Genomic DNA, 144,179 nt, shown 5'->3' on the forward strand with positions numbered 1-144,179 from the left:
CTTAACCAATATTCTAGCTTTTTCTCCCTTGGCACTTCCCCACATTAAATGATCAGTTTAATATGAGAAAATCATTTAGGAGAATTAGATATTGATTATTATGACATTACCTCTCTCTTGAAATCATAGTCGTCCTCGACTATGGTGTAGAGAAGATAAAGCATATGCATGAGTCCTTTTCTTAGCGGGTAGAGGATCCCTATGTTACCCTACGACATCATTCCATAATGGATGACTAGTCCATTTGGCGCTTGAGAGCCTGAGGCTGCCACAAGCATGTCTGCACATTAGTCCTATCAGTCTTCCATAGTAGAGTGACAAGCTCTACTTGGTGTTTGGGAGACGTCGTCTCCGCAAACTTGATCTAAGCATGCATACTACTTCATTTTTGTGCACAAATCAAGAAAAAGAGTCTTATAAGACAAAAAATTTTGTTCATTTTTAACATTTTGTACATTTGCTTACTCTTGGGAAGCATTGTAAGCATTGACAAGGTTTAGGTTATCCTTTAATTGTATGCCTTGCATCCATCTAGCATCTTCAAAAGGATAATTCTTAAACTTAATAAGATATCGTCGGATAGTCTTACCGCCTCTTAATACCTTGTCTTCATGTCGGAGAATGGAATCGGGCTGCAGCACCTCCTCGTGGTCCTCGATCTCCGGTGGGTCTTCAATAGTTGGTTCTTGAGGTGGCTCTCCTTTGTAAGGCTTTAAGAGGCTCACATGAAAAGCATTGTGTATGAGCCAATGATTGGGCAACTTAAGTTGATAGGCCATCTCATTGATTGGCCTAAGAATCTGGAAGGGACCATAATACCTTTTTGCTAGTTTAGCATAGTACTTTTGGTGGCCCGTAGGATTCTTGCCCGTCGTGTGCCTTAATCGAGCCTTGGGAAACTTTAACAAGACCCAATCGTTTTCTTTAAAGGCTTGGGCTCTTCTGTGCTTGTCAGCAGCAGCCTTTTGCCTTTGCTGTGAGATACAGATAGCATCCTTAATCTTTTGGAAAGATTCTTGTAGGTCTCGGCTATACTCATCTGCAGCGAAGATCTTCCCATGTACTTTAAGTAGCAAGGGACTTTTTGATCTTCCCTCAATTACCTCGAAAGGTGCTTTTCCTGTAGAAGTATGTACAGTGTTATTGTAAGCATACTCTACTAAAGGTAAGTACTTCTCCCATTGGGATCTTTGATTTACTTCCGTTACATAGGCTTTTAGTAGATCAAGAATGGTTAGGTTAGCTATTTCACTTTGGCCATCAGTTTGTGGATGATAGGCCGAAGAGAAGTTTAGCCTTGTTCCTAAATTCTCAAAGAGACCCTTCCAGAAATTACTGGTCATTCTAGGATCTCTATCCGACACTATGGACATTGGCAAGCCATGGTACTTGAAAATTTGTGAAATGAAGAGGGTTGCCATTTGATGGGCTTTGATAGTCTTTTTGACAGGTATAAAATGAGCTTGTTTACTGAACCTGTCTACTATCGTCCATATTCACGTATTCCCATGGATAGACTTAGGCAATCCAAAGATAAAATCCATGGATATGCTCTCCCAAGGTGAATTAGGGATTGGCAAGGGTTGAAGCAATCCAAGTTGCTTCCCTCTATCAAATTTTGTCTTTTGACATACCACACATTTGGAAACATACTCGTGTATGTTCACTCTCATGGTAGGCCAATAGAAATATGTTTCAATTCCCTTTAGGGTAGACTGAATCCCTCTATGCCCCGCATATGGGGGAGCATGAGATTCATACATTACTTTCTCACGTAGTGAGTTAGTAACGCATAGTCTATTGCCATAGAGAAGATAACCATCTTGTAAAGTAAATGGTTCTTCTTTCTTCCCTAATGCAAGGGCTGAAATCACATCTCTAAAATCGGGATCAATAGCATACTCATCTATCATTGAAGATAGATCGTTGTGAGTTGCTATGGAAACCGCATTCACTCTCGGTCGTCTTGAGAGTGCATCGGCTACTTGATTATGCTTGCCAGCAATGTGAGCAATATGAAAATGAAATTGCGAAAGGAAATTTGCCCACCTCATTTGTTTGTCGGAGAGCTTGGTCTGCGTCATGAAGTACTTAAGACTTTGGTGATCCGTTCGCAGAATGAAAGGAGTCCCCAATAAATAGTGCTTCCATGAGTCTAAGGCATGTAGAACTGCAAGGAGTTCTTTTTCGTATATGCCTAGAGCTTGCTCAACAGGGTCGAGCCTTCGACTCTCATAGCCTATGGCGTGCCCTTCTTGGAGCAAAACAGCCCCAAGGCAATCACCACAAGCATCACATTGGACCTCAAATGGTTTTGAGAGATCCGGTAGTGTAAGCACAGGTTGAGAGATAAGCTTTTCTTTAAGCTTTTCGAAAGCATTGTTCTCCTTAGCAGACCACGTATACCTAACATTTTTCTTTGTTAGGTCATGTAATGGTCCCGCAATTTGTGAGAACTTTTCTATGAAGCGTCTATAGTATGCACACATACCTATAAAGCTTCTTAGTTCATGAAGATTCCTTGGTTTAGGCCATCCTTTTATTACCCCTATCTTGGATGGATCCATTTGGATTCCATCTTCAGAGATAATGTGACCTAAATATTGAATCTCTTGCAAGAAAAATTCACTTTTCTTTCGATTAACATAAAGTTTACTCTCTCTTAAAACTTGAAATATTACCTGGAGGTGTTGCTTGTGTTCCTCCAATGAACTAGAGTAGATGATAATATCATCAAAGAACACTCCAGTGAAGGTTCGATGAGGCCTGAACAGCTTCTCCATCAAGCGGTTGAATGTGGCTGGTGCATTAGTCAAGCCAAAAGGCATGACAATGTATTCGTAAAGACCAAATGTAGTACGAAATGCGGTCTTTACAATGTCTTGATCAACTATCCTTATTTGATGATAGCCACTTTTTAGGTCAATCCTACTGAAGTAGGTCGATCCTTGTAGCTTATCAAATAGGTCTTCTACCCGTGGAACGGGAAACCTATTCTTGATAGTGATCCTATTTAGTGCTCTATAGTCGACACACATACGATATGTGCCGTCTTTCTTTTGCACTAATAGCACAGGTGAGCAAAATGGAGATGAGCTAGGCCTAACCATGCCCTTCTCAATTAACTCATGCACTTGCCGCATAATCTCCTCTTGTTGAGCTTGAGAAACTCTATAAGGAGGTTTGTTAGGCGGTGAACTTCCTGGAAGAAGTTCAATTGCATGGTCGTCATTACCTCGTTTAGGAGGTAGCTCACAAGGGATGTCGTCAATAAAGACATCTTGAAACCCCTTGAGAAAATTGGATAACTCTAATTCCTTTTGGTTGCTTTTATTTTCTTTTGCTAAAGCATTAGGTTCATTTTGAGAATCTTTAACAAAAATCATGTACACGGAAATAGAGCTCTTTATTGACTTGTTGAAAGCTGGTGTATGTACAATGGGGATGGTGTTACCCATCTCCTTAGCATCTATATACATGTCCTTTTCCCTGAACTTAAAGGAGATTCTCCTTTCAGGAAATTTAACATGGGCAGCCAGGCGGTCAAACCATGGTGCCCCTAGGATTACATCCTCATGCTTGAGAGGAGAGATAAAGAAATCCTCTTTGTCCACATAGCCTTGGACATGAAGCCTCAATTTCCCGATTAAGGGAGTGACTGAAGCTTCTTGCCCCTTGAAGGCACTGTCTGCGGGTAGGATATCTCCCATCTCGTAGGATTGTATGCCTAGCTTGGTGGCTAACTCCATAGATATGAAATTGTGAGTAGAACCAGGGTCAAAGAGAATAAAAGCATCATGTTCTCTTACCTTTCCCCAAGCATGGCATAGAGGAGATCCTTTGTGGTGAGTTTGATGAATCTCCTCCTCTTGGATTTCAACCAAAGAAGCTCTAGGAGGATCTTGGCGGTTGTTCTTTTGGGGACAAGCGCGGTACGCATGCCCTTGTTCGCCGCACTTGAAACACCGGTTATCTTTACGATAACGCTCAAGCTCTTCAGGAGAGAGTTTATTCTTTCCTTTGTAAACTCCCTTCTCTTTAGCTTTGTTGGAATTGCCCTTAGGAGACTTTTGGACATTGTCCTTCCCCTTAGGCTCATTGGAACCCTTGTTTTCCGGGGGCTTATTATTTCTTTTACCCCCCGTTTGGAAATTGATTCGCGAGGCCACCATAGTATGGTGTATTACCGCCGATATGGTACGTGGCCTTTGGGAGTTGACATACTCCGCCATTTCTTCGGTTAAGCCCGCACAAAATTGTTGCTTTTGCTCTCCAAAATCCAACTTTTTGAAGACAGTGGCCTTGAGTTGTAGGTCCCAAAACTTGTCTACATATTTGTGGATGGATTCATTGGGAGAGAGCTTTAAGCTTCGCCATTCGGTGAGTACTTTGTCTTTGGCATCGGTGGCCAAAAACTGCTTCATAATGGAAGCTCTTAAAGCCTTCCATGTTCGTGGAGCTTCACCGTTGGCTCGTAGGCTAGACCACCATTGTCTGGCGGACTTTTGAAAGTGCATAGCTACATGGCGTAGCTTAGAGGACTCCGTGAAGCCCTCATCTCCAAACGCCGCATCGAATTGCTGGATAAAGGCCAAAACTTTGTCTGTAGCACCGAAGGTGCCATCATAGGTAAGGAAAGAGATGCTCTTCCCTCCCTCTTTGAATTTCTTCAGCTTGGACGACCTCTTCCATGCGGCATAGGATTTCCTATGGCCTCTTCTTTTTGATGGTTCAAAAGTTGCACCATCACTTTCTTCAGAAGATGAAGAATTTGAAGAAGGTGGAGAAGAGGGTGACCTCTTTCTCGCCTTTTTCTTGTCTTGATCTTTGTCGTCTTCACGATAGCTTTCATAAGAGGAAGAGGATGAAGAAGATGGAGAAGAGGGTGTCCTCTTTCTCGCCTTTTTCTTCTCTTGCTTTTTATCATCCCTCTTTGAATTATGGCGTGGAGAAGAGTGTGATGGTCTTCTCCGCTTTGGTGGTGATGGAGAGCGTTTAGCCCGCCGTCTTCGTGGAGCCATCTCCGCCGAGGTGGCGGGAGACTCGCTTCTTTCTCGTTCCTTCGGTGGAGGCTCTTGAATTCTCCTTTGGGAAGGAGATGCATCATCCAGAAGTAAGTTCTTGAGCCCTTCATATGGATTCTCTTCTTCTTCCCGAATCGGAGAGAGACCTCTTTTGGTAGTCTCACAAGGAGGCTTCCTAGGTGTTCTCTCGTCATGGTGATGAGCTTGGAGAATCCCGTGAGCACGGAGCTGCCGTTGCACTTCACTTTGGAGAGATGGATTGCCCATGGCTTGTTGAAGCCTAGAAACAAGATAGTTAACAAGCATTGAAGCATCATTAGTAGCTTGCTCATGAGCAAAATCAAAGTTATCAACATTAATTTAACTCTCTTTACTATTGTCAGCCATTCTAACAAATTTTAGGTGTAAACATTTTAGGTGTACTTTGGCACTTCAAGCCCTAGTTGCTACTCCTCTTTACCCCTTTAGAAAAAGCACTCAAGCTACTGTACCCGCGGCTCGAATACCATTAATTGCAAGGAATAGAAGAGAGGGTCTTTCGACACCAAGACAGCACCGGCTCCTGTCAAGCTTCTAATAGCTCAATAGTGGTTAAGCCGTAGGCAAGCCCCGTAGGACTCCACTATTAAGACCATAGCTCTCGACGGTGATGCCCCGTTAACTGCACAAAGGCAGGCGCACTGCAAGGCTGAAAAATCCCTATTCTACTTACTCACAGGCAATTAATAATACCAACCATTTGTAGCTAGCTTGAGGACCTCCCTTCTTGAGCAAGAAAAGAGAAACCTTGAGCTCTGATACCAATGTAACATTTAAAGGCCTAAAATCTTATGTGTAGCGGAAATTAGCATGAACATAGTGGGCATTTCATTAGAATAGATTCCTAATGAGAATTACAAGAGTGCTTGGGTGGAGAGAGCAACAAAAAGCATAACACCTAGTTAGATAGCATCGACAATACTTTCAAAAGAGAGAGATATTAAGTTATTGACAACAGTTGAGGACCGGATTTGCATGGAGCCGGTCCCCCCTCCAAAAGGCTTTGTATTATGGTTTCTCCCATCAAGAGAGACATTGTACAATACAATTCTTTGTGTTCCTTCAAGACTAGCTAGTGCAATGAAGATGGAAGCTTCATACACCAAGCAAAACACTTAATCAAACACAACTTGAATTATCCCCGTTCTCAGACCCAAGACCTCACACACCTTCGAAGGTGGTGAGAGCTAGCAGGGTATGAGAGTAGATTGAGAGGAAAAAGAAGTATCTTACGAGAAAGAAGTACATCTCCTCACATAATCACTCATATTAGCATAGCTTAGCTTAGTAATTAGCTTGGTAGAGAAGATGAGCATGCATTGAAGCTTGGCTCTTGGTTGGATTTGCATCCACATGCCAAGAGAGTGTTGATGTAGGCTTCTATCTCACAAGCTTGGAGTAGGTGATGAGCTCTCCATTAAAGCTTGGGAGGAGATAGAGTATTTTCCCTTCACACATGGTCAAGTGTGAGAGTGTGTGTGTCCATGCCAAGAAAAAATCAGCCCCCCCTCTCTCTTGGGCGAGCCCTAGCTGCTAAATAAGTCTGGCCTTTGCCTCATTGGACCTCCCCAGGTCAAGCCAATAGGAATTAAGCAGCATAAGTGATAGCCTTTAGACATGTGTCCCCCTTTCCCCTTTTGTGAGAGCTTTAGGTAATTAAATAATTAAACTAAACTCTCATTGGACCCCTTTGCCTCCTGGCCAATAGGAATTAGGCAAGCCATGGGGCTCCTGAATGCTCATTGGACCCCTTGGGAGACTGCCCAATAGTCTTCTAGGAGACTTAATTCTCATTGGTTTCTTTTATTAAATGTTTTTAAATTAATTAAACTAGATTTACTCTAGCTTAATTCTCATTGTTCCACTTCAAGGGTCTTCCAATAGGAATTGGGCACACCTTGTGGGCATCTAGCCTAGGGAGCTGACATGTGTCCCTCATTCCCTTTGTGTAAAGGGAGCCTGTGTGTGTGTGTGTGGCTTTCTCTCTCATCCCCTAGCTTTGGGGCTCGCCCCCTCCCATGTAGGGATGTAGAAAGACTTTTTGGGCACACACTAAGCATCCAATTTTCCCTAGGGTTGACCTTTGGACACAACCTTTGAATTTTGGAACCTTAGCATTTTGGAAGTCTTAATGGGCTGAACCTTAGGGTCTTTTTGGCCCATTGTTTCACATGGCTCTTTTGCAGATGGCCCCCCCTTTGGATCCCTATTTTCCCTCCTTTGGATCCCTACTGTGGCCGGTCTGCTAACTTAACCAATATTCTAGCTTTTTCTCCCTTGGCACTTCCCCACATTAAATGATCAGTTTAATATGAGAAAATCATTTAGGAGAATTAGATATTGATTATTATGACATGGTTTCTTCATAGAGCAAACCTTTTAGCCCTACGCAATAGAGTGGAAACCTAGACCATATAATGTATCCTACTAGCATAGAAGGCACCCTGTGACCCTGAGGCCAAAGAGTACCAATTTAGGGCATAAAGGGTCTCTTCTTAGGTTGAAGGGCACCTTGTGGCCCTAGGGAGCACCCTATGGCCCCAGGGCCATAGGGTGTCAACATAGTCAAATGGGGTGTAAACTTAAAGCATAGAGGGTTTCTTACTATCATGGAGGACACCTTGTGTCCTTGGTGCCATAGGGTGCAAACATATAGCATGGAGGGTTTCTTGCTAGCATAGAGAGCACCCTATGGACTTGGGGCCATATGATTCCAACAAAGAGCATAAACGGTTTTTTGTTAGCATAGAGGATAGCTTATTTCCCTGGGTCCATATGATACAAAAATAAAAGAGTCTTAAGAAGGGCACCTAGGCCACTAAATCGCCATGGGGCCATAAGGTGGTCTTTGTGGAATGCTCCTAATGGGTTCCTTGGCTATCCTATGGCCCAAAGGCCATAGGCCACCAACATAGAGTTTAGATGGTTTCTTACTAACATAGAGCTCACCTTGTGGCCTACGGTCTTTAGATGCTAATATAGAGTTTCAATGGTTTCATACTAGGCGTAAGGGGCACTCTATGTCCTTGGGGCCATAAAGTGTCAATGTAGAGCGCAGAGGTTTCCTTTCTAGCATAGAGGGCACCATGTGGCCTAGGAGCCATTTGATGCACCATATGGCCCGAGGGCTGTAGGTTACCAATGTAGACCGTACAGGTTTTCTTTCTAGCATAGAGGGAACCTTGTGGCCGAGGAGCTATTTGGTGCTCCCCTAGAGCATACAAGGTTTCGTAGTAGCATTATAAAGGGTACCTTGTGGCTCTCATGTCTCCATAGGGTGCCAACATAGAGCGTAGAGGGTTTTTCTTACTAGCATAGAGGACATCCTTTGGCCTTGGGGCCATAGGGTTTCAATATTGAGCATAGAGGATTTCTTACTAGCATAGAGGCTACCTTGTGGCCTTAGGTCCATAGGGTGCAAACATACAGAATAGAGGATTTCTTACTATCATAGAGGGTACCTTGTGGCCCTAGGTCCATAGGGTGCAAACATAGAGCATAGAGGATTTGTTACTAGCACATAGGGCACCCTTTGGCCCAAACGTCATAGAGTGATAACATGTAGCATAAAGGGTTTCGTACTAGCATAAGAGGCAGACCTTGTGGCCCTCGGGTCATAGGGTGCCAACATAAAGCATATATGGTTTCTTACTAGTGCTCATAGAGGGCATCTTGTGGCCCTATGACAACCCATGGCCTTAGGGCCATAGGGTGACACATAAATAAAGTACCATATGGCTTTGAAGCCATATATCTATTTATATGTTGAGACCTCCCAACAACAATCCTAATCCTATGGCCTTGAGGCCGTAAAGAGACATATTTTGGATTATCTTAAAGTCATAGAGATATCTACAAAGAGAACCGTATGGCCTGAAGGCCATAAGAAACTTAGTCAAGGAAATCATCCAATGCAAGAAGATCATGGCAATAGAAAATGAGACTTCTGCTCTAGGGCTTAAAGGCATAAATGTTTCTCCAAGTATACTTCTAGGCGCCACCATCATGGACAAAGAACTAATGTAGCTAGATAAATATTAGGAATCTCTAAACAATAAGGAGCATAAAAATAAATTCATTGTAGATGTGTTGTGAGTTAGTAAATTTGCTATTTGCGATTAGTTTTTTCTAAGAGTGTGACAAAAAGAGTTATCAAAATGTAGATACTTTGGAATCTAAAATTAGGTGTTCTTTAAACTTGCAGTCCTTCAACAAGATATTGCGGCTGACAAAGTTTTACTCGAGATTGTTGGTATAGAGGATGCTAATGCCATTGACCCTACTGAGAAAGATTCTATCAATCTCCATGTCAACCAAAGAGTTTCTGACGAAGATGACAAGAATCTACAAGTCTTTGAAGGTCAACTGCTACAACGACTGGAGATAAATTTAAAGACTAATCCAATGGAAGAAGACAGTGAATGTTCCAGAACATGTGCAAGGGAAGAAGAAGAATCCAATGAAAATATTCTAGTAGCCCAAGAGTTGGGAATTGGATTGCATGACACCATAATGGAAGTAGAAGGCAATGGAAGTTCCAAAACATGTGCAACGCCAGAAGGAGAATCCAACACAAATATTTTAGCACCCCAGGATTTGGAAATCGAAGTGCATGGTGAGTCAGACCTTCCATCCACCAACAAACCAATTCTGACTATAATAGTGATCTTGTGTGGATTTTTCCTGAGGAGATGTTGTTAAAAGTCCAAGAAAATGAAGAGCTTAAAGTTTGGACATGAGCATATTGTTCTTCGTCCAGGATGCATTGAGTTTTTAAAGGCTCTATTTAGCAATTTCAATGTAGGGATATGGTCAGCTGCTAATGACATGCATGTTGTGGACATCATCAAGATTTTAGAAAAGGAAGCTAAAGAAAAATTTCCATTCTTTATGATCTGGGGGCAAAGCCAATATCAACCATGTGTAGAATCAAGGATCACTCGCTTAGATAATCCAGGAGTAGAAGCACTTTTCAAACCGTTGGCTATTGCATCATCAAAATTTGGGCTTGATGCAAGAAGATTGCTTCTTGTAGATGATGAACCATTAAAGGGATGTGTGAATCCTGCATTGAATTGTATTTTTCCACCATCATTTAATGTTGATGATGAGGAGGATAATATCCTCCTTGGGGAGCTGCTACCATATATCAAAGCTCTCAATCATGTTAATGACATTCGCACAGTTACAAGGTCTCATTTATATGGACAAGCACCCATTGCTCAAGGTCATGAGCTTTATAACCGTATACACAAGTTTGTTACAGAGTGGGAGAAGAGAAATCTAATTTTTCTAGGAAAAACCTACTCCACGGGAAGGCTATCAGAAGTTTCTCGTCCTCTTCACGATGAGAAAGTTCCAACATCTAGCACTAGTGGAATGTCCACTCGAAGTCAAGACAAGAAACTTTCACCACGTGATCGAGAAAAAGTAAGGGTCTTAAAGAAAATCAAATCATTATCAACCTTGAAAGGTACAGAAGCAATCATGCTTGCCCAAAAATTGGGATACAAGGAGCCTGTGATCAAAGTACATGAAGCCAGGAATTATATAAAGCATCTAAAAATTCAGTATGATCTCAAATAGCCCTATATCAAGAAATGATGGAGCAATGTTTTGTCACATTTTGTCATTTACAAAGATCTTTATGTACTCAGAGACTTTGTTACAGTGCTTAGGGTTTCAAGATATATGAAGATGTAAATGATTAATAGTTTTTTTAATTTTCTTTCAATACTATAAGTAACTTCTGAGTTTTATGTGCCAAATGCTCTTTTTTTTTAAGCTTTTATAGTTGTTTGCTTTGAAATTTGAGTTCATTGTGCCATCAAGGACAATCTACATGCTCATAAGGTCAAATCTTGCTCTATAACCTTGGGAGAATTTCACTTTATGGTCTCAACACCCTATGAATCTAAGGCCATAGGGTCATAGTTTGGCATGTGTTCTCACATAGGACTTACTAAGTGTAACCACAAATTAGCACCCTATGTCCCTAAGGTCTTCAACACACTTAAGATCTCTATATTAACTTTTTTTTTTAAATCATTTCAGGGCTTCTAAGAAAAAATGTTTTGCTATTAGATTATCACAAAATAGAGGAGCTCCCTTTCATATTACATCAAATATCACATTCAAACCAAGAGCAATGGTTTCATTATCTACCAACATCTTTCAAACAGGACAAAAGAACGCTTATCTTGGATTTAGAGGGTGTGCTTCTTGCAACATTTGAGCTTCAATCAAGGCCAACTTGGACCAAGTACATGTGCATTGTAGAAGATAACAATGAGGTGTATGCGGTGCGTCCAGATGCAGAGTATTTCTTAAGATTTTGCTTTGAGTTCTTTGAGGTTTGGATTTGGAGCTGCCATCATTTACAAAAAGCTCAACACATAATCAAGACCTGTTTTCCTACACAAAGTCACAAATAATCAAGATGATTATGGATAACCGGTGCTACCAAAATTCAAATTTCAAAAGAGCCTATCACAAAAATCTTTCGACTATATGGAAGCTATTTGATTATTTAGATGGGGGCAACACTATAATATTTGATGATAGTCCATATCGAGTGATGTGGAATATGCAAGGAACTTATATGATTTTTCCAAAGTTTTGGAACCAACCTACTCAATTGCTTCAAAGTTTTTTAAAAGATGAAATTGTTCCACGGTTATGTGGATGGTTGTATGCTAAAGACAAGAGAGACTATACCATAAGAAATTTTGTAATGTTCCATCCTGATCCTGAGACTCACTATGTCATGCAATGTTGTATGTCTCAAAGGACTCAAAATCTCAAGAGAAGGAGGCCATTTTAAGTGTACTAGTTAAGTATTCTAAATAGCATCTACCAAGTATTTGGCAATGTGTACTTTTCAAAATTTAAACTTGATGGAATTTTGTGGGATATCTTGAAACATCTTTAAACTATTTTTCTAATGAAGTGCGTCCTATTGTCAGGAGACTTCTCTCATTCAAGTTCTTTGGTTTCATTGTTTGATGCTTCTATGGTATTGTTAACTTTTTCTTCTTATTAATTGTCTTTATTAAGTGATCCAAACAATCAGAATTTCTTCACATTTGGTAGTGTTACAAAACGGTGTTTTTTGAACACCCTCAATCTTGGAGATATCATACTCTTTCTAGTTAGTCTTTTATTGTACATGCGATGAAGACCATCATTTTTATGAAATTGTCAAGTTGGTGGTATTCTTTATGTTTATACTTTATACTATTTTGACATAATCAATGTATAAAATTCGTATTATTCACATCAAATGGTGTTTTTAAACACCTCCTTTTTTTGAGACACCATCTCTAAAACCTTTGAGTGAAGTTTTAAAGCATGTACTTGATGTAAAAAATCTTCATCTTAACATTGATTCTTTGGCACAAACTTATATTAGGAGTTTTTATATTGTAGTTTTATGTTAAAAAATAATTTCAAAGTTAGAATTATGATAGTTTATCTAAGTAAGTGCCTCATCTAACTTTGTATAGTTAAATAAAATACCAAATGGAATTATAGGTGCAACAGATGACATCTTATGGTCTTAGGGCCATAGGATACTCTATAGTATTGTATAGATTTTTTAATTGTTTGTGAACATAGATCATAAAGGGTTTTTCTCACTACCATAGAGGATATCCTATGGCTTTGGGGCCACATGGTCTCAATATTGAGCGTAGAGGATTTCTTACTAGCATAGAGGGTACCTTGTGGCCCTAAGTCCATAGGGTGCAAACACAGAGTATAGAGGATTTCTTACTAGCACAGAAGCCACCCTATGGTTTAAGGCCATATGGTGACAACATATAGAATAAAGGGTTTCTAACTAGCATACGAGGCACACCTTGTGCGCCTGGGGACATAGTGTGCCAACATAGAGCATAGAAGGGTTTCTTATTGGCATAAACAACATCTTGTGGCCCTAAGAAAACCTACAGACTTAGGGACATAGGGTGGCACATAAATAAAGTCCCATATGGCTTTGAAGGATTGGACCTCTTTATACGTTGGGACCAGCTAACAATCCTAACCCTATGGCCTTGAGGTCATAAAGAAACATATTAAAGTCATGGACATGTCTACAAAGAGCACCATATGGCCTTAAGGCCATAGGTGCAATAGATGGCATCTCATGGTCTTATAGCCATAGGATACTATATAGTATTTTTTTGACTTTTTAAGTATGAAATATTAGTTTGAATGTTGTTTAAATTATCGTGTATTTAAAACTTGATAACATGCTACAAAACCATGACCAAGTATTTTATTATACATGGATTAAGGTCACCAAATTATGACAAGAGTGTTTAATAGTATTTGCCTTTACATATTATCTTTTTTAATTGCTGTAATCAATCTATATGCTGCTTTAAAATCATATCAATTGGTTTTTTTGACACCTCATTTTTTGAGAAGCTACTTCTAGAAGCATTTGTTGAATTTTGAAAAGCACTGATGTCATACAAATCCTCTTTCCAAAAACTATATTGGAGGTTTATTCTTAAATTTATAGTAGAGAAATTAAAATAGACTCATACAATCATGATAATTTATCTAAATTATGTAAAGAATGAGGATGCAAGAGAGCTACACAAGACAAGCACAAAGCACACAGAGATGGAAAGCTTCTTCTTCTTCTTCACAGAAAAGAGAGTGCAAAATGACTAAGTGCTAAAGCTGAAAAGTAGCACATATGTACATGCGGTCACTAAGTGTGAACTCGCTAGAAGCGTACTAGGCTGGCACTATAAGTGTAGTCCAGCTGTAGAATCACTGGCAGAGATCCTCAGTATCGGTCACCTAACGCGCCAGTGAGTAATTGCCGTAAGCGGCCAAGACCCGTAGTGGATGCCAGCTCAAGGTGTAGAGCTCGACATCTCAACACTCCCCCTCGAGCTCTGCATGTCGCAGAGTCCAAGCATAGTCCGGAAACGTCGAAGCTTCTCAGCTCCGAGGGCCTTGGTAAAGATATCCGCTATCTGCTCCTCTGTGCTGACGTAGACCAAGTCGATGTCGCCCGCCAACACTCGCTCTCGAACGTAGTGGTAATGGACCTCTATGTGTTTGGTCCTGGCATGGAACACTGGGTTCCTAGCCAACTGCATGCTGCTGAGGTTGTCACAATGGATGAAAATCTGATGGTCCACCTGCACTCCCAAGTCCTCAAGTAATGTGCGTAGCCAAGCTACCTCGCACGCCGCAACTGCTGTACCTCTGTACTCGGCCTCTGTGCTCGATAAAGCAACCGTAGGCTACTTTTTGCTGCTCCAAGTAACAGCAGCACTCCCAAAAGAGAACATGAAGCCACTAGTAGATCTCCTATCAACAATGCTACCTGCCCAATCTGCATCTGTATACCCATACAATGCTAATGGTGCATCTGCTGCATAGAACAATGCGTAGTCAAGAGTACCTTGCACATACCTAAGTGTGCGTCGTACTCCATCCAAATGTGGCTTCCTCGGAAGTTGCATGAACTGACTCTCCAAGCCTACTGTGTAGCTCAAGTCTGGCCTCGTGATAGTCAAGTAGATTAGACTACCCACAATCTTCCTGTACATGTTGACATCCTCAACAACATCACCCTTCTCTGCACTCAGCTTTGCATTCACATCCAAGGGAATAGAAATTGGCTTACAATCAGCCATACCATACTTTGACAACATGTCCAAAGCATACTGTCTCTGTGATAGCCATACACCCTCTGGAGTCCTGATCACCTCAATGCCAAGAAAGTAGCGCAACTCGCCTAAATCTTTCATTTCAAACTCCTGTTTGAGAAGACCCTTCACATGGTCAATCTCCATAGCATTGTCACCAACAATAATAAGGTCATCTACATATATGGTAATGACCACAATCCCCACATCACTCTCACGTACATAGAGTGAATGATCAGCATGAGCTCTCCTAAAACCAATACTGACAAGATACTTGGCAATCCTGTCATACCATGCTCTAAAGCCCTGCTTCAAACCATACAAAGCTTTGAGAAGTCTGCATACATAATCTGGGTAACCTGGATCGACATAACCAGGTGGCTGATCCATATACACTTCCTCTTGCAACTCACCATTCAAGAAGGCATTCTTTACATCCATTTGATGCATAATCCATCCTCTAGATGCAGCCACTGCTATGACAACTCTCACTGTCGTCATCTTTGCCACTGGAGCAAAGGTCTCCTCATAGTCTATGCCATACGTCTGTGCATAACCCTTTGCGACCAGCCTTGCCTTGTGACGCTCAATGTTACCATCAGCCTTATGCTTGGTTTTATACACCCATTTACAGCCAATAGCTTTCTTGCCACTTGGCAATGGCACCAACTCCCATGTGTCATTTGCTTCCAATGCAGCCATCTCTTCATTCATTGCATCATCCCAATGCACATTTCCAACTGCATCCTCAAAACATGTGGGCTCCACATCCTGTATCACCTTAGCCATGTAGGCTTGGTGATGCGCTAGATACCCATCATAAGTCAATTTCTGAACTGGATTTCTGACTCTATTAGATCTGCGCGGTCCTGGGTCACTCCTTTGCCCTCTAGCATCTTCTTGTACTTTCCTTACACCAAGTGTCCTGACAGCCGGAATTCCAAATTCCTCATCAAGACTTTGTTCAGAACCATCTGAATCCATGTCTACATGTGAAAAACCTGATGATGCATCAACCATAAAGGGAGGTTCATCAACCTTTTCCTTTCCTTTTCGTGATACATTCCCTGTACCTGCTGGTGGAGTAACCTGCGTACGTAGTCTACCATTCCATGGTTTCTCAACAGAGCCACGAGAAGAGGACTCTTGTGGTCCACTCAAAACCTGTGACTGTGGCCTCACATTTTGTACAACCACATCATCTTTTACATCAGCCCCAATAGTGCCATGTGCATTACTGTACCAGCTGCTCATCTCATCAAAGACTACATCTCTGCTCACTCGTAATTCTCGTGTAGTAGGATTGTAGCACCTGTACCCCTTTTGTTCAAGGGAATATCCCACAAGAATACATTTCTCTGCTTTAGGATCCAATTTCCTACGCAACTCATCTGGTACATGCATGTAAGCTATGCAGCCAAACACTTTCAAGTGTGCCAAATCAGGCTTTGTACCTGTAAACTTTTCCTCAGGTGTTACATCATGCACCGCAGCTGTAGGTGTCCTGTTCATAATGTACACAGCTGTATTTACAGCTTCAGCCCAGAAATGATGAGGCATGTTCTTCTCATTCATCAATGCACGTGCAACCTCTGCAATGTGCCTGTTTTTCCTTTCTGCGACCCCATTCTGCTGTGGAGTATATCTGCATGTAAACTGCCTGTGTATACCATGCATTCGCAGAAAATCTGAAAAATCATTGGAGAAGTACTCTCCCCCTCCATCTGACCTCAATGTCTTGATTTGCATATCTGTCTCCTTCTCAATCATGACTTTGAAGTCTTGAAAGTGACCAAACACTTCACTTTTGTTACGCATGAAGTAGACCCATACTTTCCTTGTATGGTCATCAATGAAAGAGACATAATACCTGCAACCATGTATACTTGCAGTATCGGTTGGACCCCAAACATCTGTGTGCACCACCTCAAGTGGCCTTTTACATACATTGCGCTCATGTGGAAATGAGCCCTTTGACTGTTTTCCAAACTGGCATGCTGCACACACTTTATGCATACCATCCACCTTGAATTTGGGCAAACCTTTTACAATCTGTTTTGATTGCATGCTGCGCAATCTCTGCTCATTGACATGGCCAATGCGTTTGTGCCAAATGTCAACATCAGCCACAACACCTGTGCCCTGTGCAAATAATGCAGCTTTTACCTCAGGCATGTCTACATTAAGCGTAAACATTCTGCCCACACATTTGCCCTCTGTGATCAGCTTACAGCCATTCTGGAAATCTTCTACATAACAGCCATTTGGATTGAAGCGAACCTGCAAACCCTGCTCAACCATTTGTCCAACAGAAACAAGATTCTTTGTAATGTTTGGGACATGAAGTACATCTGCTAAGTACTTTGATTTCCCACTCTTCGTATTTAGAGGTATGTCCCCTACATGAGCAATGGGGTGAGCTGTGTCATCTCCTGTCTGCACATAGCCTGACACATCTGGTTTGCGCATATCTCTAAACCACTCTCCACGAGACGTCATGTGATTAGAGGCACCTGAATCCACATACCAAACATCATCTTGGGTGGAATTCTCTGCAGTCATTGTATTCATTACATGCTGCATAACAAACATGCGCTCGTTTTTGCTGTCATCTGCATCTCTGCTAGTAGATGCATAGTTGCCCTGTTCTCTCTTTCTACTTGCTTTTCCTTTTGGACAGTCACGTGACATGTGACCTCTTTCACCACAAGTCCAACATTCTCTACTATCTGGAGTATGTTGCTGCCTGCTTGATCCTGCACCACGACCTCTTTGACTCCCCCTGCCTTGAGACTGGTTTCCCCTACCACCTGTATTGTTTTGATTTGATTGACCTTCCAGAAATTGGCCCCTGCAACCCCTTGGGCCTCGACCACGACCTCTACCTCTACCTTTGTTGGAGTTAGAATAGAAGGCCTGTTCAGAATTATTTCTGCCATGAGAAGAAGATGTGTCAAGGTTCTTCTCCTCAAGAATAAGCATAGAAATCAAATCTTGGAACACGGGGATGTCGTCTCTTGTATTCATGGAAGACCTAAAATGTACATACTCATCTCCTAGACCATCCAAGCATGCACGGACAATGTCATCATCTTCCACTGAGACTTTAATAGATCCAAGAGCCTCAATGATACTCTTGATCTTCAAGGCATAATCATTGATTGAGAGGTTGTTCCTCTTAACCTGATTTAGCTCCGACTTTAGTTGAAGCTTCCTGGCCTTGGTGTTCACTTCGAACACTCTGCCTAAGTTTCTCCATGCAATGGCGGGGGTTTCAGCATCCTGTAGATAGCCCATCATGCCATCTGTGATGCTCATAGACAGCCAATACATCACTTTGCTCTGGCCTTGTTGCCAGTCCCTCAAAGCTTTCCTTTGTTCTGCTGTAGCATTTGCCTCGGGAATCTCTGGTTCCTTTTCATTGTCTCCTTCTATATAGTCCCAATAACCTTTTCCTTTTAGGAAATTTGTTATTCTGAACTTCCATGCAGGGTAGTTATTTTTCTCAAGCTTCTTAGTAACAATCTGACTGAAACCGTCAGACATCTTGAAGCACTAAGACAAAATAGCTGCAATCTGCAAAAACCTGCAAATCTGCTGAACCTGCTATCGTGGTTCCTGTAACGCTTTCTACACTCAACGAGTGTCCACAATCAAGCGTTTCACAACCACTGTACTTGTACAGTAAATCTCTGTATACTGCACTTTGGAGACCTGTTCAAAAACTTGTGCGAAAAACCCCTAAAAAAAATTTCGCTGCGCGAGGCGCCTTCGGCATCTGGTCGTGGATTGCGAACGAAGGGATTGTGATGTTCTTGCTCTCTTAGCCTCTCTTGCCTGCACCAGGCTCTGATACCATGTAAAGAATGAGGATGCAAGAGAGCTACACAAGACAAGCACAAAGCACACAGAGATGGAAAGCTTCTTCTTCTTCTTCACAGAAAAGAGAGTACAAAATGACTAAGTGCTAAAGCTGAAAAGTAGCACATATGTACATGCGGTCACTAAGTGTGAACTCGCTAGAAGCGTACTAGGCTGGCACTATAAGTGTAGTCCAGCTGTAGAATCACTGGCAGAGATCCTCCGTGTCGGTCACCTAACGCGCCAGTGAGTAATTGCCGTAAGCGGCCAAGACCCGTAGTGGATGCCAGCTCAAGGTGTAGAGCTCGACATCTCAACAAATTAAAGGTAACTAGAGCTTAGAAATCATTAAATAACACAATCCTAGCATACACATTTAGAATTTGGGAAATGGGATTTTCCCAAATTATCTAAAATGGTGTTATTACATGCGACAGTGGAGTTAGCACCGAGCAAATAGAAGGCTTGGTGATTGCCCAATGCTCCCCATCGCTTGGTGTTGACCTTGGCAAATGGGCGTCGGCCTAGTAAACATCCACGGATATCATATTATTTTGAGTCAGTGATCGGGCTTGTCGGTTCTATAGGTGCTTGGGTGATAGTCGACAAGACGTGCACCACATATCTCATTTGATACTATTTTTACTTTGACCAGCCTCTATGGGCACCCATGTGTGAATGGGTTAAAACTCTTATAGAAGGTCTATTTTAACCTAAAATCCTTAATCTTTGAGGTGTAAGCTAAGAAGTGCTCTTGCTTCATCTTTGTCTCCTTCTCCTTCTATGTGTGTGTGTATGCTAGAGAGAGAGAGAGAGAGAGAGAGAGAGAGAGAGAGAGAGAGCATTGCGGTGACATTGGCAGCGGTGAGGCGGTAGAGCGCGGCATCGGCGGAAGCTCCTTCTCCTTCGTAGCACAGGTCCTTCATGATGGCAGCATTGAGAGGTGAGTGACACACCATTGTTCTTTGAGCTTGCTAGAATTCTCTAGCAGTCTGTTTGCAGCCTTTTGAGGCTCGCACACAGTGCACATATAAGTTTCTAGCCTTCAACACGTACGGCAAAGTGTACAGCCGATTAATAATCAACAGTGCAACCTGTATCATGTTAGAGGGAAAAACGATGCAGACGTACTTTGTACAAAATAAATATTGTTAATCCAAATCATACAGATGTGATCACCATTAGCTATCAAATCCGAGGAGTATCAACAACTTAACACTCTATGAAGTGGTACAGAGTACTTCCAAAGGAAAAAAAAAATTATCTAACCAACCTGAGATGCCTCCTTCTATTCAACCATCTCCATAGCGACACAATAAGAGAGTGTTCAAGCCCCCAAAAACTCACCTTCATGTACACACACAGAAAACGCAAGAGCCAAGGCTAAGTGAGAGGTAAACATTATTCCTCACCTGGTTATAAATACCCAATTTGATACATGTTCTAAGGAGCCACATTCAAGGTGAATCATGAAAGATTTGTTATCATGAAAAGGAGAATACAATGCAGCGGCAGCCGCCAACCTTAAAGCAATGGGGGGGGGGGGGGGGGATGTTGGTTAGTGTGTTTTGTTAGGAGTGAACAAAAAGCAAAGTGCAGCGACACACAAGACATTAGGTGAAATTTGGACTCACAAAGGGGCCCTTTAAGGAGTTTGACTTTACCTCTCTCTACCAAAATGGACGCATGGATAAATTTTTGCAAACAAACTCCAAAGTTGGCGGAGGTTTGACAGTTAGAATATCCTCTTCAAGCTCTATCTACTGATATATAGCACGCCATGAGATTCCTCATATTCACCTATGATGTGACAACTTTGCCGGAATCTAGTGAATCAAAAAAAAGAATCTTCTAAGATATGAGGAATCTCATGGCATACTATATATCAGTAGATAGAGCTTGAAGAGGACATTCTAACTGTCAAACCTCTGCCAACTTTGGAGTTTGTTTGCAAAAATTTATCCATGCACCCATTTTGGTAGAGAGAGGTAAAGTCAAACTGCTTAAAGGGCATGTTTGTGAGTCCAAATTTCACCTAATGCTAGGAGTAGTAAGGGATGCATAGAGAGTGGTGGGAAAAGGAGAATTAATGTGCGGCTTGCTTCTCTAGGAGGAGAAAATACTCACGCTCCCCTTAGGAGGTGATTTTTATGAGTCCTAATTCCCAAGGGCAACTACCAATTTAGGGAGATCATCCCACGAAGGATGGAGAAGTTCCATGTTTCCGACCAAAATTTTCAACAATACTAGGCAGTGGTACTTGTACTTTTCTTTTTGTGTGTGTGTGTGTGTGTGTGTGTGTGTGTGTGTGTGTGTATTATGCTGAATAATTTAAGGATGGAGCCCGATGGGAAGAAAACAAAGGAAAAGGAGATGCTCTCGGCTCCACCAATTCTTGAAAATTATGATACCATTTGACCATTCATCCCATGGCTTGATTTTGTGAGAGATTTTTTAATCTTCATGTGGCCATTTGTCCCCAAAACCTTGAAGCGTTGTCGTTGAATGCATCCCCGGAGATAGGTGGCCAAAATGTGAAAAGCGGCCCTCACTTACATACACGGATTTTGGAGGAGCGAGTAATCACATGGACCTTTGCACAACAAAATCAGCCAATGAATCCCATGTTGCATGGTACCGCTTTGGATCTACTTTGAATTGGCAAGTGAATTTGTGGTTTTGAGGGTGGAACTTCACAATTACACCAAAAAGAACTCTTGTGGATGTATTTTGGCATAGCTCTGCAGTGCCCATGCATCACCAAATCAAGAGTCTGAGACTTGCACCAAGACACCTTCTTGGGCTACCAAAAATGATGCATCCTGTCCTCCTACATCACATCCAACCATGCTTGCTGAGTAGCGCCTGAAGTTTTCTCCATAGTGCTACAAAAATTCATGCTCAGCTCCTCTCTCTACTTTTAATTTCAATCACAAAATGTTTTGGCAACACATAACAATGTGATAATTCTTTGGAATTGGGGCTTTGCCCTGCCCTTGGATCTTATTTTGATCAAAGGGTGGAAATTGGCTCCCATCTCTAACCTTGATCTACCATGAGCAAAGATTCTAGAGCCTTGGCCTTGCATGGCTTCCAAGCCAATTTCATGTGATCGAGTCATTTTTTCTAATTGCTTTAATGAATTACCTAAACCGAAAGATGTGCAAAATAGAAAACAAAATCCAAGTTTTTTCAACTCATGAGACAACTATGTGTATTAGCCAATTAACTAAACTGATTTTGAGTTGATACAATCCGTTTGTGCAAGTTTACTAGTTAGCAAGACATACAAGTGTTCGAGGACATAAACGTGTCATGTTACCAATCTTGTGTAAATTAAGAAGTCGTTATATGGTTTAAAGCAATATCCATAAGCTTGGTATGAAAAGATTTATGCTTATTTGGTTGCGCATGGTTTTCAATAAAGTCCAACTACAAGCACTTTGTATGTCAAACATGCATATGATGTATTTCTAATCATTGTGCTTTATGTTGATGACATGTTTCTCATACCATATGAGATACATACGGTTAATTTTAAGGTTGATTTGAATGCCTCTTTGGAGATATCAAATTTGATACTTTTGCACCATTTTAAGAGCATATAGTTTAACCAGGTTGATGGAGGTATTGCCTTGTGTCAAACAAAGTATATTGAGACATCGTTGTGTAGATTCCACCTTGAAGATTGCAACATATGGAGACAAGTTTGAAGCTTAGCCTTCATGATGCCAAATGCCACCTTGATGTCACTCTCTATCCTTTGGTTGTTGGTTGCTTGATTTCAATATGCTCTCTCTCTCTCTCTCTCTCTCTCTCTCTCTCTCTCTCTCTCTCTCTCTCTCTCTCTCTCTGTTCCAGGGAAAATGACTCCATAAGAATGCTATGTGGATTATTCATGAGATAAGTCTACAAGAAATCTTGTATATTTTGATATAGTAGCTAATATACAAGCCAAATGTATGGATGCTATGAGGTTATTCATTAAATAAGTTTACACTAAATCTTGTATATTTCAATATGTGGATTATCTATTAAATAAATCTATAATAAATCTTATATATTTTGATAAATCTATAATAAATCCTTAATATTTTGATAAGTCTAAAATAAATTTTGTATATTACAATGTGTGGATTATCCATTAGAGATAAGTCTCCAACAAATCCTGTATATTTTGATATAGTAGCCAATATACAAACCAAATATGTATAGAATCTAGAAAAATTATTTATCTTGATGGAAATAACTTAAAAACATTAGATAATTCTACAATAAATCCTATATATTTTGATGTACTAGCCAATATATAAACGAATATTAAAAATTATGCACTTTTTTTAATATCTTAAAAACATTATCCGTTAGTTGGAGGTCTCTCTCTTCCACGATTGTGTAGTAAGAACGTTCAAAATTCAACCTTAAAAATTCTCAATCTCATTTTTCTCCCCATTCTCAATGTTAAAAGATAATGGTGCTAATCAATTAGGTGACTTGAATTGGCTAAGATCAAAGGTTTGCATCACCTTAAGAATTTTGGGCTTGGATGGCCAGCCTATTTTGGGAGTTTTGATAGTTAAGCATGCATGTGCAGGGAATAGTAGAAGGATGGATGGCTTCCCAAAAAGTCCATAAAATTTCATCACTCAAATTTCCTTACTTATAGTCACATTGCTTTAGGGTGGGCTCTGATAATTTCCTTGACGTGAAAATTTTGCTTTAGACCCCGGGGGGGGCGGGGGGGGAGCACATCTTGAAAAATTCTTGGAGAAAACAGTCTCATTGCTTTGTTTTGTGGGGGGGGGGGGGGGGGAGGAGGTTTGCACATCTTGAAAATATGTGGCTTTTTTTCCCAATTGTAAGGATCATTATTCCTTATCCCTTTATTCCCTTTGAGGACTTTCACTATCAAGCCTCCTTTGATTGAAGGTGGACATAAGGAGCTAATGAAGTACTTGGAAAAGGGAAGAAAGGAGAGGAATGAAGTTTAAACAAGTGTTAGGCACAAAGATTTCAACACGCATTTGTTTGAGACAAAGTTGCACTCAAGGTGTACCAAGAAGCATTATGCTTATTGCTTTATCTAAGAAAGCGGGAAAGTGATCATGTCTATTGGGAAACATAGGAACTATGAAGAGCGAGAAAAAGTAATAAAACCTATCATGATTCTTGTGGCAATCAGCTCTATGCAACTATTTAAGTAACTCTCTTCTGCAAGGGACTATGCCACTCTTAAACTTTTGTTATGTCCTCTCAAATCACTAACATGCTTGAGGATTATTGTACATTTTTTTTCAAGTTAATAGAGTAAAACCCCCAACTTAGAGCCACCTAAGCGAGGCAGCAGGTTGCGCACAACACAATGCATCATTTTTGCTACAAAGACGCTCAATGGATAGAGCGGATTGGTCGCTATCTTTCGCAATTTTTTTGGCGTGATCAAAGCTCTCACGAGACCATGTGATGGCAGAAATCGAATTGCATGTAACAAAAATGAGCACTGATAGCAAGCAGCATAAGGGGGATAATGTAGGCCAATCGCGCTAACAAAGCTTGAACACAAGATCTGACAGTGAGGATTGCATCCTAAGTTGCACTAGCCGGCTCACCAAGGGGCCATTGGTTTCTTTAGAGTAGACACAAATAAGTTAAAGTGAGGGGTCTAGAGGTCCCTTCACAGACCCGGTTTTTTAATGGCCCCTTTACCCTATAGCATATCCACTCACAATTGTAAGTATGGCCAAAAGAGAAGAGAAGAATCTTTTAGACTCATTGCTTACATGGTTAATATCATAAAGGCATCTTCACACAAGGTGTAATTTCCCAATTGGTCTCACCATGTATATATAATTTGCATGTGACCATGTGCTTGGACCAATATGTACGTAACGGAAGAATGTGCACGTTGTTACTATAAACTTAGCCTTGAGATTTGACAATTAAGAAGCTTAAAGGCACTTGTGTAGAAGTTTTCTATTATGCATGTGATCAGAGATTCTTTAAAAGAAATCTTTCACATACAAATAGTGTTTCTTTTTGTCACAAGGGGACTTGTAGCAATCACATCCTCAAGGAATGTCACCACTATCACATGTCTCGCAAGATTAATACAAATAGTGGGTTGCACTTCTTTTTGTCACAAAGGGACTTGTAGCAATCACATCCTCAAGGAATGTCACCACTATCACATGTCTCATAAGATTAATACAAATAGTGGGTTTCATATTCTTCTTCTTTTTTCCATACTCACAATTGTGTTGTGAGTGGAGATGTTACATTGACTCATAAAAGAATATGCAATCAACCTCAAGCACTACATATACATTGAGTAAGAGTTGTTTCCAAAAGGGGGCTTGTGCAAATAGGCAATACCAAGAGTGGTTGCATATGCTATCACAGAGTTGACCAATGATATGATATCAAATACAGCATAGGGCACCCATTGGCTACTTGAATGTTAGATTTGTCTTTTGAAGCATGTTTTTTAGTGCAATCAAATCAGACATTATATCCAAACATTTGGATCACAAATTATCAAATAAATAGCATATTTATATCGTATATGATAGGTGGTTGATTGTACAAGTGGCTCTCTATAAATTCGGACTATGATGATTATATATTAGGAGAAACTTGGACTCAATTTTGGGCTGTGTAAGAAACACCAACTCAGCATAGAGAGAGGTAATTCTAGAAAATACAAAAGTAGTTTTTGGGATTCTATTTCTCATAATACATACATAAAAGTTTGTTCGATCACTTAAATGCATACTCGTACAAACTGCTTTTCGAGAGCCCAACTTAAGTGTACACAAAAATCCATGTCTGTGAATCTTAATCAATGATGTGATGTGCGATGAGTGAAAACACATAAAAGATGTTGTCAAAAAAAAAAAAAGAATACGACGGATGTATCCAGAACGTCCAAAAATCTTAGGATGGCACTTTAAAACGTCGAAATTTGACGTCTCTAGCTCAAGATATAGCATATTAAGCCTAGGGCCTCATGAGGTCAGAACCAAGCGAATAGAGGTCCTTGAGACCGCTAGAGACGTCAGATTTCAGCATTTTAAAGTACTATGCTAAGGTTTTTGGATGTTTCGGATGTATCCTAAGGCTTAAAAATGCTATATCTTAAGCGTAGGGTCTCATGAGGTCAGAACCAAGCGAATAGAGGCCCAAGAGATTCCTCAAGGGCCTCTATTCGCTTGGTTTTGACCCCTTCATAGTCTGAAATAGTACCTATCAACCGCTATCAAGTACGATCCTTTTGAATCTAAATTGCGAGTAATTCATAAAAAGGTGATTGATGCTTGTGCGAGATGCACATGTACAAGTACTTCACTTTATCGGATAGCAACAACGGATCATAAACAGGCGTTCGGCGCTTGTGCAAGATATCACTATCAAGCGCCGTACTTTTCTGGTGATAGTGACAATTTCACCAAAATTGACATTTTCAAAATAAGAAAAAAAGGCTTTTTCAACGTGACGTTAGCCTTCTTCCTAATGGCTAAGGAGCATTCTCTCACTCGAGCTAAAAGGCCCGAAAGTGAATCCATTTCTTTCCTAATGATGTGGCTTGCTTTGAACACAAATTTTCATGTTATTCTTTTTTGTTTTTTCAATATAATCCATTCACACTACTATGTGAGTATTGCCCGCTCCCCAAAAAAAAGGGATGGTGATATGTGGATGGAAAATAAGACTCATAATTGTTTATGGTTTATTTGAATTGAATCAATGTATAAAAATATCATAATCTTGGCTTTCGACACACACAGTTTAAAAAAACCTAGTCAGAGCAAAGGAGGTATGGAGCACCACAATGACTACGATAGGTCTTTGGTGGTACTGAGGTGTGTTCATTTGGTTTTTTTTTTTTTTTTTTTTGGGGGGGGGGGGGGGGGGGGGGGTGTTGGGGGTGTCGGGGGTTAAGAGTGACGTAAGTTCATTTTAAAAGCAGAAAATACGAGTACCTTAAGATTGTGCTACACTTTAATTGTTGGCATTGGTTGTGCACCACTTTGGTTGCAAATATGGCCACTATGTGTAGCAAAGTAGTTGGTCAACATGGTAACATGGCCATACAATGTAGCAAAGTAGTGAAATCAAAATTAGGTGGCATGGTTTAGTTTGGCAGTTGTGTGTCTGAAAAAGATCCTTATGCCATTTTGAATGTGTCAACAAAATTGTTATATGCACAAAATGTGGCCCATTTATGCAAGATGGTTTGGGGTTTAAGTTTGTTAGATGTCATTTTCACCAATCCACCCTCTAGCTCAGAAGGATTTTAAGCTCTACGAGCAAAGCCACCACCTCTTGGACACTTTACCATATTCTCATGATCTAGTTCTTGCTAGGTTTATAGCCAAAATGAAATCTGCATAGTCAATTAGGGCACCCATCCTATCTCCTCCTCCATACTCTCTGCTTTTGACCTAAGCTTGTGTATCTCTCGCATTCAAACTTGTGGAATACCTATTGTGAAGACCTATGGTCTATGGTTTAAGAAACATGATGATTGACTAGAAATACACACTTTTTTGCTTTGTCTCAATCCATTTCTAAGTCTTGTTGGTCTTTTGATGAAAATTTGATTAATGATTACATTGTTTCTATAGTTCTTCAGTAAAGAGATTTAATCTTATAATTTCACTAAATCAATTTTATTTATGAAGAAATGGAATTTGTTCTTGATGTCGGAGATATTCTTGATCATGAGGACTCACACTACATTGTCACTATGTAACATGCTCAATATGCCAACAAGATTTACCCAGCTTCTTTGCCAACGCCCTAGATCCATTAAATTTAGAGGGCGAGCCTTTGTGAAAGAATTCTAGAAGTTGTTTCCATCTTACTTTGGGAAAGATACAATCTTCCATATCTCTAGCCATGCAAATGAAACTTCCTCATTAAGTGAGGCAAACTTGTAGCACAAAGATTTGGCCTAGTATTTGTGTCTCCGCTTGATACACAAGGAGCATTTACAACCAATCAACAATCAGATCCCAATGCATCATAGGTAGGAATGCTTTGTTTAAGACATTCTACATAGGCATGTCAACTAGGGTGACAAGCCCCACATCACAAGGGTCGAAAAGAATGCAATGCTTGCAAGGATAGACTAGGCCCTCCAACTGCTTTCGAAAAATCCCTTTGTGCTCTTGCTAGGGGAGAATGAGTAGATTAGGGACCTAGCAACCCAGAGATTCTCTAGCCAGAAATTGAGTTATTGAATTATCGTGTCTTATTGACAAAGAATGAGGTCACTACAGATATTACACTAACACTAGACGAGATATTTGATACCATCCCAAGAGATTTGAAAATGCTATTTGTAAATGTTGTTCATAACCTCAACCTCGTTGTATATGCAAACATCTTGATAAATACACTCATTTCTTTCGCTATCAGTTTTTAAAAATTTCCTCTTTTTAAATCACAATACAAATACAAAACTCTGGTCTAGTGATTACCATCTTTTGAAGTGAGTTTCTCTTCAAGCTACATGGATATAAAACTATGGTTTAATGATTGCCAATTTTTGTAGTATTTCTCTTTAAGTTAGAAGAGTCACAAAGATGTGGTTTCATACCCATTTTTTGTAGTCTCTTATTAAGAAAAATAGATACAAAACTTTGGGTTAAGGTAGTTTTTTGAAATTATTGGAAGTTTACCAATTGCTCTACAATGGCGTAAAGCCCTATTTGCGATTGTCTTCTTCCAAGACAGAGATCATATCATCCACCTCCTCCATATCTGAAACACCCATTTGCTATCTCCCACTCCATCTCATCACCGCTCATTCTCTCCTCAAATTGAGCCTCATGTATTTGAAAGTGGCTAAGTCTTGCTTGTACCATGCAAGGGGCTCTGCAATGGGGCACAAGAATGAGATGCATAATACAAAAAACATACACCAAATCAACTGCTCGTGAAGGATTGAGATAGTTATGGCACTTAGATTGAATGAAGTCAAATGCTGATGACCAATTTTTTTGTAGCTACCACTCGATGCATCGAGGAAAAGCACCCTTGTAGCTATGTGTTGCAGCTCTAATTTCTCACCACCATAATCTTTCCACTACAATACGGCACTCATGTCCTTTATTGCCTCTATGTGTCAGGGATCGTTGAATATACATTTGCAATTGGCATACTCAACCCTTTGGTGGAAGATCTCTTTTCCATCATCTCACGCAACAATTCCAAGCACACCTTATTAAATTCTACCATGACCTCTCTATTTGTAGCTTGACCATGCAATTGGAACTTGGGGTCCATTACAAAAGCTGCAGCACACAATGGGGTGTGCATTTGGGCCCATAGCATGTTAGCTATAGCCACCACTTGGCTCTTCTCTTTGGAGTGAAGTGTAGAAACTCTTTGCCATCTTTGATGGCCTCTGACATCAACCAATGAATCTTGCCAAACACAAACTTATCAGTATCCACAGTTCAAAGTAGCTCAAGAAATAGCTTGTAGACACGCAACGCTTTCTTTAGGTTCTGCTTGAAGGTAGAAGATTGCACTGACATTTTGTGATTTAACCATCCCAATGACAATCTATAAATAGTCTCATTAAGACAAGGTTTTACTACTTGCATGTCAATTAGCATATAGAAGGTTGTGACAAACCTGGTTACACAGAATGGCTGCAATGTTTTGGTGGGGTAGTTAGAGTGAAATAGCGCAAAAGAGAATTGACTCTCCTATTTAAATTCAACTATCATAGTTGCATTCAACAATGTTTACTTCACAAAGTTCGATTTTTCGATATCTTTCGACAACGAATTCAGAGTGCGGAGCAAAACCCTCCCATGTTAGTTTAGAATGCTTGTCCATGACAGCCATGCCTATCTCCTCCTAGTTGGACTCATTGTTTGCACTGATGACAATCACATTCTTGGGACCGCCAACTTTTGCAATAGCACGCTCATAGATCGCCAGTGGTCTTTTCTGTCAAAGATGTGCCCATTGCCTCAAAGGACATGGTTCATTACATTGAAAATACTTTTTTGGGATAGCTAGTCAATCCATCAATTGCGATTATGCAAGCAAATGCCGAGACAAAGTCGAAAATTGTTCACTGTAGTATTGCTATAGTTGGGCTCTTTACTTCATCTACAAACTCAAATCTACTCGATTTGCATCTTGTCAGAGTCTTGCATGGGTCCACTTGAAATGCCACTCTTGCTTTGATTTCTGCTCAAAAAGAGGCATATAAAGTTTGTTGCAAATAGGGATAGTATTTTAGCCACTTTTTTTTTCTTGCCACTTTGCCCAAATAACTATAAAACACAATCAAATATGACTCTTCACTATAGTCGTATGCTCCTTTGCCACTTGATAGGCATTAACGGTAAACGGCCATCCGTTACTTTGGCGCTGAAGGGCTTTTTTATTTTTAAATGGTCAGGCTGAGGTTGAGACTTCCTGAGAAATCTAAATCTCTCTCTCTCTAAAACTGCATGGGGTGTGTGTGTGTGTGTGTGTGTGTGAGAGAGAGAGAGAGAGAGAGAGAGAGAAAGAAAATATGTGCATTGTGAGTCCTAGCTTGAACTTCTGGCTCTTTTTTGAGCCATGTTTTTTTGGGGGCAATTTTACAAATTGTCGCTTCTGCTGCTAATTTCCTGTAGGCACCTGGTAAGAGTCTCAAAAAATGAAAGGAATATTTAATGTGATTTACTTGTCCTGGTAATCTAAGGTTAAGGTTTGAGCTAATTAATGTGCCTCCAAAATTATATGTAATAGTTTGATTGGATTTAGGGAGCCAGAAGCTGGCTCTGGCAAGGTCATCGCAATGGTCTTCTCCATGGCAGCTTGGTGCTCTTTCTATAGTTAGTTTTGATGACTATCAAATATATTGTAAGTCCCTGCAAACCCTAAATGATGATCTAAGGGATCTATGGCTGGTGAGCAGGAGTTCGGGCTAGGAAGGCCATTCATTGCCATGCTTAAGTCAAAGTGATCGAGCGGAGAACTGAATACAGTCGGTACACTGGCGCCCGCAATTGTTTGGCCATTTGAGAAACTCATGGACATATCATGATCCATCCATGGGGTCAGGTCGACACACGCAAAGTTCGAAAACCAATCAGAAGTGTCCATGACATCAAGTGAGTGCCAGCTTGCAGTTGGTAATGTGGAGGCAATTGGTTGATCCGCTGGCGCCGCATCCGAGCATGCAATCAGCTTTCTTTCATCGATAGCAGACACGGATAGCTTCTGTGATGTTGGGGATGCTGTGCTGCCCAGAAAGGTTGCTTGATCATACAAAAGGGGGATTATAACTTGAGAACTTTGCCTTCTAAGAGGTGGGGCAGAGTAGGGAAGAAATGAATCCCAGTCAGAAACTTGAGGATTTGCTACCAACGGCATGCTTATGTTTTGGTTATCGGCCAGGAATAGGTTGGCTAGCGAGTCTAAATCTAAAGGCGGGCAAGGAGATGGCAGGATATCAACAGTAAAGGAAGTGCTAGAATGAGCAACAAAGCTTGAATCCACCTCAAATTGTGAGGTTGTCTCATGTATCGTTTCCCCATATGTAGATTGAGAAGTACCGGGAGTAAACATCGGTATGTAGTCCATCGACACATCCACAGATTGCTCATTGAAACTACCATTGCTCTCCGACGACTCGGCTGAGCTCTTCTCTTCACCTTCATTTTGCTGTGCATTCGGCGGCGCATTTTCTGTTCCAATCTGATCGTCGATTGTCCCCCATGGGGCCTCCTCAGGGAAATTGAGGCGTGCTCGGGCTCCCCGAAATTTGTATGCTGCCTTATCATATGCTCTCGCAGCCTCCTTGTCGGTGTCGAACGTACCGAGCCAGACACGGGCGGCCTTCTTCGGGTCGCGTATCTCCGCTGCCCACTTTCCCCAAGGTCTTTGCCTCACTCCTCTATACCTCTTCTTCTTTGTTTCCGGTGCTTGTGGGGAGCAACAGCTAGATTGCGCCGCCCTCTGTTGATCAGCGGCAATCCGTTTGAGTCTCTCTAAATTGCGCGAAAACGCTCGGGGATCACTCCCTTCTGAACTGTTTAGCTTCGCCAGCAACTCATCCACCTCCTTACCAATCTCAGACTTGTCTGTTGACAAGCAGACAATTAGCCATTGACAAATACCTATTCTAACTGCAAAAATACTAGGATGCAAGGCTGTGCAGGCTGCATTGCGAGCACACAGCGTGACAGTGTATGCATGCACATAGGTGTAGCACTCGTCAATGCTCAATTTGATGTGTGTGTGTGTGTGTGTGTGCGTGTGTGTGTGTGTGTGTGTGTGTGTGTGTGTGTAGTTCATGGTTAGACCAGGCCTTACTTGCATCAAAAGGGTAGCCCCGCCGGGGAGGATATGGGCCTTGCCGCTGCTGGTACTGATGTAATCTCCAAGCCGAGTGTCGGCGGTCAGAATTGGCACTAGTGAAATAGGACAATTCGAGCGCGTGTGTCGATGCAGGCGGTTGCCAAGTGGCAGGAGCCAATATATTGGTATCAGGGATGCATTGAGGACCCAAAGGCAAATTTAAGCCCCAGTAGGGCTGCCTCTCTAGGCCTCCCTCGGAGCCAAGCACTGGCTGGCATACCAATGGTGGCATATTGGAGAGCCTCTTCTCAAGATCAAGAGGATGTAAAGCATTATTCATACCACAATTACAGGCCGCAAAATTGACATTTTCTTTGCTTCTAATTAGGCTGTAATTAAGGGGCTGTTCCCACTTGAAACTGTTTGTTGAGCGGCTGTTCCCACTTGAAATAATTTGAGTTAATGCTCCTACCATTACTTCATCATCATGCCTGTTCAGTAGCATGATGGGGTCACTTGCTTGATCTTCTGCTTTGATGGAGATGGCTGCAGATGGCCCTGCTGGTTCTTGAGGTGGGTACTGACTGTTTTTTTCAAAAGCGTTATTTGTCTCGCCAGCACCACATGGGCATGGGCGCATAGTTGCCTTAATGCAGCCCTTCCAAACCAGATTAAAAGTACCTGCAAGGGAGGTACTATTAACCAGAGGTGCTTCCTCTGCTAGTAGGTTCTCGGGTTGAGCAGGTCCTTGCAAAAATGCTGTGCAGGTTGGAAAAAAAGTAGATTTGGGAGTTGATTTGGGGGAAGGGGGGGGAAGCAGAAATGGGGAGGAGTACTTGGCACTGCTTGTGGACTGCTGGGAAGAAGAGAAGCAGCAGAGAGAGAGAGAGAGAGAGAGAGAGTGTGTTTTTGTGTGTGTATGGGTGCCTTCCTCTTCGTATGTTGCACTGCTGGCTTCGTGTGTGAGAGTTATTGGGAGTCGTGACACCTGAACTTTGGAATCGTCCCCGAGTTTTTATATATACTCTCACTCGACTTTAAAATTGCGGCCCAATCAAACCGAGGGAGAGTACGCACGTGTCACGTCGTAAACGCGCTTCTTTTACCGGGGACAAAGCGCCTCAATCCTTCGGTTTTAAATCATGACGGCTAGACATCCCCAACTTGCCCGACCTTTCCAGTGCCAAGTGGACAAATCACATTATTGAAAATTTGCATTGAAATATTATTGGATAACTTATATTCTACAATTTGCCTTACAAAATAAGCTCACGTCACTATCTAAAATGGTGTCCCTCAAAGGGGATCTACGGCCCAAGTTAGGCCACGTGGGCGGGCTTCATCTGTACCATTGGGCGGGCTTCATCTGTACCATTAGATTGCCATATAAATTGGGCTGAACTAGGGTATAAATTAGGCTCGTATACACCCGCCGTGTCAACACATTTAAGTGATGCACCATAACATGGTTGTAAGGATTGCACGTGGGAACCATTAGGTCCTTGGTTCAACCCAGGGCTGATCTCCTGCGCGCGCGCGCAGGGGGGGGGGGGGGGGGGGGGGGGGGGGGGGGGGGGGTAAATTTTGACTAGGGGTGACATTTTTGCCCCCTATGGAGGATTGGATGGTCTAGATCTCCCCATGATCTTCGATCTCTCCATATTTCCCCCCACACACAAGCGCTCACACATGACACCGCATGTTAGATAGGGATATCCCCTTAGATATGAGGGGATGCCCCTATGAGGTTGGGGATGTGACCTCCGATATGAGGTCACATCCCCAACTTCTCGCAACCCTCCACATTGTCTGGCACGATGCCTTGCGGTAGGATCAATGGATGGAAATGGCAGGCTTCCACGTCTCACAATATGGAGTGTTGATCTCTAGATATCTAAAGTTGGGTTTTGGATACACTCCAATGCCATTCAAACTCACACCCCATCTTCAAAGGCACAAAAACAAACTCTTGCTACCTCAAGTGAAAGACGAAAGTAAACTCGAGCCAAGAGGAAATATGATATCAAATGCTCTTGAGACATGGGAGTCCTTGATCCCAGGTGAACCCTAGCATGTCAAATAGAGTTGAGGATCGACATGGTCCTTCACTTAACTTCCACTAATTTTCGTTTAACGAACACCAAAACAAGAGTGGACAACGATACAACTCTAATTGCATTAGTAGGGGGTCATGTAGCAATTGATTTCATATTTCGTGGAGGAATGGTGCTCCCTTCTTACCATCATGCCAGGAAGCTGAATAATAAGGGTCTGAATCGACTGGGACACTTATGAGACAGTGACAACAAGAGTTGGAAAACCATTGACCTTCTGGTTACCCAGCACCAACTGAATAGCTTGGAGGTCTTGCCGGTCCACAAAGTGAGGAAAGAGCTTAACAATATAGTGATGCCTATCTGGGATTCGGAATTTGACTGGAATGCCTAGAAATGGCCCGGAAGGAGTCTCTTCTAGAAACCCCATCCTAAAGACATTTACCAAACAATGATGCATAAGACGAATTGGTGTAGTCCCCTTAACAAGATATGGAAAAAACAATGGCAGAGGAAAGGTGGGAGCAAGTAATGGAGAAAATAAATATTGTATTATAAAGCTAAAATGTCCACTCCACTCTAGAAGGCCTTAAATTTGAAGCCCATTTTGGGCATCATTGACAAGGTGAGCTTCATAAGATGTCCAAAATTTTGGTGAACGTTTCAATGTGAAATTTATATTTAGTTGAAAGGTGTCATTAGAAACCTAAATATGGATGTTAAGGTCTCACGCACACACGCACGCACATATATATATATATATATATATATATATATATATATATATATATATATATATATATATATATATATATATATATATATATATATATATATATATATACACACGCACACGCGCGCGCACACACACACACACCTTTTAGTAGAGAGAGGAAAAAGAGCTCTTCCAATGAGAGAAGAGCTTACGTTACGTAGAAAAAAGCTTGATATTAACAAAAATATAAAAGATGCATTCAATGAGCAAACGGTCCTTGAAAAAGATACCTTCTTATTAAATGTGAGTGTCTTTATCCAAAGTCCTATATTAGACTTTTCCACCAATGGATATTTGTAACTCTCTTTTTCTCTTACAATAGAAACTCTCTAAATTTTATACATACTAGTGTGGCCGACGGCCGAAGGCGACCGTCTCTCTCTCTCTCTCTCTCTCTCTCTCTCTCTCTCAGACCTTGTCTCGCCAGAGCTGCAGGTGCACACAGACCGGACGCAAGAAACATTAGAAGATTTCGGAGATCATTTGGAGGGCCTTCTAAGAAATTCTATTTCTCTCTCTAGAAAAAAAAATTAAGTTCAAAAGAACAACTAAATACTCTAAAAAGTGAACCTAACTTTTCAGCATTCCTTTGAAACCGTCACTTTTGCACTAAATGCGAGTGCCTTTTTCACGAGCTCGGCGTCGCTCATTTAGAATGTTTTACGTCATCAATGAAATTTTAAAAAATCACAAAACTCTCAACTAGTGTCAAAATTTGAAGATTCTGACACCGCCAGTGCGTCTGGAACGCCCAAAAACCTAAAAATCGAATGTCTACTTACCCTTTTCTGACACCCGGAGAGAGAAATTACCAACAAACTCCTAAAAATGGGTCTTGGAATCACGGCGCGCGAGGGACAACTTTTGTTTTTGTAAAGTGGCCTCTGCGCGCCGTGATCCACAAAAGTACTTGCCCTTTTCTGACACCCGGAGAGGGAGAAACTACCAGAAAAACCCCTAAAAATGGGTCTTGGGATCACGGCACGCGAGGGACAACTTTTGTGGATCACAGCGCGTAGAGGTCACTTTACAAAAACAAAAGTTGTTCCTCACGCGTCGTGATCCCAAGACCCATTTTTAGGTGTTTTTTGGTAGTTTCTACCTCTCTGGGTGTCAGAAAAGGACAAGTAGACATTCAATTTCTAGGTTTTTGGGCGTTCCGGACGCACTGGCAATGTTAGAATCTTCAAATTCTGACACTAGTTGAGAGTTTTGTGATTTTTTTAAATTTCATTGATGACGTAAAATATTCTAAATGAGCGACGCCGAGCTCGTGAAAAAGGCACTCGCATTTAGTGCAAAAGTGGCCGTTTCAAAGGAATGCTGAAAAGTTCGGTTCACTTTTTAGAGTATTTAGTTGTCCTTTTGGACTTAAAAAAATTTTCTAGAGAAAGAAATAGAATCTCTTAGAAAGCCCTCCAAATGACCTCCGAAATCTTCTAATGTTTCTTGCGTCCGGCCTGTGTGCACCTACAGCTCTGGCAAGACAAGGTCTAAGCGTGCGCGCGCGAAAAAGAGAGAGAGAGAGAGAGAGAGAGAGAGAGAGAGAGAGAGACGGCCGCCTTCGGCCGTCGGCCACACTAGTATGTATAAAATTTAGAGAGTTTCTATTGTAAGAGAAAAAGAGAGTTACAAATATCCATTGGTGGAAAAGTCTAATATAGGACTTTGGAGTAAGAAACTATAATGGCAAGCATTGTTCCAAAAAAGTGTAATCTCCAACATCTAAAGGCTCTGCCTGAGCTTGAGTCTGTTTTGTAAGTTCTATGTTGTGCTTAATACAATCCACTCACAAATTGTGAGTTTTGCAAAAAAAAAAAGTGTGTCTTAGCTTACAATAGTGCCGCTTTGATATTCAAAATTCCAATTGAAAGAAAGAGAAAAAGAAAAAGAAAAAATCTCACTTTTTAAATTTTCCTCTTGTAAGATGCATATCAAGGAAGTGTGGGCGGTATCAAAAATGATCCATATAAAGGAATTGTGGATGGTATCAAAAATGATTTTTCCTGAACACTGATGGCAGAACCTCATACCATCATTATCAGAGGTGAAAAGAGGTTGGATTTCGACGTAAGTAACTAAAGCCCGGGAAAAAGACTTTTGGTGTCATTTGACTCCTTTCATTGCACTAAAAGGTGTCATTAAAATTTGAGTGAAACTCAAGGATAGGCATCCATTTTAACACCTGCTTCACTCTCAACAACAAATAATATTCTCTCTCTCTCTCTCTCTCTCTCTCTCTCTCTCTCTCTCTCTAACCCCATTCTGTGTGTCGAGATTTACCTTCCTTTGTATGTTTTTAATGAATGCCTTACAAAATCAAGCCTTTCTGGTCCTAAGGCAAGCAAGGCTACAATTGCTTTGCATTATATCCGCCCAAGCCTCCCAACACAACACAATTCAATGGAAACTACAAGTAGTGTTAAACTGCAACTAGAAATTGCTCCTAACATTCTACTAGTACTAATACAATTCATGGTGGCAAGAAATCTTCATAGGGTCACACCACATGAAATTGAGGGCAACAACTAGTATATATGAGGCTAAGGTGCCCCCCACATGCAGGGCAGTAATTGTAAGACGAGAAAGATTTCGTTGATGTGACATGGACTCTCTCACACATGCATAAACAGGAGGGGGGTAACTTTGGAAAAGGCAATTGCACCTCTTTGAGGGCAATTAGTCGAGGGAGGAGGAGGTAACTTGAGAACAGTTACTCCTCCTCATGTGTGTGTCCCCTAAGTTGTCATGGAAATAAGGATGTGGTCATGCGGGCACCAATGCCAATGAGATATAATTGATGCATTTACCAATAAGATATAATTGGTACACCTAGGCCATAATCGACCTAATTGCAAAGAAACTTGCAGAGTTTTTATACATTGACAAATAAGTGATGCACATGTGACCATGCATGAGGCACAATTATCTCATGAAGTAACTGATATCGGACCTTCACTTTGACCATTGCTTAACCGATAACTTAAAGTCTTTTGTGACCGCTAGGACTAATCGCATATGCAAAATTTTTAAGCAAATATTAAAAATGTGGAACTTCCTTAGAATAAAAAGTGAACAGTTAGTGAGTGTAGTATGTTCACAGACAAGGAGACCATAATCCACAAAATCTGGACATATCGTCACAATCCAACGAAGGACATTAGATCTTGTTTTACGGTATTCAAGAATTCTAGTAGATTTTGTTAGAAGAGTATGGTTCAAAGAATGAGGGCGGAGGACAAAGGTGAGGAAATTTCCTAGATACATCAAGGACGGGTATAACTGTTTCGTTCAACCCGGGGGAAAAGGACCGCGTAGACTAAAATAAAAGAGACGCACTTTTCCAGACTGGCGGGACGACGGCCACTGGATACGGACAAAATAGAGCCGACCACCTTCGAACTTCCGCGGGGGGGGGGGGGGGGTTGGGAAGAGAAGGAGAAACTTTCTGACGTGGTCGGAGCTCAAACATCGATCCAGTACAGTTTTGAACTCAAGACCTGCCATCGAACACACACACACACACACACAACGTGACATGAAATTAGTGGGTTTTTAACATCCTCTGCAGGCCCATGAAACTATAGTCATGAACTGTCTTGTGCGCCTTGGTTTGGAAAATGGGGGTATCAATCCATGATCTGTCTCATGGCTTTGAAAAATGGGCGTATCAATCCATGATCTGTCTCATGGGTCTCTGCAGTATGATGCTTATCTCCTCCATAGCCTAGTGAGACGCGAGTAGGCCTCCCCCCACCCTCTAGCAATGACATGCTGGATCCTCCACTCTTGATAGCTCAAAGCTAGATTCGAGCTCATCGCCTATAGCTCTAGAGAGAAGTGCGATGATCAATCTACCGCGAGAGAGAGAGAGAGAGAGAGAGAGAGAGAGAGAGAATTTTAACGTCGTAGGAAACTATTCTCACACACACACACACACAGAGATTATTTTTTTAAATTCAAACGAACAAACCCAACAGAGCTCAAAGATCAATCCAAAGCCTTGCTATTCAAGAAGGAAATGGAATAACCAATCTCCCAATCTGGGGGTTGTGGGGCCTTAATTGGCCAAAAATCGAAAGCTTGAACTCTGGAGCTGATTTCTGAAATTGAGCTGACTTGCCACGTGGCATTGCTGTAGGGATTTTCGCTGCAAGTAGATTTTCACGCAAGCTTTTGAATGCACACGCTTTTGAGTCCGTGTTTTTAGCACTACAGCTTTCACGTCTTTGCTTTTGGGCATCCCTTGTAAGTTTATAAGTGCCCTATGGCCACTCTTCTAAGAGCATATGGGCACAAAGTCTCGAAGAGAGTCGGACCATCGAGAGTTGTATTTTGTGAAGTGAAAGAATAAAGAAATACCGAAAGAGGCATCAATCTTGCTTTCTAGGGGTAGAACTCCGCCACTCGGTCTCTCACGTAAATTCTCCTTTTAAATATTGTTTTGAAGTGTTATAGTGTCGCCAAGTGTGTAGATTGCAGTTATCTCTGTGTTTCTGTCCAATCCCTCACCAGAAGGGATTAGAGTGGTATCAGAGCTCAGCTTGCTTCCTTGCCCACTGCAAATTGAAGCATGATCTTGTTGACATGGACGGTGCACCGGGAGATCAAAATGCTGAAGGAGGGAATCCATCTAGCCCTTTCACTCACAAGCAACCTGAAGAGACACATGCCAATACATGGTACGGCAATTAGTCTGTTTAGTTGAACAACAAAACCAGAGACCGAGAGATGGAAGAATTGACTTGGAAGCTTTGCACAACTATTTGGGCACCTTAAATCATCCTGCCCCTGTTATGCCACCGCAACCATCTCAGATTAACTCCTCTTCTGAAACTGGCCCGTAGGGTGGTAGACTTTAGCTTTCACCCGATCTTTACAATGTTAATTTTATGACACATAGGAACTTCACGAATAAGCCATGATTGGAATTAACACTTCAAACAAACCACGGCTTGGTAGCTAGAGCACCCTGTACGTCCCAAAGACTGGCATCCCCCTTCAGTATTTCTTTATTCTTATTGCATATAAACGATCCGAACACTTTCACCTAACTCTCACCAAGCTGTCCAAACCTGTCCATGGTTGTGATTGTGTAACAAACTTGGACACTCCAAGTCAAGATTCTACCGCGACACAGCAGAGATTCACTTCAAAACAGTTCACAGTTCACAATTGATTCGACACGGCCCGGCGGAGTTCTGTGCCTAGAGATATTGGCCCCAAAGATTGGCGCCCCTTTCGGTATTTCTTTTTGTATTAATCTGTGTTCAAAGTACAAGAGAGTGGGAGGGTTCTCACTCTCAGACTCTACGTCCAGATGCTCTGAGAAGTGAGTGCCCTATCCACGTATTTAAAGGTTACAAGGAATGCCCAAAAGCAGAGCCCCAAAAGCTATCAATGAAAAGCTTCTTAAAATAAAGCAATAGGTTCAAAAATTTATCCAACGTAATTTCAGAAATCTCAAATGGCGTCTTCCTCGTCGAAGAGTGAATCGTGTTATTGTAGGCAAATTTCACCAAGGGCAAATACTTTTCCCATTGAGTCTTCTGATCCGAGATGTAAGACTTCAATAGATCCAATACGACAGAATTTGCAATCTCCGATTGCCCATCTGTCTGTGGGTGGAAAGATGACAAGAACTGCAACCTCGTGCCAATGTTCTCCCAAATAGCCTTCCAAAACAAACTCATGAATCAGGGATCTCTGTCAGATACTATTGTCTCAGGCATACCATGTAATCTGAATATCTATGCAATGAAAAGTCTCACTAAGTAATCCGGCTAGACTGTTTTCTTCACTAGAATGAAATGAGCTTGCTTGCTAAATCTGTCATAACAGTCCAGATACCATTGTGCCCACTCTGTGTCTTTGTGAGATCAAAAATGAAATCCATAGCAATACTTTCCCAGGGGCGGGTGGAAATAGATAAAGGCTGTAACAATCCTTGTGCTTTATGCATGTCAAACTTGACCTTCTGGCATACCAAGCAACTGTGTACAAAATCGTCCACGTCCTTCTTGAGTCTCGCCCAAAAGAAGTATTTATCCACACCTTGCAAGGTGGTATCAATGCCGCGATGACCCGTACAGTGGCATTCAGTTAGAACCTTTTCCCTCAACGGCTGTGTAACGCGACTATATCCTCGAAGCTTCTATGATGTATCGCGGAAATAGCCAAGACCAACGGCTTCCGCGACAAAGCATCTGCCGCCACCAAGTTCGTCTGTCCCTGCACATGGACAATCTGGAAGTGAAATTGTGACAAGATGTTCGCCCACCGCATCTGCTTTTTCAATAGCTGCTTCTGTGACAAGTAGTAGCGTAAACTCTGGTGATCTGTGAAGACCGTAAAATCGGCTCCGAGTAGGTAATGTCGCCACTGAGTAAGAGCATGGATAACAGCCAAAAGCTCTTTCTCATACATCTGTGCTGTCAATTCCGGCCTTGAAAACAATCGGCTCTCATAGGCAATGACATGGCCTTCTTGCATTAAGACCGCACCCAGACTACGACCACAAGCATCAAAATATACTTCAAATGACTTCTGCAAATCCGGCAAAGTCAAAATTGGTCCTATAGTCAATTTCTCTTTCAATGTCTGAAAGGCAGTCACCTCTGTGGGTCCCCATGAGGAAGGGACTCCTTTCTGTGGCAAAATATGCAAAGGTGAAGCAACCTCTGCAAACTTTCTAATGAACCACCGGTAGTAAGAGCATAAGCCCAAGAAGCTTCTAACTTCATGGACATTCTTCAAATCGGGCCAATTACGAATAGTCTCAATCTTGGCCAGGTCCATCTGCACTCCTGCTGCTGAGACGATGTGTCCAAAAAGTGTATCTCTGGTAAGAAAAATTCACTCTTCTTTGCATTGATCACCAACTTGTGATCCCGCAATGCCTGAAAGACATGTAGCAGATGTTCTCTCTGTTTTGCCTCATCCTTGGAGAAGACAATAATGTCATCAAAGAAAGTGCCAACAAAACATCTGTACTCTCTGAAAATCATGTCCATTATTCGGTTAAAGGTCGTTGGAGCATTGGTAAGGCCAAAAGGCAACACCAAAAATTCAAATAAATCGAAGGTCGTCCAAAAAGTTGTCTTCTAGACATCTCCCGACGCAATTCGGATCTAATGATATCTGCTCTTCAAATCGATCCTACTGAAACAAGAGGAACCCTGTAGTCGGTCAAGAATATCATCGATTCTAGGAATCGGAAATCTGTTCTTGATGGTGATTTTGTTGAGAGCTGTATAGTCAATGCCTATTCTCCAAGATCCGTCTTTCTTCAAAACCAACACCGGAGAGCGGTAAGGTGAAGTACTCGGCTGGATAAGACCCTTTTCCAAGAGTTCTTTCACTTGGTTCATAATTTCTTCATTCTGGGCTCGGCTCACTCGGTAAGGTGGCCGGTTCGGTGGTGTGCTTCCTAGTATCAGATCAATGGTATGATCCTCAAGATGAGCTGGTGGCAACTCACCTGACAGGCCCTCAGATTCCTGAAAAGCAATCGGTATGAGTGTGGAGAAAATCTTGGCATTCTTTATCAAGTTCAGACATATTTGTCCTATGTTCATCATTCAACTCTTTCAAAAAGATCAAGTAAACAAACAGACTGGATTCCATTACTTTTGAAACGGCCGAAGCCAATACAATAGGGACAAACTCGCCCTTAAGTTTCACATCAAGTACAATGTTTCGGCCCTTTTCAGTAGTCAATGTCGCTTTCTTCGCCCCATAATCGACCACGGCGTTGTTCTTATAATACCAAGGGACTCCCAGGAGGACATCACAACCTTCCAAGGGTTTTATGTAGAAGTCCTCGTGCCCCAAATACCCCTGACAATGCAAACCGAAGTTTGCCAATGACAGGTGTAATGGCCACGTCCCTGCCAGGTGCCGCTAGAACTGCCTCTGCTTGTGGTCCCATCCGATAGGGTGTAATCTTGAGCCGCACCGCCAATTCAGGTGAAATGAAGTTGGCCTTCGCTCCTCCATCAAAGAAAATCAGGGCTTCTTGATCTTTCACTTAGCCCCAAGCTCGGCAAAGTTCTGTACTTTCATCAATCATGCTTGGGTCGGTACCCATTCTGGAACCAGTCCTACTGTCATCTTGCCTTTTCGTCCACGTTCATCAGCTGCTTTGAAACTCTCTGGCCTTTCTTCATTTCGTTCTTTCTGTGCCTTTTTAGGGCACTTCACGGAGATGTGCCCATGTTCCCCGCATCTAAAACACTTCCCCTCTTTGATGTAGTTGGCTCTCTCCCGAAGAGTGAGCCGGGGTCGTGCATCCTTATCTTTCTTTTCTTGGGGGCTCTGTTCGGTTTTCTGAGTCATGATCTCATCTGTGGGGTAAGTCAGACTGCCTGAATGTATGGCAAAACCCCATTTCGCATGACCCATCAGTTCTTGAATAGAATCTGACTTTTGTTCCAAGCAGTGATCTCGGATCTCCGTAGGACGTCCGCAACAAAACCGCTCAATCTGTTCTTTCAACAAGATCTTCTTAAATGAAGAAGCTGGTAGAAAAGAGCTCCACAATCTCTCGCAATATGCGTCCAAAGAATCTCTCTTCGTCATCCGAAGATGATTCCAAGCGGTTCGTATATCTCGTTCATACTCCCGAGTCAGCCAAGAAGAAATAAAAAGCCTTTTAAAGTTCAACCATTTTACTCGCGCTTTCTTGTTCAATAGAAGGGTGGACCACCATGTTCGAGCATTTTCCTTGAAGAAAGAGGTAGCCCTTCGAATCTTGGAGAGCTCGAAGTAATGCCCTCCAAAGAAAGCTATATCAAACTGCTCTATGAAGGCCAAAGTCCTCGAAGCATCTCGAAATCCAGAAAAAGTGTCAAACTTAATTGACTGTCCACCTTTAAATTCTCGAACTTTCTTGCTTTTATCCTCGAGGAACTCATATTGGTTGGCTTTATAGAAATGCTTCTTCTTTGCGTCAAATCTGTGATCGTCGGAGTCCGAACTATTTGAAGACGAGTCCTTTGTAGAACTGTCAGAAACTGGGCGAAACTTAGGCTTCTTTGCCTTTTTCTTGCCCTTTCCGAAGCTTTGCTTTTTGCTTCGCTTTTTCTCTTTCATGTCTTCTTCGCTCGAGTCAGAAGAGCTAGAAGAATTGTCAGAAGAAGAAGAAGAAGAAGAAGAAGAAAAACTGGATACTCCTTCAAATCGCACATGCTTCTTCTGCGTTCTTGCCGCGGCAAAAGTAGATTGACGACCCAAATAACCCAGGAAGTCAATTTCTTTCTTCTGCTTTTTGTCGTGCATTTTGGCTTTGTTGTTCGCGTCAAAAAGCTGAGTAATCCGTGTATCAACCACCTCTTCCAATTCTTGCTCTCTAAACACCCTCGGAGTAAGAGGTTTCTTGAGTGCCGGTTTGAGGGGTGGCTCTGTGGCCTTCTACCACTAGGTGTGCACTTCGTCGAAGGATGTCCGAGTCAAAAATTTAGCAAATTTCGGATCCTTCGCAAGGTTGATCATCATCGTTGTCACGTCGTCAACGAATTCTCGACGTTCCATCTCTTCAATCTCCACCTGAGTAGGCCTAGGTGGGCCATACTCTTCATGAGAATCTTCTTCGTTATCTCTTCCCGCATCTCCAAGTGCAGAGAAAGTCGACTGTTCGTTGTAGGAATCCATAAGTGTCGCGAGAAAAGGATCGGATTTCACGATAGAAGAGAAATCAGCCGCGGTCTGATACCGCTGTAACAAACTTGGACACTCCAAGTCAAGATTCTACCGCGACACAGCAGAGATTCACTTCAAAACAGTTCACAGTTCACAATTGATTCGACACGGCCCGGCGGAGTTTCGTGCCTAGAGATATTGGCCCCAAAGACTGGCACCCCTTTCGGTATTTCTTTTTCTATTAATATGTGTTCAAAGTACAAGAGAGTGGGAGGGTTCTTACTCTCAGACTCTGCGTCCAGATGCTCTGAGAAGTGAGGGCCCTACCCACGTATTTAAAGGTTACAAGGGATGCCCAAAAGCAAAGCCCCAAAAGCTATTAGTAAAAAGCTTCTTAAAATAAAGCAATAGGTCCAAAAGGCTACCCAGCGTAATTTCAGGAATTCCATACGCTTTTGCCACGTCATCAGCTGGTCATCGCAAAAGAAAATTTCCATACAGGCCATCCCGCTTTTCGCGGCGCAATCACGGAGCTGCCACGTCAGCAGTGCAGCGGGTTTTCCAAGTAGGCTGCCAGTGTGTTCGGGCATGCCACATCACCGGTCTGTGACAGATTGCAGATTTTTGACACAATTTTGCCAACATAACGACACAAAAACCTTTGAAGGTCAAAAATATACACCAAGGACACTTTCCCTTGCAATTTGAAAGCTTTTCATTGAGTTGCAGGTCAATTTCAGCGTGCTGTAATTCCCTGTTTTGGTACTGTCAGGTGCCCAAAGCCCTGTTCAAGCATCCCAAGGCTTTCCCGAGGCTCCTTGGTGTTTCTTGCAGTTTAGATGTGAAACCCTAAACCTGCATAAAAACACTGCAGGCTGTAATTTTCTGTTTTGGATCGTTTTGGGCGGAGCGAACACGTCTACGCGTGTCTTAGGTGCTCCCGCACGCAATGGGACAGTTCCCCTTTGAAATGGACCAGTTTTCACAACAGAAAACTCTCTCTATGCGTACCTGTGGGGTATTAGCAATTAGCTAATCAGGTTCATGTACAAAAGGCTCTTGCCTTGGCAAACACGCATAAAACACCCAGAATTGTACATAGTCAACTAAGAAGCCCGACTAGTGGGACATTACCATATGTGCAAAGGGGAGAGAGAGATGCGCAAATCGTCGCGTTACATGAGACAAGGAAGAAGGCAAGCTTTCCATTAAAGTTGTGATCACCTACACCCACTATTCACACACACATTGTAGGCTCAAAATGAGCAAATCAGCCTCCTCTCTCAGTTATGGGCACCCCCTCATGGATGAGGCTTCTGGAGAGTGGGTGTGGCCTGCAGGTTCCTCTCCTACTGCCATGTGTCCAATTTGCCTCTTTTGAGTTAATTTCCTAGTACCCACCGACTTATAACGTGTAGCGAGGGGCCAAAATGACTTTAAAATGACCATAGACACCCTTTTACTGCTCTGTCTCAGTGTTGACTACCCGACCATCTTGTGGCGACCTACCCTTCCTGACTGTGAGACTGAAACTCTCAACCGTCGGCGGCTGTTTCACACTGGCCACACAACGTTCGGCCATTTGTGACATTCAACAAGAGGGTCCCAAAAATCAAAATAAATCAAGGGAAAGAAACCAACAACTAAGGTTACTGGTTGCCATAGCCTCGTGACATACCCCCCTCTTGAAATCACAAACTTCCTCGATTGCATGCCAGATATACATGCCATAGATGATTTAGAGTGATTAGCACTCTTTTATCATCACATGTATGCGCAGGAAAGGTCATGAAACATAGATACAAATGACTTAATGAAACCTTCATACTTTTGTCATTTCATCTACAATAAAAGTTAGCATAATACCTTTAGCATTTGTAGAGCAATGTCCACTTCTATTGCACTGAATCCGTATGTACATTTGATGTGCTAGCTCCATCATTACCCCTCCTTTGAAGACGTTGAGTTAGAGCATACATAGGCTGTAACCCAAAGGCCTCGAGGTAAAGATGCAATACAATTGGCCTTGCTCTTTGACAGACCATCTCTCATTTGGACCCCTTTACCATTGGCCCCATGTTGAGATAGATCCGTAAGCACATGTCTATATTCTAACCCTTGTTCCCATTTATTATCCCACATTAAATGATCAGTTTAATACAAGAAAATCATTTGGATTGGTTAGATATTAGATTTTATGACACATTCCATTAAGTTTGGTCAAAATTGGTCACCAAACATGGATCACGATCCATGTACCCTACGAGTAAATTTGCCAGAAAATAAGTGCAAACTGATGATACAAGTCAATTAGGGGATCGTATGTCATAATTTCAGTGTTTGGATGCATGAAGTGGATATTCCACTTTGCATCAACAGGTGGATAGTTCTTGAACTTCACCAAATAGCGTCTTGCAACCTGTCCCTTAACTTTTCTTTCCTTATGTGCCAAAATCTTCTCAGGTACCAAGATCTCATCAAGTTTCTCAACTTTTGGCTGATCTTCATCTAGCATATCTTCTCGCACATCACCCACAAAGGGTCTTAGAAGACTCACGTGAAACACATTATGAATCTTCCAAGTGTCACGAGATTTCAGCCTATACGCAACATCGATGATCTTATCAAGTACTTGAAAAGGCCCATAATAACGCATGCTGAGCTTCGGAAACAACCTTTCCTTGCCCTTCATTTTCTTTTCAAACTGCAAGAGTACCTAATCACTAGGTGAAAACAACAATTCACGTCGGTGATGATCAGCAACCCTCTTCTCCTTTGCTTGAGTCTTCTCCAAGGCAAGCTTGATCTTCTTATATATTTCATCCATATTCTCAACATAACGATCTGCTTCGAAAATTTTTTCCTTTGTGTGCCACCCTCGGCAATCTCAAAAGTTCCCTATTTTGGATACTCACATTTGAAACACGGAACGGGGATTCGGAACGGAAAATTGGGATGGGAACGGGGACCTGAAAATGGCCATTCCCTGTAACTATGAGGTAGATAATGTTCCCACTTGCCCTTATTATCTGACACATAATATTTCGACAGATCTAAGACAACAGAATTAGTCTCTTCTGACTGCCCATCACTTTGTGGATGAAATGAGTATGAAAACTTGAGCGGAGTGCCCATGTTTTCAAACAAGCCTCTCCAAAATAGGCTCATCATATGAGGATCACGATCACTGACAATAGACTATAGCATACCATCGTACTTGCTCTGAATGAGCCCGAGAGAAAGCCTTGGAAAAGAAGTTTACATGAAAAGCTTGAGTTCCAGAAGCATCTGGTGCCAAAAGCTACTGGCCAAAACAACCTAGGGTCTTATTTACAAGCACCTGGCCTTGGAAAAGCAGTTTACATGAAAAGCTTAAGTTCCAGAAGCATCTGGTGCCAAAAGCTGCTGCCCAAAATAGCCAGCACAATTCACGGATTTTCATACACTTGTCACGTCAACAGCGCGTATCGTGGACGTCTGTTTAGCCAGCCACGTCAGCATTCCATACGCATTATTTTTAATGCCTAGGTGTCCCTTTGGCCCCTCAGCAGTTGTCTATAAGTTTAAAACAAATTATTAGGTAGTCAAACCACGTCATCAGTTTGTGACATGAACACATTGTACATAAACAATCGTGCCATCTTGTCAGATTTTATCTTCTTCCTGACAGGAATAAAATTTGCTTACTGAACCTGTAAATAATGGTCCATATACCATCGTTCCCTATCACCGTTCTTGGAAGATCACAGATAAAATCCATAGCAAGATTCTGCTCTCATAAGCTACCATCCGACCATCTTGCATTAGCACTGCCCCAATACTAATGCCACACGTATCACACTAGACCACAAATCACGTCCTGAGGTCTGGTAAGACAATTAATGGATCCGAAGTCATCTTTTCCTTTAAGAGATTAAAAGCTGAAATCTCTTTTGTGTCCACTTGAATGTGACCTCTTTCTTTTGTAGAGCATGAAGGGGTGAAGCAATCTCGGCAAAGTTCCTATTAAACCTTCTGTACTAAGAGCATAGCCCAAGAAGCTACGGACATCATGCACAGTCTTCAAATCTACCCATGTCTTGATTGCTTCAACCTTGGCAAGATCCATTCGGACACCATCCTTTGACACTATGTGGCCAAGAAAGTGAATCTCTTCCAAGAAGAACTCCATTTTCTTAGGATTAACAAGCAACTTTTGACTGCGTAGCTCTTCGAAAACAATGGTCAAGTGACGCCTATGCTCTTCTTCATTCTTTGAATAGACTATCATGTCATCAAAGAATGTGCCAACTAACCCTGTATGGATGTCACGTGACACATCCAACTCTATGTGTCCGTGGACAAGCTACAGCACGACAAGGGTTCAGTCAGTCCAGTCAGTCTAGATTAGAAGTGATCTGGCACTTTTGTGAGTCTATTCGTACCCGTGCATGCCGAGTCACTTAGTGTAGATGCATATCCTCTGGTTGCACACAGCATGATCATAAGCATTCCCATCGGAATCCATCCAAATCCTTCAGGGGAATTTTCCAGTGCATTTAGCCTATTTTCCTATTTTTGACATTTTCACTTATTATTTTTAAGTGACTTTTATTGGAAAGTAGGTAGGGAAAATTGAGTAAGATTGTATATAAGCAAACCTAGACTAGCACTAAATGGCAGAAGAGGCAATGGGAGCCAAGCTCAGCAGGCAACTTCTCAACAAGACCTTGGCGGTTTTCCCCACCAAGCAAGAAGAATCAACCCTCGCGTTTTCTCATCAGCAGATCACCGCATCACCAGAAGAAGTTCCAGACACAGCTAGCGTTTTTGACATCAGCAGCCCTAGCGTGTTTGAAGATCTCCGCATTTGCAGATTTCAGCCTTCGCCGATTTTCAGCAGTAAAAGAGTAGCAGATTCAGCAGGAAAGACCATCAGTTTTCAGCTAAAAGAAACCTCAGTTTCCAGCCCTAAACCTGCAGATTTTCAGCGACAAAGACCCACAGAAACAGCCCCCAAAATCATCGTTTTTGGACTTGCAGCAGATTTCAGCCCATAGCGTTTTTGGACAACAGTAGCAAGATTGCAGATTTCAGCCCTTAGGTCGACCTCGTCATCTCCGTCGTCGTCGTCAACATAGCCTAGGCTTGCATCACTCACATGCATTCAGTTTGTACCAGTTTGTGCAATCATAAGTAGACCACTCTCGCCGACGAGAGTGGGGCCTTCGGCGAAGGGTTTTACGTCTCTGGTGTCGTATCTCTCTTCTCTCTCTATATCTCAGTCTCATACACCTTCACGCACACTGTCCATTCACTTTGTTTGTGTCCATTGCACTCTCTCAGTAAAGGAACGGAAGGCTCTCCCTTCCATAAGAACAAAAGGAACCTTGAGCACAGTTCGGAGCACTCATCTTGAGCAAAGCGCAAACATTCATTCCGCTGCACCTAACATTGGTATTAGAGCTTTGGCAGTGTTCTGTATCACTCAAGAAAAGAACCACAAGAATCACAAGAAAAAAAATTTTGCTTGTTGAGGTCGCACGAACGCAAGTTCACTTGGGCGTGTCGATTCCTAATCGTGTTTTTGAAGAGTGACAGGAAGCCCAAGAAAGAAGGGCTTGTCCAGCCTAGCCTCCCGTTGTGTCTCTTTCCACTCATTGAGAGCGGACCGTGCACTTAGCGGCCGGCCAATCGACGTGAGGTGGGAAAAAGCAACCTTGGTGTGAGCGCAAGGCCGCCAAGGGGTGCGTCCGCGGAAAGGAGTAGAACTCGGGTGAAGAGAAGATCCTTCTCAAACACGGTTTGCAAGCGAAAGAAAACCTCAAGAACCCAAGAACCAAAACCCGCAAGAACCCAAGTTCCTCGTGAACTTAAGAACCCAAGACCACAAGAACCCACGACTTCAGAATGGTCATCACTCGAAGCGGAATGGATACTTCGCTTAGAGGTGATGAGCATGAGAGAGGCGAAGAAGAATTTTCCCCACCAGGAGGTTTCTCCGACCCTCCCCCTTCCCCATCTACGTCAAGAATTGCACTAACTCCTGTGGAGGCTTTAGACCAGATGTTTCTGGAAAGAAATTTAGAGCGCGAAGCAAGAAATGCAGAAAGAATTGCACAAATGAAACGTAGACATGCAGAAAGAAAAGCAGAAATGGATCACAGGCACGCAGAAGACAAAGAAGAAAGAGAAGCAGAAAGAAATGCAAGACAAGAACAGAGCGAGCGACACATGCAAGAGTTCTTGCGACTCCTTTCTCAAGTTTCGGCACAGATGCAAGAGATTCAGGAGACGGAGACTCTCTCAGTATCTTCTTCTCCAAAGTATGACACACAGGATTTGCATGATTATGAGAAGCATGATGAATTGAATGATGATGATAAGCATGATGATTTGAATGATGATTTGATTGACAATGATAAGCATGATGATTTGGATTATAAAGATGAGCATGATGATTTGATTGACAATGATAAGCGTGATGATTTGGATGATAAAGATGAGCATGATGATTTGAATAATAATGATGAGCATGATGATTTGCATGATCAAGATGTGATTACTCACAAGCAAGAGGATTTTCATGACGATGATGTGATTAGTGGATGCTTTTTCTAGCGAAGCTAACCTCGTTGCAAAGTCGGTCAATCACGAAGGATCGATCTTGGCTCTCGAGCCGAGGTCCAAAGAACCCCCTCAAGAAGAAGCGATCTTGGCTCTCGAGCCTAGGTCCAAAGAACCCTCGCAGGAAGTATTATGTGTTCGCATGATTGATACGCACGCATTGCTCAAGTGTTTCATTCGTGATCGTTTCCTATATTTTAGTCAACATCTTTATGTGATCCCTTTTTCTAGGCATGACATATTGTACGTTGAGCACGTTTCACTCATAGATGAGCACGAATGTATGCGGATTTTTCATGAAAAGCTGAAAAGTATGCATTCAAGGAAGTCACATTTCAGGTCTCTTCCTTGGCACGACACAGTTTTAGAAAGAGCACATGAAAGTATGAGCACCAAGCATGGGCATTTCCATTGTGAATTGCCACAGTTGATTGCTATAGATCATAAGAGAAAGATTTGATCTCATTGTTTTCGTGTGTGTGGTGAACGGTTTGGCACTCCGTCTCTTTGTTCAGCTACATTGCATGCACAGTCTTTGAGAAAGACGATATTTTTTCCACTCACTTTACATGGAATAGGTATGTTCATGTTTTTGTGTTGGAAGTGGTTTCAGGAATTTTCAGTCACGGAGATTCTTGAAGAAGATGGACCTACGTCCATAGACAAAGTTGAAGCATTGAAGGAGACTCAGAGACTCTGTCGCTTTCGGCGCGGCCCAAAGAAGCAAGCGTTGCAGACCTTTATGAAGTTCAAGTACCGCACGACCCACACATCAGAGTGGGCCGGCGGAGAGTCCCCAGGATTCCGAATGCTATTGGCGATCTCCCTCTACGCCATACAGTTCGGTAACAGTACCTCACTTTGAAAACAAGGGGATGTCACGTGACACATCCAACCCTATGTGTCCGTGGACAAGCTACAGCACGACAAGAGTTCAGTCAGTCCAGTCAGTCTAGATTAGAAGTGATCTGGCACTTTTGTGAGTCTATTCGTAGACCGTGCATGCCCACTCACTTAGTGTAGATGCATATCCTCTGGTTGCACACAGCATGATCATAAGCATTCCCATCAGAATCCATCAAAATCCTTCAGGGGAATTTTCTAGTGCATTTAGCCTATTTTCCCTATTTTTGACATTTTTCACTTATTATTTTTAAGTGACTTTTGTTGGAAAGTAGGTAGGGCAAATTGAGTAAGTTTGTATATAAGCAAACCTAGACTAAATGGCAGAAGAGGCAACAGGAGCCAAGCTCAGCAGGCAACTTCTCAACAAGACCTTGGCGGTTTCCCCCACCAAGCAAGAAGAATCAACCCTAGCGTTTTCTCATCAGCAGATCACCGCGACGGAAGACCCCAGCACTTAGCGTTTTGCATCAGGTAGCCATCGCCAACAAGTTCAACCACTAGCGTTTTGCATCAGCCTTCATCGCTAGAAGAAGTTCCAGACACAGCTAGCGTTTTTTACATCAACAACCCTAGCGTTTTTGAAGATCTCCGCATTTGTAGATTTCAGCCTTCGCCGATTTTCAGCAGTAAAAGAGTAGCAGATTCAGCAGGAAAGACCATCAGTTTTCAGCCAAAAGAAACCTCAGTTTTCTGCCCTAAACATGCAAATTTTCAGCAACAAAGACCCACAGAAACAGCCCCCAAAATCAGCGTTTTTGGACCTGCAGCAGATTTCAGCCCATAGGCTTTTTGGACAGCAGTAGCAAGATTGCAGATTTCAGCCCTTAGGTCGACCTCGTCATCTCCGTTGTCATCGTCGACATAGCCTAGACTTGCATCAGTCACATGCATTCAGTGTGTACCAATTTGTGCAATCATAAGTAGACCACTCTCGCCGACAAGAGTAGGGCCTTCGGAGGAGGGTTTTACAACGTCTCTGGTGTCGTATCTCGCTTCTCTCTCTATCTCTGTCTCAATACACCTTCACGCATAGTGTCCATTCACTTTGTTTAGTATCCATTCACTTTGTTTGTGTCCATTGCACTCTCTCAGTAAAGGAACGGAAGGCTCTCCCTTCCATAAGAACAAAAGGAACCTTGAGCACAGTTCGGAGCACTCATCTTGAGCAAAGCGCAAACATTCATTCCGCTGCACCTAACAACGGAGGCCTATTTTGTGGGCTACAACCTAGCACCAAATCTATCGCATGATCCTCGGGCCTCTCCGACAGCAACCGAGATGGTAATGAGTCAGAAAAACAGTCATTAAACTCTTGCAAAAATGATGACCTTTCTTTATCTAGCATGAGAAAAATTTGACAGACAATTATCTGAAACATCACGTGCAAAAATCAAGTACGCAAAAAGATGATTCTTAATTACAGCAGTGATAGTTGAAGCAGATACAATAGGGACACACTCCCCTTTAAGCTTTACATCAAGGATGTGAGTTTTGCCCCTATGCTGAAGAGTGATCTTCTTGTTGAAGACTCCTCGTACACGGAACATCCACGGGATTCCACCACCGAGCACCCATACCTTTCATCTTCACCCGCAATGTTTTCACGACAGGACTATTCAAATGGTAGTACTTACTCGCAAGGCAAAGTCAGCATCAAGGCTCGTATTCTGCCACAATAGTAAGGCTACCTAGTAACTCGGTTGGTCGGTGGTTACATCGCAACAGCACCTACATCCGCAGTATCCACAAGTTTGGAGGAGTTTCAGCGTCCACAAGCATCATAAGCATTTAGCAGCAGAAGTATAGATAGAAGTGCGGCAATTGTGCCTTAGCTTTAACAAGGGGGGGATGTCACGTGCACACTGCACTTCTATCCTGACACCCTTGTGAGCCTCTGGACGTGCATGTCCATGCCAGTCATGGTTGCATACCCTCACTCGCACAGTTAAGTCACTTAAGCATATAGGCATATGAACAGTCACTTAAGTCATTTATTAATAAGTGACTTTGACATGACATTTATTAAAAGTAGATAGGGCAAATGGCTAAAAGACCTATAAAAGAAGTCGTTTGGGCGCTAGAGAAGGCAGAAGAGGCAGAGGTACCCAACAGTTCCAGCATTTTTCCATCAGCCTCTGGTATTTTTCAGCCACCAGCCTCAGCGTTTTCAGCATACAGCCCTAGGCTCGTCACGCATCGCGGTCCTCGCCTCAGATCTTCAGCGATTTCAGTTTTCAGCCCATCGTCGTCCCCGGCGATAGCAGATCAGCCCACAGCCTCCTCCTCCTCCTCCTCCTCCTCCTCCTCCTCCTCCTCCTCCTCGTCATCGTCGCAATACCCTCAGCGTTTTCAGTTTTCAGCCCATCGTTGTCCCCGGCAATAGCAGATCAGCCCACAACCGCCTCCTCCTCCTCGTCGCGATACCCTCAGCATTTTCAATTTTCAGCCCATAGCCTCTTCAGCGATTTCAATTTTCAACCCATCACCGTCCCCAGCAATAGCACATCAGCCCACAACGTCGTCATCGTCATTGTCATCGTCGTCGTCGTCATCGCAATATCAAGTATCTCTAGCAACACCCCTTAGCACCTCAATAGCACCTTCAGAACCCGCAATGTCAAGCACCAAGTACCCGCAGTACCCTTCAATATCTCAAAAGTACCAAGCATCTGCATCAAGTACCCATTAGCATCTCAGCATTTAGCATCATTGTATCAGCATTTGTGCAAGTAATAAAGCAAGTACTTGCTCTGGCAACAGAGCAAGGGGGCCCTTGAGGGTGGTTGGGACCCGACATGCGGTGTCGTCTCTCTTTTCTCTCTCTGTGCGTCTCTCTCCTCATTCAGTTTAGTTCAGTTCTTACAAGTGAAGTAAGGTAACCTTCTGTTTGTGCGGAGTACTAGATCCGAGCTAAATCCTTAAACACTTCTGCTGCACTTGACATTGGTATCAAAGCTCTGTGCAAGCTTCGGCTTCAGGAACTCAAGGCAAGAACCCCAAGTACCCAAGCACAACCAAGAACTCAAAGAACCTCGCTTAGCCTTTTATTCCTCAAAGAAGCTTCGAACCCCGATCCCAGACTTAATAGCCTCATTCCATCGCGCATCGCGTGCGCTCCAATCTTCATCACAAGTCTTTGAACAAAAATAGACATCGGATACACGAAAATCCAGATCTTGAGTACCAAGATCTACTTGCCTCCTATGCGGATATGGCAAGAGTTTGAGAAAGGATCCTAACCCTCTTTTGCATTCGCATTTGCATGTAGCGTGCATCCACTTCAGTCGACAAGCAACCCTTGGAAATACCTCCAAGCATCCTTAACTTTCCACTTCACCCGCAATGTTTTCACGACGGGACTACTGGAATGGTATTACTTTCTCACAAGGCAAAGTCAACATCAAGGCTGGTATTCTGTGACATTAGTAAGGCTACCTATTGGTATTACATCGCAACAGTACCTACATCCGCAGTATCCACAAGTTTGGAGGAGTTTCATCCGTTTATGCATCCACAAGCATTAGAAGTATAGATAGAAGTGCGGCAATTGTGCCTCACCTTAAACAATGGGGGGGTGTCACGTGCGCACTGCACTTGCGCCACGGGACAAGCTTCTGCTACAGTCTAGCGTCAGTCTTAGCTTAGGACCTAGCCTAACACCCTTGTCAGTCTCTAGCGGGACATGCATGTCCAGGCCGATCATAGTTGCATACCCTCACTTGCACAGTTAACTCACTTAAGCATATGGGCATATGAACAGTCACTTAAGTCATTTATTAAAAGTGACTTTGACATGACATTTATTAAAAGTAGGTAGGGAAAATGGCTAAAAGACCTATTAAAAGAAGCCCTAGAAGGTATAAGAGGCAGAGGAAGAAGCAGTACCCGAAGCGGCACCTCTTCTCAGCAATACCCAGCAGTTCCAGCGTTTTCCTATCAGCCCTTTGGCGTTTTTCAGCCACCAGCCCCGGTGTTTTCAGCATACAGCCCTAGCCTCCGCGCACATCGTGGTCCTCGCATCAGATCTTCAACGTTTTCAGTTTTCAGCCCATCAACGTCCCCGGCGATAGAAAATCAGCCCACAGCCTCGTCGTCGTCGTCGTTATCACAGTACCCTCAACGTTTTCAGTTTTCGACCCATAGCCTCTTTAGCGTTTTAGTTTTCAGCTCCTCGCTTCCCCGGCGATAGCAGATCAGCCCACAGCCTCGTCATCGTCGTCATCGTTGTCGTTGTAGTACCCTGAGTGTTTTCAGTTTTCAACCCATAGCTTGTTCAGCAATTTCAGTTTTCAGCCCATCGCCGCCCTGGCGACAGCAGATCATCCCACAACGTCATTGTCGTCATCGTCGCCTCAGTAACAAGTATCTCTAGCAGCACCCCTTAGCACCTCAGAAGCACCTTCAGTACCCAGCAGTACCAAGCACCAAGTACCCGCAATACCCTTAAGTATCTTAGTAGTACCAAGCATCTGCATCAAGTACCGATTAGCATCTCAGCATTTAGCATCAATGTGTCAGCATTTGTGCAAGTAATAAAGCAAGTACTTGCTCTGGCAACATAGCAAGGGAGTCCTTGAGGGTGGTTGGGAGTCGGGACCCGACATGCGGTGTCGTCTCTCTTTTCTCTCACTCTGCATCTCTCTCTTTCAATTATTTCAGTTCAGTCTTTCAAGTGAAGTAAAGTAACCTTGTGTTTGTGCGGAGTACTAGATTCAAGCTAAATCCTTAAACACTTCCACTGCACCTGACATATGTCACATGCGAGAGTGGGATACCACATTATGAAGAAAGAACTCGTATTTACCAAAATTTACGCTCCCTCTCAGAAGAGATACCCAAGTTCACAATCCTCTGCCAAGATACCCCACAACCGCGAGCTAGTACGATCTCCAACACTTTGTCAGCTGACTCCTACAGAGATAGCACAATACCCATCAAAAGGAAGGTGTTACAAATGTGGCCTTCATCGCAATGTTTCCTGGGCTTGTCTGGCAAACCCCAATAACAAAAGATCACTCCCATATGAAAGGACAGAAAACAAGAAACCTAGACCATCAGTTGGATTGATTTTTTATTTGATAGGTGTTCCTACTGTAAACACATCCAATGAACCATGCAAAGCTATGGGAAAAGTTAAAGATCAAGATTCCCTTATCCTCTTTAATTCAGGCTCCATGCAAAATTTTATCTCCCCAGAATTAGCTGCAAGATTAGGCATTGAGGAATATGCCAAGAGGACATAGATTGAAGCACAAATGACCAATGAGACTTATACATCATCCACACCATTGATTGGGTCACTTTAACTCCAAGTTCAAACATTTGCAGTGTAGTTACACCTCCAATGCTTCGCCATTCTATACAGCTAGTGATTGTCCCGGGTTGGCCACCTATTGCACATCACGTAGGTTGCACGGGACGGGCACTTTAGCACATGTCCGGCCGGTCATTTTTTAGCCTGGCTGGATGCACACATATTTTAGCCATTTTATGGGCTTTTATATTTTTGACCCAGTTCTTTTTTGGCCTACCTCAACCCAACATCCTATAAAGGAGTGCTTGGGGTTTTGTAGTCATTCATTGTGTATTGAGAGCATTATTTGTAGAGCATCTGTGCCTCTAGCGTTTTCTCTCTCTCTCTCTCTCTCTCTCTCCGGTGTTTTCGGCGCGCGTAGCTCTCACCCTCTCCGTTGCTCACTCTCACATGGTATCAGTCGCTAGCACTTGAGGACATCGGCGATCTCCTTCCTGAGGCCTAGTGCTAGCAATTCTACAACTTTTCATCGCGAAACTTGCAAATTTTCAGCCTAGCGTTTTTCAGCTTAGTGGTGTTTTTTGGACCAGCAACCTTTTTGCAGTAGAGGCCAGCGTTTTTTGCTTTGCAATCTGCGATCTGCTTCTCCCCTTCTTGGCACCCCCTCCTTGCTGAAAATCGCACCAACCAGCAGTAGATCATCCCTGCGTTTTCCAAGGCCAGCAAGCCCTTCGTTTTTTGACTTGTGCTGCGTTTTCAGCGAAGCTGAGCATTGGCACCTACGGGAGTGGCCAATAACTGCCCGGAGACTCTTCCATTGCCTGGCACAAGCGGATCTTTTCCGTCAGGTATCTGCACCAAAATTGACCCCTCTCAGCATTGTTAACTTGCTGTTTTTCCTTTGTTTTCAGCCCACGGCTGCGAACTGCGAGAATCCCTTCATCTGAACCTCTGCAATGCTCTCGTGCTGATCGGTGACGTACAGGCACGCTGAATTCTCTGTTTCAGCAGCGTTTTCAGCCCCTTTGCAGGTGTTTTTTTTTACAGACAGCAAGCTGATTTTTTTTTGCGTTTTGTGTGGTCGATTACTCCCTTGCTCGTCAAGACACCATCCGGTGGTTGTCTGAGTGGTTATCTTGGCCTACTACAGCATTTACCTTTGGGATATTCTTTGAGCACGCGACATGTTGACTTCGAAGCAAAAGGGACAACAATCCCAGAAGACGCCTCCTACATCAACCACCACTATGGCGCCTTCAACTTCTGCAACAACATCGTCATCTACCAACACAACATCCAACAACTATGCTCTCACCCAGTTTGCTGAGGAAAAGAAGTCGGATGTACACAATTATGATGTATGGAGGACATGAATACGCACAATCATCGCCTACCATCGACTCTAGGAATGGTTGAATGATTTCACCAATTCGGCTACTCAACCTACTCTTCCCACCGCCACTCAGGATCAGATCGACGAGTGGGTGGATGGGACATACGAGTCTTCACCTTTCTTATGATGAACCTCTCGGACCGCATTACGAAGGAAGTTTCCAAAGAGGAGCATGCACATCCATTATGGAGATGGATTGTTGACCAGTTTGAGGAGAACTCGTTTGTAAGACAGATCACACTTGAACGGGAGTTGTACAACATCCAGTTCAAGGATTACAACTCACTTGATGGGTTGACCCACCGCATGCGGGAACTCTAGGACAACCTTGTCCTTGCCGGAGGCGACATTACCTCGGCATGCATGGCTGGCCTCTTACTCACACACTTTGATCCCTACTTTTAGAGTTTGCTCACATCCGGACGTACCTCTTTTCCCACATGGGACGAGATTCTCCGTTCCCTCAGACAGATCGAGGGGCACTCGCATTTAGAGTTGGAGGTATTGTTGATGTTAAAGAAGCTTTGATCGTTCAAGGAGGTAACAAGAAAGGTAAACGTAAGAAGAAGAAGAAAAACAAGGACATGGAAGTCTAGTGCACGCGAGGTCACCCTCTTTCGTTCTACCTTAGACCCGAAGTTCAATTCAGTGGAGGCACTCTACATTCCGGACATGGCCTTCAACCTCCTCTCTGTGTCGAGTTTGGACTCTCAGGGAGCTGACATACACTTTGGGAGTGTAGCGGGAACTCTAGGACGACCTTGTCTCTACCGGAGGCGACATTACCTCAGCATGCATGGCTGGCCTCTTACTCACACGCTTTGATCTCTACTTTTAGAGTTTGCTCACATCCGGACGTACCTCTTTTCCCACATGGGACGAGATTCTCCCTTCCCTCAGACAAATCGAGGGGCACTACGCATTTAGAGCTGGAGGTATTGTTGATGTTAAAGGAGCTTTGATCGCTCACGGAGGTAACAAGAAAGGTAAACGTAAGAAGAAGAAGAAAAACAAGGACATGGAAGTCTAGTGCACGCGAGGTCACCCTCTTTCGTTCTACCTTAGACCCGAAGTTCAATTCAGTGGAGGCGCTCTACATTCCGGACATGGCCTTCAACCTCCTCTCTGTGTCGAGTTTGGACTCTCAGGGAGCTGACATACACTTTGGGAGTGGCACCGTGACCATTTCTGGTTCTACAACAGGTACTGTTCTTGCACGTGGTGAGCGCGATGGATCTCTATACCGCCTCACTGTTCTTCTATCTCAGACCTCGGAGTCTTCTTCTCTATGGCATGCACGATTTGGACATCTATGCTATCAGCAAATCTAGCAGGCTGCTAGGACCTCTCTCATGGAGGGTTTACCCAGGATACGCTCTTCACCAAGCATGTGCAAGGCTTGCCAATTGGGCAAGCAACACAGGGCTGCCTTTCCGAAGCAGGCATCCAATAGAGCTTCGGCACAACTCGCACTGATTCACATTCGAAGATGATGGTGGAAAAGGAGGACTTGCACGTCAAATGTATTCGCTCCGACAGAGGGGGTAAGTTCACTTCAAAGGACTTTGCACAGTGGTGCAAGTCAGAGGACATCCAGCGCCAGTTGACTACTCCTTACACTCCTTCCCAGAACGGAGTTGTTGAGCGGAAGAAACGGACCATCATGGAGATGGCTTGTGTGATGCTTTCCCATGCTTCTTTACCCCGGATTTATTGCGCAGAGGCACATCCAGAACCGCTCTCCTACTCATGCTTTGCAGGACATGACTCTCTATCAAGCTTACAACGGACGCAAGCCCTCGGTCTCACACTTTCGGGTTTTTGGGTGTACTACCTTTGTCCATGTGCCAAAGGAGAAGCGACAGAAGTTAGACTTCAAGTCGAAGAAGCTCATCTTCCAGGGCTATTCACCGGAGTCTAATGAATACCGGCTTTATGATCTTGACACAAAGACCACCACAGTTGTCACAAAAATACGGAAGCGTAAACTGACGTTTAATTGCACTTCAAATACTCAAGAGAATTAGAGGGAGAGAGAAAACTTGACACTCCATTGCGGACCAGCAGATGGGTTGGTCTCCCCCCATAAAGAGAGTATCTTTATTACTAAGGGAGAATCTTTACAAGCACAGGAACGGGGCATACGCCCGTCCTCTATTCTTTCTTCTGTTCTATTCTGACTACTGACTGAGAAAGTGTTTCCACTTTCTTTCTGCTTAGGGGATTTCCCTCTTCTGCGAGACTGGTTGGAAGCTCTCGAAAAGAGAGTCTATCTTCCAAAACAGCTCATCGGAAGCTCTCACAGAGGAGAGTCCATCTTCCCTTATGTGTTGCCTTCATGCTCATTCATTCATGCATCGAACACAAAAGAGAAACAAGCAAAATGCACACGCACATGCTTGCTGTAATTTTCTGCACATAACCTGAAATTCTTACCTGTGCACACCCCTACACCAAAACAGAGGTCTTCTTCGCGATGGAATCGCGCCAAACTTGATGTAGACTTAGGATAAGGAGAGAGAAGAGAATTTCTATGGCTGATCTGCTGAAAACAGCCCTAATCGAGGTGATTAGGGGCTGAAAACAGAGAATTACAGCAGCCGCACTCTCCTAAGAGAGCGTCTACGCCAGCTTCTCGCGATGAAACTTCACCAGAAGGTGTCTATGACTGTGAGATCCCTTGTTCTTGACAATGGGAGCACAAGGCTACCACATATATCGCAAGGGGCTACTCTCAAGCTTCAATGGAGGGCTCCACCGCGTAGAGCACGCTCACATTAGGGGGGGTAGGTGCACTGCCAGCCCTGAAAATGGGGGAGGGGGGCTCCTAAATAGCCATCAGGGAGAGGGGGCGCTAGGAAGAGAGAGAGGGTGAAAGTGAGACTTTGACGAGACCTTTGCTCCCACCGCTCCCATGACTACCATATGCACAGTGTTTGCACTCACAGCCAACTTTGGTTGGCCTATCTGCCAAATGGATGTCAGAAGTGCGTTTCTAAACGGAGATCTGGACTAAGAAGTTTATGTGGAGCAGCCTCCTAGCTTTTGCCTACCTAGTACCAGGCAAGGAGGATCAGGTTTATCAGTTGTGGAAAGCATTGTTTGGGACTAAAGCAGGCTGGATGACAGTGGTACCTTACACTGGACCAGTTTCTTGTGAAGTTGGGGTTATGGCGTACCTCATCAGCAAACCATGCAACTGCCCCCACATCACGATCCCATCATGGATGCCCACTCTAATCAACAAACAACAAACTGCAATCCACAGTGGTTGCGCATATGGACAAACCCAAAAATAGTGCTTCAAGGACTCATGCTCTAAAGTACATCTCGGATAATGACCTGTGACTGCAGCCCTAGTGCCAACTGACAATCCTGCGTGTACTATCATCCACATGAAAAAACATACCCTGTGGCTGATCTAGAGGGTCTAGATGATGCGACCAAAACTGTCGATGGAAAGCTAGGAAGATGCGTTGATCCTGCCATACCTCTTACTGGCGTGGACGGTGAGGTGGGTGCCAAGTGTGCAAAAGAAGCCTCCTCCCAAGGGATAAAATGTACTCAGAAAATCTCCATCATCGCTCAACGAAGGTAATGCAAGCTATAGAGACACGTTTCGAGATGACTAATCTTGGGCTTCTTCAGTATTTTCTTAGATTCAAGATCTACTAGACACCAAATGGCATCTTCTTTTCTCAGCGGAAGTATGCGAGGCCTATCTTGGAGAGATTTCAGATGACAGGCTGCAGACCTATCGGCACTGCTTGTCATGAGGACGTGGCAGTTATTAACCATGTCACAAGGATGTGACTACTACTAACCTTTGTTGTTGGTTTCTTTCCAATGGGGTTTATTTTATTTGTTTTGAGACCCTCTTTTTGAAGTAGCAAACGGTCAGACATTGTATGGCCAATGTGAACGGTACATTCACCCGCAGACGGAAAGTGGTCGGCATTGGAATTCGTATGGTAAGAGGATGTCTAGGCTCAGAGCAAGATCATATAGGTTTCCCCGTCGCACTTAGCAAGTTGGTGGATACTAGGAAGTGAACTGAATTAAGGCGTAAAGTCAAGGTGGGACTACCAACAAAAAGTATCCGACAGTTGGGCCACATTGCACTTTTGGATGCGGTCCCAATGAGGATAGATGGTCAGAAGACCAATGGGAGCCCAACGGAAGCATCTCCTAAAATTTAGGGAACTGCTATTTTGGGCCGTGAAATGTGTTCGCGTCATTACCTCCGGTATGACTCGGGGAACACTTTATAACTCTGCCACGAAGTCAACTGACGCATCGGTTGGGATATTTTTAAGCGGCGAACCCGAAACGGGAAAATGCTTGTAAATGCACCAAGTGTCACATTTTCATGCACTTGCCTCTTCCAGAAAAATGGGCGCTGAATTTTTAAGCTGGGAAAGCCTCATTATGCAATCTGTCACAGGTATCTGTCACAGGTTAAGAGCTATGGAGTGCTTCCTTTCCCTCTCATGTACAATGTGGTGCTAGGAGTGATGCCCTGCACACTACACACTGCTCTCTCTCTCCCCTACGTGCAGTTATGTGATGCCCCACAAGAGGGCTCCTCATTTGACTAATGTACAGCTATGTGGGTTCATGCTTTCGTGCTGAGGCAAGAGCCTCCTTGAGCAGGAACAAGGGTAGCTAACTGCTACTCCAAAGCAGGCACTGGTGAGGGTCATAACCTCACCATACAGGTGAAAAATCAGCGCTGTGTATGCGCTGTAATTTAACTGTTTTTCCGCCATACGGACACCAGGACACTTGGGAATCGTGCCCCACTGACAGAGGACAGTAAGGGGACTGTTTGGGGCTGAAAACAAGGCAAAAACCAGTAAATACAGCGTGCTGAATTTATTGTTTTTGGGCAGGAATCAGAGGGTATACGCGAGTGCAAGTGAGTTCTAGCAGGGGAATTGGTTTCGCGCAAGTTTTGGGGCTGTTATGCTGCCGAAATTTGGCCAAATCAAATGGTATCTAGGTGGATGCACGTGAAGGATTCCCAGGACCTTACCTTGTAATTTACCCTCCTAAATAATAAAGAAGGGGCGCCAATCTTGGGGCCTACAGGTTGTCGGCGTCTGCTCGGAGCATACTAGCTTCCGAGCCGTGTGTGTGATTAAGTGTTAATTCCCGTTACAGGTCTTCTTTGCAAAGTGCTCTGTGTGTGTGTTTAAAGTAAAGAATTTCGGGTGAAAGCCAACGCCTACCGCCCTACGGGCCGGTTACACTACTCTTGAGCCCGGGGAGAACATATCGCTTCACGATCCTTCCCCACAGATTGACCTGGAGCAGTATCGAAATGTTGTTGGCTGCGGTGAATGTCTTTTCGCAGCTAATGCAGAATCCGAGGTTTATGGAATTCTTGCAAGCGCCACCAATGCAACAGCAAAATAGGCAACCTACGCCGCGTACGGAGCTTGTTGATGCTCAAGCCCAGGTACTTCATGTGACGCAGGAGGAAAGGGAACACTCGCATGTTGCAGAGTCAAGGGCTCCAAAGCAGGTTCCTCCCGTGCTTGAACAGGTGGCTAGAACGCCTATTCCACAGGTTATGCCAGTTCAGCCCGCCACCTTTCAGAGCCAGCATGCTGTCTTGAATGGATAGGGAGCTGATACCAGGCTATGCACTCAGTTTTTCCACCACCCACGGTACATCCTGGGTATTTCGGGGGTGGATCAGTGTTCCAAAGTATGGCTGGTTATGCGCCTGGAAGTCAGCCGTACATGCCAAGAACAGTGTTCGGGGGTATGCAAGGCATCATGCCAAACCCCATGTATGGTAGTATCGGCATGCAGCAGGGTTTTCAGAGCAACCACGGCCAGTTTGGGGTGCCACAGGGTCATTTTGGCATGGCTGGTTTTTCTGGACAGCAGCCAGTTATCGCACCTCTGACGCAAAATGTGAATGGCCAAGGCGTGCCGATGATGCCTAGTACAGTGCCCATGTTGTAGACCATTCCGTATGACAACTTGGGGGCACTAGAGAAGCCGAAGGCTTACAAAGAAGGTGGTGCAGCGGTAAAGTTTAGTACCTTCAGTGGTTTCGAGGATAAGACAAAGGCACTCACTTTCCTCCAGCAGTTCGATACAACTTATGCGGGAGGGAATTTTACAGAGGCCTCGAAGGTCAGGAAAGCTGCCACTTTCTTAAAGGACAATGCGCTTACATGGTGGACGACATTGTTAATGCAAGGACAGGCACCCGCCACTTGGGTTTACTTCAAGCAAATGTTTGCATCTACTTGGCTGTCAAATGAATTTGAAGTCGACGTCCTGACAGATTGGCACCAGCTTACTGCAGCTTCGTGCAAGAGCTTGCTGGAGTACAATAGGAGGTTTTGTAAAGCATTACTCTCAGTGACCTCCTACAGATTTGTGCCATTGACAGAGCAGATAGAGAAGTACTGTTGTGGGCTGCCTAAAGGGCTTCGCGATTACTGTACAAAGAACAGAGTGGCTACTCTTACTCAGCTTATGGAAGTTGCGAACACTGGTCTTGCCTTGTTGAAAGGAGAGGACAGTGGATTTCCGAGCAGTGACAAAGGAGGGCAGCAAAAGAAAAATTCAGTGAAAAAGCCCTTTGTGAAAACGGCTCCTGATGCGTCACAGGGGTCAGAAAAGGCCACCAAAGACAAGGATTCAGCCGGCACTTTTGGAGCGCAGGCAAAGAAACAGAAAAGGAAGCCTTTTGTGCGCAAGTCGCTCGAAGAAAAGAAGGTCCTAATGGCTGAGAACAAATGCTTTATATGCGAGCAGCCTGGTCACTTTTCTATCAATTGTCCACAAAGGAAAAGGCCAGTTGACTCAGAGGATAAAGAAGACGAGAAAGGCAAGAAGCCAAAACCCACGGCAAGTTTAGTGCCAGACATGGTGGGTGACAGGCCCAGTACAGATGCCAGTGAGTTATGCAAGGCATGGGGTAAAGTTAGGGATCAGACGGCACTCATCTTTTTTGATCCAGGTGCCAAAGCCAACTTTATCTCACTAGAGTTAGCTATGAAGCTGGGCATCAAAGCTGAAGAGATGGGGTACACAACAGAGGCAGGGTTAGCATGTCCTGGCCACTCAAAGTGTGTTACTCCCATCATTGGAAAGCTGCGTCTGCATACTCAGTCGTATGTGGACACAGAAGAGTTTTACATCATGCCGCTGGAAGGTTGTGATGCCTTGTTGGGGATCCCGTGGATGTTCCGAGTGCATGGAGTCTAGGATGCCTACAACAAAAAGATCACTATACAGCATAGGGGCAAAACTCACATCTTGGATGTAAAGCTTGAAGGAGAGTCAGTCCCTATTGTATCTGCTTCTACTATCACTTCTGTAATAAAGAATCATCTTTCTGTGTACTTGATTTTTGTGATCAGTCAAATTTATCTGTGTTAGATAAAGAAAGGTCAGCATTTTTGCAAAAGTTTAGTGATTGTTTTTCTGATTCATTACTGTCGCAATTGCCGCAAGAGAGACCTGAGGACCATCGGATAGATTTGGTGCCAGGGTGTAGCCCACCAAATAGACCTCCCTACAGGGTTAGTGCGGCGCAGCAGAAAGAGATTATGGGCCAGGTTGAGGAGTTATTAGAGAAGGGGCTGATTCAGCCTAGTTCTTCACCCTTTTGCTCCCCAGTGCTCCTAGTGCAGAAGAAGGATGGCTCATGGCGCATGTGTATTGATTACCGTGCGTTGAATAAGAATACCATCAAGAATAGGTTCCCTATTCCTAGAATTGATGATATTCTCGATCGTTTAGAGGGTGCTGCAATTTTCAGCAAGATAGACCTTAAGAGTGGGTACCATCAGATTCGTATACGGCCAGAGGATGTGCACAAGACTACGTTTAGAACGACATTTGGTCTTTATGAGTTTCTAGTGATGCCGTTTGGGCTAACAAATGCTCCTGCCACATTCAACAGAATGATGGACCGGATTTTCCGCTCGCATCAACAGTTTGTTGGAACGTTCTTCGATGACATGATAGTGTATTCGAAGAATGAAGAGGAGCATAGGCGTCACTTGACCATTGTGTTTGAAGAGCTGCGCAGTCACAGGTTACTTGTCAATCCTAAGAAAAGTGAATTCTTCCTTGAAGAGATCCACTTTCTGGGCCACATAGTCTCAAAGGATGGTGTTAGAATGGATCCCGCAAAGGTCGAAGCTATCAAGACATGGCCAGACTTGAAGACTGTGCACGATGTCAGAAGCTTCTTGGGATTGTGTTCCTACTATAGAAGGTTTTTCAGAAATTTTGCAGAGATAGTATCGCCTCTTCACGCATTGCAAAAGAAAGAGGTCACTTTCAGATGGACCCAAAAAGAGATTTTAGCTTTTAGTCTCTTAAAGGAAAAGTTGACTTCAGATCCAGTTATTGTTTTGCCAGATCTCAAGAAGTCATTTGTGGTCCAGTGTGACGCGTGTGGTAGCAGCATCAGAGCAGTGCTAATGCAAGATAGACGGGTAGTAGCTTATGAAAGCCGAATTTTGCAAGGGTCAGAGAGGACTATGCAAGTCTATGAGAAAGAGCTCTTGGCCGTGATTCATGCGCTTTCTAGCTGGAAGCACTACCTCTTAGGTGCTGATTTTGTTGTCCAAACAGATCATCAGACCTTGCGATACTTCTTGACACAGTCAAAGTTATCCGAAAAGCATATGCGATGGGCAAACATTCTTTCCATGTTCCACTTCCAGATTATGCATGTGGAAGGCAAGAAGAATGTTGTGGCTGATGCGTTATCAAGAAAGCCACAAATTTCAGCTGTGTCAATTCCTTATCATCATGAGTTAGATGACATGAAGGAACAGTATACTGCTGATGAAGATTTTGCAAGGATCTTTGAACAGTTACAAGAGGGGCAACATCACAAGCACTACCTCCTCAGAGATGGTTTTATGATGATGCATGGCAGACTTTGTGTCACTAGGCCACTGCGACATAAGGTCATGGAAGAGAGTCATGTCTCACAGTATGCAGGGCATCGTGGCATTGATGCAATAGTTAAAGCGGTAGAGACGTTCTTCTATTGTCCTACCTTGAGGAGAGATGTGGATGCCTTTGTGCGAGCATGCATAGTTTGCCAAAAGGTCAAGTTTGACAGGCAAAAGGCACCAGGGTTGTTACAACCACTTCCGATTCCGGATAAGCCATGGGAAAGCATTGCTATGGACTTTATCTTTGATCTTCCAAGGACGCCAACAGGGAATGATGGTATATGGACCATTATCTGCAGATTCAGCAAGCAGGCCCATTTTATCCCTGTCAGAAAGAAGATAAAATCTGATCAGATGGCACGCTTGTTCATGTACAATGTGTTTAAGTACCATGGTATGCCACAATCGATTATCAGTGATCGTGATCCTCGCATGACCAGTTTGTTCTGGAGAGGATTGTTTGAGAACATGGGCACTACGCTCAAATTCTCGTCTTCATTTCATCCACAAACTGATGGACAATCAGAAGAGGCTAATTCTACTGTCTTAGATCTGCTGAAATGCTGTGTCAGATAATAAGGACAAGTGGGAACAGTATTTGCCTATGCTTGAGCATGCGTACAATAATACGGTGCATTCGTCTACTGGCAAGGCACCTTTTGAGATTGTTGAAGGCGGCAAAAAGGTTCCTCCCATTTTGCATACAAAGGACAAGATCTTTGAGGCAGATCGATATGTTGAGAACATGGATGAGATGTATAAGAAAATTAAAGTTGCCTTGGAGAAGACTCAGGCAAAGCAGAAAAAGGCTGCTGATCGTCACCGTCGTGAATTGCTGTTATCACCTGGTGATTGGGTTCTGTTAAGGTTCGAAAAGGCAATGTTAAAGAAGATGAAGAGCAAGGAACGGCTGTTTCCTAAGCTCCGCATGCGTTACTATGGGCCTTTTCAAGAGCTTGACAAGATCAGCGATGTGGGTTACAGGCTGAAATTGCCTAATGCATGGAAGATTCATAATGCGTTTCACGTGAGTCTTCTAAGACCCTTCGTGGGTGATGTGCCAGAAGATATGCCAGTTGAGGATCAGCCAGAAGTTGAGGAACTTGATGAGATCCTGGTACCTGAGCAAGTTTTGGCACATAAGGACAGAAAAGTTAAAGGACAAGTTGCAAGACGCTATTTGGTGAAGTTCAAGAACTATCCACCTATGGATGCAAAGTGGATGGATGAGCATGAACTGTCAGAGTCACCAAATGTATTGCAGCTTTACCTTGAAGCCTTTGTGTTACAACCTACTTATGCCCCAACCCAACGTGTGCAAAGGAGGGGTAATGATAGAGCTAGTACATCAAATGTACATATGAATTCAGTGCCATAGATGGAAATGGCAAAAGTATGAAGGTCTCATTAAGTCATTTGTATTTATTTATGTTACGACCTTTCTTGCGGATACATGCGATGATAAAAGAGTGTTAATAGCACAAGATCATCAATGGCGTGTATTTATGGTATGCAATCGAGGACGTTTGCGATTTCAAGAGGGGGGTATGTCACGAGGACGTGGCAGTTATTAACCACGTCACAAGGATGTGGCTACTACTAACCTTGGTTGTTGGTTTCTTTCCAATGGGGTTTATTTTATTTGTTTTGAGACCCTCTTTTTGAAGTAGCAAACGGTCGGACATTGTATGGCCAATGTGAACGGTACATTCACCCACAGACGGGAAGTGGTCGGCACTGGAATTCGTATGGTAAGAGGATGTCTAGGCTCAGAGCAAGATCATATAGGTTTCCCCGTCGCACTTAGCAAGTTGGTGGATACTAGGAAGTGAACTCAATTAAGGCGTAAAGTCAAGGTGGGACTACCAACAAAAAGTATCCGACAGTTGGACCACATTGCACTTTTGGATGCGGTCCCAATGAGGATAGATGGTCAGAAGACCAATGGGAGCCCAACGGAAGCATCTCCTAAAATTTAGGGAACTGCTATTTTGGGCCGTGAAATGTGTTCGCGTCATTACCTCCGGTATGACTAGGGGAACACTTTATAAGTCTGCCGCGAAGTCAACTGACGCGTCGGTTGGGATATTTTTAAGTGGCGAACCCGAAACGGGAAAATGCTTGTAAATGTGCCAAGTGTCACATTTTCATACACTTGCCTCTTCCAGAAAAATGGGCGCTGAATTTTTAAGCTGGGAAGGCCTCATTATGCAATCTGTCACAGGTTAAGAGCTATGGAGTGCTTCCTTTCCCTCTCATGTATAGTGTGGTGCTAGGAGTGATGCCCTGCACACTACACACTGCTCTCTCTCTCCCCTACGTGCAGTTATGTGATGCCCCACAAGAGGGCTCCTCATTTCAATCATCTCATTCATATGGAATCTTGATGCACTAGAATCATTCATCATCATTCAGCATTCCTCATGCATTATCATTCATTCATTCAAATTTCAAAACAAAATTCATCATTCTTATCTTGAATCGATGGATTTTTTCATGAGCTACCATTGCTCCCGATTGCTTTCACATGCAAATTTCTTGCCATGTCATCCTCGATTTCACCTGCAAAACAGGTAAATTTCAAGCAAATGGTTCACCTTGTTGCAAAAGAGTCGATGTCCGGCTCCATGCTTCCAAATGCTTTCATATGCACGTTCCTGCTCCTAATAGTTATCTACCACAAACAACCAGATTGTCAGTACATTAGTATCCCTTTTAGGGTCCTTTCCAGTATCTGGTTCATCTTCTGGCCAATAACTTTGTCCAACTCTTCTTGCGAGTAAAGCTTCCGCTTTTCTGCACTCGTCTGTCCTTTCAGCTTTCCTCCCATGTTGAGAGGAGAATCAATGGCCTCACGCCATCTCGAGCGAATCTCATCAATCGGGTAATTCTTCAGGTGTGTTTTGCAAATCTCGGATCTCTGGAGTTCTTGATTATCAATCTTTTCACACACGTGTCAACCTACAATCGACGCTTGTACTTTGCTCTGGCAAACTTCTCCGCCAAAAATTTGTCCAAATCTTCATTCTTTTCTTCAGTTCCCGTGCCGATTTTCAACTTTACTTTACCTTCTCGCTTAGAGGTGTTATCTCTATGAGATTCTCCACGAGAACCCATGTGTAATCTAGGGTTCTTTATGGCTTATGCCCTGTAAGACAGCGCGATGAAGACGAGAGCGCGCCCGATGTGTGATGAAGTAAGGGTGGGAGTGGCTAATAAGTCCGGGGTCGGGACACGAAGATTCTTCAATAACAATTTTCAAAGTGCCCTATCTGCTCTTTGGTAGGACCGGTATGCTTTGAGAAAAGCACATGCCTGAAGCTCTAATTCCACTGTCAAAGGCTTCGGCACCCCAAGTCGGTAATCTAACACGACACACGACAGAATCACTTATAATACTTCACAACTCATCACACTTTAAATAGAGAGTCGACACGGCCCGGCATAGTCCCGTGCCTAGAGGTATTGGCCCCAAAATCTGGCACCCCTTTCGGTATTAATTTATATATTAATGCTTGAGTAAGGTACATCTCCCGAGGGGTCCTCTGCTCTCAGAATCTATATCCAGATGCTCTGAAGAGTGAGGCCCCTTGGGCCTATTTATTCTTACAAGGGATGCTCCAAAAGCAGAGCCCCAAAAGCTTCTAAGTCAAGAGCAAAATAGTCCCAAAAGCAACTGGTCCCAAAAACTGTCAAAAGCAGTCTGCGTAATTTGTGGAAGTCCGTACAATCTGCCATCTCAGCAGTCAATGCAGATTTCAGGATTCCGTACAATCTGCCACGTTCGTAGTCAGCACGAAGTTCGGGATTTTCGTACAGTTTGCTACCATGTCAGCATGCTTTGTCCGCGGGTGGTCATGCCACATCATCATTTTGTGACATTTTCCCCCTACACCGTGCGTTTCAAAATGCTAGGTGCCAACGTGCCCAAGTGTCCCCCTCTGTTTGCTGGCAGCATTTTAAAGCGCTGCCCTCTGGCAGCCTTTGGGAGCGTCCGGCAAAACCCCCACGCAGGGCAACGACATGGCGATAGAGGACGACAGCGTACCATCCTCGCTCGCGTTTTGAGAAGTGCGCCATTGTGGCCTCTCTACCCCCTGCTGTTGGCAATGTTTTGAAACGCCTTGCTCCGTTTCTCCCTCCATTGCCGACTGTCCCTCTCCACCCCTATGTCTTGCTTGTTGACTCAATCATAAAGCGACAGTCTCAAATTGCTTCAAAAGTTAAAAAGGGCATTGGAGGCTCCTCGTGTGTCCTCTAGATCAGCTTTGGGAGGTGTGAAACAGGACGGCTTTGGGGAGTGTCTTGGTGCCAACCTTGCGGCCTTATAGAGGCGAGGATTTTGGAGCTCAATAGGAAAAATTTGTTGAAGCGGCTTGAGGATTGTGCGGTCAATTTTTGGGAGTGCGAGGAGTTAACTTCAAATCCCGTACCTTCAACAAAGCCCCCCCTTGCTTGATCGCCCACGACGACAACCCCCAAAACCGATTATCGGCAATGGATAGAAGATCAACCATCGAGTTAGCCGCCTATGCACCGGCACAGTTCTCAAGGAAATAGCCAAATTGTTTGGCTTGAGATTGTGAAGCCAAAAGCAAATGGACGAGTTTGCTAGAGGAGAGAGGCATCCACAAACTTGACAAGGATGGGAATACCAGTACTCGGTTCGCTGCCTCGGTACGCACAAGGTACGACCACAGTTGTTATAAATGTGACTTGACGCTTTGTTTGGATCGGGCGCTAGAAGCCAAAAGCAAAACCAGGAACTCACATGAAGGCAAAGGAAGGCAAGCTGGACAGAGAGTACGGTAATAAATATTTGACAGAGGAGATTGGCAATGCACATGTGGCGGCGGCCACAGTAGCCTCGACGTCAGATTTCTAGTCAAAAGACAGGTGTCACCACTAGCTTCAGCCAAAGAGAGGCTTGTGATTGGCAGACAGGGGTAGAACAGTGCTCCATATAATTAATTTGGACCCTTGTGTTGGAATTCAAGTTATCACTGTTTGGACCCGTAGGTCGGAGTTCAATGCACATGGATCTTGCAGGGAACCAATCAGACATATATAAAACACTATGGATGAGTGCGCACTCATCTATTGTTGTTAGTCGGATCATGGACAAGATGTGTTCAATGCTTCATTTTCTTGGGGTATTATATTTTCGACGTGATGTGTTCTTAGTTCACAAATGGGGATTTCTGGACGTAGTGTGGTCTAGAGTTCAATTTTCCAAAAGGCGATTGACCGATGCTCAAGATGGCATTTTCTAAGGTACAAAGTTGAGGGTAGCAAAATCGAGGTGTATCCGGTATCTCGGCCGGTGCTAGGGTGTCCACGGTAGCCTCTATATCGACTTGGTCTCACTATTGATGTCCACTATGAGCTGCAGAGGGTATTACAGTTTAGGCATCTCAAGTGAATTGCCCAAAGTGATCCCATTATTTGGTTTGATTTTTAAGTATTTATTTTTCTTATTGTCAAAGTCTGGGTAGGGCAATTCACTGAGGTTGCTATATAAGCAACCCTAAGCCCCCATTGTATTCATATGTTATCTCATTGCCAAGGTTGGTTAGTTCAGGAGCATCTCTCTCTCTCTCTCTCTCTCTCTCTCTCTCTCTCTCTCTCTCTCTCTCTCTCTCTCTCTCTCTCTCTCTCTCTCTCTCTCTCTATCTATCTATCTATACGCTTCCGCATCGTCGACTAGGCATAATCTTGTGCACGACACTACAAGCAAGATAATGAACTTTTATAAGCATTGGCTAAGACTATGATCTTGGATGTGTGATCGACACCACAAGTAAGAACCAATGACCTTTTATGGACATTGGCTAAGAAACTCACCATAAGATCAATTTTTAGACGCAATCGAGGTGTTGCAGCTAGCTTTTTATGTGCACGGCCATCATGACTGAATGATCAATTGTGAGTGTGAGATTTTAAGTTGCATGAATGTTAGAAGTGAAAACATTTCTTGTATCGTGCAATCAAGGACGATTGCTTTGATTTTAGAACGCGATATGTGAAGGGTTTTAGGGTTTGGATGACAATCTGCCTGCAGCAACCAACACAAAATGCGGAAATCTGTACGACACTGCCACGTGGCACGTCAGCCCGATTTGTGGAATTAGCTCCAGAGTTCAAGCTTTCGATTTTTTGGATTTGAGACCCCTCGGCCAATGCTCCATAAGTTGGTAGGTGTTAGGATTATGAATTCCCAACTCCCTATTCACTTTAGGCCACTTGGAAAGACTTTTTAAGTGGGGATTTCTTGTATTTTGTTTGTTCTACTAGTCTTTAGGCCTCTCAGCTACTTCTTGCAAAATTGAGTCAAGTCAATCCAAGACCCAAAGGTCACATAGATGTTCCTAGAATCATGCAAATGTCTTTAGATGCAAATACAACAGAGGGAATTATTCATGGCACAGAGGTTCTACCATTTTTTAGGCCTCTCGCTAGTTCTTGCAAAACTCAGTCAAGTTAGTCCAAGACTCGAAGGTCACATAGATGTGCCTAGCATCATGCAGACGTTTAAAAAATACAACATAGAGGGAACTAATCATGGCACAGAGGATTCCAGCTTTGACCAAGAGATTGGCATGGACCACCTTTCTAGGGGAGGTGAGTGTGGGGCAGGCCAAACGAGCGCATTGATACGATGTGTCTATGACCTCGTGCGCATTCTCTTTTAAAGTTTTCTTGAAGTTCTAAAGTGTCGCCAAATGTGTAGATTGCACTTATCTTTATGTTTCTCTTTGATCCCTCGCCGGAAGGGATTAGAGTGATGTTGCATATCGTGGTGAAAATTGGTCTCGCTGGCAGAATTCCAACTCGTGACCTACTTCTGAGATCATCTGTAGAGTGCCCAGTCTATATCCTGAGAGAGTAAGGATTTGTCGACAAGCCCTGAAAAAAAATGTGAGACATTGGAAATTGCAAAAGCCATGCAACTTCCCCCCCACGACACGAACCCATCATGGATGCCCACTCTAATCAACAACAAACTGCCATCCACACTAGTTGCGCATAAGGACAAACCCAGAAACATTGCCTCAAAGACTCGGGCTCTAAAGTACGTCTCTGACAAGTCGAATCATGACCGGTTATTGCCGACCAAGTACCAACACGCAATCCCCCATGTGCTATCATCCACATGAAAAAACATATATACCTAGATGATTCCAGGATAAGCTTAGATTCACCCTTAAAGGAAAGTGCAAGGTATAGACCCATGGTAGCCACCCACAAGACAATAAAACCATCAGCTCCATCATGCATAGTATTGACTAAATACCACGACATCCCCTGTCACAAATTTCTTACATGTCAACCACTGAACAACGGAGCGAACCTGTAGATCCCGGCCAAGAAGCCGATGTCACAAACTGGTGACGTGGCAGGTCCCCCCGACAAACACACACACACCGCTGATTGCTGATGTGGCAGTATGGACAAGTGTCACAAACTGGTGACGTGGCCGCCCAATACACACCCAGCATTCCCACCCCCGACTACCAGCAGACAGCTCCCGGATTCTGTGGATTGAATGCTGACGTGGCACTGTCGTCAGAGTTACCCGGAACGCGGAACGGGAACGGCGACGGGCCTCCCTGCGGAACGGGGGAACGGGAATGGGCCCGGAACGGGAACGGCGCGGAACGGCAGGCTAAAAAAACACCCAAATATTATTTTTTTTAGCGTTATGTGTTTGAATACGAGTAGTATTAGAGTCCGTTGACTCTAATACCCACAAAAAACACGATTCGAAGACCATTTAACCTTATTATGACTTGATTGGGATGTGAGGCGCCCAGAGTACATAGCCAGATGAACAACAATGAGCAAACACAATGCCCATAGTACATACACAATGCTCTCAAATAATTGCAAGAGTAGTAGTCAGAGATAACACTTTGGAATTAATTATGGCTAACATAGTAACAAGCCTCAAGGGCCGCCAGCGGTCAAGGTGCTACAAAAAAACCAAAGGGGGGCAAAGTTCAAACCAAACTTCAGTGACCACAATACCAAAAGACTGAAGGTGACAAATACCATAAAGATGCTAGTAGCTACAAATGGCAAAGAGGACAAGGCTCAAGCAGCCATACAAAAAGGTGGATAAATGGCAAAGACTCAAGACTCAAGAGCCACTAGCTTGAGAGGCCTCCCAATCCGTAGTAGCCGGCTGTAAATCATGCACATCCTCCCATTCCTCATCATTGAGGTCTAGGTCCGGCTCGATCTCAGCCACAGATGAAGTACCTGGTGTTGGTGGATGTGCATCTCCACCCGCCTGAGAAGCCTCTTGCTCCATCTCCCACTGTGTAAAAGAATCTATTTGTTTGTCTGTACTCTTGCAAAGCATTTTCAAATTTGCGCTGACGAAGACAAGATCATTAGCCTTCTCCACTCCAAGCCGATTTCTCTTCTTGGAAGCAATGTGGCTAAAGGTACTCCACAATTGCTCCAAGCATGAGGTACTAACTGACTGGCTCAGAATACGGATCGCCAATCTATGAAGCTCAGGGCCATCATAGCCATAGTCCTCCCACCAAAGCACTGAACCTATTTTCCTGCCATCAATCTGAGCATCTGGACTGCCAAATGACCCCCGCATCTCTCTGTACTGTCTCAACTGATCTCTGACAATGCGTCGCCCATCTCTGTCTTGAACCATCTTGTTTAAGATCTCTGTAAATTGGTTCATGACTTCCCTATTTGTCTCTTGCCCTACACCTTGGAACTCTGGATCCACCATGTACGCTGCCCCGTGTAAAGGAGAGGCATATGAATTCCACCTCGAGCTGCAAAGCGCATGGATCTCCTCATATCGCTCTGCGTTCGGCTCAAGCTGTGCAAGCTGCTCAATCATGCGGTCCATTGCCTCATAAATCTTGCCAATGCAAGGATCCATGCCATCCAAAACTCGAAGCAAACGAACCACCGGTTTTACCTGTGCATCTAGACTCTTGAGCTCCTTCCAGAACTCAAGATCCTCTGCCTTATCCTTGCACAAAATCCCTGCAACTGTCTTTGCATAGGGGGAGGTGGTGAACTCATCACTGATGAAGACCTGTCGGACCACATTTTGACATTCAGACAGCCTGCGTACAAGAAGAAAGTTGAATGCGAAGCGGGTATCTGAATACTTTAGAAGCACTTTGCCGCCCGACCTCTTGAGGTACTCACTCCGAACCAAGTTGTGATTGTTGATGAAAGTAACCATCTTCACTACATCAACAATGACTGGAGCAATCCAGTCTAGCTTGCCGATGTCTTTTAGAAGGTTGTTCAAGCAGTGTGCCATGCAAAAGCACACTGTCACATGCGGATAGTGGCCCTCTATGATAGCTGTTGCTGCCCTGTTTGATGCCTCCCCATCTGTGACAAAGGCCACCACGTGTTGCTCACCGATGGTTTCTATGGCCGCTGTCCACTCTGCAGAGAGGACATCGGCGGACTTGCCACTCTCAGTGGCATCATGAGAGTGCACAAAGTACATCTCTCCACTGGAGTATGCGACGAGACCATGGATAGATCTCTTCCTTGTATCGCTCCACCCGTCAGCAATGAGGGAAACGCCATGTTTTGCCCAAAGACGTTGAATGTTGAGGGTTGCTTGCTCCACGATAGCCTTCTCTCGATCGAGCAAGGTGGTTCGGAGAGCCTCTGAAGATGGCGGCACATAGCCAGTGCCATACTCTCCTATCCGTTGCACCATGACTTTCCAATACTCCGACCTATTTCGATCTAACATAGAAGAGGTCAGTATCAAAAAAGTGGAAACGACGATAACGGAAGAAATGAGAGAGAAGATTGATGAATCATAAAACAATGAACATACCTCGCTGCGACAAATGGGATATGGTCGTGATAGAAGAATCGGGCCACGGCCGCATCCACCTCTTCCTTCTTCTTTGAGTCCCAAGAGGTGGCAAGGGTCTTTTGGCGACGAATTGGACCTTTTGAAGATGCACCAACACCTACACCGGGTAGAGAGGAAGAAGGGAAAATGAGGGTCTTTGGATCAATACCTTTGCATGCCGGCTTGGCTTTATGGTTGAATTGCCGATCCTTTTCCTCAAGCTCCTTCCTCTTCTCGATGGTTACGTTGGCACAAAATTTCACCTCATGTCCCGGCACTCGAAGAAAGTGTGCCCTCACTTTGTCATGCCCCCCTTTCCGCGTGTAAGAGCATAGCTTGCATCCCCATGCACGAGAACTTCCCGCCGCCGACAAGGTGCCCTCCGAGGTCACTTCATCCCACCACGACCATTCCTTCGCCTTTGGAGTGTTGCCCGCATGAACCAAGGGGGTTGAACGAGAAGAAGAGGCCATGGATGATGGATTATCCGTGAAAGAGAGAGCTTGATCTTGAACTTTGAGAGAGAGAGAGAGAGGGCTTGAGAGAGAGAGGCTTGCCGCTTGATTCCGTGAGAGCTTGAAAGAGAGCTTGAGCCTTGAGCCTTGAAAGTTGAGGGTTAGAACTTAGAAGTTAGCCCAAGAGAGAGAGAGGTTGAGAGCTTGAGCCTTGAGGCATGCGGCGGCGCCACACTATGGCTTGAGTGTTGAGAGCAAGCCAGGGAGAATGAGCTTGGCTTGAGAGTTGAGAGCAAGGCTCAAGCAAGGGAGAATGGGCCTTGAGGCTTGATGAGTGTGTGAAGAATGGGGGAGGAGGGGGGCATTATATACTTTTTTCACTGCTGAAAATGGCCGTTGGCTGCCCAACAGTCATTTTTTTTAATTTCAAAAACTGCCGTTGGGGCCGTTCCATCCCGTTCCAGTCCGTTCCGGTGGTCCCGTTCCGATGACAGCTTTCAGCCGGAATACCGTTCTGTTCCGACGCGTTCCAGAAACTTCCAGCCGGCCGGAACGCCGTTCCGGCGTTCCAAGGCCCTAAAATGCCGTTCCCCGGTAACTCTGACTGTCGTACGGCCCTCCGGATTTCGTAGCGGAAAACGCGGCGCGTTTTGCGGGCAGGCAGCCACGTGGCAGAGCGTACGGACGGCAGCTTTGCCCTGCTTTTTGGCTACGCAAGGCAGTTGAGAAAGAGAGAGAGAGAGAGAGAGAGAGAGAGAGAGAGAGAGAGATCTTTTGCTTTATTTATTGCAAATCTTTTAAATTTACAGCTTTTGGGGCTCTGCTCTTGGCATCCCTTGTAATCTCTTTATAAGTGTGGTCAGGCTTCCCACTTCTCAGAGCATCTGGACGCAGAGTCTGAGAGTGAGAGCCTCCCATTCCCTTGTACTTTGAGTTGCAGATTAATACAAAAAGAAATACCGAAAGGAGCGCCAATCTTAGGGGCCAATATCTCTAGGCACGGAACTCCGTCGGGCCGTGTCGAATCAATTGTGAACTGTTTTGAAGTGAATTCTTGTCGTGTCACGGTAGAATCTTGACTTGGAGTGTCCAAGTCTGTTACAGTGGTATCTGAGCACGGCCGATTTCTCTTCTACCGGGAAATGTGATCCTTTCTACGCGGCACTTATGGATTCAGACAGAGATCGGTCGACTTCCTCTGCATCCGGGGATGCGGGAAGAGATCAGGAAGAAGATTCACGCGAGGAGCACGGCCTGCCTCGGCCTACTTAGGCGGAGCTTGAAGAGATGGAGCGTCGATGATTGATCGACGATGCAACAAAGATGATGCTAAATTTTGCGAAGGACCCAGAATTTGCAAAATTTATGAGCCAGACCTCCTTCGACAAGGTGCATTCACAGTGGCGGCAAACCACAGGACTACCCCTCAAACCGGCACTCAAGAAACCTCCTTCCTTAAGGATGTTTAAAGAGCAGGAATTAGAAGAGGTGGTTGACGCACGGATTTCTCAGCTTTTTGACGCACAGAACAAAGCAGAAAAGCACAACAAAAAGCAAAAGAAAGAAACTGACTTTTCGGGTTATTTGGGTCGTCAGTCTACATTTGCATCGGCAAGAAAGCAGAAGAAGCGTGTTCGATTTGAAGGAGTACCCAGTTCTTCTTCTTCTTCTTCTTCTTCTTCTTCTGAGAGTTCTTCTAGCTCCTCTAACTCGAGCAAAGAAGACAAAAAAGGCAAAAAGCGAACCAAAAAGCAAAGCTTCGGAAAGGGCAAGAAAAAGGCAAAGAAGTCTAAATCTCGCCCAGTTGTTGACAGTTCTACAGAGGACTCGTCTTCGGATAGTTCGGACTCTGACAACAACTTTTATGCAAAGAAGAAGAATTTTTATAAAGCCAACCACTATGACTTTCTCGAAGATAAAAGCAAGAAAGTCCGAGAGTTTAAAGAAGGTGGACAGTCAATTAAATTTGACACGTTTTCTGGATATCGAGATGCTTCGAAGGCTTTGGCTTTCATACATCACTTTGACATAGCTTTCTCTAGAGGGCGTTACTCAAAGCACTGCAAGGATTCGGAGGGCTACCTCTTACTTCAAGGGAAATACTCGAACTTGATGGTCCACGCTTCTATTGAACAAGACAGCACCAGTTAAATGGCTGAAATTTAAAAGGCTTTTTATTTCTTCTTGGCTACCTCGAGAGTACGAACACGACATACGAACTGCTTGGAACCATCTTCGGATGACCAAGAAGGATACATTGGACGCATATTGCGAGAGATTCTAGAGCTCTTTTCTACCAGCCTCTTCATTTAAGAAGATCTCGTTCAAATAACAAATTGAGCGGTTTACCTTGGGACTTCCTACAGAGATCCGAGATCACTGCTTAGAGCAAAAGTCAAATTCCATCCAGGAACTGATGAGTCATGCGAAATGGGGTTTTGCCATTCATTCAGGCAATTTGACCTACCCCACTGATGAAAACATGACACAAAGGACCGAACAGACTTCAAACAATGAGAGTAGAAAGAGGAAGAGCAAACTAGAAAAGAAAGAAAAGGATGCACGACCCAAGCTCACTCTTCAGCAGAGAGCTCTCTACATCAAAGAGGGAAAATGCTTTGGATGCGAAGAAACTGGGCATATCTCCGCGAAGTGCCCTAAAAAGGCACCGAAAGAACAGAACGACAAAGACGAAGAAAGGTCTGAGAGTTTGAAAGCAGCTGAGGAAAGTGGATAAAAAGGCAAGATGAAAACAGGACTAATTCCAAATTGCCTGGGTGTTGACCCAAGCACGATGGACGAGAGTACAAATCTTTGCCGAGCATGGGGCAAAGTGAAAGACCAAGAAGCCCTGATCTTCTTTGATGGAGGAGCCAAGGCCAACTTCATTTCACCTGAATTGGCGGTGCGGCTCGAGATCAAACCCGATCGGATGGGACCACTAGCAGAGGCCGTTCTATCGACACCCCGCAAGGACGTAGCCATTGCATTGTCAGGAGTATTTGGGGCATGAGGACTTCTACATAATACCCTTGGAAGGTTGTGATGTCCTCTTGGGAATTCCCCGGTACCATAAGAACAACGCCGTGGTTGACTATTGGGCGAGAAAAGCAACTTTGACTACAGAAAAGGGCCGAACTATTGTACTTGATGTAAAACTTAAGGGCAAGTCTGTCCCTATTGTATCGGCTTCGGCCGTTTCCAAATTAATGAAATCCAGTCTGTTTGTTTACTCAATCTTTTTGAAAGAATTGAATGGTGAGGATAGGACAAATATGTCTGAACTTCATAAAGAACACCAAGATTTTCTCCACACTCATGCCGATTGCTTTTCAGAGGGTCTACCAGGAGAGTTACCACCCGCTCGCCCCGAGGATCATACTATTGATCTGATACCTAGAAGCACACCACCGAACCGGCCACCTTACCGTGTGAGCCGAGCCCAGAATGAAGAAATTATGAACCAAGTGAAAGACCTCTTGGAAAAGGGTCTTGTTCAGCCTAGTACTTCACCGTACTGCTCTCCAGTGTTGTTGGTTTTGAAGAAAGACAGATCTTGGAGAATGTGCATCGATTATAGAGCTCTCAACAAAATCACCATCAAGAACAGATTTCCAATTCCTAGGATCAATGATATTCTTGACCGACTACAAGGATCCTCGTGTTTTAGTAGGATCGACTTGAAGAGCGGATATCATCAGATCCGAATCGCACCGAGAGACGTCTGTAAGACAGCTTTTCGGACGACTTTTGGGTTATTTGAGTTTTTGGTGATGCCTTTTGGCCTAACCAATACTCCTGTGGCATTTAATCGGATGATATTCTTGACCGACTACAGGGATCCTCGTGTTTTAGTAGCCGATATCATCAGATCCGAATCGCACCGGGAGACGTCTGTAAGACAGCTTTTCGGACGACTTTTGGGTTATTTGAGTTTTTGGTGATGCCTTTTGGCCTAACCAATCCTCCTTCGACATTTAACAGGATTTTTCGAGAGTACAGACTATTTGTTGGCACTTTCTTTGACGACATCATTGTTTTCTCCAAGGATGAGGCAGAACATAGAGAACATCTGCTACAAGTCTTTCAGGCATTACGAGATCACAAGTTGGTGATTAATGCAAAGAAAAGTGAATTTATCCTACCAGAGATACACTTTTTGGGACACATTGTGTCAGCAGCAAGAGTGCAGATGGACCCGGCCAAGATAGAGACTATCCGTGATTGGCCCGATCTCAAGAATGTCCATGAAGTTAGAAGCTTCTTGGGCTTGTGTTTGTACTACAGGCGGTTCATTAGAAAGTTTGCAAAGGCTTCCCCTTTGCATTTGTTGACGCAGAAAGGAGCCCCTTTCTCGTGCGGACCCACAGAGGTGACTGCCCTTCAGACATTGAAAGAGAAATTGACTACAGGACTAGTTTTGACTTTGCCGAACTTGCAGAAGTCATATATGTGATGCTTGTGGTCGTAGTCTAGGTGCGGTCTTAATGCAATAAGGCCATGTCATTGCCTACGAGAGCCGATTGTTCTCAAGGCCGGAATTGACAGCACAAATATATGAGAAAGAGCTTTTGGCGGCTATCCATGCTCTTACTCAGTGGCGGCATTACCTACTTGGAGCGGATTTTATTGTCTTTACAAACCATCAGAGTTTACACTACTTCTTGTCACAGAAGCAGCTATCGGAAAAACAGATGTGATGGGTGAACATCTTGTCACAGTTTCACTTCCAAATTGTCCATGTGCAGGGACACAAGGATTTGGTGGCAAATGCTTTGTCCCGGAAGCGGATATCTTGGCTATTTCTGTGATCCATCATAGGAGCTTCGAGGTTATGGTCGATCAGTATGCCACAGATACAGATTTTGCAAAAATTTTCACTCGGATACGGAATGGGGAGATAGTAGCAGGATATTCCATTAGGGATGGCTACTTGATGAGAAAAATTATGTTGTGTGTTACACAGCCGTTGAGGGAAAAGGTTACGACCAAATGCCACTGTCCACCTTTTACGGGTCACCACGGCATTGCTACCACCTTGAAAGGGGTAGATACTTCTTTTGGCAAGCACAGGGATTGTTACAGCCTTTACCCATACCCACCAGCCCCTGGGAAAGTATTGCAATGGATTTCATTTTGATCTCCCGAGAACACAGAGTGGTCACGATGGTATCTGGACTGTTATTGACAGATTTAGCAAGCAAGCTCATTTCATTCTAGTGAAGAAAACAGTCAAGCCGGATCACTTAGTGAGACTGTTTGTGGCACAGATGTTCAGATTACATGGCATGTCCGAGACTATTGTCTCCGGACAGGGACCCCAGATTCACGAGTTAGTTTTGGAAGGCTATTTGGGAGAACATTGGCACGCGGTTGCAGTTCTTGTGGCAATCTGAGATTGCCAATTCAATGGTACTAGATTTATTCAAGTCTTACATCTCGGATCAGAAGACTCAATGGGAAAAGTATTTACCTTTGGTGGATTTGCCTACAACAACACGATACACTCTTCGACGGGGAAGGCGCCATTTGAGATTATTGAAGGTGCTACGAAGGTTCCACCCTTCCTAAGCACGAAAGATAAGATTATTGAAGCCGATGAGTACACGCATGACTTGGACACGGCTTTTGCCAACATCCACGAGGCTTTGCAAAAATCTCAAGAAAGACAGAAAAAGACAGCAGATCCCCATCATCGCGATTTGAAATTGAAGGAGATTGTGGGTGCTCTTACGTTTTGAAAAGGCACGCCTGAGAAAGAAAATGGGAAAGGAGAGGCTTTTTCCAAAGCTTAATATGCGATACTACGGACCTTTCCAAATCTCCCAAAAGATAAATGATGTCTCTTTCCGACTTAAGCTGCCCGAAACTTAGAGAATTCACAATGCTTTTCATGTGTCTTGAAGCCTTTTAAAGGCGATGTGCCCGAAGATGGGGAGCCTGATGAGCAACCCGAAGTGGAACAAAACGAGGAGATCCTTGTTCCCGAACAGATATTAGCACATAAAGACAGAAAGATTAAGGGTAAAGTGATAAGGCGGTTCTTGGTTAAATTCAAGAACTACCCTGCATTGGATGCCAAGTGGATGGAGAAAAAGGACCTAGCAGATACTCCTCAGATTGTGAATCTTTACCATGAAGCATTTTGATTAGCATAGTCTATTCTAGATGGAACCCCGAACTCAGCTTGGGCGGAATCTGGTGCAGTGGGTATATATAAGAGGGGAGTTGCTCCGCTCCTTCGTCAAGAGATTGCCTTGATTTTTGATATTAAAGTCACTGATGTCTCTTTGAGTTTCAAGGATACTGTAAGCTGACAGTATTCTGTTGTATGACTTTATGAACTGGAATTCCTGATATATGATACTCATTTGTTCTTGACTTGTTCAAGTGTAGGAACTAAAATACAAAATGACTGCAGCATTTTGGTCTGAATAATCTCGATGGACATGGTTGCAATAGGGATTAGTCAATCAGGTATCTATGAGATCCTGAGTGGATCTAGATGTGATTGCTAATTGCGTTGCCGATAATCATGGTCTGAGATCCGAATGAATTTTGAATGTGATTTTTCATGTGATGTCTTGTGATATCAAGTGACGTCCTGTGATGTGACTGTCAATTAGTACATGTGCTAAATGTGTGTTCCTAGTGCGTTGGTACTAACAGTCAGTGTCTGCTAAGACAATTTATGGCCTCTGTCTATTTTGCAGGCGTAATCAAGGGCGATTACAATGATTTCAAGAGCGGGGTATGTCACAAACTGGTGACATGGCTGCCCAGTACACACACAGCACTCCCACCCCCGGCTAGCGGTAGACAGCTCCCGGATTCTGTGGATAGAATGCTGACGTGGCACTGTCATACGGCCCTCCGGATTTCGCGGCGGAAAATGTGGCGCGTTTTGCGGGCAGGCAGCCACGTGGCAAAGCGTATGGACAGCAGCTTTGCCCTGCTTTTTGGCTACACAAGGCAGTTGAGAAAGAGAGAGAAAGCTTTTGCTTTATTTATTGCAAGCTTTTAAATTTACACCTTTTGGGGCTCTACTTTTGACATCCCTTGTAATCTCTTTATAAGTGTGGTCAGGCTTTCCACTTCTCAGAGCATCTGGACGCAGAGTCTGAGAGAGAGAGCCTCCCACTCCCTTGTAATTTGAGTTGCAAATTGATACAAAAAGAAATACCGAAAGCCGCGCTAGTCTTTGGGGCCAATATCTCTAGGCACGGAACTCCGCCAGGCCGTGTCGAATCAATTGTGATTTGTGAACTGTTTTGACGTGAATTCTTGTCGTGTTCCGATAGAATCTTGACTTGGAGTATCCAAGTCGGTTACAACAGGTGCTGACGTGGCATTACGAACAGAAGGATGGATCTCCGCATATCGCGCTAACATGCTAACGTGGTTGTTGTACGGATTTTTGCAAATTGCGCAAATGCTTTTTATGGGCAGATTTTTGGGACAGTTGCTTTTGGAGCAAATTGCTTTAGGGATTATTTGCTTTTGAGTTTAATTGCTTTTGGGGGCTCTGCTTTTGGCATCCCTTGTAAGAATAAAAGAGCCCTAAGGGCCTCACTCTTCAGAGCATCTAGACGCAGAGTCTGAGAGCAGAGGACCCTACGGGAGTTGTACTTTGCTCAAAGATTAATATAAAAGAAATACTGAAAGGGGCGCCAGTCTTTGGGGCCAATCTCTCTAGGCACGGAACTACGCCGGGCCGTGTCGACCAAATTGAACTGTGATTTTAAAGTTGTGAAGTATTTTAATTGATTCTCTCTTGTGTTGCGATAGAATCTAGACTTGGGGTGCCCAAGTTTGTTACAATGGTATTAGAGCCCGGCCGATTTCTCTTCTACCGGGAAATCCGATCTTTTTTCGCGACACTTATGGATTCCAACAGAAATCAGTCGCCTTCTTCTGCATCTGTGAGAGCGGGAGGAGATCACGAAGAAGATTCTCATGAACAAACAGAGGAAGAGTATGGCCCACGTCGGCCTACTCAGTTTGAGATTACAGAGATAGAACGTTGACAACTGGTTGACGAGGCAACAAAGCAGATCATTAAATTTGCTAAGGATCCCCAATTTGCAAAATTTTTGACCCAGCAGGCGATGACTGAAGTGCATACTCAGTGGCAGCAAACCACCAAGCCACCAATCAAACCGGACGGCGGCCATCAAGAAGCCTCCTACTGAAACCGGCCTGTTCAATCCAAAAAGGGCGGTAGACTTTACTTTAAACCTTGATTTAGCTTTCACCCATTATTAGTCGTCTATTTTACCTGTACTTTCAAGACACAACAAAGGGGAGAGGGATACAGGCTGCTAGATTGCACCTGTATGAGTAGACGGACACCAGATTGGCCACTAACTTAGGCGCCCCTTTCGGTATTTCTTTATTGTTCAAAAGAGGGAATAAACGTTGTGGTTCCCTACAAGCTGCCCCGCACAAACTCGGCTGAATTTCCACTGTTCCAGCCCGATTTCGGCAGCATAACTGTACTAGAACCCTTCACAGTCAGTATTCCCACGCATTGACTGACTTTCCCGACGCATACGGGCACTTTGCAAAACCTGGCGAGAATCTGCAGCACGCTGAATTCTCTGTTTTCAGCCCTGAAAATGCGCCAGATCACCTGTACAGCGGTCCCCTTGCGTCCCCGAACCTCCTGGGGGTATTAGGGTCCGTTTAGGGCCAAAACCCTAAACCTGCAAAAATACACAGCAGGCTGTAATTCACTGTTTCGGGCTCCGTTTCGCGTGCCGGTCACATCAGTAGCAAGTCCTCGAGCTCCCGCACCTGTAGGGCTACTTGCCCTTTGAATCGGACGAGATTTCTGGCGTGAAACCTCTCCGAATTCACCTGTACCTGTGGGGGGATTAGCCGCTAGCTAATCCAGTACCTGTGCAAGAGGCTCTTGCCTCGGCAATCGCGCATGAACCCACACAACTCTACATTGGTCAAATGAAAAGCCCACTAGAGGGGCATAACATACTGCCAAAGGGGAGAGAGAGGGCAGTGCGTAGCGTGCAGGGCATCACTCCTGGCACCGCACTGTGCATAAGAGGGAAAGCAAGCACTCCATAGCTCTTAACCTGTGACAAATCTGAAAATGAGGCTCTCCCCCTCCTAAATTCAGCGCCACTTCTTGATGCATGAGGCAAGTGCACCAGAAGGTGCCACTTGGCACATTTATAAGCATTTTCCCGTTTCGGGGTTGTCGCCTAAAAATATCCCAACCGGTTGCCCAGTTGACTTCACGGCAGAGTAAGAAAATGTTCCCCTTGTCATTCCGGCGGTAATGACGTCAACACATTTTCAGGTCCCAAAATAGCAGTTCCCTAAATTTTAGGAGATGCTGCCTTTGTATCTTTCTAGGTCATCCGACCCTCTTTGTACACTGCGGCCACATCCAAAACTGAAATGTAGCCTCTGTAGCAAAGGATTCCACTTTGGCTAGTCAATGACCCCACTTGGCTAACCATAGTCCTTGTCCAACCTTAGTGCTCTCTTGCCCTTAGGCCTGGACTCCCTCTGGACAGTTCCACACTAGCTATGCAATGCAGGGCAGTTAGATTTCCCGAGGGGTGTTTCCAAAAAGTGAAAGTAAATGGATAATAAGAAAGAAATCAACAAAAAGGATAGATAGTAGTCACACGTTGGTGACACCTACTCCGAGAATGTTTACTGAAGAAGAACTCCATGATGCAGTCCAGGCCCAAATCAATCACCTTCTGGACACGAAGAAGCCGACGGAAAAGCAACTGAAGCAACGTAATAAGGGAACTAATTTCCCCGGTTACTTGGGTCAAAAATCCACTTTTGAAAACACGAAAAAGCAGAAGAAGCGTGTACGCTTCGAAGGATTGCCCAATTCGTCCTCATCTTCTGATAGCTCGGACACCTCATCTTTTTCTGACTCAAGTGATGAGGACAAGAAAGGCAAGAAACGACGGAAAGATTACATGTTTTATGCAAAAAGAAATCATTTTTACAAAGCCAATCAATATGATTTCCTCGACAACAAGGACAAAAAGCCCAAAGAATTCAAAGAGGAGGGACAGGCAGTAAAGTTTGAGCACTTTTCAGGGTTCCAAGATGCTCCCAAGGCTTTGTCCAACAGTTTGACATAGCACTTTTTGGAGGCCACTATACAGAGCACTCCAAGATCAAACGGGCGGCATCCTTTCTGAAAGGCAATACACGGACATGGTGGTCCACTCTGTTGTTAAGGAAACAAGCACCGACAAAGTGGTTGAAATTTAAAAAACTCTTTATTTCTTCATTGCTCACACAAGAATACGAACGAGACATGATTACTGATTGGAACCATGTTCGGATGGTCAAGACAAAATCTTTGGATTCTTACTGTGAAAGATTTTTGGGAATTTTTTCTACTTCTTTCATCCTTTAAGAATATCAAATTTAAGGAGCAGATTGAATGGTTTTGTTGTGGGCTTCCCAAAGAAATTCGAGACTATTGTCTTGAAAGGAAGTAAGAGTCTATACAACAGTTGATGGGACGCGTGAGGCAGAGATTTGCTATACACTCGGGTAAATTGACTTATCCATCAGATGAACCTTCAACAAGTCATAGCAGAAACAATCAACATAGAGATAAACGACCTTCACTGAGAGAAGACCAAAGAGATGAATATTTCAAAGCAAAGAAGTGTTTTGAATGTGGAGAACAAGGACATATCGCTACAAGGTGTCCCAAAAAGGCACAAGATTCAGAATGACTGGCAGGTTGAAAGAACAGCAGGATGAGGCAATACTAGTTCCAAAACAGCTTTTTGAATTAGCATTATTTTGCTTTATGAATTTATGAAACAAGACTTTTTGGAAGATGATTTTAAATTTTGAATAAAACTAATGTTCTATGAAAGAATTTGTTAATTATGGAAAAAGAGCAGGATTAAGAATGAGATGGAGTTGTGACAGCTCTTGAATGAACCTGATAACGAATCATGAATCACGACTGATTCAATGGAATGAATGACTGGACCACTCAATTCAAAATGAACTTAGTGATAATTTGGGATCCCCAAAATGATTCTCGCACACGACAGTGCTTGAGGTGAAAGATTTCTCGCACACGACAATGCTTGAGGCGAATGACTACTTGCACACGACAGTGCTTGAGTCGGAAAAAAAATCTCTATAGACATGATCGCAATATGGGATTAGTTAACCTCACATCATTGAAGTCCGGAATTGATCTAGATGTGGTTACTAAATACGTTGCTGGCAGTCATGGTCTGAGATTTGGAATGAATGTTTCTATGATTGATTGTAATGTGATGTCCTATGATGTGATGTGACTGTCGTCTTTATACATGTGCTAGATGTGTCGTGTCTAGTGCATCGGTACTAACAGTCAGTGTCTACTAAGACAGTTTATGGCTCTGTCTGTTTTGCAAGAGCAATCGAGGGCGATTACAATTCTTTCAAGAGGGGGGTATGTCACAAACTGGTGGCGTGGCATCCGCATATCGCGTTGACATGCTGACGTGGCTGTTGTATGGATTTCTGTAAATTGCGCTGATGCTTTTAATGGGCAGATTTTTGGGATCAGTTGCTTTTGGAGAAAACTGCTTGAGGGATTATTTACTTTCGAGTTTAATTGCTTTTGGGGACTCTACTTTTGGCATCCCTTGTAAGAATAAAAGAGCCCTAAGGGCCTCACTCTTCAGAGCATCTGGACGCAGAGTCTGAGAGCAACACACACCTGCTTAGAGGATGATCACGTGGCAACCACGAAAAATAGAAAGAATTAGCACAATATCAACGGTTCGTAACTCGGACAAAAACATCACAATGTGAAGGCTGCATGTCCACTATACGACTAAAAGATATACCTAGATGAATCTAGGATAAGTCCAGATTCACCTTTAAAGGAAAGTGCAAAGTATAGACCCATGGTAGTCACCCACAAGACAATATAACCATCAACTCCATCATGCATAGTATTGACTAAATACCATGACATCCCCACTGACGTAGTCAGTGCCCAATAGTGGGTGTAGAACTAGGTACTAACATACACTCCCAAACACGACACACAACACACACATGAGCATACATTGACACATAGATCAGCGTACTGAGTTTCTGTCATGACTCTGGAGATCAAGGGCAGACTCGGTCATAATGAAGCCTAGCACTAAAAGAATCATTAAATCGGAAAAATTAACACAAAAATGAGGTAGTTGATAGGGCATATGCACCACGAAAGATAGAAAGAATTGCACAATATCAATGGGTCGTAACATATTCTGTGGCTGACCAAAAGGGTCCAGATGCATGGCCAAAACTGTCTCTAGGAAGCGAGGAGGATGCGCTGATCGTGCCATACCTATGACTGGCATGGACCAAAACCTCTTCAAACCTCTAGACCCCACAAAAAGTTTCCAAAGTTTATGGCTGTTATGCACCAATCTTTGGCGATTCTAAGGTGTTGGTGGCATCTATATTCTTTGCGATCTCACGAGGCAACCATGTTCTACGCGTGATTGGGGTTTGCGCTCATAACTCCATGTTGCCCCCAAGGAATTTCTCCAAAGGAAGTGACCTATAAGCGCATCCTTAAAGCCGCTAGCTTTAGTTGCAAACTTTGAGCTTGAACCAATGTCTCGCTGATGAGTGGCAAAGCTGTGAACATGATGATGGATGACATGCCACACTCTCTGTTGGATCTGAAATGTTTGAAGTCCTGACACGAAGGAGGCAATGCAGTGAACAAAGTCTCAAAACCAGGCTAATTCAGATACGATTGCATCATGTTGAACTGTACAGCTTGCTGGTCGCGGAAATCCTGGGCAAGTATAATCAGATCAGCATCTTTCTATCTTTGTGAACTATCAGCATTCTAGCAAACTTAGGAGCCTCTCCCAATGAGCTAAACCATATGCCAACGATGCATGTGGTGTGCCCTTCTTCACTATCTCGTAACCTACTTGATTCAATTTGCTTTTCACCTTCCTCCATCCATGATTGTATTCTTCTGTAAACAATCCACTCTTTCATGTAGTCCCTCGATAAATATTTGTGCTTGCTTAGTTAGTCCATCGACAGCACTAATAGATATTCGAATTGACATCCAGATTCAACTCCTCTTCTACACTGACTCTCTCAATGGCAAAGACATCATCAGTCACCACCGTTCTTTGTCCGCTTTTAGCTATTTGTCGAATCGTCTGTAGAGCAAGCCAATCAAGTTTCTCCAAAAAATTGGCCACCTATGTGTACCTTGTATGGTGACCAGAGTCCAGACCCTTTGAATTTTGTGCTCGCAGTCAGAAAATTCCATTTGTAATTACATGAGCTTGGAATTTTTGGTGTTGCTCTTGTGGCCATAAAGCAAGGAGCTCTTATCCTAATCTTTGGTAAACCAGCTATGTGTTGTGCAACCACGCTGGGAAGAGATGTTCTACATATAGTCAGGAGTGTGAATTCCGATTAAGAATTGCAGAAGGCATTTTTCAAGAGGTGACGTCGTATGCGTGTCCCTATGCTGTTTCAAGCCACTGACTCTATATGTAGAATGAATGAGATAAATTCTTACCTTTAATCGAATCTGGTTGGATCAAGGCTCTCTGTAAGGGAGACTCTTCTGCTTCCTGTGATTTATTTGTACGAGGGAGACTCTTCTGCTGCCGCTGGGATGAGTAACCTTGAGACCGCAAAACCTGTGGGCCAAGCGAGCACAATGTCGTCCGGTACGTGGCCAGCAAGAAGGGCAAGTCTGCTTCATAGGGTGTAGACAATCCTGTCAAAGCCATGCTTCGCGTTGTGACGAGTTTTCGTAAAGCACGGGAACTACTGCCGAAGGCCCGAAAATCTGTGTAGAGATGAGGGACGTGAGGTGCTGGTTTTCAAATGCTTTTGCAAAGGTGTTGAAATCAAAATTCAATGTGCCACGTTGTGCACGTTGTGGGTTCAGAGTGCCCAGATGTAATGCTTCCCGTGTAATAAGCGGGTTTCTTTGAAAGGGTGCGCACATGTACTCTTGAGTGCAGTGCCGCCTGAAAATAAGGAAGCTGCCGCCCGGGCCTCTTCTGCGCACACAAGCTTCCTCTTTGCGCGGTAATCGCTCTCTCAACCTCAAGCTTCCCCCTTAAAACTCGAACCGCAGCGTCCAACTATGTGCAAAGCCCTACTATTATGCATTTGACGCAGCGGCTTGCCACGTCAGGTTCCCCTCCCGTTGCGGTTGTCTTTTAGCTGCATGTGCACAGCTATTGAGAGAGCCACTACGAGTAGGTCGCACGATTTTGGTTTATTCCCTCAATAGAGGGAATCCCAGATAGATGCCTCTCTCTCTCTCTCTCTCTCTCTCTCTCTCTCTCTCTCTCTCTCTCTCTCTCTCTCTCTCTCAGATAGATCTCCCCCTCCTTTTGTGGCATGCAGGGCACGTCTCTCTCTCTCTACACAATTCTTTAGCCGCCCTCCTCCTGACCATCGCGAGTAAGAGGGTGCTCCCGACTATCGCGAGTCTACCTCTTCTTCCCCACGCGCGCTGCCTAGCCCACTGCTGCTGCACATTCCGCCTTTGCCTGCTACTACAGTATGTAGCTGGCCCTCTTTCAACCCTACCTATCCGCACCAGCAGATCACCGCCCCCGCCCTGCAGCCTTCTGTAGGTCGCGACCACATGGGGTTTTTTTTTTTTGGGGGGGGGGGGAGGGGGGGCACCGCAAGAGAAGGCGAGAGGGGGCGGGTGCACAAGCAGCTTGGGGGGGCACAAGCCTGGGAAGCGGGGCGAGGTGCGGATGGGGGGAGGGGAACAGGCGCGATGGGGCAGGGGGTGTTTTTTTTTGTGGGGTGGGGGGCAGGGGGGGAATATTCGTCGTTTGGGGTTTTTTAAACAAAGAGCAAGTAGGGGGTACCGGCTGGAATTTATTGTTAAAAAAATACGAATCAAGTGAGATGCGGCGAGTCTAAGATGTCACGCGAAGCAGGAGAACGAGCAGTAAGGGGTGAGCCGAGTCAGCAAGGTTGAGGGCTGCCCGCGAGGAGAGGTGCACTGCGTACGAAGATGTGTTGGAGCTTGGACCTGGCAGGCGCACAGCTCCTAGAGTTTTCTTTAGATAATTCAAATCATCGTAGCTATCACATGACGTGCTTGCGCAAGTGGTTATGAGGGTTCAGTAGAGGTCATTAACGTTCAACACCTGAGTTCGAGTCTGCTGCGTCCCTTTTGTAGAGTGGAATGGAAGCTCCAAGTGAAGGGAGGGATGGAATTCAGAGGAATCCAACGAACAAATGAATATAATATGTCATAATAATCAATATCTAATTCTCCTAAATGATTTTCTCATGTTAAACTGATCATTTAATATGGGGAAGTGCCAAGGGAGAAAAAGCTAGAATATTGGTTAAGCTAGCAGACCGGCCACAGTAGGGATCCAAAGGAGGGAAAATAGGGATCCAAAGGGGGGGCCATCTGCAAAAGAGCTATGTGCAACAATGGGTTCAAAAGACCCTAAGGTTTAGCCCATTAAGACTTCCAAAATGCTAAGGTTCCAAAATTCAAAGGTTGTGTCCAAAGGTCAAACATTAGGGGAATTGGATGCTTTGAGTGTGTCCCAAAAAGTCTTTGTCAAGCCCTACATAGAGCCGAAGAAGTAGGGGATGAGAGAGAAACACCCACACACACTCACAAGCTTCATTTGCACAAGGGGAAAGAGGGACACATGTCAGCTCCCTAGGCCAGATGCCCACAAGGTGTACTCAAATCCTATTGGATGGTCATGGAGGTGGACCAATGAGAATTAGGCTAGAGGAAATCTAGTTTAATTAATTTAAAAACACTTAATAAAAGAACCAATCAAAATTAAGCTCTCTAGAAGACTATTGGACAGTCTCCCAAGGGGACCAATGAGCATTCAACAGCCCAATGGCTTGCCTGATTCCTATTGGCCAGGAGGCAAAGGGGTCCAATGAGGGTTTACTTGCATTTATTAATTACCTAAAGCTCTCACAAAAGGGGAAAGGGGGACACATGTCAAAAGGCTATCACTTATACTACTTAATTTTGCATTGGCTGAGGCTGGGGAGGTCCAATAGGGTTGTAGCATTAGTAATTAGCAAGGAAGGTCGACCAAGAGAGAGAGGGGGTTGATTTTTGCAAGGCATTATCACACACACACACACACACTCAATCTCATGTGTGAAGAAAAGAAGACTCTCTCTCCTTCTCAAGCTTTAATGGAAAGCTTACCACCTACTCCAAGCTTGTGAGAAGGGAAGCCTACACCAACAACTCTTTGTGATGCAAATCCAACCAAGAGCCAAGCTTCAATGCATGCTCATCTCCTCTACCATACTAATTACTAAGCTAAGCTATGCTAATATGAGTGATTATGTGAGGAGATGTACATATTTCTCATAAGAATACTCCTTCTTCCTCTCAATCTACTCTCATACCCTGCTAGCTCTCACCATCTTCGAAGGTGTGTGAGGTCTAGGGTCTGAGACCGTGAGGGAATTGATGTTGTGTTTGATAAGTGTTTTGCTTAGTGCATGAAGTTTCCATCTTCATTGCACTAGCTAGTATTGAAGGAACACAAAGAATTGTATTGTAAAATGTCTCTCTTGATGGGAGAAACCATAATAGAAAGCCTTTTGGAGGGGGGACCGGCTCCATGCAAATCCAGTCCTCAACTGTTGTCAATTTCTTAATTTCTCTCTCTTTTGAAGTATTGTTCATGCTATCTAACTAGGTGTGATACTTTTTGTTGCTCTCTCCACCCGAGCACTCTTGTTATTCTCATTAGGAAGCTATTCTAATGAAATGCTCACTATGTTCATGCTATTTTCCGCTACACACAAGTTACTAGGCCATTAAATGTTACATTGGTATTAGAGCACAAGGTTTCTCTTTTCTTGCTCAAGAAGGGAGGTCCTCAAGCTAGCTATAAATGGTTGGTAGTATAAATTGCATGTGAGTAAGTAGAATAGGGAATTTTCAGCCTTGCAGTGCGCCTGCCTTTGTGCAATTAACAGGGCATCACCGTCGAGAGCTATGGTCTTAATAGTGGAGTCCTACGGGGCTTGCCTACGGCTTAGCCACTATTGAGCTATTAGAAGCTTGACAGGAGCTGGTGTTGATTTGGTGTTGAACGACCCTCTGTTCTATTCCTTACAATTAAATAGTATTTGAGCCACGGGTACAGTAGCTTGAGTGCTTTTTCTAAAGGGGTAAAGAGGAGTAGCAACTAGGGCTTGAAGTGCCAAAGTACACCTAAAAGTTGTTAGAATGGCCGACAATAGTAAAGAGAGTGAAATTAATGTTGATAACTTTGATTTTGGTAATGAGCAAGCTACTAATGATGCTGGATGCTTGTTAACTATCTTGTTTCTAGGCTTCAACAAGCCATGGGCAATCCATCCCTCCAAAGTGAAGTGCAACGGTAGCTTCGTGCTCATGGGATTCTCCAAGCTCCCCACCATGACGAGAGAGCACCTAGGAAGCTTCCGTGCGAGACTTCCAAAAGAGGTCTCTCTTCGATTCGGAAGAAGAAGAGGATCCATATGAAGGGCTCAGAAATTTGCTCCTTGATAACGCATGTCCTTCTCAAAGGAGAATTCAAGAGCCTTCACCGAAGGAACGAGAAAGAAGTGAGTCTCCCGCCACCTCGGCGGAGATGGCTCCACGAAGACGGCAGGCTAAACGCTCTCCATCGCCTCCAAAACGGAGAAGACCATCGCATACTTCTCCACACCATACTTCAAAGAGGGATGACAAAAAGCAAGAGAAGAAAAAGGCTAGAAAGAGGACACCCTCTTCTCCATCTTCTTCATCCTCTTCCTCTTATGAAAGTGATGGTGAAGACAACGAAGATCAAGGCAAGAAAAAGGCGAGAAAGAGGTCACCCTCTTCTCCGTCTTCCTCAAATTCTTCATCTTCTGAAGAAAGTGATGGTGCAACCTTTGAACCATCAAAAAGAAGAGGCCATAGGAAATCATATGCCGCGTGGAAGAGGTCATCCAAGCTCAAGAAGTTCAAAGAGGGAGGGAAGAACATCTCTTTCCTTACCTACGATGGCACTTTTGGTGCTACGGACAAAGTCTTGGCCTTTATCCAACAATTCGATGCGGCGTTTGGAGATGAGGGCTTCAAGGAGTCCTCTAAGCTATGCCATGTAGCTAGGCACTTTCAAAAGTTCGCCAAGCAATGGTGGTCTAGCCTACGGGCCAACTGTGAAGCTCCATGAACATGGAAAGCTTTAAGAGCTTCCATTATTGAAGCACTTTTTGGCCACCGATGCCAAAGACAAAGTACTCACCAAATGGAGAAGCTTAAAGCTCTCTCCTTAGGAATCCATTCACAAATATGTAGACAAGTTTTGGGACCTACAACTCAAAGCCACTGTCTTCAAAAATTTGGATTGTGGAGAGCAAAAGCAACAATTTTGTGCGGGCTTAACTGAAGAAATGGCGGAGTATGTCAACTCCCAAAGGTCATGCACCATATCAGCGGTTATACACCATACTATGGTGGCCTCTCAAATCAATTTCCAAACGGGGGCTAAAAGAAATTCTAAGCCCACGGAAAACAAGGGTTCCAATGAGCCTAAGGGGAAGGACAATGTCCAAAAGTCTCCTAAGGGCAACTCCAACAAAGCTAAAGAGAAGGGAGTTTATAAAGGCAAAAATAAACTCTCTCCTGAAGAGCTTGAGCGTTATCGCAAGGATAACTGTTGTTTCAAGTGTGGCGAGCAAGGGCATGTGTATCGCGCTTGTCCCCAAAGAACACCCGCCATGAACCTCCTAGAGCTACCTTGGTCGAAACCCAAGAGGAGGAAATTCACCACAAAGAATCTCCTTTATGCCATGCTTGGGGAAAGGTAAGAGAACATGATGCTTTTATTCTCTTTGACCCTGGTTCTCCTCACAATCTTATATCTATAGAGTTAGCCACCAAGCTAGGCATACAAGCCTACGAGATGGGAGATGTCCTACCCACAGACAATGCTTTCAAGGGGCAAGAAGCTTCAGTCACTCCCTTAATCGGGAAATTGAGGCTCTATGTCCAAAGCTATGTGGACAAAGAGGACTTCTTTATCTCTCCTCTCAAGCATGAGGATGTAATCATAGGGGCACCATGGTCTGATCGCATGGCTGCCAATGTTAAAATCCCTGAAAGGAGAATCTCCTTTAAGTTCAGGGAAAAAGATATGTATATAGATGCTAAGGAAATGGGTAACACTATACCCATTGTACATACACAAGCTTTCAACAAGTCAATAAAGAGCTCTATTTCCGTGTACATGATTTTTGTTAAAGATTCTCAAAATGAACCTAATGTTTTAGCAAAAGAAAATATACACAATCAAAAGGAATTTAGAGTTATCCAATTTTCTCAAGGGGTTTCAAGATGTCTTTATTGACGACATCCCTTGTGAGCTACCTCCTAAACGAGGCAATGATGACCATGCAATTGAATTTCTTCCAGGAAGTTCACCGCCTAACAAGCCTCCTTATAGAGTTTCTCAAGCTCAACAAGAGGAGATTATGCGGCAAGTGCATGATTTAGTTGAGAAGGGCATGGTTAGGCCTAGCTCATCTCCATTTTGTTCTCCTGTGCTACTAGTGCAAAAGAAAAACGGCACATATCGTATGTGTGTTGACTATAGAGCACTAAATAGGATCACTATCAAGAATAGGTTTCCCATTTCACGGGTAGAAGACCTATTTGATAAGCTACAAGGGTCCACCTACTTTAGTAAGATTGACCTAAAAAGTGGCTATCATCAAATAAGGATAGTTGATCAAGACATTGTAAAGACCGCATTTCGCACCACATTTGGTCTTTACGAATACATTGTCATGCCTTTTGGCTTGACCAATGCACCAGCCACATTCAACCGCTTGATGGAGAAGCTATTCAGGCCTCACCGAACCTTTACTGGAGTGTTCATTGATGATATCATCATCTACTCTAATTTATTAGACGAACACAAGCAACACCTCCAAGTAATATTTCAAGTTCTAAGAGAGAATAAACTCAATGTTAATCGAAAGAAAAGTGAATTTTTCTTGCAAGAGATTCAGTATTTAGGTCACATTATCTCTCAAGATGGCATCCAAATGGATCCATCAAAGTTAGAGGTAATAAAAGGATGGCCTAAACCAAGGAATCTTTACGAGTTAAGAAGCTTTATAGGTATGTGCGCATACTATAGACGCTTCATAGAAAAGTTCTCACTAATAGCAGGACCATTACATGACCTAACAAAGAAAAACGTTAGGTACACATGGTCTGCCAAGGAGAACAATGCTTTCGAAAATCTTAAAGAAAACATTATCTCTCAACCTGTGCTTACACTACCGGATCTCTCAAAGCCATTTGAGGTCCAATGTGACGCTTGTGTTGATATTGCCTTGGAGCTGTTTTTCTTCAAGAAGGGCACGCTATAGGCTATCAAAGTTGAAGGCTCGACCCTATTGAGCAAGCTCTAGGCATATATGAAAAGGAACTCCTTGCAGTTCATGGAAGCACTATTTATTGGGGACTCCTTTCATTCTGCGAACGAATCACCAAAGTCTTAAGTACTTCATGACGTAGACCAAGCTCTCCGACAAACAAATGAGGTGGGCAAATTTCCTTTCGAAATTTCATTTTCATATTGCTCACATTGCTGGCAAGCATAATCAAGTAGCCGATGCACTCTCAAGACAGCCGAGAGTTAATGCGGTTTCCATAGCAACTCACAATGATCTATCTTCTATGATAGAAGAGTATGCTATTGATCTTGATTTTAGAGATGTGATTTCAGCCCTTGCACTAGGGAAGAAAGAGGAACCATTTACTTTACAAGATGGTTATCTTCTCTACGGCAATAGACTATGCGTTACTAGCTCACTAAGTGAGAAAGTAATGTATGAATCTTGTGCTCCTCCTTATGCAGGGCATAGAGGGATTTAGTCTACCCTAAAGGGGATTGAAACATATTTCTATTGGCCTACCATGAAAGCAAACATACAAGAGTATGTTTCTAAATGTGTGGTATGTCAAAAGACGAAGTTTGATAGAGGGAAGCAACTTGGATTGCTTCAACCTTTGCCAATCCCTAATTCACCATGGGAGAGCATATCCATGGATTTTATCTTTGGATTGCCTAAGTCTATCCATGGGAATACGGGAATATGGACGATAGTAGACAGGTTCAATAAACAAACTCATTTTATACCTGTCAAAAAGACTATCAAAGCCCATCAAATGGCAACCCTCTTCATTTCACAAATCTTCTAGTACCATGGCTTGCCAATGTCCATAGTGTCGGATAGAGATCCTAGAATGACTAGTAATTTCTAGAAGGGTCTCTTTGAGAATTTAGGAACAAGGCTAAATTTCTCTTCGGCCTATCACCCGCAAACCGATGGCCAAAGTGAAATAGCTAACCTAACAATTCTCGATCTATTAAAAGCCTATGTAACGGAAGTAGATCAAAGATCCCAGTGGGAGAAGTACTTACCCTTAGTGGAGTATGCCTACAATAACCCTGTACATACTTCCACGGGAAAAGCACCTTTTGAGGTAATTGAGGGAAGATCAAAAATTCCCTTGCTACTTAAGGTACACGGGAAGATCTTCCCTGCAGATGAGTATAGCCGAGACCTACAAGAATCTTTCCAAAAGATTAAGGATGCTATCTCTATCTCACAGCAAAGGCAAAAGGTTGCTGCTGACAAGCACAGAAGAGCCAAAGCCTTTAAAGAAAATGATAGGGTCTTATTAAAATTTCACAAGGCTCGATTAAGGCACACGATAGGCAAGAATCCTACGGGACACCAGAAGTACTATGCTAAGTTAGCAAAAAGGTACTAAGGTCCCTTCCAGATTCTTAGGCCAATCAATGAGATGGCCTATCAACTCAAGTTGCCCAGTCATTGGCTCATACACAATGCTTTCCATGTGAGCCTACTAAAGCCTTACAAAGGAGAGCCACCTCAAGAACCAACTATTGAAGACCCACCGGAGATCGACGACCAAGAAGAGGTGCTGCAACCTGAGTCCATTCTCCCACATGAAGACAAGGTACTAAGAGGTGGTAAGACTATCAAACGATATCTTATTAAGTTTAAGAATTATCCTTTTGAAGATGTTAGATGGATGCAAGGCATACAATTAAAGGATAACCTAAACCTTGTCAATGCTTACAATGCTTCCCTAGAGTAAGCAAATGTACAAATGTTTAAAATGAACAAAGTTTCTATCTTATAAGACTCTCTTTTTCTTTATTGTGCACAAAAATGAAGTAGTATGCATGCTTAGATCAAGTTTGCGGAGACGACGTCTCCCGAACACCAAGTAGAGCTTGTCACTCTACTATGGAAGACTGATATGACTAATGTGCAGACATGATTGCAGTAGCTTAGGCTCTCAAGCGCCAAATGGACTAGTCATCCATTCTGGAACGATGTCATAGGGTAACATAGGGATCCTCTACCCGCTACGAAAAGGACTAATGAATATGCTTTATCTTCTCTACCCCATACTCGAGGACGACTATGATTTCAAGAGAGAGATAATGTCATAATAATCAATATCTAATTCTCCTAAATGATGTTAAACTGATCATTTAATATGGGGAAGTGCCAAGGGAGAAAAAGCTAGAATATTGGTTAAGCTAGCAGACCAGCCATAGTAGGGATCCAAAGGAGGCAAAATAGGGATCCAATGGGGGGGCCATCTGCAAAAGAACTACGTGAAACAATGGGCTCAAAAGACCCTAAGGTTTAGCCCATTAAGACTTCCAAAATGCTAAGGTTCCAAAATTCAAAGGTTGTGTCCAAAGGTCAAACATTAGGGGAATTGGATGCTTTGAGTGTGTCCCAGAAAGTCTTTGTCAAGCCCTACATAGGAGGGGGCGAGCCCAAGAAGTAGGGGATGAGAGAGAAACACCCACACTTACTCACAAGCTTTATTTGTACACGGGGAAAGAGAGACACATGTCAGCTCCCTAGGCCAGATGCCCACAAGGTGTGGTCAAATCCTATTGGATGGCCATGGAGGTGGACCAATGAGAATTAGGATAGAGAAAATCTAGTTTAATTAATTTAAAAACACTTAATAAAAGAACCAATCAGAATTAAGCTCTCTAGAAGACAATTGGACAGTCTCCCAAGGGGACCAATGAGCATTCAACAGCCCAATGGCTTGCCTGATTCCTATTGGCCAAGAGGAAAAGGGGTCCAATGAGAGTTTAGTTGCACTTATTAATTACCTAAAGCTCTCACAAAAGGGGAAAGGGGGACACATGTCAGAAGGCTATCACTTATGCTGCTTAATTTCCATCGGCTGAGGCTGGGGAGGTCCAATAGGGCTGTACCATTAGTAATTAGCAAGGAAGGTCGACCAAGAGAGAGAGGGGGTTGATTTTTGCAAGGCAATATCACACACACACTCACTCAATCTCATGTGTGAAGAAAAGAAGACTCTCTCTCCTTCTCAAGCTTTAATGGAAAGCTTACCACCTACTCCAAGCTTGTGAGAAGGGAAGCCTACAACAACAACTCTTTGTGATGCAAATCCAACCAATAGCCAAGCTTCAATGCATGCTCATCTCCTCTACCATGCTAATTACTAATCTAAGCTATGCTAATATGAGTGATTATGTGAGGAGATGTACATCTTTCTCGTAAGAATACTCCTTCTTCCTCTCAATCTACTCTCATACCCCGCTAGCTCTCACCATCTTCGAAGGCGTGTGAGGTCTAGGGTGAGACTGTGCGGGAATTGATGTTGTGTTTGATGAAGTCGCGGAGCGGAGCGTGGGTCGACTCTCTCTCACACACACACACACAGTGAGCTTACACAGTACAGTACGCAGAGAACTGTTAGAAGGGTTATCTCCTAATTCCTTAGTATTCACAAAGTATAAGTTAGTATATACAAAGAGTTAGAGGGAAGTGAGTTAAGCGGGCGGCCAGCCATATCCGCATAAGAGGCCACTTGGGCTTTAATCCCAACAACCTCCCACTTAAAGTCCAATGTGGCACTTTAAGTAACCGTAAATCTATGAACATAAATGTACAAAGATTTACATGGCTGCCATCTATCCAATGCCCAATAACTCACGACAATGCACAAAGCCCTCTCCTGGAAGTCCCTTTGTGAGTAGATCAGCAGGATTGTCCTTGGTGTGGATCTTCAGCAGTTGTATCTGCTTGTCTTCAAGTACTCCCTAATGAAGTGATATTTGACATCAATATGCTTAGTCTTCGAATGGAACACTGGATTCTTTGCCAATTGTATAGCACTTTGACTATCACAATATAACTCTGGCATATCTGCATTGATTCCCAAGTCTGCTACCAATCTACCAAGCCAAATAGCTTCTTTGCATGCCTCATTTGCTGCAACATACTCAGCTTCTGTAGTAGACTGCGTAACACAATCTTGTAATCGAGATCGCCATGATATGGCACCTCCAGCCAATGTAAAGACATAGCCTGATGTAGATCTCCTCTTATCCAAGTCTCCTGCATAATCTGAGTCAGTGTATCCTCTGACACTCAAATCATGACTACCATAGCATATGCGCATACTCTTTGTATGTTTTAAGTATCTCATGATACCTTTCACTGCCTCCCAATGTTTCTTGCCGGGATTTGACATATATCTGCTAACCACTCCCACTGCAAATGCAATATCCGGACGTGTAGCAATCATTGCATGCATCAAACTACCCACTGCAGACGCATATGGAATCTTATCCATTTCAGCCTTTTCTTCCTCAGACACAGGACAATCTTGTTTGCTAAGTTTCACATATGGTGGCAATGGAACACTCAATGCCTTTCCCTTCTCCATATTGAAACGTTGCAAAACCTTGTCAATATACTCTGTTTGAGATAACCAAATCAACTTCTTTGATCTGTCTCTCTCAATGCGCATACCAAGTATATGACTTGCCTCACCCATGTCTTTCATGTCAAACGATTTTGCCATCTTTGACTTCAAAGCTGAAATTTCTTCCAAGTGTTTGCCAGCAATCAACATGTCATCCACATACAAAATAAGGATCGGCCAACTGCCATCCTTAGCCTTCTTTGTATATAGACAGTGATCAAACTCACTACGTTTGTAGCCTTGAGAAAGCATAAACTGGTGGAACTTATGGTACCATGCCCTCGGTGATTGTTTTAAGCCATAAAGACTCTTTAACAACTGGCATACCAAATGTTCCATGCCTTTCTCAACAAACCCTTCTGACTGCTGCATGTAAATTTCCACATCTAAATCACCATGCAAGAACGCTGTCTTGACATCCATTTGGTGCAACACCAAATCCAATATAGCAACCAATGCAAGAAAGCATCTCAATGTAGTCATCTTGACCACTGGAGAGAAGACTTCATCAAAGTCAATGCCTTGTTCTTGCTTAAAGCCCTTGGCAACAAGCCTTGCTTTGTACTTTGGCTGACTATCATGAGCGGTGATCTTATACCTGTAAACCCATTTACAAGGTAGAGCCTTTTTGCCCTGTGGTAATTTAACCAACTTCCATGTCTGGTTTTTATGCAGAGCTGTCATCTCTGACTGCATGGCCAACTGCCATTTTTTCGAGTCAACCATTTGTAATGCTTCCTTGTAACAAGATGGTTCTCCGCAATCTGTGAGCATGACATAATTTAAAGATGGCACATAACGATCAGGTGGTTTGGAGACACGCTCAGAACGTCTCACCACAACTGATTCTGCCTCTCTAGCCACTATAGGCTGTTCCTGAGCCTGACCATGCTGTCTTGATGTGCTAGCACTAGGTCCATCTTCCCTGAAGACAACTCTTCTGATCTCCTCTGTCTTCTTTGGCTTAGCATGAAACTTGGCTTCATTGAAATGCACATCATTGCTACGAATAAGCTTTCTGGACTCAGGATCCCAAAGCCGGTAACCCATCTCGCCCGATTCGCCATAGCCAAGAAATATACACTTCTTGCTCTTTGGTTCTAGCTTATTTTTGAACTCCTTAGGAATATGGCTATAAGCTTCACAACCAAAGACTCTGAGATGCTTATACGAAGGTGCCTTGCCTGTCCATAGCATCTCGGCCACTGCACTCTTATCCAGAACCCTACTAGGAGACCTGTTGATCAAATGGACTGCTGTAGCCACTGCTTCCGCCCAAAATCCATCAGGCAACTCAGCATTTGACAACATGCTTCTGACCTTCTCTTGTATGGTCCTATTCATACGTTCTGCAACCCCATTCTGTGAAGGATTATATGGTGCAGTAAGTTCCCGCTTAATCCCTTTTGTTTCACAAAAGTCTTGAAAAGCTTTGGAAACGTACTCTCCACCATTGTCAGTTCTCAAGCACTTCAGCTTCTGACCACTTTGATTCTCCACCAGCTGCAAGAATGTCTTAAAGACCTTGAGCACCTCATCCTTGTGCTTCAAGAAGTAAACCCATACTTTGCGAGAATAGTCATCTATGAATGTACAAAAGTACGATGCTCCCCCTAGTGACAAACTAGGCATTGGTCCGCATCGATCACTGTGTACAAGAGCTAACCGTTCGTCCCTACGATTCCTCTTTGATCTGTGCGGTTCCTGTGTTTGCTTACCATAAACACAATGCTCACAAAACTCGAAATCTTGAAATGAAAAGCCAGGCAAATAACCATAATGAAAAAGTATTTTCATTCCTCTTTTTGACATATGTCCCAACCTACGATGCCACAATGACACACTTGGCTGCTCAATCACATTAATTACATGGTTTTTAACCTCTGAAACATGTAAAGTGTACAGAGTTCCTGACTTGCTGCCATGTGCTACAGTCATCGAACCTTTGGAGATCTTCCAAGCGCTGTTCCCAAAAACTGTCACATAACCCGCATCATCCAACTTCCCTGTACTAATCAAGCTCTTTCGGATTGTTGGAACATGTCTGACATTCTTGAGCCATAAAGAAGAGCCATTCTGAAACTTCAACTGCACATCTCCCACTCCAAGTATGTCACAAACCTGCTCATTGCCAAGTCTGACATAATCTTTAGTAGCCACATATGATGTAAACCACTCTTTGTGCGGAGAAACATGTAAAGATGCCCCTGAGTCGATAATCCAATCACTCATAGCATGTTTATCCTCTGCAGTCAAGAAAATAGAATCAAGATTGCTTGTAAGGAAGATGTCACCAGCTGCTATACTAGAATCACTGTCTGAACCAGATCCTGTGACATTCACCTCTTCAATCTTCACTGAACTTTTCTTTTCATCTTGCTCAGAACTCTTTGTTTTTCCTTTTTCTTGTTTCCACTTCGTACAGTTTCACTTCATGTGACCCTTCTTGACACAATGGTAGCATTCTATGTCATCCTTTGACTTCGAATCACGAGACTTACTTCGGTTTTGTGCCTTCTTACCCTTCTTCTCTTTAAACTGTCGTCTCCCTCGAACGACCAAAGCACTATTGCCTTTGCCTTTGTCAATGTTCTTCCTGTTCACTTCCTTTGTGAGCAAGCTGCCTTCTACATTGGCACTTGTAAGACCTTCTGGCGCGACAGAATTACTTAACGCTGTACGAAAAGTATCCCAACTGTCTGGCAAAGTGATTAAGAGAAATATAGCCTTCACTGAATCTGGAAAGACTATCTCCTGTGCTGTTAACTAGCTGAAAATTGTGTGAAATTCATTCAGATGATTTGACATGGCTGTCCCTTCCTTCATCTTCAAATCCACCAATTTCTTGAGCCAGTAAATCTGAGAAGCAGCACTTTGTTTCTCGTACATACCACATAGCTTTTGCCATACGCCATACGCTGTAGTCTCTTCTGCTACGTTGAAGTAAACATTTTCTGCCAGTGTCAGCATGATTGTGGAACAAGCTAACTCGTCAAGCTCTTCCCACTCATCTTCAGCCATACCTTCTGGTCTCTCCCCTTTGAGCTTCAGTGGCTTAACTTGTTTTTTCTGCACCAAAACCTGCCAAATCTGCTTCTTCCAGAATGGAAAGTTTGTGCCATCCAGCTTCTTTATGTTGTAAAGAGTCTCACTTTGAGAAGATGCCATATCTGCCAAACTGTTTACTCCTGAGAAAAATCCGGCAGAGTTTCCCCTGTAAACTGGCCTCTGTACACAGTAAACAAGCTGAACACCTCTCCTCAGGAACTGTCAATATTTTGAAAATTTTTGACAGAGTCTCCCCTGTAAACTGAGCTCTGGGAATCAAAAGATAGCTCAAAAAACAATCATAAATAACTGACCAGTGACAAATCTAAAAAATCTCTGTAATATGCTGTCCTGTAAGCATACACTGTCTCCTCTCTGGGCGATGACAAAACATGTATCTGTCTCAAGACTGAACCCTGAACAATGCCTCAACGGCCTGACGCATAAGATGCAATCCACTGTCTACACAAAGTCATACATCCTAAGGGATAAAAGTCGGCGAAGAGGATGCGTGTAGAGGGGAACTCCAGCAACCTAATCCACCTCACACTGGGTAACCCAGCCCCCAGTGCTTGGCTTCAAAAAAACCTCACACACGACCCTCTCAGATGGCTCAGCAAACTGCCCAGAACTAGCATACATCCTATAATAGACCAATCACTGTCCTATGACCGTTGTGGCGGTCTGTCTGCTAGCGTGACTCACAACTAGAAGACCCACAATCACAGTACATCAATCTGCAATACATGCCAGTGGTGTCAAGCCGTCGTATGGCCACACCTCCCCTGGAACCTGGCAAGCACAAGAAGTAACAATGCAAACTGCAATATATATATCTGATGATATATATGTGTACCTGGTCTATAGATGATGCTTTGAAGACTAATGAGTGATGTATGTCGATGCCGCTATTGATGTCGGCCACCTCCTGCTTGCCAATCTACACAAGACGGATTTCTTTGCGGCTGAAATCTATCTTCTGCTGTAGTGCTCAAAACGAAATTCTGAGGGCATAAACGGCTTCGAAAGGGGGGTAAAACCCTAGGTCACCTACTGGAAACGCTCCCGGAACGCCGAGTGTGAATTTTCGAACTCCGGATCCAGAATCTGCCGGAAAAGTGCGCGCGCGCGTGATTGCGCAAAACCGCACTGAACCAAGGCTCTGATACCAATTGAAGTCGCGGAGTGGAGCGTGGGTCGACTCTCTCACATACACACACACAGTGAGCTTACACAGTACAGTACGCAGAGAACTGTTAGAAGGGTTATCTCCTAATTCCTTAGTATTCACAAAGTATAAGTTAGTATATACAAAGAGTTAGAGGGAAGTGAGTTAGGCGGGCGGCCAACCATATCCGCATAAGAGGCCACTTGGGCTTTAATCCCAACATTTGATAAGTGTTTTGCTTAGTGCATGAAGTTTCCATCTTCATTGCACTAGCTAGTATTGAAGGAACACAATGAATTGTATTGTAAAATGTCTCTCTTGATGGGAGAAACCATAATACAAAGCCTTTTGGAGGGGGGACCGGCTCCACACTACAAGAGGTTGTGTGCTCTTGTGATGCTCTTAGCGACGGAAATACACTGGGTTTTTATAACCCCCGGCGTCGCTATAACCGTCGCTAAAAGCGTCGCTACGAGAGCGTCGCTATCTGCGTCGCTATAGGCGTCGCTATATAGCGACGCCTATAGCGACGCAGATAGCGACGCTCTCACAGAAGAGTATAGCGACGCATATAGCGACGCTACAGAGCCATAAATAGCGTTGCTTATAGCGACGCCTGAGAGAATATTTTTTTGGTGGCAGGGCATTGAATGCCCTGCCACCCATCAACCATATTGTACTTGATTCACTTTTTAAAAAAAGTGCAAAGGTAAATAATAGACCCAAAATAGTCACCCACAAGACGCATTGTTTGCAAAATTGACAATTGTACACATCATAGACAAACTGAATTGATTGGCAAATGTAATAATGACAATTGTACAACATCATAGGCATAAAGAATTGATTGGCAAAAGGAATTGCGGTGACAAATGTAATAATATACATGGTTCAAAAAGACGTATAAAATCCGTCTCATGATACATAAGCTATGAGAAACCCTAAACTAATGCTATCTAGCTACGGCTAAACTGACGTCGTCTAATCAGACGTCTCATCGCGTCCAAGCGGCGTATCTGTCGGATTCTGCAAAAAAAGACAATAAGACAGTTTTCAGTAAATATAAACATATAACGACATTTATAAAACAATACAAAAAATAAAAAAGAGTAAACCCTAATACTAACCATGCCGCCGCGAGAACTGAGAATGTCCATCAGGGCGTTTAAGCCCTTCCTGCCTGCGTACTCGCGCTCGTACGGTGTGGGATCACGTCCTGTCATCGACCACTGTCAAAACATACAAAGATTTCATTATGTTAGAACTAAAAAACTCATAAACCCTAAACTATCGAACATGCATAAAGAGCAATGTGAAAAGACTTACAAAATCGGCCTCAAATGATGCCCATCCACCGCTCCCCAAGTGGTGCGAGCTCCCTGCCTCTACTCGCGCTCTGGCTGCATCCTTTTGTTGCTTCCACTTGTCGGGATTCTCGCGCGCTGCTTTCTTCGCATTCTTCCAATCTTCTTTGGCCAGCCAATCTGGCCTATTCCACCCATTCTTGATTGCTTTTTGCACTTCGGAACGCTTGTGTTTGCAGTATTCGCGCATTCGAATCTTCATCAGGTCTTCATTGAAGCGCTGATCCCGTGTTGGAACGGGAAACTCATCATGAAGTATGCCGATGACTCTGTTTTTTAAATCACTTGGTACTTCACTCCATTTGTTTAGTATATAGTGTCTAAACAGCTGAGAGCAAAGACCACGCATGCGCGAGATCACCTTCTTGCCGTCATCATCCATGATGATGCCGCCGCTGATGTCGACGGAGTAAGGCAAGCCCTCTGGCCGGTGACGCGTGAACCTGGGTGTCCCGGCAGGGGTCTCTAGCGGCGTGTCGATGGGGGTACGGACGTCAGGTGTCTCCATCGGCGTCTGGGCGCCGAAGCGAGGAGTGTCGAGTGGGGTGGCTCCTGGCGGAGTAGGTAGAGGTGTGTAGCTTCTAGGAACAGTCAGCCGTGCAAAACCTGGCGTAGACGGCGATGCTGTGGCTGGTGTGGGGGCGGGCAAAGAAGGGGAGGGTAAAGAGCCTCGTCGAACACGAGGCGGTGTGGAGGCATCGGTGGCGGAATCCCCACAACAACCGCCACCGCCACCACTAGAGCGCCGGTGTCTAGACGAGTGTGACGCTCGTCTCGTCGACGCCGAAGCTTCGGAGCGCGCCGAATGCTCCGAAAGAGAGGGAGATGCGGATGGTGTAGGAACGCGCGATGATGCGCCAGAGCGATGACGCTCCACGTACCACTGTCTCTGCTGCGGTGACAAAGAAGAAAGAAACTCCTCATCATCCATACCTGCATTAAACACACGAATATTTAAACTTAATATTGAATGAATAGAGTAGACAATGACGCAAAGACCATTAAATACAATGACGTAATGACGCATATAAATACAATGACGCAATGAATCGAGTGATAGAAGAGGCAAGTCGAAAACTCAGAATTTTCAATCAAAAGATGTGAGCGCGAGTAGAAAAGAGCGTTACACACCATGGAAGCTACTTAGAGAGCTAGAGCTTTTACAGCACGGAGCAAAATTGTTCAAATACAATATTTGTGGCTTTAAGAGATCTCTCTCTCATCCTCGCATAACTCAGCATAACTTCCTATATCTATATAGAGCTCTCCGTTTAAACACATATCCTCTGTTTCATTTTGTAGCTCCTCTGCATGCACCCCATATAGAGTAGTAGCATCTTGATGCTCGTCTGGCACCACCGCAGCGGCTTCTGATTGAGCATCTTCTCTGATCTCCTCCATTGATGTCGTTGTGATTGGCACATGGTAGCCTTCATACGTCCTTGCACTACGAGGGGCTACCTCTATGACGTACCACCAGTTTGATGTAGACTTTGTAGGATGAAATACTACCTGCCAGAGCCACATAACTTACATGAGAGCTTTCAAGCACATAACTTGTAAAAGGGGGATGTTAACTATTTATATACTTACTTGTTCACAATGCTCGGGTAGTACGAAAGTGTCTCTTAGGTCAGTCCATTTCTTAGTAGAATCCACCTCAAGAAAACCAGACTCTCCTCTACGCACAGTAGCGTTTCGACCCTCCATGATTATCTTGAACCATTGCACGTCGAACAAGTCGACAAAAAATCCTCTGTAATCGATCCTCAAAATCTCTTGCAGCGTGCCGAAGTAAGTGAGTTCCGCCACCACGGGATCTGCATCAGAGGAACGTCGTCGACTAGACTGTTCAAATTTTGCCATGATTCCACAATCTTGAGTAAAACGCTTTTTGTCGATTCGTTCCACCCTAAAATGTCGACCTTTACACCATGCTGCTGTGTATGACTTATACTACAACGAACAAAGATTATGAGTGGCCGTTCAAACGTTTATAAATAAAGTCACTTGCTAGTCGTACATTGCAAACTTACCTTGGTCGCGCAACCCCGAGAGTACTCCCACTCTTCTTCAGTCACTTCGTCACCGCATTGTTGTGCGCTTTTCAATTGGTTGTGCAACCATCTTAAGCTCATGAAGGTTGGTAGGCTCTCCAGAACCGCTGGATAGTGCATCGGTGGTCGTCTTCCCCGTCTCCACTCGATTCGTGCCCTTTGTCGCTCTTGCTTTGCATCCTCATATTGTGAAATCCACTTTTGCATCACTGGATTGTGAAGCATGCAAAATCGGTTGATTTTAGCCTCTAGATCTTCCGTCATCTTCTTCTCAACACCGAGATTGCACATGACAATCCCAGATATGCGCTCATCATCTATGGTTCGCCATAGCGTGTCCCGGGATTTATCAAATCCGTCTAGCCACTCTCCAATGTACACTAGGGACTTTGATACCAACCAACCTTCTGCCATGCTACCCTCCGGACGTGCCTTTTGACGCACATATCCCTTAAGCGTTTTCATGAAACGCTCTAAGAAGAACATCCATCTGGAATGAACTGTGCCAGCTATTTCCACCTCATCAACTATGTGAATAAGAAGATGCACCTGAATGGTTAGTATTGTAGTAGGAAAATGTTTCTCAAACATGCACACAAGCTCCGCAGCATTTAGTTTGGCGAATGGTATGGAGTCTACGTCGATCTCCTTTTGTGAGATCCATTGCACCAGCTTTGCAAGTTTGTAGATTGTGTTACGGATGTCGAGAGACAAACATCCCTCAATGGCAACCGGTAAAATAAACTGTAAAGTATGTGCAGCAATGATATTAAAGTCCACATTTTATGCAATGATATTAAAGTCCACTATGAACGTACCTGACACATTTTATGCCAATCGTGTGACTTCAAACCGGTAAGCTTTCCTTCTTTAGTAAAACACGTTCGGAGCGAGTGCATTATGCCAGTGGGGGTCCGCAAAGATCGAATGGCCTCTTTTACTTTGCGTTCTTGGGCTCCTGTGAAAATCCATGGTGCTTTAGGAAGTTTTATCGATCCATCAGACGCTGTTTGCGGCCAATATTGCTCCATACGATCCACATTTCTAAGGTCAACTCTGGCTCCCAAAGTATCTTTCTTGCCGGTCAAATGGTCCCATAGTAGATTACCCACATTCTTGAATATGTGCATTGGATCAAGCAAGTGATTGATCACGAGTCGGGGCCAGTATGGTAACTCGTACCATAGAGATAGTCTCTTCATCCCTGGAGGCAATCCGTCATCGCACATCTCCTTCTGCTCTAACCATGCTTGTGCAGACATCCTTGGTGGCTCTCTTCCCAAAAAGCCGTCGCGTAACACATGATTCTCCGGAAGATACGCTTGATGACCTTCATAGATTTGCTTCTTCAGTGAGGGTGCCCTACGTGCATTCAGTTTAGGTCCACATGTGACACATGCTCTGTATCCGCTTGTTTGAAGCCCTGCATGTATACACATGATAATAGATCAACTATGGGGAAAAACAAGATTTACAGTGTCTGAGAGAGGAGTGTCAATAGATCACCTGAGCATTCTGTTAGCCCGGGATAGTCATGCATGGTCCACATTAGAATACCTCTGATCAAAGCATTCCGTCGTCCTGTGTGTCGGCTCATATCCACCACCTCTATGCCAATCCACAATTGTTGTAGCTCTTCCAATAGTGGACGAAGATACACATCCATATTCCCCACTTTATATCGCCCTGGCACAATCAAGCTTAGCCATAGGTGCCCCTTCTTCGTAGTCAACCACGGGGGAATGTTGTAGTTGACGATGACAACGGGCCATACACTGTAAGATGTTGATCTTTGACCAAATGGATTTACGCCATCCATAGCCAGGCCTAAGCGCAAATTTCGAGCTTCCCTGGCAAAATCCGACCATGTTCCATCTATATGTTTCCAGGCTGCGCAATCTGCAGGAATTCGTAGCACACCATCCGAAGATTTATTCTCCTCATGCCATGATGCTAGGGCGGCCATGGACTTACATTCGAAGAAATGCTTGATGCGAGGAAGCAAAGGAAAATGTCGCAAAACCTTTTGTGGAATTTTTGTCCCGTGGAGATCTACTCGATATCTTTCGGAATCACATTTCGGACACTTCTCCATGTCTGTGTATTCCCCTCTGAAAAGAATGCAGTCATTAGGACAAGCGTGGATAGAATTGTAATCCATCCCCAAGTTTCGCAAAATCTTTCTTGCTTCATCTCGGGAATCTGGCATCACATTGTCAGCTGGTAGAATGTGCTCTTTCAGCAATCTACACAACATAAAAATATGATACAGTCGTGTAAAAATCTATCAGATCATTATACATTTAGAGTTCTATTAAAGTAAACTAATTGTAATAGATCACCTGAAAAGCGCTGTGACGCTAGTGTCACTCCATCCAAACTTTGCCTGCATGTTGAGAAGAACCAGGAGTGCTTTCAATCTAGACATACGTGCTCCATTATACAATGATGTATCGGCTTCACTTTTCATATCATCATAGATAAGCCTTTCTGAATCCATGATCGTCTCGATCATTTCATCAATCTCGGGCTCAAACATTGCCTCGTTGGGAATGTGCTCTGCATGATCATCCCCCGAGCTGTCAGAGGCTACATCTTGTGGCCTCACATATGCTGCTTGACCAAAGCGCCTGCGAATACGTCTATTGGGTTGCAAGATTGCTGCTTGTTGGCCAGCGTCAGAGTCCGACGAGTTATAATTGGCAACAACTCGATCTATAATAGATGGATCGAACTCGCCAAATTCGCGAACGTGCTGCAAAGAAACACGTCTTGTCCGTCGCACAGCATGCTTGCATTGATTACAAGGACATAAGACCCTCGTTGAGAGATAGGTGTTTCGGTTGGACGGTCCCACATCCTCGTCGCTACTCATAATGAGGATAAAAAACTTATAACCTGGACAACAAATTTAATATTCTATTGGCATTCTTCGTCTTATCTCTCTCTCTCTCTCTCTCTCTCTCTCTCTCTCTCTCTCTTTACCTCACATTCTCTAGTCATGTCCAATCCCCGCACACCTCGGTCTAGAGGTGCACGGAGATCAGAACCACCGGGTTATAATCTCGTCTTTATTGGTCAATACCTATATTTGTGGGTACAAGAAATCTAGACACCCACGTCTACATGATACTGCATGTAGTGGACAAAATCCCTTTGCCTCTTCTCTAGCTGTAGCACTTCACTTCATCTTAACATCTTTTCACAGTAGATCTTTTCACTGTTCGTCTAACTCTAAACCCTAAACCGTAAGTAATTCTTGCGTGGACTCGATCTAACGTAAATAAGCGTAAATCTAAATAAACGTAAATCTAACTAAAAATAAAGCTAAATCTAATTTAACGTAAGTCTAATGACTAGAGGTTGTCTAGATGGTCATTGTGTCGGGGATGTAGTGACTCTTGCCGCCCTGAAGATCCACCTTCTTCCCTATCTTCTGAAGACATTTCACCAGTACTTTTGGATCGACGGAGCCCACCATGAGTGAAGGCAGCAATACCCTATATTCCATTGAGGGCTGTCTTCACCCGCTTCATGCAGGCATTGCAGTATATGGAAACCCGCATCTAATCTAATATAACGTAAATCTAAATCTAGCTTAAATAAACGTAAATCTAGTTAAAAATAAACCTAAATCTAATTTAATGTAAGTCTACATATAACCTAATCTTTAACGTCTTTTAAGATAGTTTCCTACGACGTTATAACTCTCTTCTTCCTGTGTGTGTGCGCGTGTGTGGATGTGTGTGCCAATAAAAAGAGATAAATGGTATAACCTTTCTATCACCCATGCCAAGTATGATAGATTGATTATGCCATTTCTCTCTTGAATAATAGGTCTTCAGTTCAACTCCTCGTCGGCTAGATCTTTAGGTCTTTTAATTTTAATTAGTTTCCTACAACGCTCCCTTAGTTTCTCTTTCTTTCTCTCTCAATGTGTGTGCGTTTTTTTGGATCGTATGCATGTTTTCTTTCTCTTTTCCTCTCTCAATGTGTGCGTTTTTTGTTTATGCATGTTCTCTCTCTCTTTTCCTCTCTCAATGCGTGCGTTTTTTGTTTATGCATGCTCTCTCTCTCTCTTTTTCTCTCTCAATGTGTGTGTGCATTCTTTGTTTATGTATGTGTGTGCGTTTTTGCACTCTCTCTCGCTCTCTCTCTCTCTCTCTCTCTCTCAAAAACACTATGTGTGTGTGTATGTGTGTGTGTGAGAGAGAGAGAGAGGGAGAGAGAAAGAGGGGAAGGGAACATGAGAATGAGGAGAGGGAAGGAGCATACCTGGCTCTCCTTCCTCTCCTCGTGTGTGTGTGTGTGTGTGTGTGTGTGTGTGTGTGTGTGTGTAAAAGAAAAAGAGAGAGAGAGAGAGAGAGAGTGAGGGAGAGCGTTACCTGCTCTTTGCTTGAGGGCGTCAAAAAACTCAGATCTGAGATCTGAGTTTTTGGGCGCGCTCGGTTATTTTTTTTACCCCAGCTGGCGTCGCTATGAGCGTCGCTATAAGCGTCGCAAATTTCTTTGTAAATTTGCGACGTTCATAGCGACGCTTATAGCGACGCCGGGAATTTTTTTTTTTGAGCGTCGCTGTGTGAGCGTCGCTAATATGAAGAGCCTCTTGTAGTGCCATGCAAATCCGGTCCTCAACTGTTGTCAATTGCTTAATTTCTCTCTCTTTTGAAGTATTGTTCATGCTATCTAACTAGGTGTGATACTTTTTGTTTCTCTCTCCACCCAAGCACTCTTGTTATTCTCATTAGGAAGCTATTCTAATGAAATGCTCACTATGTTCATGCTATTTTCTGTTACACACAAGTTACTAGGTCATTAAATGTTACATTGGTATCAGAGCACAAGGTTTCTCTTTTCTTGCTCAAGAAGGGAGGTCCTCAAGCTAGCTATAAATGGTTGGTACTATTAATTGCATGTGAGCAAGTAGAATAGGGAATTTTCAGCCTTGCAGTGTGCCTGCCTTTGTGCAATTAACAGGGCATCACCATCGAGAGCTATGGTATTAATAGTGGAGTCCTATGGGGCTTGCCTACGGCTTAGCCACTATTGAGCTATTAGAAGCTTGACAGGAGCCGATGCTGTTTTGGTGTTGAACGACTCTCTCTTCTATTCCTTGCAATTAATAGTATTTGAGCCACGAGTACAGTAGCTTGAGTGCTTTTTCTAAAGGGGTAAAGAGGAGTAGCAACTAGGGCTTGAAGTGCCAAAGTACACCTAAAAAGTTTACACCTAAAAGTTGTTAGAATGGCTGACAATAGTAAAGAGAGTGAAATTAATGTTGATAACTTTGATTTTGCTAATGAACAAGCTACTAATGATGGCCCGATGCTTGTTAACTATCTTGTTTCTAGGCTTCAACAAGCCATGGGCAATCCATCCCTCCAAAGTGAAGTGCAACGGTAGCTTCGTGCTCATGGGATTCTCCAAGCTCCCCACCATGACGAGAGAGCACCTAGGAAGCCTCCTTGCGAGACTTCCAAAAGAGGTCTCCTCCGATTCGGGAAGAAGAAGAGGATTAGGTGAAAGAAGATTATGTGTGACATAATGTCCATGTTTAAAACAAATTCAACACCCTCTCACAAGGGTTTACATAAGATAATGCTTACTTAATATCTCTCCCAAATAGAAAAAAGGAATCATTAAGCTCAAAGTAGATTTGGCTCACACTGTTGTACTTTGTTTACACTAATCTGAATATATTCCCATTCCAACCTTTAGTTCTAGTTTCTAGTCTCAATTTATAGTTAAGTCTATATTTCAGTTCCAGTCTCAGTATTTCTAATGCTTGAAGTCGTGATTTGATCTGAACGAACTCTAATTGACCAACCTGGAATAGTTGTCATGAATGTTTGGCTCATTCCATTTTGGCGATCACGATGGCTTGAGCTAAGGTGCTCTTGACAAATGGACTATCTCCCAGTTGGTGTTAAAGCTAGTTGTAATAGATCATGCCGCCTAGACGAGTTGCACGAGGCAGAAGGCCAGCTACCAGATTCATGGATGATCCGGACTGTGTCAGCACAATCCAAGAAGAGTTAGAGTGAAGCTATGATATTGAGAGAACATGGGAATGAGACAAATGTTCCTCCAAGACCAAGAACAGATGATGAATCAAGGGATTCTCAGCACTCAACCAGAAACATATTGAGGATAGTGAGGGCAGCAAGGGAAGTCATAGATTAATGAGACATAAATCTGTAAAGAAGCATGAAGATGACATAATGTTTGAGACTGACGATAACAACGATTAGGAAGTTGATACAGATTATGACTACAAAAGACCCAAAGACAGAAACCCAATTCACAAAACCAGATCCTGTCATCATTAACATTCCACTGACCTGAAAATCTCATTTTGCGTCTTCAAAGGGGGAAAGAAAGACGATCCAGACATACACACTTGAAAATCTCATTTTTAGTCTTCAAAGGGGGAAAGAACGGCGATCCAGACATACACATCCAAGCCTTCGAGCAGTATGTTGAAATCAAGGATATAGATGAGGATGAATACTGAAGGAGGCAGCTAGAAAATGGTACTACCATTATTCAGCCTGCCATCTCGAATCCAACAATAAGCTAATTGAAGCCTTTTGACAGTAGTATTCAAATAATAGAGGACATATTGTGTGAACTAGATAAAATCAAGCAAGGCAAATTATCGGTCAGAAGTTATGTGGAAAAGATCAAGCACTTGACCAGACAATTGCAAGAGCCTCCATCAGAAAAAAGGATCAGAGCTTGGTTCCTTAATGATTTCAGAAGCAAAAATCTAAAGGGACAAGAGATTCCAACACCCACAAAGAAATTTAATGATTTGGTTCATAGAGCACTAAAGTTGAAACAATAAATCAAAAAGGAGAAGGGCCACAAGAAAAGACAATCCAATGACAATGAGTCATCAACTGAAGGGTCAGAGTCCATCACTACTTCCAACTCATCTAAGAGTGACTCATATGAAAAAGTCAAAGACAAGAAGAAAGGATCTTGGACCAAAATGTTGGAAGAAATATCGAAGCAAATTGCTAAAATGGTTAAAACAAGATCTTATCAGTCAAAAAGATGGAGATCTGTGTTCAAAATGCATATCGAGAGACCACAGATTTAATGAGTGTTCACAGTGCACATACTGCAAGGCTTATGGGCATGTATGGAATAAATGTGGAATCAAGATCCACCATTTCAAGAAGGGAAAAGACTTATTAGTGATTGCACTAACAAATCGTGAAGTAGTTAAAGCAGATGGGGCAAGTGTCTCCAAGGAAAATGAGACAACCATGAGTACTTGTGGTGACAGAGGCAAATACCAAGGGGGTGTTTGCAAGGGTAGAGGTAGAGGTGACTTTGGGAAAAGAAGCTTAAACCGTTATACTTGCCAAAAATATGGTCACTTTGCAGCTCAATGCATAGAGGCTGCCAAGCCAGAAGGGTATGAACAAAAAGCACTTGAACCAGTGTCAGTGAGGGTGGTGACCAGAAGTAAAGGGGTTGTGATTGAAGAAATCCCAGAAGAACCTGAGAAGAAGCAAACAGCTAAAACCAAGAAGTGGGAGCAGCAGAGAGTCATATGGAACGCAAAAGGCAAAGAGAAAATAGTTGATGAATGGAAAGAACAATGAGAGATGGCAACCAAGATTATAGAGAATCTGGCAAAGAAGATGCTAGAACAGCCAGAGTGTTCAGATGATCAAAAAATTCAGAAACTATAGCCTTAACTTGCGGGGGTTCAAGAAGAGCACTTGCCACAAACAGAGGAGAATGCAGTATCTGGATTGTATGAATCTAGTTCAAAGTTGGGTTGAAGAAGTGACTTGGCCGAAGCTAGAGGTATTGAACTGATTAAGGACCGGTCAAAGAGTCCATCACATGGCTAGTCACCTACTAGATAAAGGAAGTCAGACCAGTGGAACTACGAAGAGATCCAAGTGGAGGAGAAAAAATCCAGTTTAGATGGTAGTTTTGGTAATGAGTAGGACAAAATGTATGTGAAGGTCTACGAAAGAATCCAAAACTTGATAGTAGAGTTGGACGATATCAGACGCACATTACCAGAGGCTGCAAAGTTCATTAGACAAAAAACAAAGTCAAAAGATGAAGCAAGAGCAATGGACCTGGTAGCCATCAGGGATGATGAGGTCCCAGTTATTCAAGCCGATTACAAGCCAAGGAAGTAGTGGGAACCATTATCTGGAGTAATAATGGATGGGTGCACTGGTGTTAACATCCTCAGAGAGCATCTGAGGCAGAAACTAGGGATTCGTGATTTAAAACTGGCACCATTTAGAGTGCACTACAAGAGGTACTTCACATTAGCGATGCTCGCAGTGCGACGCCCAAAAGTGAAAATCCACGGTGTCGCTATTTTCTTTGTTGCATAGAGACGTCCATAACGACGGTGACATGGGTAAAAAATAAATCAAGAGCGTCAAAAACTCACATCTCAAATGTGAGTTTCGGTGCTCAAGCGAAAGAGGTAAACCCGTGCTCTCCCTCTCTCTCTCTTTCTTCCACACACACACACAACACACACACACACACACACACACACACACACACACACACACACACACACACACACACACACACACACGAGGAGAGGAAGAAGAGCCATGTATGCTCCTTCCCTCTCCTCTCTCTCATGTTCCCTTCCCCTCTTTCTCTCTCTCTCTCCCTGTCTCTCTCTCTCTCTCTCACACACACACATTGTGTCTTTGAAAAAGAGAGAGAGAGAGAGAGAGAGAGAGAGAGAGAGAGAGAGAGTACACACATACATAAACAAAAAACACACACACATACACACACATGCATAAACAAAGAATGCATACACACACACACACTGAGAGAGAGAGAGAGAGAGAGAGAGAGAGAGAGAGAGAGAGAGAGAGAGAGAGAGAGAAAAGAAAACAAAGAGAAAGAGAAAGAGGGAGAGAGATAGAGAGAGAGAAGAAAAAAAACCAAAGAGAGAGAGGAAGAGAAGACAAAAAGAGAGAGGTAAGGGGAGAAACCAAAGAGAGAGAGAGAGAGAGATAAAAAAGTAGAGAAAATATGAAATAAAATGTTATATTAAGATTTAGGGTTAGATTAGATTTAAAATTAAGCTAGATTAAGATCTAAGATTAAGTTAGATTACATTTAACTTATATTTATAATTTATGCTAAATGTAAAATTAAGTTAAACTTAAGATTATGTTAAGATTTAAGATTACGTTAGATTACATTTAGGTTTAATTTAGATTTAGGTTTATGCTGAGTTTAAGATTATGTTAGATTTAGATTTATGTTAGATTTAAAATTAGGGCAAGATTTAAGATTAGCTAGGTTAGATTTAAGTTAGATTACATTTAGGTTTAGGATTTAAGATTGGATTAGATTTAGGTTTATGTTGAGTTTAAGATTAAATTAGATTTAGATTTAAGATTAGCTAGGTTAGATTTAAGATTAGATTATATTTAGGTTTATGTTGAGCTCAAGATTAGATTAGATCTAGATTTAAGTTAGATTTTAGTGCATGTCAATGAAGGCTTTTCCAAAGAGCAAACACTAGGTACACAACAATATGTATATTCCCATCAGAATCTGACACCTATTAACTCACCCACTAACCATGTTCAATTAGCTCAGAATCGCCATATGTTCAATTAGATTAGATTTAAGATTAAATTTTGGATTTAGTTTTTATATTAAAGTCTACCTTCGAGATTACGGAAAAAAATTAGAGTTAGGCGAACGATGATCCCTCTCTTCCTCTCTACGGATGCGACCTTAAGTTGGAAAGCTTTCAACGGCATAATACTCAGATTGGAGGCCAACATATAATGTGCTAAGTAATCCCTCGAACAAGGATCTGCTGTGAAGAGATGTTAGAATGTTGTGAATTGCTACAACTAAAGAAGAGGCAAAGGAGTTTTGTCCACTACATGCACTATCATGTAGACGTGGGTATGTAGATTTCTCGTACCCACAAATATAGGCATTGACCAATAAAGACAAGATTATAACTCGGTGGTTCTGATCTTCGTGCACCTCTAGACCGAGGTGTGTGGGGATCGGACATGACTAGAGAATGTGAGGTAGTTTACAGTGTGAACACAGAGAGAGAGAGAGAGAGAGAGAGAGAGAGAGAGAGAGAGAGAGAGAGAGAGAGAGAGAGAGAGAGAGAGAGAGAGAGAGAGAGAGAGAGAGAGAGAGAGATAAAATGAGGATGCCAATAGAAGATTAAATTTATGTCCAGGTTATAAGGTTTTTACATTCATTATGAATAGTGACGAGGATGTGGGGCCGTCCAACCGACACACTTATCTCTCAACAAGGATCTTATGTCCTTGTAATCAATGCAAGCATGATGTGCGATGGACAAGACACATTTCTTTGCATCACGTTCACGAATTTGGCGAGTTTGATCCATCTATTATAGATCAAGTTGTTGCCAATTATAACTCGTCGGACTCTGACGCTGGCCAACAGGCAACAATCTTGCAACCCAATAGATGTGTTCGCAAGTGCTTTGGTCAAGTAGCATATGTGAGGCCACAAGATGTAGCCTCTGATAGCTAGAAGGATGATCATGTAGACCACATTCCCAATGAGGCAATGTTTGAGCCCGAGATCGATGAAATGATCGAGACGATCATGGATTCAGAAAGGCTTATCTATGATGATATGAAAAGTGAAGCCGATACACCATTGTATGATGGAGCACGTGTGTCTAGATTGAAAGCGCTACTGGTTCTTCTCAACATGCAGGCAAAGTTTAGACGGAGTGACACTAGCGTCACAACGCTTTTCAAGTTATCTATTACAATGTGTTTACTTCAATAAAAAACTCTAGATGTATAATGATCTGATAGATTACTTACACAAGTGTATCGCATTTTTTTTGCTGTGTAGATTGCTCAAAGAGCACATACTGCCAGCTGATAATGTGAAGCCAGATTCCAGAGAGGAAGCAAGAAAGATCTTGCAAAACTTGGGGATGGATTACAATTCGATTCAAGCTTGTCCTAACGACTGCATTCTTTTCAGAGGGGAATACATAGACATGGAGAAGTGTCTGAAACGTGATTCCGAGAGATATCGAGTAGATCTTCACGGACAAAAAATTCCACAAAAGGTTTTGCAACATTTTTCTCTGCTTCCTTGCATCAAGCATTTCTTCGAATTTAAGTCCATGGCCACCCTAGCATGATGTCACGAGGAGAATAGATCTTCGGATGGTGTGCTACGGATTCCTGCAGATTGTGCAGACAGGAAACATATAGATGATACGTGGCCGGATTTTGCCAAGGAAGCTTGAAATTTGCGCATAGGCTTGGCTATGGATGACGTAAATCCATTTGGTCAGAGATCAACATCTTATAGAGTATGGCCCGTTGTCATCGTCAACTACAACATTCCCCCGTGGTTGACTACCAAGAAGGGGCACCTGTTTCTAAGCTTGATTGTGCCGAGGTGGTATAAAGTGAAGAATATGGATGTGTATCTTCGTCCATTATTGGAGAGCTACAACAACTGTGGATTGGCATAAAAGTGGTGGATATGAGCTGACACACAGGTCGACGGAATGCTTTGATCAGAGGCATTCTAATGTGGACCATGCATGACTATCGTGGACTAACAGAATGCTCATGTGATTTACACTCAAACTCAAACAATATAAATTTTGGTTTTTCTCAAGCTTATCTATTGTCATGTGTATACATGTAGGGCTTCAAACAAGCGGATATAGAGTATGTGTCACATGTGGACCTAGACTTAATGCATGTCGGGCGCCCTCATTGAAGAAGCAAATTTACAAAGGTCATCAAGCGTATCTTCCAGAGAATCATGAGTTACACACGGATTTTTGGGAAGAGAGCCACCGAGGATGCCTGCACAAGCATGGTTAGAGTAGAAGGAGATGTCTGATGACGGTTTGGCCCCAGGGATGAAGAGACTCTCTCTATGGTACGAGTTACCATATTGGCCCAAACTCATGATCAATCACTTTCTCGATCCAATGCACATATTCAAGAATGTGGGTAATCTGCCGTGGGACTATCTGACTGGCAAGAAAGATACTTTGGGAGCCAGGGTATACCTTAGAAATGTGGATCATATGGAGCAATATTGGCCACAGACAGCACCCGATGGATCGATAAAACTCCCTAAAGCACCATGGATTTTGACAGGAGCCCAAGAATGCAAAGTAAAAGAGACCATTCGATCTGTGCGTGCCCCCACTGGCGTAATGCCCTCGCTTCAAACGTGTTTCACTAAAGAAGGGAAGCTTACCGATTTGAAGTCACACGACTGGCATGCAATGTGTCAAGTATGTTTGCAATGGAATATATCATAGTGGGAATTGTGTAACAAATTCGTGTGTGGACTTTAATATCGTTGATAGACGTGTTTTGCAGTACCCTAAACCGGTGGCCATTGAGGGATGTTTGTCTCTTGACGTCCGTAACACAATCTACAAACTTGCGAAGTTGGTGCAATGGATCTCACAAAAGGAGATCAATGTAGACTCCATACCATTCACCAAACTAAATGTTGCGGAGGTTGTGTGCATGTTTGAGAAACACTTTCCTACTACCATGCTAACCATTTAGGTGCATCTTCTTCTTCACATAGTTGATGAGGTAGAAATAGCTGGCACAGTACATTCCAGATGGATATTCTTTTTAGAACGTTTCATGAAAACGCTCAAGGGATATGTGCATCAGAAGAAATGTCCAAAGGATAGCATGGCAGAAGGTTGGCTAATATCAGAGTCCCTAGTGTACATTGGAGAGTGGCTAGACGGATTTTATAAAGCTCGGGACACGCTATAGCGAGCGCATATCTAGGATTGTCATGTGCAATCTCCGTATTGAGAAGAAGATGACGGAAGATTTAAAGGCTAAAATCAGCCGATTTTGCACGTTTCATAATCCAGTGATGCAAAAGTGGATTTCACAATACGAGGATGCAAGGCAAGAGCGACAAAGGGCACGAATCGAGTGGAGATGGGAAAGACAACCACCGATGCATTCTCCGGCGGGTTTGGAGAGCCTACCAACATTCATGAGCTTAAGATGGTTGTACAACCAATTGAAAAGCGCACAACAGTGCGATGAAGAAGTGACTGAGTAGGACTGGGAGTACTCTCGAGGTTGCGCAACGAAGGTAAGTTTGCAATGTACGACTAGCGAATTTCTAGATGTTTGAACAACCACTCATAATCTTTGTTGGTTGTAGTATAAGTCATACATAGCATCATGGTGTAAAGATCGACATTTTAGGGTGGAACGGATCGACAAAAAGAATTTTACTCAAGATTGTGAAATCATTGCAAAATTTGAACAGTCTAGTCGACGACGGTCCTCTGATGCGGCTCCTGTGGTGGCGGAACTCACTTACTTCGGCATGCTACAAGAGATTTTCAAGATCGATTATACAGGATTTTTTGTTGACTTGTTCGACGTGCAATGGTTCAAGATAAACATGGAGGATCGCAACGCTACTGTGCACAGATGAGAGTCTGGTTTCCTTGAGGTGGAGTAGTGCTTCTTAGCTGGGACCAGAGTAGTACTTCTTAGCGTCTCTTTCACCCGATCAACTAGATGTAGTGGAGGGACGAGCAACATCTATGAGCAGAGACAGATCACCTCCTTCACGATTGTAGCCTCAGTCTCCATTGCACTAACTCAGAGTGCAGTGCTGTCACTCACAGCTATATATAAAAGGCATGTTGTTCAAGACATAGCTTTTACAAGATACGTAGAACGCACACGAGAGACAAATTCACAAGAACTTCACAGGAATCTCTCTACACAGGAATGCCTCCCCCTTTATGAGTCCTCTCTCTCTCTCTCTGTCTCTCTCTCTCTCTACACAGGAATCCCTCTCCCTATTATCTATAGTATAGAATATAACTTGTCGATGTTTTTTCTTCCATTCAATATTAAGATTAAATGTTCGTGTGTTTAATGCAGGTATGGATGATGATGAGTTTCTTTCTTCTTTGTCACCCCAACAGAGGAGGTGGTACGAGGAGCGTCATCGCTCTGGAGCACCATCACATCGTTTCACTCCTTGAGCATCTCCCTCTGTTTTGGAGCATTCAGCACGCTCCAAAGCTTCGGTGTCGACGAGACGATCTTCATACTCGTCTAGGCACCGATGCTCTAGTGGTGGCGGTGGCGGTTGCTGTGGGGATGCCGCCGCTGATGCCTCGACACCGCCTCGTGTTTGACGAGGCACCTTACCTTCCCCTTCTTTGCCCACTCTCACACTAGCCATGACATCACCATCTACGCCAGGTTTTGTGCGGCTATCAACCGTTCTTGGCTACACACCACTAGCTACTCCTCCGGGACTCACCCCAGTCGACACTCCTTGCTTCGAGGCCCAGACTCTTGTGGAGACATCTGACGTCCGTACCCCCATCGAGACGCTGCAAGAGACCCCTGCCGAGACACCCAGGTTCACGTGTCACAGGCGAGAGGGCTTGCCGTACTCGATCGACATTAGTGACGATATCATCTTGGATGACGAAGGCAAGAAGGTGATCTCGTGCATGCACGGTCTTTGCTCTCAATACTAAACACCTGGAGTGAAGTGCCAAATGAATTAAAAGACAGAGTCATCAGCATGCTGCATGACGAGTTTCCCGTGTCAAGTTAGGATGAGCGCTTCAATGAAGACTTGATGGAGGTTCGAATGCACGAATACTGCAAGCACAAGCGTTCTGAAGTACAAAAAGCAATAAAGCATGGGTGGAACAGACCATATTGGCTGGCCGGAGAAGATTAGAATAATGCGAAGCGAGCAGCGCGTGAGAATCCTGACAAGTGGAAGCAACAAAAGGAGGCAGCCAAAGCGCGAGTAGAGGCAAGGAGCTCGCACCACTTGGGGAGCGGCGGGTGGGCATCATTTGAGGTCGATTTTGTAAGTGTCCATGTGTGGCCGCCCTTGAGAAGACAAGTCCACTTTTGAATTTGGCCCTTGACTTCCGACCACCGACCACCATCGGCCATTGACTTTCGACCACCGGCCATCGGCCATTGACTACCGGCCATCGATCAATTGGCCAACCGACCGGTCGTTTTTCGATCGCCGTCCGGCCATAATATTCCAACGAAAAGGAATATTCCAATACAAGGGGTAAATCAGGCTCCATATTTAACAATCTCCCACTTGGAGACTGATCTCCAAACCAAACCTGTGACTGCTTTCCATCCTGGATTCTTATCCTTAAATGCTGATTAAAGATGAGCAAAAACTCAACTTCTCCTTGTTGACCACCTTTGTAAACATGTCTGCAGGATTTTCACTTGTATGCACCTTTCCTAGCTTTAGTTGTCCCTCTTCCAAAAGAGTGCGTATGATGTGATATCTCACCTCAATGTGCTTTGTCCTTGAATAAAAGGCTGAGTTCTTTGCAAGATGGATACTGCTTTGGCTATCACAGTACAAGACACAATTGTCTTGTTTCAATCCAAGCTATTCTAAGAATATGTGAAGCCACATAATTTCTTTGCTTGCCTCCGTCATTGCTACATACTCTGCTTCCGTGATAGAAGGTGAGACCACTTTCTACAGCTTTGAGGCCCAGCTTACTGTTGTGCCTCCAATCGTGAAGACATAGCCAGTAGTGCTCCTTCGAGTATATTTGTCAACTGCCATATCTGCATTAGCATACTCTTCTAAGAAAATATTAGTTCCTCCAAAATACAAAGCATTTATTGTTGTCCCTTCTAGATACCTAAGTATCCACTTCACAGCTTGCCAATGCTCTTTACCTGGGGTGTCCATGAACCTACTTATAACTCCCACTGCCTGTGTGTCTGGCCTTGTCTAGACCATAGCATACATAAGAGAACCTACCACTACAGCATATGGAACTTTAGACATATAGGCTATGTCCTCTTGCGTCTTTGGACACATATTCTTGGTTAGTTTAAAGTGACCAACCAAAGGTGTAGAAATTTTAGAATACATAAGAGAAGTTACCGCTCTATAGCATATGGAACTTTAGACATATAGGCTATCTCCTCTCGTGTCTTTGGACACATATCCTTGGTTAGTTAAAGTGACCAGCCAAAGGTGTAGAAACCATTTTTGCATTTTGCATTGCAAACCTTTCTAGTACCTTCTTGATGTAATCCTCTGGAGATAGCTTTATTGTCTTCTTCGTCCTGTCCCTTGATATCTTCATACCAAGTATCCTCTATGCAACACCTAAATCTTTCATTGAAAAAGATTTAGACAGGTCCTCTTTTAGGTCTTTGATGTCCTGCATGTTAGCACTTGCAATCAGCATGTCATCAACATACAATATTAGGATGATGAACTTCCCATCTCTCAAATTCTTTGTGTAGATGCAGTGATCCGAGTTGCATCTTGTGAATCCATGATCCAACATCCATCGATCGAACTTCAAGTACCATTGTCTTGATGCTTTCTTTAAACCATATAAGCTCTTCTTTAATCTGCAACCAGTTTCTCCTTACCTTTTACTTCATACCCCTTTGGTTGAAGCATGTAAATTTCCTCCTCTAAGTCATCGTGAGGGAATGTCATATTTACATCCATTTGCTCAAGATTTAGATCATGAGCAGCCATAAGGCTTAAGAAAAGCCAAATTGAGTTCATTTTTACAACATGAAAAAATATTTCATTGAAGTCAATACCTTTCTTTTGAGAAAACCCTTTTACCACAAGCCAAGACTTGTACCTTTTCTTCCCACCTTCTTCTTCCTTCAGCTTGTACACCCATTTGTTTTGAAGTGCCTGCTTACCTTTAGGCAACTCAACCAGCTCTTATGTTTGGTTGTGATGTAGTGAGTCCATCTCCACTTGCATGCTCTTCATCTATTCCTCTTTGGATTCGTGATGCATAACTTCTTCATATGATTCTGGCTCTCCAGAATCTGAGATCAAGAGATGGTTGAAGGATGGAATGAACCTTTTTGGAGGTCTACTTGCTCTTGTAGATCTTCCGGGAATAGGTTGAGGCTCCTCATTTGGTTGACTTTGTTGCACATTGTCACCGTTTGCTGTCCTTGAGTCTTCACCGTCCTCAAGCTCCATGTACTCATCACCTATTTCTTTTGTTTGTTTTCTTTCCAAGTAATCTTTGTACATATTTTTCTTGTTAAAAATTACATCCCTACTTTGAAAGATTTTACCATCTTCAAGATTTCATAGGGGATACCCAAAGTTACCTTCTCCATAGCCAATGAAGAAACACTTTTTGGACTTTAGCTTTGATCTTAGGCTTCTATCTATGTGCATGAAAGCCTCACACCCAAACACTTTGAGAAATGCATAATTCACCGGTTTACCTGCCCATGCCTCTTCTGGAACTCCCCCATCCAATGCCGTTGACGGTGACCAGTTGATTAAGTACACAGACGTACTTACAGCTTCCGTCCAAAGCTCAAGCGGTAGGCCTGCATGTAGCCACATGCTTCGTGCTCGCTCCATGATTGTTTTGTTCATCCTTTCGGAAATGCCATTTTGTTGAGATGTCCTTGTGGTTGTTCTTTGCCTCCAAATGCCATTGCTAGCACAAAAGCTTTCAAAAGCTTGGCTGCAATATTTGCCTCCATTGTCGAATCTGAGGCATTTAACCTTAGTACTTGTTTCATTCTCCACAAAGGATTTCCACCTTTGAAATATGGAAAACACATCAGAATTATTATTCATTACATAAACCCATGTTTTCCTAGTCGCATCATCTATGAATGTTACATAGTACAATGAGCCACCAAGTGATGGTGTACTTGCAAGACCCCAAACATCAGAATGAACCAACTCAAGTTTTTTATTTTTTCTTTCATTTCAAAAATTTAAAATTTTACCCTCTTTTGTTTACCATAAACACAATCTTCACAGAACTCTAAGTCCACTTCTTTCAAACCTGGTAGAAGCTCTTGCATTCCTTTGGCACTCTTATGCCCAAGCCGGTAGTGCCACATCGCACTGTCGACTTCTGTAGTTGTTGCACAAGCTGAAGGTTACGTGCTAATAGTACACAAGTAAAGTGTGCCAACCTTTTCTCCCTTGGGAACCACCAAAGACCCCTTTGAGATCTTCCACCGTTTGCTTCCGAATGCAATGTTGTGACCTTCATCGTCCAATTCTCCTGTAGAGATCAAATTTTTGCGAAGAGAAGGAACATGCCTAACATCTTTAAGCTTCCATTTATTTTCGTTAGCAGTTTTGACACAAAATATAACTTTGTTGACAATTTCACAAGCTTCATCATCTCCCAAGTATACATACCCAAAATTATCTTTGGTGTAATCTTGGAAATGTTGCTTGTGTGGTGTCGCATGGAATGAAGCCCGAAAATCTACTATCCAGGAATTAGACATATTATCTAATCAGAGAATTAGAGAATCTTTCTCTACTTTACCTGCCACATTGGCCTCCAATGTTGGCTTGTTGTCTTGAGACTCCGACTCCTTTTTCTTCTTGGACCAGAAATCCTTCTTGAGGTGGCCCTGCTTGTTGCAGATCCAACATTCAAGAACTGACTTTGTGTGTAAATTGCTTTGTCTTGAGCGATCATGACCCTTTTGGTTTTTGAACCTCTCCTTAGGCCTTCCTCTTGTTTCCATTGACATTGCAGCACTTGATGATTCTCCTGTGCTTCTCCTTCACATTTCCTCGCTTAGAAGAACACCCACAACATCATCAAACTTAAGAGTATTTGTGCCAGAATTAGAATCACTTACAACCATTACAAGGCTGTCCCAATTATCCACCGGTAGAGACGATAGTATAAGAAGAGCTCACACTTCGTCATCAAAATTTATTTTCATCGATTGAAGTTGATTTATGTTGGTGTTAAAGTCATTTAGGTGTTCTGCAACTGAACCATTCTCTTCCATCTTTAGATTAAACAAGCGCTTCATGAGAAATACCTTATTGGATGTCGGTGGTTTCTCGTAGAAGTCGTCAAGTGACTTCATCAAGTCCTTCGTGGTATTCATCTCCAAAACATTGAAGGCCACCGTTGACGCCAAGCTTAATCGGATTATTCCCAGTGCCTTTCGATCAAGGACAATCCATGCTTCATCTGCCATCGTTGCGGGCTTCTTTGCAAGACCGCCTAGTGGCAAATAGAGGTCCTTCTGGTAGAGATAGTCTTCAATCTGCATCTTCCAATTTTGGTAGTTTTTGCCGTTGAACTTCTCGATCTTGAGCTTCCCTTCCTCCACCATTACTTCCACTCAATTCAAGGAATCCTTTCCTTGAGATAATTTAGCTACGAGCAAACCTTGCTCTGATACCAGTTGTTAAGAAATATGACGTAGCTAAGTAAATAATTGAGTAGATTACTTAATGGAGAGAGATAATTTTCACACGTTAGAGATTTTAGAGTAGAGAGAGAGAGAGACTACACACGATATACATGGTTCACCCAATGTGGGCTACGTCCACGGAAAAGCAGCAACTCAATAGCTTTAGTACTTCAGAATAAGAAGTCAGTTACAAAGGGGATTATACACTTTTCGAGCTCCCGCCTTGCTTCACTCTCACCACCTCACACCCACCTTGTTGCATCAACTTCACACTGTGAAATGTGTGTAGAAATGGCCTCCTTTTATAGGCCAAAAGGGCTACCCTCTCTCATGAGAGACAGCCATGTGTAGCCGCCCTTGTGTAGATAAGTCCAAATCGGACCCTCCAATCCGCCCATGTGTGGCCGCCCTTGAGAAGACAAGTCCGGTTTTCAATTCGGCCACCGGCCATTGACTTTTGACCACCGGCCAACCGGTCGTTTTCCGACCACTTTCCGATCGCTGTCCGGCCATAATATTCCGACAAAAAGGATTATTCCGGGGCCATGGAAATTTTGATTTCTGGTGAGTGATTTTATTTTCTGGCGAGTTATTTTTCTTCACGCATGATGGCTTCCATAATTGGGGCCTTACAAATGTGCATTTTTAACACAGAAAAATACAAGGGGTAAATCAGGCTCCATACTTAACATTGGTCTCTACACTTCCACATCATTGACTTTGACATGGTATTAGAGCCACTTGGTGTAGTTCGATGATTCAAGAGCCTTGGCATTGAGGAGCTGCCGAGAGAAAAAGAGAGCTCCCTTGTTGTCGGTATCTCCCCCATTGGCGATCTAAAACCCTAGTCTAGCAGCGGTGCTAGAAGGTCCCCAATCGGCATTTTAAAATGCAATCTACCTCAGTGTTGTTTTCTCCCTCTATCACAAGCATTTTGAAATTCTAGTGCTTGGTAGCATTTCTAGCAACCCAGCCCTCATGCAGCGTTTCAAAATGTTGTCTGTCGAGAGTGCTTGGGAGAGTGACCTTGCTTGGCGACTCCCTTCCCTTGCTCGAGAATTTCAAAACACTGTGAGTCGCACTGCTTGGGACAAACCCCCTCCTTGGCGGCAAACTTCACTTCTCGCTTGCATCATTTTAAAACTCCAGACAATTTTGGTGCTCTTTGGCAACGGCATTTTCCCCAACCGTTACACATTGACCTAGCATTTTAAAACACTGAGGGCCAGCAGGTGTTGGTAGCCACTTATCTGCCATGAGAAGGTCCTTGGAGTTGATGCTTTGGTGACTTGGAGCCCAAGAGAGGGGCATCGAAGGAGCCACACTTGGTGTGGCTTGGGAGAAAAAAAAGGCGGGAATTTGGAGTTGAAGGGAGAAAGTTTCTCGGAGAGGCTTGGGAGATGGAAAGGGGAATAGAGTCTGGAGCTTAAGAGGGAAATTTTGGAGATTATTTTTACGGCTTGGGGTTTGTACGGTCACTTTGGAGTTCTAGAAGGTTCTCGAAGTTCCAAATCTTGCAACTTCATCATGGTTCCCCCTTGCTCGAGTGCCCTTGATGACAACGACCAAAACCAACAAGTGCCTATGGATAGCGAATCCACATCTAGTTAGCGGCCTATGCACTGGCATAGTTCTCAAGGAACCCGGAATTTTTTTTGGCTTGAGATTTTGAAGTCAAAAGCAAATGGATAAGTTTGCTAGAGGAGGACTGTGGAAAATGCAAGCTAGACAAGGATGGCAGTACCAGTACTCAGTTAGCTGCCTCGGTACCCACGAGGTATGACCACAATTGTTATGAATGTGACTCGACGCTTTGTTTGGCTCAGGAGTTTGACACCAAAGGCAAAAGCAAGTGACTCACATGAAGACAAGGACAAAGGCAAGCTAGACAGAGAGAACAATAATAAAGACTTGAGAGAGGAGATCCGCATGGCACACGTGGCAGTGGCCAACATGGCCTCGACATTTGATTTCTAGTCAAAGTGCAGGTGTCACCACTAGCTTGAGCTAGAGAGAGGCTTGTGAGTGGCAGAGGGGCAAGAAGTGCTCCGTATAATTAATTTGGACCCTTGTGTTGGAGTTCAAGCTATCGGTGTTTGGACCTGTAGGTCAGAGATTAATGTACATGCATCTGGCAGGGAACCAATCAGACATATTTAAAACACTATGGATGAGTGCACACCAATCCATTGTTGTTGGTCGGATCATGGACATGATGCGTTCCACATTTCATTATCTTAGAGTTTTATATTTTGGACGTGATGTGTTCACAATTCATGAATGGGGATACTTAGACGTAGTCTGGTCTACATTTCAAAGTTTCTAAAAGGCAATCGATGCTCAAGATGGCATTATTTTTACGTACAAATTTGAGGGTAGCAAAATCGAGGTGTATCCAGTATCCCTTTTGATGTTGGGGTGTCCATGGTAGCTTCTTCATCGACTTGATCTCACTATTGATGTCCACTATGAGCTGCAGAGAGGGAGTTAGAGTTTTGCATCTCAAGTGAACTGCCCAATGTGATCCCATTATTTAGTTTGGGTTTTAGGCATTTATTTTACTTATTTGTCAAAGTCTAGGTAGGGCAATTTATTGAGGTTTCTATATATGCAACCCCTTGCTGAAAGGCCATAGGTAAGACAGACATGCTCATAACCACCCAACCTGCCTATATATAGGCCCCAGGCCCTTTCTCTCTTAGCTATATATAGCCCTTGTACTGCATGTGTATCCGTAGGCCCTTGGTCAGGGCCATGCCCTCCTATAGTCCTACCCTTGGAATGACATTACTCCGTCCTCGAAAATGATACCCTAATGTTTTTCACAGTGGCATCCTTCATGGATCCAGTTGTTTGCTTGTCCAGAACACGGTTCAGTAGGAGGTTCAATGAAACCAAGAGTAACATCTGGATTTTCCAAATTGTTGTCCAATTGCAAACCATCTTGTGTTACCAATTTTATTCAATCATAATGTGTAGACTCCTTTTAGAACGCACATGAGCATTGTAAACGAGGTTTCACAACAAAGATATACCCGAAAGAGTATCGCTTTTCACTGTCCACCAAAGAAACTTGCTGGCATAACTCATCGGCCAAGTTTAAGTCCTTGACTTATTCTCAAATTTCATTAGTAAAAAACCCCACCATAACTAGTGTTCAAGGTTGAGAACCTGACTTATACATGAAGAGACTAAACCTAATCGCAAACATGCTTTATATGATGGTAAGCAAACTCCAAGTAGAGCAATAAATGCTTATTAATTGGATTGCTTGGTGCTAATGTACACACTTTGCATATCCTTTAGCACAAGATTACACTTTGTAATCTGCCTATCCCCTTGGATAACTGACAGTACTGAAGTGTGTTTCACCCATGGTTTACAGACAGTCTTCCCAGATGACTGGTAAATGGGAATCACAATATTGTAAAACATTGCTGAGGAATCAACAATGTGCGGAAGAACCATCGTGGTGAACTTGAAAAATCCACAAGCACCCAAACCGAGCCATGACCTCTATTGGTGATTGATAGACCCAAAAGTAATCTCATAGAAATACTACACATAAAGTGCAAAATGCTTCATAAGCAACAACTTGATGAATACACATGCCATTCCAAATCAGCATTTGCTAAACACTAGGACCCATAACACCTAGTGTGCATGCATTTAGCAAAAAACAGATCCAAACATGTATATCCGTAATTGTCCTTGCCAATAATTTTGGCGAATGTGATGCTCGTAGCACACATTGAAGAGGAGTGTAAATAGTTGCACAAAGAAACTCAATATTTTCCATTGCAATCATTTGCAAGCCTTGCTGAAATGTTTGAACCATAATAGAAGGTGAAACAAAAGTCACTTCTAGGTGCAAACAATGAAACTTTTTCATTAACAACTCGTAGCTTTGCTATATGTATAAACAACCATCTGTAATGTTGTTTAGCAGCACTTGTACCTTAACAAGTTATTCTAAGTATTTGACAATTTCTGCCCACTGAAATTGCTCCTGATACATCGTGCTAAAAATGGTCTAGAAAACAGATACGACCAGCACCTAAGGACATTGTCACGACACATAATTGAAGTAGCAGCACCAGTGTCTGTCCCACAGACTCATATTCTCCACATGTGAAATATGTCTCAGGTAAGGATGTCTGAAAAAACATCCTTCAAGTACGAGATGTACTTGGGCGTGGAGGTAACTGTAAAATACGCATGCGACGTGCGTGAGAGAGACCCTCATTATCCATGCTCCACACTAGCTAAACCGAACTCCTTAAGTTCCTAGACCATGTTGTATCCCATGTGACAACATGTGCCAAATAAAACCCTACAAGTGGGTCCATAACTGCATAATGCAAAAAATGTATTTTGGACACAACTTGGCTCTTACGTGACCTTGTCAACTCTCTAGAGGTTGAGCATAGTGTTCACTTATCTAGAGGGAAAGGCACCTGCCCAAATTTCCCGCCTACAAAGGCCTAGTAACACTAATTGAAAATGAGTGAAATGCAAGTAGTATTGCACATGTAACCTTGCCATTGCAATCCAGACCCCTTGGTTAAAGCAACATTGTCAAACCCCTTGGTTAAATGTTGCATGAGCAGCCAGCCTGTGGCCTTTTGTCCATGACCCCCCTTGGGTTTGCCCGTGGCATTTCATTACTTTGGAAGTTGAAATATTCCCACTACCCCTTGGTAGTTTGTGGACTCTTTCCTTGAAAATGCAATTGTTAGGTTCCAAGAATAAACCATCAACCCTTACTAAGTGATTAATAATCACGCTATGGGTCTTACCCCAAATTGTACTCTTAGTGCTAATAGGAGCTCCACCAAAATTGGACACCCAAAAATCCATAATCGTGGTTTTGTGTGAACATCCGTGCTGTCAAAATGTTGGCTTCATCCATACACCGTGGTAGAGATAAGCCCTTATGAGTTTAAGACGTTCAAAAACTCAACTAGATTGTCACACGTAAAGTGTGTAGTGCTAAAATAATGCCCCAAATATTTGTAATGGCAAGACCCTTGCTTGTCCATTAGAAGTGATGGGTACTCTACTAAATAGAGTTGGTCGATCTTGAAAGCAATCACTAATGGATTACAAAAAGATGGCTCTTAGCCATTCCAAAATAAGTGTCAATAGATGGCGCTTAGCCCTTATTGTTACCGTATTGACATAAAAATATTTTAATAAAATCATGCCTAGTTTCACTTTTCTGGAAGAGAAGTGGAAAGAGAGAGAGAGAAAGTTGGGTTGAGGAAATCCTCGTATTCTAATGTGTTGTATGCCCTTTTCAAATAATCTAGTGCAGACTATGCCTGTGTCATAGCATATCCTATAAGCGTACATCAGTGTAATTGTACGATGCCCTCGTGGAGAGAGGTACCAAAAGTCACATCTTGACCCACTTACCTTGTATGTGATTGTGACTCTATCAGGGTACAGATGTATAGCACATTGCTTGTGAATAAAAATAAAAATAAAATGTCAAAAAATAGCAACAATGGAGCTCGTCCTTGACAAAGTAGGTAGTGCTATAGCGAAAGCGTATACAATGATGGGTGTTGTGCGTCCATCATGCTAGTATGCCATGCATACATATTAAAAAATATCATGATAACCCCTTGGCTGCAATGAAAGTCTTGACCATGTGAGCTGCTGGTATACGTGTCGTGCACGATCACGCTGGCATGGATACATCACAATTCACCATTGCGTAAACTATGAGCTCATATCCACATAGTGCCAAAGATGTGTGCCATTATCATTGATTCAAAATCAATCGATAATACTATGGCACATAAGAGAAGCCATGCTTCACATGAAGACAGGCAAAGCACTTTGCTTTGTACAGTTGCTTCATATGGAGTCTGCCCAAGCACCTTGCTTTGCAGAGCAGAGAGATCTTGTCTCAAATGAAAAGTAAGACATAGAAAAAGCAAACATAACTTGAAATTGACTAACCTTGTCACCCATGCGTGGGTAGGTGTTTTGTAGTGCGCTCGACTTCGACTCATAGTCATATATGCAAATAACTTGAGAGGTGTTGGATGTCCCACACTTGCCTTCATGGCTTTGAAACTGCTATGCAATAGGTTTGAACACAAAGCCTTGCTTCCTAGAAGTCCATCAAAAAGATGAGACAACTTCTCAATAGTGAAAAAGATAGCTTAGTTCGTCGCCCACAATTTAGCAAGTTGTATAGGCATAGAAGTGACCTTGCACTGAATGCAGATAGAGATAGAGCCATGCTCTTGTAAGCTGTGTTATTGCCAAGAAAGTCAAGGGCCAATGTAAGCTATGGATCCATGCTCCTCTGTCGCAGATGACCCAAATCGAGGAACAAGTCTCATTTTTGTAAGCCACGGGGCCTAGATCCTCTGTCGTGGATGACCCAAATCAAGCAAACAATCTCATCGTTGCATCAAAAATATGCTTGCTGAGGATCATAAACCTGGTTGATTACATTGATGGCTTGGAATTTGATACGAGCCTTGCTGACCAACATTGTGAAATAATAATTAACGATTGTCCTTGACGAGTACCTTGAATGGACAAAGCACAGGCCTTGCCTGACTTGAGCTCATACAGTATCGAAAGTGCTGGCAATCACATGCTGTTGAATGGTCTTGCATCCCTAGAGCGTTAGTCCTAAAAGGCCTTGCTTTTGCCTAGAGTTGTAGATAGAAACTACAAATAGTAGGAAAGCAATAACACAACAAAGATGTAACAAGCCATGCTCATTAGCACTCATGTACGGAGAGGTGCTCCTTGCAATACCAATCACAGCTGGAGGGACCATTATTGCTAGGCAACTATGCCACCTTGCATAAACTATGAGGGTAATCAACTGGGAAAAAACAAATATAAAGAGATTACGTTGAGTCCGTTCTCATAGAAAACTTTCAAGCTCAGTTGAAATATAGTGTACGTGAAGCCATGCGTCACCAATCACGTGTTGAACTTTATCGAAGTTGATCGAGCCTTGAGTTTCAGAAGCTTTCCGTATTGAAGATCTTTGTACCCCACTACCTGCATGTTCTTGGATGCACCGTGGATGCGAGTTGCATGTGGCTTGGTCAAGTTTGCATGGCTTAAATGAGCCCGGATATGGCGGACCGTGGGCCAAAACCCTTAGTAAGGTAGGGCAAAATAAAGGAAATTTAGAACAAGATATAATGTGTTTGCTACAGCTGCCATGGCCGACTCCGCGGGTGACAAAGCGAGAGGAGACAACCACTGGGATGGTTCTTTGCAGGTGGTCAAGTGACAAAAAAACATCCCCTCTGCAGCGCAAATCACGCGAGCTAAGCTGCTGCCAATTTCGTGCATGTCTCAATTGCATGCAGGAGGTCGTTCCCCCGGGGTTGTTTGTAGGGCCCGTCCCTGCTTAGTGGTCCCTTCCATGCGGTGCTTAGCGGTCCCTTCCATGCGGGTAGCTGAGAGAAGCTTTCTCCACCCAAGGGGCCATGCTAGCATGCAACATCAAGAATAGTGTTGTCCTCATGGAGCTTGCCCACGGCCGTGCACAGAGAGAGAGAGAGAGAGAGAGAGAGAGAGAGAGAGAGAGAGAGAGAGAGAGAGAGAGAGAGAGAGAGAGAGAGAGAGAGAGAGAGAGAGAGAGAGAGAGAGAGAGAGAGAGAGAGATGGAGAGACCATGCGAGAGAGACAGACCATGCAACACCATGCAAGCACGATTCTTCTCCTTCCTCTATGGCTACTCCTCCATGCCCTTCGCCCCTGAGCTCTGATACTAGTGAAAGGCCATAGGTAAGACGGACATGCTCATAACCACTGAACCTGCCTATATATAGGCCCCTGGCCCTCTGGCTCTTAGCTATATATAGCCCCTGTACTGCATGTGTATCTGTATGCCCTTGGCCAGGGCCGTGCCCTCCTATAGTCCTACCCTTGGCATGACACTTGCCTCCATTGTATACACACATTCAATTATTCATTGCAGGGTTGATTGGTTTAGGAGACTCTCTCTCTCTCTCTCTCTCTCTCTCTCTCTCTCTCTCTCTCTCTCTCTCTCTCTCTCTCTCCATCTCTCTCTCTCTCTCTCTCTCATGACAAAACATGGCCAATATCCATTTCTATCCACCATGGACATGTCTCCATCTCACAAGTGGTGAGCTTCTGCATGGAAGAAGAGTGCATGCATTCTTCCCCAATAGATAATTGCAGCCACTGCTTTGCTAAAAAGGGGATTCCTAGAAGAACATTAGAAATCTAAAACAAAAAAAACAAAAAACATCACTATAACCTTTATAAATACCAAAAGCTAGTTAATAAAAGGATGATGAGCTCAACCTATAGGCTAGCCATTGGGATGCCATGTGTATTGTGTCCACTTTCTTCAAAGCTTGCTTGTCAACATCTTTTGTCTTAGCTTCAGGAGAGCTTTCCAAAGGACAAAGATAGGGTCATGTTTCAAACTTGAGATCCTCAAAGTAAGATTCAAGAGAGCAATCATGGGGCAACAAAATACCACCAGAAATGTGATAAGGTTTGCCACAAACTTTGTAGCCCTATCAAATATCCTTTGAAAAAAGCCCTCTCTACAAATCCAACTACATAACAAAGAATAAGAGAAACAACTAAAATAATCATGTGCCACCTTTTTTTTAGAATGCTCTGTCGAGCTTGAATTGAATTAATAAAAAAATGTTACAAACAACCCTGGAATTATATCCTTTGCATAGAGTTCTCCAAAAGTACATGAGGTGTCCACCTCTCCGGCTACCCATTTGTGGGAGCTAGCAATGTTGATTCCTTCTATTGATGATTTGCCACCAACAAGATTCCAAAAGGAGCTTTGAGTCCAAAGGCTCATGCTTCTTCTAAAAAAGAATCTCATTTTTTGACTGCCAAACTGCTCTCAATATTGTAGCTCTAACTATACACATGTTAGAGAGGAGATCCTCATTTTCAATGCATCTAGATCCCATTGTCAAGCTGTGTCTAAAGAAGGGAGTGTCCAAATGAGTGTACACCCACCCAAATCTAGTGCCTATGAAGATTCTAATAGCCAGACATCCCCAAAGCAGGTGCGTGAGGGTCTCATTTGGTCCATTGTGCCAGTTTGACCATTTGGCTTGTTTTTTGCTTTTTAAACGAAGCCTAAGAGGAGAAGAGAGATAGTGAACCTGGGAATTTTTTTCTTTTGTTTTTTGCAAAACTCACAATGGTGAGTGAATTATATTAACATAATCAAGAAATTAAAAATTTTAGTCATGTTCATGCCGAGCTATGACGTCTCCAGCAACCATAGATACATCAGCTAACAAGGGATCCACCCCACGACACTGAAAAGGACACCAGAGAGAAACTTGGTTGAACATGGAGCAAACCTCGACCTGAGAAATTACCCCCAAATTTTTTTTTCATTGTAGCACCAATTTCCCTTTTCCACTCATTGGAGTTTATCCATTTCCCAATGGCGACAATCGCTTACCTACTTTCTTATATAATCTCTGTGAACCTAGCTGTATTCAGGCTGTTCTCAAAGACCCAAAAGTTCTTGGTCTTCCACATGTGTTTGGAGTAGAAAATTCTAACAATTTGTATGCCAATAAGTAGCACTTGTCTCCTGAACACCTTTCCACCCAGGAAGAGATAGTTCTTAAAGAACCCTATCTTCAAGGTCTTTTGAACCCATTTGCAAATCTTCCTTTCTAGGCCACAGATGGGGCCACAGATCACCAAGCATTCCTTGAATAAGTGAGGAAGGTCCTCACTAGCCTCTCTACATTGCGATCATCTATTTGAACCAATACCTATGGCAAGGGCTTTTTTTGCCCAGTTCGACCCCGTCAGGTGCCATCGTGGTCATTTGTGGTCCGGTTTACCTCGTACACCCACCCCCCCCCGCCCTTTCACCCCATTTCGCAAAAGAATCATCGAGACGTGCCCCCCGGCCGCCCGATGGCTGCATGTTTGAGGTTCTGTGTATGTGTTGCAGAAATGAAATTTATTGGACAATATGAATCAGAAAAAAATACAAGTACTGAATGTTGACAAAAATCTTGACAAAAACAATTATTATGTATTGATTTGGATATTACATCATGGTCAATTAGTTTTTCTACAAATTACATTTGTGGGTATGGGGCGAATGATTGACTTGACACCAAGGGATTTTACAATTTCCTTTGGGTTTGTCAACCCTTGACCTAGGCTCAAGGCCTAGTGGGAGAGGACCGAGCCTGGGTGCTTGCCTATAAAGGCATACAATGCTGCCTCTTGGTCCACAAATATACATTTGTGAGCAGTTAAGGTGAGAGAATCTTCAGCGAGTATGGCACTTAATGCTTTGCACTTTAGCAGCTCCACAGAACCATTCTTAGAGAGCTCTGTGTGAGCAACTCTAAGAATCAATGGCCCCAAGTGACTCAGGTAGTGCCAAAGCAAGCTATCCATACCCATGGACACATTGCACAAACTTCCCGTACGCATTGCGAACTTATCAACATGGTTGTCGTTTGCAAAGCATTTTAATTGACTTTAACACTTGTAGTAAGGAAAAATAGACAATCTATCAGGTTAAGATTTGTTTACCTCAGTTTCTTCATCCTTCTCTTCAATATTTTTCTTTGTAAGATCGATGCTAGATCAATCATCTCTACCAATCGTGATCAGTGGTTTGTGTGGACGAAATGTGCTTTTCGGTACGCTTTTGTAGAAAGAGGCACATGATTTGATTTCCACAAGTGTACTTGCTACTGTTTGCACCAACTTCTATTCGTTTTCACTGGAGAGAAAAGAGAGGCTTGCTGGGAGATCCTGGTCTTCAAAGTCAATTTGAAAATTGACTTTCTCTTCCTTTCCACTGGGATCCTTCATGCCCGCATAGATTGCAAGCACTACGAGCGACTCATCTTCGCTGAGTCCTAATGTTTTGGCGATGTCGTCAAGGAACAGAAAGTGACGATCATCCACCACCACCACATGCAAAGTGAGAATTTGGAGGTCTAAGACCTCTTTGAGTCTCTACCATTCGATCTTCCCCCTCAGTGGAGTTGGGATCTTGCAAGAGGATGAGTGCCATAGATGCTTCAGTCTGCTCATCAATTTCTTCAATAACTTCATTTGATTCCTCCACAATGGTCACGAGTGGTCTTTGGTTGACCTTTTCCTTTGATTTTTCCTTATCCATGTCCTCAAGCACAAGTAAGACCAGAACCATGTCCCAAGAAATGAATTGGGTGCCTATGCACGCCATGCCTAAATATATGAGACCATCTTCATCCTCTGTCTTGTAGTCCCGTTCTGTGAGTCCTTTAACAAACCTCAACAAGCAAAAACAAAAGTTTTTGTTGGCCGCATAGAGATGCTTCAAGAAATCCACTGGCAACCACGCCGTGCCGGATCCCTCAAAGATTATGGCATATTCTTCCATGTGTTGCGTCATGTAGTCAAGAAAGCTTTCAAATGCCTCTGCATGAAGGTTGGCAGTGGCCTGCATGGTCAATTGTCCCCTCGAACACAGTGAGTAGTTCATGTGCTCAATCTGCAAGTCCTACCTTTTCTAATTGTGTGAGAAGTGCATTAGTAGACGTTATCATGGGTTCGTTCGCGAAGAAGATGCGAAGAGACCTTAGAGCTAGAGTTTTGTGAATGTGAGAAATGAAGTTTAAAACCTAGAAAGACACTTTTATACCCAAAGTTACTTTTTAAAAGGCACTTAAAATTTACATCAAAATAACTTAAAACTATAATTTTAAACAAAATCACGCGACAAAGCATTGAAAGACACGAACATTGAAAACATTTGTGCTCCACATCAAAGAAATTGCACGTTTCAATCGAAAACTTGAACCAATTGAGAATAAACAAGTATGCGTCAAAACGAGATTCAAAACACCGTATGTATCAATGGGAGCAAAATCCTTGTCAGCTCTACAAGATTTTACAAAAAAAACATCGCGAAAACTGAACGTCTCACACAGAAAGCTCTTCTCTTTTCTGGAGTGAACAACCTTTTCATTGATTACAAAGAGATATTGCTTGGGCAAGGTATATTTGAGATTAAGATATGTGACAATCATTGTTTATTGTAATGTGGTGCATTGCAGCGTAATGGAGGCATATTTGCAGGTTAGCTGATTCTCTGGCAGCAATCTTAGAGTCTAGTGCCTTCCATTCTCCCATCGTCAGGTTCCATCTTCTATAGGGAAAGACCGTCGACAAGCTTTACTTCGTAATATGATATCTGAACACCACATTGTTAGCAACTACATAGCACTTGATTCTATCTCCCTGGTGGTTGACCACCTTAGTTTCCCATCTAGCTGCAAGAAATCCATTGATCGCACTTCCCCCTTTGCAAGTCCACATTGTTGGTGTCCTGTGAACACTTTGAAGTCAAAATATAAACACAAGCACATGAAGAGATATAAACCATGCTACCATGGCTTTGTGGGAACCATAGGTGCACTTAATTGCTGCTTGCACATCCACCTCGATTCTCCTTTTGGTTGCTGCGATCAAGGCACTGTCTAGCTTAGGCCATTCCAAACTCTCCAAAGTTGGCGAGTGAACTAGAGAAAGATTACCATACCCATTTCGCCTAGGTGTGATATAAGTATGATTATAAAAAAAAATGTCGTGTGAAGCAAGCTAAGAGGATGGACAACCAGCATAGAGCAACTTGCCAAGCTCAGTGTGGATGGCCTCAAAAGTTCCTGTGAAGGACTCTATTGGATCCCACTCTACAAAATTGGATGGAAAAACATCTGCAATGGAAATTTTATAGTCATCAAAAGCAACACACAAGGCAAAAAAACTAAATAGACAACCAAAATCTTGAAAGAGGAGTAAAATTATAACTTGCAGTAAGCCTCGATGGAGCCACTCTTGTCTCTAGCTTCAGTTGTGGAAGCAACATACACATACTGCACCTTTAGAAGCCTCTTGCCATCTTGTGTTTGCTTGAATTCCATGATTCTTTCCTTCGAATGGTGTGCTCGAGAAGCCATGTGTCTCCTTGAGACCTTGTGTACACCTCTTGAGTTGGGCTGCATTGTCACCCACATCATTCATTTTAACTCCATCGTCACCCAATATCCATTGTCGTCTTGTACATTGCTGCATGAAATGGAGTCAATGACACTCCTAGGTTGTCGAGTACCTGATGATGCCATGGGGAATAGTGGCACAACCTGCAGACAAACACTTATGATTAGACATTGCACATCCATGTTCTCAGCTGTATAAAGAGAAGGATTATGATGGTACACAAAGGTGAAGGATGCCACTTACTGCTATACTGCTCCACTTGCTTGTTGGCTTAATGGGAAAGATAATGTTGCAAAGCTTGAGAGGGAAGTAGATTCTCTCTAGAGAGCTTAATGCAGAAGGATCAGGAAACCACTTGAGGAAAGAAAGAGGGATGATCTAGCAGAAGGATATGCTGCATATCTTCAGCTTTAGCTAGAGGTGTTTAGTGAGGCCCATGGAGACATGGAGAACTTCAGCTTGAGGAGAATGCAGCCCTCAAAAATGCAGTAAGCTTGAGAAGGGAAAGGAGGTTCAAACTTCTGCTGGCTGCAGAGCTTTTGGGAGGAAAAACTGAAAGGAAGGAAAGAGAAGCAACTTGCAAGGTGAAGTGAAGAGAAGTGAGAGATGGTACAGTAGAGAGAGAGGGAGGGAATGATCAACACGTTTTTGGAGGGACCCCCTTTTAGGAGAGAGGGGGAGAAAAACTGACAGCCACCCACTAGAGAGAGAAAGGATTGGTTTTTACTCAACTATTTAGAGAAAAGTTTTTTTTTTTTGAATTTAAAAGAGATTTTCTCTTTATATTTTATAAAAGAGTACAAGTTTGACCACTTACTTTTAGGCCCTGCCATACCCACCATTTCAGTTCACATGGCATCCACCCATTTGCCTCTTCCATAATCTCCTTTTTAATCCCATGACAAATAAAGAGGCCCCCTTAGACCCCATTCTCTTCCTAATGTGGAATTGTTTAAGCAATTGTTCTCTCGAAATTCTCCCAATACTATAGTACAAGTACATGCTCTATTAAAAAACAATCAATACCCTTGCTTGAAAAATTAGCAAGATTTGGCTTCAATAATCAAATTTCAAGCGTTAAAGGTAGACATGACATTGAAGCACGTTTGCTTTCTATGTCCTTGTCGTTTGTCCAAATATGTCAATTTTCATATGATGGGCAGTTGGGCTTTTAAAGTACATTGGTTGACATTATGGCTGATGTGGGAAGAGCTCAACAAGTTTTGCCACATTCTTAGCATGAAGAGGTGTATGTTAGTGCAATAAAATGAAAAATAATCTACAATCATCTGCACACGGGTGACCTTGTTATGTTTAATCTACAATCACTTGCACATGGGTGACCTTGTTATACCACTAAGAACAATGTAAGATTTAAAAGATTTGATGCACCCTTGTATATATCAATGTGTCATTGCACCCTTCCTGGTTTTTGCACATCCTAGAGATACTACACGTGGTAGCACATGAATGCCAAGACAACATTTTGTTTCTGGATGAAGATTTAGACGAGTCCTTTTTATACTATTTGATTCATGGGTTGAACTCATCCCACCAAGCGGACCACAATGACTCA

General features: G+C 43.4%; 1 protein-coding gene across 2 annotated transcripts; it reads right to left on the minus strand.

The window, feature by feature from the left end:
* Nucleotides 1-29,292: 29,292 nt before the first annotated feature.
* On the minus strand, nt 29,293-91,643 carry LOC147418013 (uncharacterized). Of its 2 annotated transcripts, none has more exons than XM_086507319.1 (3): nt 91,369-91,643; nt 31,928-32,593; nt 29,293-31,695 (listed from the first exon to the last, which is right to left on the minus strand). In XM_086507319.1, the coding sequence occupies exons 1-3, from the start codon at nt 91,583-91,585 to the stop codon at nt 30,446-30,448; spliced, it is 2,133 nt and encodes a 710-aa protein (XP_086363445.1). In that variant the 5' UTR covers nt 91,586-91,643; the 3' UTR covers nt 29,293-30,445. The 2 variants fall into 2 exon arrangements, with proteins under 2 accessions (XP_086363445.1, XP_086363444.1); XM_086507318.1 differs by having other exon boundaries at nt 31,928-32,671.
* Between the last annotated feature and the right edge of the window lie 52,536 nt (nt 91,644-144,179).

This window comes from Adiantum capillus-veneris, chromosome 30, assembly GCF_014529385.1.
Source record: "Adiantum capillus-veneris isolate H3 chromosome 30, ASM1452938v2, whole genome shotgun sequence".
Lineage (NCBI taxonomy): Eukaryota > Viridiplantae > Streptophyta > Polypodiopsida > Polypodiales > Pteridaceae > Adiantum > Adiantum capillus-veneris.

Coding starts and splice junctions, on each gene's coding strand:
- LOC147418013 (XM_086507318.1), bottom strand. CDS start 91,585: ATGGCTTTGACAGGATTGTCTACACCCTATGAAGCAGACTTGCCCTTC. Junction 32,672..91,368: donor CCAACCAGATTCGATTAAAG/GTAAGAATTTAT, acceptor CAACCTGCACAG/CATTTTTGCAAGGACCTGCT. Junction 31,696..31,927: donor GGGCTACCCTTTTGATGCAA/GTAAGGCCTGGT, acceptor GCTTGTCAACAG/ACAAGTCTGAGATTGGTAAG.